At 40.5% G+C, this 144,179-nt stretch overlaps 2 protein-coding genes across 2 annotated transcripts; both read left to right on the forward strand.

The window, feature by feature from the left end:
- Positions 1-855: 855 nt before the first annotated feature.
- Positions 856-12,232, forward strand: NSMCE4A (NSE4 homolog A, SMC5-SMC6 complex component). The gene is made up of 11 exons (XM_082486499.1): positions 856-1,240; positions 2,853-2,933; positions 3,525-3,655; positions 4,298-4,449; positions 6,833-6,932; positions 8,335-8,425; positions 8,906-9,000; positions 9,771-9,819; positions 10,878-10,969; positions 11,519-11,607; positions 12,145-12,232. The coding sequence occupies exons 1-10, from the start codon at positions 955-957 to the stop codon at positions 11,597-11,599; spliced, it is 1,158 nt and encodes a 385-aa protein (XP_082342625.1). The 5' UTR covers positions 856-954; the 3' UTR covers positions 11,600-11,607; positions 12,145-12,232.
- A 1,168-nt stretch (positions 12,233-13,400) lies between these two features.
- On the forward strand, positions 13,401-96,917 carry ATE1 (arginyltransferase 1). The gene is made up of 12 exons (XM_082486608.1): positions 13,401-13,510; positions 14,610-14,673; positions 15,015-15,077; positions 15,776-15,879; positions 16,710-16,982; positions 22,587-22,819; positions 25,692-25,820; positions 38,346-38,378; positions 44,785-44,966; positions 49,593-49,692; positions 76,992-77,112; positions 95,309-96,917. The coding sequence occupies exons 1-12, from the start codon at positions 13,408-13,410 to the stop codon at positions 95,485-95,487; spliced, it is 1,584 nt and encodes a 527-aa protein (XP_082342734.1). The 5' UTR covers positions 13,401-13,407; the 3' UTR covers positions 95,488-96,917.
- The last annotated feature ends 47,262 nt before the right edge of the window (positions 96,918-144,179 follow it).

A 144,179-nucleotide genomic window follows, 5' to 3' on the forward strand; every position in this document is an offset into this window, starting at 1 on the left:
TTTACATGGAAACATATGTATTAGAGATGTTCAGTCAAGAGTATCATCCCTTTGTCTCCAATTTTCACCTCCTCTGCTCCTCAGATGTTAGAGCTTAAAAGTAGATGAAAGATTCGTACCCATCAGGTTTCATCATTACATTTCCACTCCTTAATAAAGGCGAAAGTTCTAGGACTTTCCCGCTCAACTTTTTGAAAGCGGAAGACTTGCTTAATCCACGAGTTAAAAAAAAAAAGTCACGCCTCAGAACGCCCCCGGGCGGCCCCTTCGGGGATTTATTCGAAATGACTTAGGCGCAATTTATTTTGGAACGAGCCAAGGACAACTACCTGAGAGGCCCGACGCCGCCCGGGGGGGCGCTGCGAGCGCCTGCCGGCCCGGCTGCCGCATTCCCGCCCGCTTACGAGGCCGCCATTCCCTCAGAGAAGCAGGGGGGGCGCCATTCCCCCAGCGAGGAGAGGCCGCCGTCCCCTCGGCGCCGTTCCCTCAAAGCGGGGGGGCGGGGGGTGCGCCGTCCCCTCAGAGACAGGAGAGGCCACCGTTCCCTCAGAGAGGGGGCCGGCCCCCGCGCCACCTCCCGCCGGCGGGCACCCTGAGGCAGCGACGCCGCCCGCCCGCCCTCCCTCCCTCCCGAGCAGGCCGCCCCGCAGCGGGGAGCTCTCCCGGTCTCCCACCCGCTCATGCACCGCGGGCGGTGCTCGCTCCCCGCCGCAGCAGCGACCTCCCGGGACGGCGGCGGTGCCCGCTCCGGAAGCTGCTGTGGCGGCCCTGGCCCCGCCCCCCCCGCTCCGCCCCCTCCGCGCGGGTTTGGCCCTTGCGGGCCGCCGTCGTGACCGGTAACGGCGTCTACCCGGCCTTGGCGTCTTCCGCGGGGCCGGGCTGCCCGGGCGGCGGCCTCCCGCGCCTGTTCCGCGGCGGCTGGCGAAGGCCCGGAGCGCCGACCACCGACCACCGATGATGTCGGAGGCGAGCGAAAGCGAGTGGAAGTCTTCCTCCTCGCCGAGCTTGGGCGCGGAGCGCGGCCGCCCCTCGCTGCCGTCCACCTCCCGTAACGGCGCCGTGCCCCAGCACAAGCAGCAGCGGCTGTCGAGCCGCCCGCCGGCCTCCGAGGAGGAAGGAGAGGAGTCGGAGGCGGCGGGGGAGAAGCCCAGGCAGCTGGAGAGCGCCGAGGGCGGCGGCGATGAGCGGAGCAGGAGAATCATCCGGAACCAGTATCGGGAGCTGATCTGCAGCGTGCAGCGTAAGGCCGGGGGGTGGCGTCCCTCGGGGGCGGCTCTGCCCCCCGTGCGGGGACCCCGCGCTGTGCCCGGCCCCGGCCCCGGGGCGGTCCGGCTCTCCTCCGGCGGGGATGGTGCCTCTTTGTCCCGGGGAAATGGGGGCTGCGAGTGGGCAGTCCTTCGGGTGCCATGCTGGTATCCAGTCCTTAGCGTTTGAGGAACTCTTCAGGCTTTTGTGGGAGCTCCCGAGTTCCTTGGGCTGTTGAAATTTTGGGCTGGTAGTTAGATGGAAATTTGCCTCCCTGGAAGCATTTGCGTGCCCAAGGATAGCAAGGTTATGAGGGCCTACAGGAAAGATGGGGAGGGACTCTTCATCAGGGAGTGGAGAGGTAGGATGAGGGGTAGTGGTTTTAAACTGGAAGAGGGGAGATTTACATGAGATGTTAGGAGAAATTCTTTGCTGTGAGGGCGGTGAGCCCCTGGCGCAGGTTGCCCCGAGAAGCTGTGGCTGCCCCATCCCTGGAGGTGTTCAAGGCCGGGTTGGACGGGGCTGGGAGCAACCTGGGCTGGGGGGAGGTGTCCCTGTCCAGGGCAGGGGGGTGGAACGAGATGGTCTTTAAGGTCCCTTCCAACCCAAACCATTCTGTGATTCTATGCACTTAATGTGTGTGACTGCATTGATGCAGAACTATTGGCTGTAGACCTGGAGGTATAGCGAAAGCCTTTAATTTTGCATTCATGGTATTTGAGCTTTAACTTGAAACTGCAGGTACCAGTACCTGCCTGGAGCAGAAGGTTATTCTTAGGCTATTCAGAAAGTGCTATGGGATTTTTTAACATCTTTCAAGACAGGTGTGTCAGTACTTCTCCCGTGTGTGTTTGGAATGTGCAATTTTTTTCATGAAAGCATGACAATGGTTGTTTGAGTAAGCACTATCAAGTTTAGCAACATGTAGTGTTGGTTGTTTTCTGCATCTTTGCTAAATTTGTAGAGTTGTTTTACAAGAGAATACAACACAGTTTACGGATGATGCAGTCTGTGATTATGCAGAAAAGCAACAGTGGTATGTCAGTGCATGGAGTATGGTGTACATCCTTAAAAGCAGTACTGTGAGTAGCTGTTCAGAATTGAACATCTGAAAGCCTTGTTAAATCATATATATACCATTATATATAAGTCACTGTGTTTGGTATTGTGATCTATAGAAATCACCAAGCATGCATTTTTAGGGATTTGTTTTTCTTTCATGAAAGTCCTTAAGTAAGTTATTACTTACAGGTAAGATGAATAAAATATAGAAAACTATGGTATCTGGTAGCTTCTTTGATGCAGATACAGATATTTTACTGGAACCAAGAGGAATCCGGGATCTGCTAACATAAATTCAACCATATAAATCTTGCTCCATTGAAGTAAATGGAAAATTACTGCTTCAAACTGAGTTAATGCATAAACATTAATAAAAATGGAGCCTACATAATCTTGCAATTAATGCACTATAACTATATTCTGTATTTTTGTGCGTATGATGAGCTGTGAACCAGCCAGCTTTGATTTAAGGTGTAAGTATGTATTTCTTGTTGCTTCTGTATTTAAGTAATTTAGGATTTCATTTGTGTCCCTTCCCCCTCTAGAAAATCGTGAGGATATGCTGAGTTCAAAAAGCAACAGGCTGACAGAAGCTTTGGAAGAGGCCAATAAACTGTTTAGTGGAGGTAAAACAAATTCTGTGATCCTTACAAGAGGTGTTTGACAGTTGGCCAAGTGTGAGGCAATGATGCCTTAAAACAAAAAAGGGCAAGAGAATGGAGTTGAGGTCCAAGTACTTTATCAGAATTATTAAAGTATAACTTGAAATAGATATCTTTAGTTGAAGAGGAATTGTTTGAGTAAGTTGATATGGTAAAATAAATATCATTAGTGTTTATTTGCACTTAGAAATACTACTTGCTTTATCTTGACTCTGTAGAACAATATATGTAAGTATTACATATAAAAGATAACAGTGTAGAGGGGTTCATTTCACTTGGAGAGATGGAAAGCATGTCAATGAAAAAATGCATTTTATTCTTTAAGATGATGTGTTATTTTTCCGTGCTTGCCTTTGTCAGTGTCATCGTCTCCTTTTCTCTCTCTCTTTTTTAAAGATGCAAACTTTATTATAAGGATTGTGTAACTAAGTGTGTTAGAGGTTATTGCAATAAAATGATTTACAAAGCTCTACACCCAGGAAAATCCGCATGCTAAATTTTAGTATTATATTTTTGATGATTTCCTACTATTAACATAAAGTCTTTCTGTAACAGTTTCCTGTGCGCGAGAGGCTGCGCTGGATGCCCAGTTTCTTGTCTTAGCATCAAATCTAGGAAAGGAGAAGGCCAATGAGTTGCACTCTGAGATGACAGCATTTGATTCACTAACATTTGCGGAAGACTTGGTAAGTTCCAAATTCTGATTTTGCCAACGCTTTTCCTCGAGGTTTGCCCTATTTGTTACAGAATCATAAAATAAAAGCCTCAGTTTGTCAAGAAGAGTCAATTCAGAATAGCTTTGAAGCAGACTTCCCACCACACCTTGAAAATTTTCTCTTGTGTTACAGTAGATTAGTAAGGAGTCTGAATCTTTGGTCTAGAGCTCTGAATCATAAAACCCCATCAAGTTCAATTGTTTTATTGACATTGTTCTTGGGGTTGGGCCAAATAAGTTGTTTTATGGTATTTGAGGGGCTAGGCTTCCTGGAAGTGTGTGGTGTTCAGAAACTGTGAGACATCTTAGCTTTATAGTGCGATTCAAATAATGCTTAGCTACTTCATACATCATTGAAATTCTTTTGGAATATAGACAGTTTTATTTACCTATAGCTCTTTTTTTCATTGTTTGCTGATGCTTCCTGAAGACAACCAGTCAGTATGTCAGTGTTTTTCTGTTTTCGCATATCTTCAGGAAATTCAAGGTTCTTACGCAGTGATATTAAATATTAAACTAGCAGGACAAACACTATAATACAGTGTTTCATCATTAATGTATCTACTGATCTTTCTCTAAGTGAAGTTTCATTGCGGCTTTCTTTCTTTTGTAGCTAACCTTCATGGGTATAAATCGTGTAGAAGTAGAAGAAAATGATAGTGATTCTGAGAGCATTTCAGGTGGCTATTTACCTAGTAATGCCTGGCATAAACTGGGAGAAGAAACAGAAAAGTACTTCAGAAGAGCACCTTCTTTTCACTACATGTAAGTTTATTTAAGGAAATACTATATACTGCAGCACAAGCTAATGGCCTTAATACAGTCTTATCTTTAATGCCCTGGGCTTGAATAGAGTTTAATTTTGGGTCACAGAACGTCAGCAAGAACTTGTGTGGTCTCTGTTTTTATGGTACAGTGAACTCCTTGTCTCCAAAATATTTCATAATATTTGTCCCTTTGATTTTGATTTGGCTTGGCTGCAAAATAACATCACTTGTAGCTAGTAGAGATTGCAAGGTATTCTTGATTTACCTGTTTCAGACCAAAACCGGTCAGTCTGTCCAGGGTCTGTATCTTTTACCTAATGATTGTGTTATCACAAAGAGACCAACAGTTTTTCTTGCACATCTGTATTAATGGGTTGTCTCTTAGAATCTTGCTTTCTGCCTCTACCTTCAGAAGAAATCACCTGATTACTGACTGGCAAGTGGCCTTATGTAGAATCAGCGTCATCTCTCCTTGTGTGTAGGCAACTCATTCAGTAGGAGCCTTTTTAGCTGCTGTCAAATGAGCTGTAGTCACCTGGCTTATAGACAGTGCTCCAGTTTAAATCTCTTGGAAGGTCAGCCTACAACAGTAGGACCTAGTTCAATTAAATTATCGTCATTAGAGTTGATAGAATATTATTCAGTTGTCTGTGCGTTTACACTTGTTCCATCCCCCAGTAAGTATCACTCATTATAACAGTTCGATCATACAATATCTGATATTTAATGCTGGATAGCTAATTGAAATATTTCAAACTTATATTTGCACTTTCAAGCTGTAAGCTCTAAATGATAAGTGTATTTCCCAGTCATTTTTATAACCTTAAGACAAAACTGACTGCAAGAAAGACTTTTTTTCCCATTAGTTGCATTTTGACATATTAAGTAATAATGGCCTTCATCTGATGGAGGATGTGTGAATATTAGCAAAATGTTAATTTTAAATAATAAAGTGTAGTCCTCAGTTTAGGAAAAGAACTACTTATTTCTGACTCCATCTGTTCTTATCTGAGGCCTGAGCTTTTTGTTGTTGGTTTTTTTTTTTCATGGTCTTTTTTGTGACTTCTGAAATTGAGCAGTTGCAACTCACCCAAGATAGGGAAAAGTATGTGCTGCAGAATTTTTGGGTACCTGCTGAACTAACTTGAATTGAGTCTCAATTCACACTCTCTCCTTTAGGCATCTAACTTGGTGGAGATTCAAGGCAACCAAAGTTAGGAGCCTAAGTTCCTTATATAGTCAATGGAGAGAGGTAAGCACTTCAAGAAAGTGCCTAAATCTAGCATGTATGTTACACTCACGTTGTTTAATGAGAAACTTTGGACCTCTTCTTAATGTATTGAATGTTCTGTTGATCGACTACATTTTAACAATTTGTGGCTTTTTTTTTTTTTAAAAAAAAAGCGTACTGCAAACCTGAACTTACAGAAACTAAGCAATAGATGAAAAAGAGAAATATTGTATGGAGAGAGTTTTCAGGCAAAAAAGTTTATAATAAATTCAAACGGAGTTATTGGAGGATATGAGCCATATACTCTATTTCATTTCTTAACTAGTTTTAAGCAAAGTAGATTTAAAGTTTTCAGTTAAAAAAAAAAGTCAGAATAATTGCATCAATTTTTATATATTTGTTGATAATTCTTGTATTAGGCTGTGTCGTGGTTTAACTCCAGCCAGCAACTAGGACCATGCAGCCACTCGTGCAGTTCTCCCCTTCCCCCAGAAGGGCAGGGAGAAGAGAGAGAAAAGGAGGGGAAAGGGAAAGGAAAAAAACCCACATGGGTTGAGATAAAGACAGTTTAATAGAACAATAACAGAAAAGGAAAAGTAACAATAATAATAATGGTAAAAGAATATACAAGACACAAATCACTCTCACCACCCAGTAAAATGGTGAACTGGCACTGTCCTAAGGAGTGATCGTGAGTACCCCCTGTCCCCGCCTAACCCCATTTATATACTGAGCATGACATCTACGGTACAGAATATTCCATGGCCATTCAGTCGTTCTGTCTATGCTCCCTCTCAGCTTCTATGGGAAGCTGAAAAAAGTCCTTGAAAAATATAAACATCACCTGGCAACAACTAAAACAATATGCGTTATTGATATTCCTTTCATACCAAATCTGAAACACAGCCACCACTAGAAAAAACCAATAAATTAACTATCCCAGCTGAAACCAGGACAGGCTGCCAACATATATTGGGAGCAGCTTTTGGGGATGGCTGTTTACAGAAGTCTCTAAATGTGAAGAGGCTTTATTTTTAGGTATTGGTCATTACTTTGCACTTGTATCGGAGAGGAACTGCTCAGTATATAGATTTCTAAGCATACAATCTAAAACATATTTCCATATATACGTTCTTTTTATTTTGGTTAGGTTGGGATCTTTCAAGTCTGATCCTCCCGTACCAAGACAACGGATTGAGAGGCAGAGAAAAGCTACAGGAGGAGAACAAAAACGGGCAATGCCTGCTCAGGTTTGTGAAGTGTTATCTTTATTAATGACTTGTTATGGCATAGTTACTACAAGCGAATTTTAAATCTTTCTGTTCATGTTTAGGGTTTTGTAGTTACAAACGGTGTAGTACTAAAGGATACAGACTTCATCATTCGGCTTCTTGGTTTGTTTTGTGTGGACTGCAGTATTTCACTGAGTGGAAGAAAAAAAGATTTACATATTGACTTAAAGTTCAGAAATAGGATTTACAGACTGATTTTTTTCAATTTCAAATTAGCTTATTTGCTCTGGTGCTCGTTACTTTGAAAGGAAACACAAAAGAAACTTCTTCACATGACTGTGTTTTCAACTTTTATTTAAAAAGTGTCTAATAGTGTGTGGCATTTGCACAGAAATGTGTTTAACAACACCAAACTAATTGGCTCACTTAACCACTATTTTCCCTGTGTTCTGTTTCCCAATTCTTTCTGTCTTACTCTGGCAGAAAGGCAAAAGTCTGAGAATACTTACGAGAGGCTTACACTTAAAGCTTTGAAAAAATAGATCATGTTGTTATGAGGAACCTCTGGCTGATAATGCTAGTATACAGAGGCAAAATGTCTTTTTAAATACACCCTACTTCATAGTAGTCCAAATAGTGATAGAAATTATTCTGATACAGTTTGTACTTGGAAGAAGAGGAGCTGGAGGACTTGAGAGAGTTGCTTCCAGAAGTGAGTGAGTGCTGTTTGTGGTTTGCTTAGGTAAACACTGATGATCAGCATGTGTGTTAATTTGTGTTTGATAAATAGTTATGTGTGAAAGTTTCTGTAGTTTGCATTATTGCAAGGTGCTCAAAGGGAAAGCGGTGGCTAACAGGAAGAGCAAACAGGTTACTAGTGACTGTACTGGGAAAGAGAATTTGGTACTCTGCTGATGACCGTACTTGAAGGACGATTTGGAGTACCCTGCTTTACAGATAATCAACAAATCCGTAAAATCATGGTAATCGTGTCCTTTGACCATGTCAAACTTCATGCTGTGACATTTCTTACATGGAAACTTAGGTGCCTTTTCTGAAAAAAAAGTTAAAGATCTTAATGAATTGCCCTTCTATGCTTATACATAAACTTCTTCAGTAGACTCACAGACTACGTACTACTAGAGATAACCCGGTTCTACAGAAGTATTGAAAACTAAGAGTAGACCTGTAAAGAAGCTCAAAACATACAAACTGTAGCCTTTCAGTTTGATAGTCTAAAATGGGAATTAATTCCTAAAGCACTTCATAAGTTGTCTCATGTTTGCATAAGTGTGTTGTAACTATGCGTGTGTGGTGTAGACAGAAAAATTTCTCTTCTATGTGTTCCTAAAAGGCCCTTTTCGTATTCTTGTTTTACAACAGTGGTTATTTGAGGTGAAACTATGTTTCTTTTTTCCAGTTAAAAAAAATGGAGGAGTCTCATCAGGAAGCTACAGAAAAAGAAGTAGAGAGGATCTTGGGATTATTGCAAACTCATTTTAAAAATGATCGTAAGTATGATTCAATTAAGCTTTTAAAGCATTACTTTGAGGAAATGAATACTCGTAATCTTCTACAGTTAAGAGTGGTTAAACTATGGAAACAAAATTAGGTGGAGTTCGCAAGCAGAAATCTTTATGTTGAAGGCTATGTACTGACTGTGTATTTTATAGGAAGACTAATCAGTTGCTGTTTGATTGCAAAGTAAATTTGCAAATTTATTAGAGCATGCCATTTTTTAGAAGGCAATCAAATAGTCGCTGCATATGCGTATGTGTGCAGAAAAGATGGGAAGAAGATAGTATTCTCTAGAAACTTTCTTTCTGCAGGCAGCTGGGAATTCAGCATTGTAACTAAATTGACAAACATTCAGTTAGCTTTTAAAAGGAGTACTGACTTTCTGAAGTTTATGTTTACACGTATTAGCTCTGTGTATAGCACCTGTGTTTGTTTGTTTTTTTTGTTAAACAAACACATTTTTGCATCTCTAGCTGATACACCTATTTCCTTCTTCGATCTTGTGATTGATCCAAACTCTTTTGCACGCACTGTGGAAAACATCTTTCATGTGTCCTTCATTATAAGGGTAAGGCATGCCATGTTTTCGAAATCTTATTTTAGGTATTGGACTTATCTAGAAATACTGATTTGTTTGTTTGTTTTTATGACTTTAATATTGAAAGATTAGGATTTAAATATTAGGAATACTAATTTGTTTTCTACTAACAGTCTGTGATATTTTGGTAATTGAATAAAAAAGAAAACAGAGTTGACAGACTTTTTTTTCTTACTAGAATTTTCTATTACAGTCAATTTAGCAACAACAGTAGTGAATTTTTTGCTGTCAATACACTTTTCAAAAAGGTATCCTGGCTCACATTGTTTTAGATCATAGAGGAGTAGTCACAGAGTATAGACGAGTTATTGAGGTTGTAGGAAGGTTTTATGTTCTCTTTGAATCTGTGGATTTGTACTTCAAACTATACTTTGTCTAATGAATAAAACGGATTTGGTAAAAATATACAAATATATTTTGACTAAATTCAGGTTTATAGTGAATACTGATGTGATTATGAAGGGTTAACTAAAGTACGTTAAATGAATAATAATGATTTTTAATAACTCAGTTTTTTTGTAATCCAACGGTTACCAACTGTCCTGTATCAGCCGCACACTTCATGAATAAGTACTATATTGAAATAATCTTTCCTATTTAGTATTCCAATTAAGAATCTTTATCAATATATGTACCTGATTATGATTATGTAATATATTAAATAAAAACATGAAATCTCGCTGCATTATGCTAATTAGGTAGTTCTAATTTCTGAAACTTTAAATCCTACTGTCTTTTAGGATGGTTTTGCAAGATTAAAGCTGGATGACGATAAATTGCCAATAATAGGTAAAATCTAGCTTTAAAAAACTATTACTGTTTTTTATTACAACATTGAAAAGTAGCTGTATCTTAGGTGTTTACAACGTTTTAGGTATACTTTTAGCTGCAAGAGTAAAGATTTGGGGATATGCAGTGCAGGTAATTGAAGGCATGAAGAGATGTGTAAGTAACTGAAGGGATTGACTCTCTTTAACTATCAAAATATGGAAAAAGGCCATTATGCTGATCTATATAAATTAATTATATTGATAGAAGTAAAAGGTTATTACTTTTAAGTGATATTTTCACTAATAACTATATGAACACTGTTACACTTTGCTGAGAAAAGATACTTTTGTGTGCAAGAAGTCTCCTTTGTCTATCTGAGTTGGGAAGTGCTGCAGCTTCAAAACAGTTGAAAAGGAAATGCCATCCTACATATGAGGTCTCTGGCGTTCATTCCCACAGGATATCAATGGGATTATGACTTTGGTGGGATTTCGTAAAGAATTAAATACTTAGGTCCTTCTGGGACTCTGAGAAATCTTAGTTTCTAAATTTTCAGGAGGTAAGACTAAAGAAGCTTTCTTTAGAAGCATATGGTGGGGATTCTGCCTCTCTACTCTGTTGAGACACCACCTTGAGTACTCCGTCCAGCTCTGGAGCCCTCAACATAAGAAGGACATGGACCTGTTGGAGTGGGTCCAGAGGAGGCCATGAAGATGCTCTGAGGGCTGGAGCACCTCTGCTGTGAGGACAGGCTGAGAGAGTTAGGGTTGTTCTGCCTGGAGAAGAGAAGGCTCCAGGGAGACCATATTACAGCCTTCCAGTACCTAAAGGCCAGGCTGGATGGGGCTTGGAGCAGCCTGGTCTAGTGGGAGGTGTCCCTGCCCCTGGCAGGGGGGTTGGAATTTGATGATCTTCAAGGTCCTTTCCAACCTAAACCATTCTATGATTCTGTGGTACAGGCTGTTGGTAGAGACTAGTGATGTATAAGTTGATTTGCTTTTTGTGAAGCTTCTGTGTTCCTGGAGGAAACTGACTTTACAAGTGTAAAGACTATGAAAATACTGTATTTTAAACAGAACCTTCAAAAGACAATGAGGGAAGAGAGGATCACCATAGTGCTGGAGCACGGAACCAGGCTGTCATCTCTCTGAACCATCAAGAATGGAAGGTATAATAGATAGCACTTGATACTTCTGATTAATTTTTTTTTTTTTTTTCTAAGTGTATGAATGCATCCGAGAGCTGAGCTGTTACGTATTCTGATGAGGATACGAGTTCCTGTATATATTATCACTACATTTAATTTTATGGATTCCAGAACAATCACAAATCTAATTAATGCTTTTAACTGCAAGAAAACTGAAAATTGGGATAGCAATTTCATCTTTGATCCTTGAAGCCTGGTCAGTTTAAGTGCTTTTAAGTTGTGCGGTGACTTTCCTTTATTGTTTTATATGAGGACTACGTAAGTATGGGGACTGTTTCTTCCCTTATATATGATACTTGCTTCTCAAGGGGAAGCTCTAGAACAATTTTCTCACTGTTTGCTGTTTGTAATAAATCTCCTTTGTTCTTCACTCAGAATGTGCAGAAGAAACTTGGTAATTTGAAATAGTGCTTTAGTATGAGAAACTTTATTACTTATGTGGTGGTAACTGAAATTAAATTGCAATAGCTCAGCTCTTGTAACTTACATATTGTTGTCATCTCTTACCAGGAGATCGTAGAAACATACGAAATAACAGAACCCATGATTAGTCCTCCTTATAGCAATGAAGATGAAATGGAGATAGCTTAATTCTTCAAGTAAGTTCTTTCAATAAATAAAACTAATTAAGGATACAGTGCATGAGTTCTTATGCATGTGGAAGAACTGCAGGGAAACTACCTGTGATTTACAAATGTAAACAAACTATAAGCAGGATAACTGCATAACATCTGGAATGTTTCTATGTTCTTGATCTCTTTGTGGAACAAAACGTCATCTAGTCTTCTATGCAGTAATTAACTGAAAAAAACCTTTTATTTTTACATTTGGTAGTCAGTTAAGTGATATACTTGAGTTAATTTTTAGAATTTTGGAATATACTCATACTTGGAATGCAATGCTGTGAAGAATTCTAGCTTAGTTTTTGTACTCTTATTATTTTTTTTAATCTACCGACAACTAATAGAGTAGTCTGAAAGAGGACTTAGGGAAGGCAGGGAAGGGAAGACGGTCTGGTTCCCTCTAAGATCCTTTACATGATAGGATTGGATTATTTTATTGTCACGGTTGTTTGGTAAATTCCAAATTGTAATGCATATTGTCTTACTGTCTTCTCTTTTTTTCTTTCCCCCTAGGTGCCTTAAAGAAAATGTTTTAAAATATTTCCTTCAGAAAAGATTTTTATATGTATATATTGTAAAATTAAATTTATTTTTATTGGAACATCTCGACACTTTATATAAGCTGTCTTGTTTATACCTGTCACGGGGTTATTACCATGAACTTTCTATTTATTGTGGCTATGTTTACTACTTTATATAAAGTTTACTGACATTTACAAGCTTTCAGAAAAGGGAAATGCCATCCCCCTTCTCTCACCAATAGCAGTCTGCAAGTGGAATTTACGTGATTAACCACCTCTGCTGTGCTAATCTTATCTTATCTAGATGATCTTGGGTGCTGCAGGACAAACGTGATGTTGTCTTTCTGTTCTTATTCTTCTGGAAATCAAGGTTTGACTTGGGAAGTTTGTTCCCAATTACAGATTAAAATTCCTCCCTCCTTTTTTCTTTTTTTTTTTTTTTTCTCTCCTAAGTCCATCACGTGTATTTGGTTTTGTAACTCAGGGAGGACAGCTATCTTAGGCAGTATTTTCTTCAGAATAAATAAAAGTCTAGCTCCATCTCCAGAAAATGCTCTTCTGAGGACCGTTGTCTCTGGAGCGTTGAGGATTTCTTCCTTCCTTCCTTCCTTCTCTCAGGAGCGGACCCCCTGCTCGGGCAGCTGAGGTGATCTGCCCTCGGAGCACGTCTCGGCGGGGTGACAGAACGGGGTCAGGCCGTGAGGCTGTGAGAAAACACACTTTCATCATCTTTGATCGTCTACACCACCTCAAACCCCGCCAGCGGCGGGAGGCCGCCCCGGCCCACCCTGCACCGCTGAGGGCGGCAACTTCCCCCCCCCCCCTCCCGGGGCTTCGTCCGGGCGGGGCCGCTGCTGCCGGCGGGCGCCATGCCTGCCTCCGTGGTGGAGTACAAGGGCTGGAGGGAGGGCTACCGCTGCGGCTACTGCGCCTCGGAGCGGGGAAAGGTCTCCGCCGGTAAGCGGGAGGAGGTGGGACGGGACGGGGCTGCCCGGGCTCCTGTGGCGGGAGCCGGGCAGGGGAGCGCGCCCGCCCTCACTAAAGATGGAGGAATTTGGCGGGGTCTGCGGGGATGCCGCCGCAGCTGCCCGCGGTAAAGATGGCAGACTCGGAGTTTCCTGTGGGCGCCGCCCGTGCTCTGCCCGTAGCAAAGATGGCGGTGACGGCGGCTGTTTCCGGGCGTCCCGGGGTGCTGTCTGGGGCGGCGGGCAGGGTGCCGTCCTGAGCCGGGCGACGGGGCAGGGCGGCGGGGGAGATGGCGGCGGCCGGCAGCTCTCCGAGCATCGTCGAGTACTTCGGCGGAGAGGATGGCTACCGCTGCGGCTACTGCAAGAATGAGAGCGGCAACCTCTCCCATGGTGCGGCCCCCAGGGCAGGGCGGGCCGTGAGGGGAGCGGAGCGGGCCGGGCCGGGCCGGTGCCGCCGGAGAAGGCGGCGGGGCTGAGGGGAGGCCTGGGCTCGGTGCGGGGCGGGAGGTCGTGGGCTCCCCGGGTAAGCTCGCCTGGCGGTCTAAGGGCAACCCGTCAGGAGTAACGGCAAAGCTTTGTAAAGGATGAAATGTTTTAATTATTACTGTCATAACACGTGCACCATAACTAAGGACGTAGTTAGGATCTCGCCCAAAGCGTCCTCCCGGTCCGGTTTTATTTCTCAGGTGCGGGCGCCCTGCCCGGCCCTCCGCCTCCCGCAGAGCCCGGCGGGGCTCGGGCCTCTCTCTGCCCCCGCGGCCGGAGGGGTCTCCTCAGGCCCGTCCGCGTTCTGTCCCTGTCGGGAGGTGACAGTCCCTGAGCTGCGCTGGGCTGGGCGGCCGCCTGGGCAGTGCCTCCCGCAGTCCCTGGGAAGGGTCCGGGTCAGCTTCGGTGCCTCTCGGAAGAGTTCTTCTGGCCCGGTGTGTCCAACGCGGTTTAGCAAAATTAAGGAGCAATTGTGTGTTATTTTGTTGGTGCGTCTCTGGGTAAGACAGCAGGTGGAGAGGTAAACTTTTAAACTTGTATAGTCACAGCAATATAGCTGATCGCGTCCCAAGATTTATGTTGGTTTTTTTTTTTTTTTACTCTTAACATGGCTGTTGTAAATCAGTAATTTATGAGGTTTACGAATATGCCAAATCCTCAAAAGACATCTATTTGAAATTCACCATTAGCTGCTCAGATTTACAGTAATATTTCATAGAATCATTGAATGGTTAGAGTTGGAAGGGACCTTAAAGGTCATCTAGTTCCAACCCCCCGCCCTGGGCAGGGACACCTCCCCCCAGCCCAGGTTGCTCCAAGCCCCGTCCAACCTGGCTTTGAACACCTCCAGGGATGGGGCAGCCACAGTTTCTCTGGGCAACCTGGGCCCGTGTCTCACCACCCTCACAGGGAAAAATTTCTTCCTATTTCTGTAGAAGTTATATTTTAATGTTTGAATGCATAACTGTGGTCAGTCAAGTGTGTTAACTGTTATTTATTTCAGGTATGTGGGCGCATACGATGACAGTTCAAGATTACCAGGATCTCATAGACAGAGGATGGCGAAGGTAAATTTAAAAAAAAGTTACAAAGCCAAGCTGTCAGTTTAGATGCAATTTAGAATCCAGATTTAAAATGTAGGTCTGTGAAAACAGTTAACTAGTTTCCGTAAGTAATTGGAATAGAAGTATTTGTCCAATGCACTGTGACTTTTTGTAACATGATACTGTTAACAGGTTATTTTAGAAGGATAGTGTTTTAGTGTAATAGCAAACTGCTGAAGAACTTGCTTCTCAAATTTAGTTACTCTTCATGTAACATTTTGATATTATTTTAATACAAAAGGTTGGTCTTCCACTTATTTTGTAGAATAAGCAGAAAATCAATACATATTTATTATTATTTTTAGAAGTGGAAAGTACGTCTACAAACCTATCATGAATCAAACGTGTTGTCCCCAATACACAATAAGGTAAGAAGCTCAAAATATACTACTGTAAGTCATTTGACTGCTTCTAATATGTTCAACCATTTGTGTTTACTGCTTTAAATACAGAATACTTGAAAAGTTTATCTGCTTTTAATGATACTTTGAGTGCTAAATCTATGCCGTTGGGTTTGTGCACAGGCACATCATCGGCTCAGTGACATTTTCCTGTAAGCAATCTGCGAATCGTGTAGCCTTTTGCCTCTGGGTTGCAATCCAACTGCTTGCTGGTTGTGGCTGACCCAGTACGTCTATATGCCACAAGCACTGCTTTAGTAGCCCAAATAAGAGAGGCTGTCAGCTGAATGAATAATTCTAGATAGGCATTACCAGCCTTAGTAGTTAGTATCAATGCTCTATCTATAAGATGGGTAAGTGAAGAGTTGTAGTGTATTAGCCTCCTAGGAAAGCTTTTTTTATGCAGTGCTTGAGGTCACCGTAGCATATTTTAGTGATTATAGTGATACAAAAATGTGCCATAAAGAATGATATTATGCAATACAAGTCAACATAACATTAACTCAAAAGTGTTGGTAAAATATTTGACGACTTATGTAGGGAAAGTTAAGAAATAATTGGAAAATATATGTATTTACAGTGTAACTTTTTAAAGCGTTTCCTTAACATTTTTTTTCTGAAATAATGTTTCACAAAAGAAATGATGATATTTTTTTCTTTTTAAGGTGCCAAGCTTTGCGTTTTCAGACCTCCAAATCTCACAAGAAGGTTCTGAAGAAAATGTTGAAATTTATTTCCAAAGGAGATGTTTTGAAAGTAGTGGGTGAAGGTAAGAAATTCTTAGTGTTTGAGAACCAATACTGAAGTTTGAAAGGAAGATCAAGTACCTGCTGGAGTGATCAAATGGCTAATACGCTTTGATTTTTGTATATAGACCCCTATGTAAAGGTCTGGGTGTGTTGTGTCTTTACAGTGTGCTTTGGATCAAGAGCACTATGTAGCCAAGACACCAAACTGTGCAGCTAACTTGCTGTATTGAAGAAAGTGTTTCCTTACTTTTTTAGTAGACCATCTTATTTCCTTTTTCATCTCTGGGCACCTGCTTACTTTCTAGCTGGGTGCCGTACAGAATTAGACTTTGGTTTTACCTCTGTCATAAAAGTGATAGTCTGGAGTGGACTAAGCGGGACAGTGGGTGGCAGAGGAAAGGAAGAGCAAGCAGGGAAAAGAGGGTTTTTCTTCCAGGTGGTTGAACAGTCACACACCATTTATCCAACACCAAACCCGGCTCTTCTCAGTTGTGGTGGAACTTGTGTTGGTTCTGAATCATTGTAATTTGCCTTGTGTGTGTCTGTGTGTCTGTTGGTATTTTTGTATCTCTTTTTTTTTTTTTTTTTTTTTTTTTTGTTTGAAGTTACGGCATGAGATTAGTTGACTGCCCGATTTTAGTGGAGAAAATGAAACTGTTCTCATAAATGAGTTGGTGCTAGTAATTCAGGGTCATCAAGGAAGCTTTCTGTTTTCAGGCTATTGCAAAAAGTCACTTTATCTGTTGGAAAACAGTTGCAAAATTGGAAATAATTTAATATTAATGTTGATTGTGCAAAGTGTGAGCTGCAGTTAGAGAAATTCACTCACGTGGTTTTTGATTATTTACAGAAGAACCTATGGATTCCCATATAGAAGATGTGGTCACGTGTGATTATGCGTACAAAAGTGAATCCCATGTCAGTCACTCTGAACTGACTCCCTTGAGTGTGGATCACACAGAGAGCGTGGAAAATGAAGATAAGGACACAGGAGAAACAAAAGAAGAGGTGAATGAGGAGAAGGTGGAATCGGGTTCTCTTCAGATATGTGCGGATAAAGACACGCAGGTCCCTGGAGAGCCATCGCATTCAGCTAAAATTGTTCATGCACCACCCAAGCCAGGTAGTCAAACTTCTGGTAGCAATTGGAATATACTGTCATGATTTTGCATGTTGTTAAAGACCACCTTTTATCTTGCCAAGTATTTAAACAATTATTTCTTTTTATTCTCTATACTCTTGCCAGTTAATGGAATTACAGTGTATAAATTGAGAGATGCTGTGTTACTTGTTTTCTTAGTTTTTCCCCAAAGTTGCACTGAATTCCATTATATTAATTTTTTAAATTTAGTTACTGAGAATACATTTCTACAGCTGATAGTTTTCTGTAAGGTATTTAGATTGCAGTCAGATAGGTGGTCAAATCTAATCAGACATTGGGACCAGTTTCCAATTTAGGGTACTTTTGTATGGTATGGTTGTGCAAAGCAAAGAGCTGGATGCAGCTGTGGTTGGTGCTGCAGGTGTGCTGGTTACTGGGGTAGGTTAAGGCTTAGCCTTGTCTCTTGTGCAGCAGTGGGAAACCAATTTAAGACCCAACAAAAACGCCCAAGGTATTGTTTTTACATCTCTAAATTTCTGCAGGTCATCTTGTTGTAATACAAATTGTGTTGTTTACACCCTGTGAATAACTTGTTTAAGGCTATATTTCTTACACTTTCATGGACTATTTGCCACAGACCTAGCTGGCACTGGAAATAAGTTCAGTATATTACTGTGTTTTTATTTTGTAGGCTTAAAGGAAATTATATAGTTTTCTGCTGATTTGAAAAAAAAATAAATACTGAGACTTCCAGTCCTCTATAAAGAATAAAATTTTCTATGTGAGCTTTGTTATCTGTTTGGGAGCTTTTCTTGTTTTTGGTTTGGCTACCTTTAGATTAGAAAAGCAGTCTCACTAGAGGATGTGAAATTATGTAATAATTCCTCCTTTTTTTCTTGCTGTGAACTGTGCAATAAGTAGGGACAAGGACTAAGGCAATCTCCCTCATTTTACTTCTGATTTACATTTATACAATGCTACAGCTCTCATGTGCCAAAAAATGAAGGTCAATGCTTGTTCATTTCTACAGTTTTGTGTGAAAGTACATGTAATATTGGTGGCATTATATAAGAATACAATAATTATATATTAATATATAATAATATAATAAAATAATACTAATATTTTAGTAGAATATTAATTTTAATAATATAGCCACGTTTTTCAATATGGAAGTTATTCCTCAGTCAAGCTTTTGTGTCCTAATTGTAAGGATTTCTGAAATGCTGCCTTTGGCCTGAATTCGAACATGAAATCTTTAGCCTAAAAAAGGATAATCTCATTGTCAGTCCTCAGACTGTAATCTTTTTCATGTGATAGCTGTTATAGTACCTCTTGCTGTGGCATGAGAATCTGGAATCTACATCTGCTTGCGGTGGTGTTATGCTTTTCCCAGAGCTTGTTGTGACAGGGAAGACCGTATGTCACAGCTGGTGGGTGATCCTCTGCGTGGTGTGACCATATCTGTCGCACGTGCAGAGTCGTCCTTGGGAGTCCCCAAAATAAAAAAAAGTAGTGCTAGAAACTACTACTACATGCCCGCGGGTTGCTTCTGTGGCTTGTCTCTTGTGCTTGCTATGTTCCTGTGGGATGTGGGGGATTTCTGGAAGGAAGATGGTAAGGGGTGGACGGATTATTACCAGAATAATTTGTTTGACCAACAGCCTGCACTGGAAAAGAAGGTAGAATTGCTGACAGGCTCTTTGTGGCCCAGGGGCTGCAGATGAGGCAGCCTTGTCTTACAGATCATGTTTCCAGTTTTGCTTAGCATGTCCAATAGCCCGTTTGGAAAAATAAAGGGTATTTTCTGAATTGCAGTTAGCCAATACATGGCGAGTAATGTTAGTTAAAATCCTGGTGGAGATGGATGCTTTAGAGTTTCTGCCTGTGTTGGGATGTCATACTAATTCCTAATTTCACTCAGCTATTACATCTTGTGCCAGTATTTATGAGAGCTTCAAAGTACTTTTTCCTTCACAAAGATTTTTGTCCCCTATGGGTTGGCTAATTTCAAGTAAAATAATGCTGTTTTGTCCTTAATGAACATGCATTCTGATTGGTTCAGGTTTTCACCAGTTTAGCAAGGAATTTTGCATCTAAACAAAAAAAGTTTTCAGAAATGCTTGATCAGAAAACCAGTAGTGCTGAATAGAAGCAGTACTGGTCAAGTTGCTGGAAAACTTGTCCAGAATTTTTAAGACTGTATTTTCTATTTTGATTTTATAAAATACAGTCAAAACTTTTATAGCTGTCATATAATTTATAGTTTATGTAACTTTTATTTGTTGTACAGATTTTCAAAACTCTCTTGTTTTTTAAATAATTAATGAAAAACTTTGGGTTATGTAAACATTTTGAAAGCAAACTAAGTGGATATTGACAGCAGATGGCAGTCTTGGGTAAAGATTATGAGTGTAAACCTGACTTTGTTTTGAAAAAGTGAGGTATGGTCTCCAGTTATGTTAAGAATAACATTGGGTAAAACTTTAAACACTGGAAATGCAGATAAAGAAAGCTTGAAACATTATTTGTACTCTGTTTCAGAAAAGGAGGTTTTACTTTTATAGAGGAAAAATATTCATTAGTGTGCTTCTTTCTTTCTGGAGGTTTAAAATGAAATATAAAAGTGAGTAATAAATGCATCAGAAAGCTTATTTTTTGAGGGTAGGTGGTGTCGCAGGTCAAATATAGTTTAAAATTTTCCAGATAGAATGATGTTTAGTTTTCATCTTGGAAAATGTAGACTTATTCCGTAATAAGATTGTTTAATTGCATTTTTATTCCTTTCTAAACAAAACAGGTCATTGTCCTATAGGAATAATGGGCTGTTTCTGCACAGTTTCAGATAGAAAAGAAGGTTTGCTTATGTCTGTATGCACATTCATTGTTTTAAGAAGTTTTTCTTACTAACTTACAGCTTATAGAAGATATGAGACATGAAACAGATCCCGATACAGATGAAGTATTCATTCTTCAAATGTATTATGAGTATGTTAAGTAAACTCTTCCTCTGACTTGTTTGCCCATGGACAGGTCACACAGTATCTGTAATTTCCTCGTAATATTTGTTCTTTTCTGGTGAATAATTTTAGCTGTATGGATGAAACAAATACTCAAAAACTATAACTGAGAGGTAAGAACACTTGATCATAAAATCTGCTAATGCAATTGTAGGATGTCTGAATAGTGCCCAAGTGGTATTAGCTCCTTTTCTAAGTCCCTGAGATGCTCTCAACATTTCAGCTGTCATGGAGTCTGCACGGCACAGCCAGACTGGGACTCTTTTGGGGGAGCCACAAAGAGCTTGCTGCAAACTTGCTCCAGGAGGGCACTTATAAACTGTAAATTCTGTATAGTATGCACATTAAAAAGAATAGTTCACAGCCTTACTGATACTTAAAAGTTTATCCCAATATAAAGTGATTTGCCGATTTCTATGATGTGTCTACTGGTAAAGAGGGATGCAGGCAGCAGCTCTGAGGGCTGCAATTCTTTGCAGTTGAAGTGACTCTAAATGCATCAGTGAGCTTCTGAAATATTGTTGCTCTCACCATTTCCAGTTTGCAGAAGGGTACCACTGTTCTCATTGTTCATGGGAAGGTTTGAAGCAGGTAGAGGACAAGAAAGAAGTCAGCTTTGCCTAATAAGTTAGTGGTAAGAAGGAGGAGGAGGAAAGAAGGCTCTAACTGCATTTTCACAGGAGTTCTGGAAAAAACAATTTCCATGTAATTTCCAGGGCTTCAAGAGAGTAAAGTGGGATAAGCCGTAGTTAAGTCCGGGTTTGAATTCTTCTTTACTTCTTATAAATATGAATACAGTTGGAAATGTGTCGTCTTCCTAATGCTTTGCTTGAAAGCACCTCACCGTTCAGGGTACTTTCCCATTTGGAAAGGTCTTTCAAAAGTTGCAGGTGTGTTTTCAAATACGTGCATTTCAGGGGAAAGCTAATGGCGTAAAAGACTTCTTCAGCAGTTTGTCATAATATCTGTCACAGTTTTGGGTCTGTGCAAGATGTATGACTGTATTTCCCTATATGGGAGGAGTTTTTTTCCCACTCTTCCTCTCTTTTCAAAATTTTTAATAATATTGCTCTTTTTTGACCTCCAACTCATCTACCACTGCCCTAGAAAGTAATAAAAAAATGCAGAATTAGAGTTACTTAGTGTTACATGAGCTGGCTGCTGATAGAATTTTGAGCGCAACTTTCCTTCGGTATGGAACTTGCAACAGCAGCTGCTAAGCTGAGGCAAATATTCCTTGAAAATTGATTTTCGCTTCTGCCACTGTTTCCAGCAGCGCAGCAGATTCATACAGCTCTTACAAAGCTTCTGGAGTGAGGCATGGTGTTTGGTTTACTGCTGCATACTACATGGAGTAGCCAACAACGATCTACACGTTTTAGGCAGAACTGAGGGTATTGGGAAAGTGTTTCTGGATTTTTGTAATTTTTACAAATTTGAATTTTTGGATTTGCAATCAATATCTATTAAAATCATACTGTCTAGGGAAATTGCTACTTGTGAGTAGATTATTTGTTTGGTAACCATCCCTTTGGTGCGTTTAGTGGGTAGCAAGGAGACGAGGTCTCTTTTTTTTTTTTTTTTAATTGAAGAAAATTCTGTATTAATTTTTCTAGTACTGGCGTTCTCATATCTTGACTTTTTATCTTACACTTGTGTCCTAAGTATAAAATTAATCTGGCCCCTTCACTGAGAAATTTGGACCACTTGAATTTTTATTTGTGCATCTTTGGATTTGTGTGGCTTTAAAACTAACTTCTTGTAGTACTATGTACTATTTTCCATGCTGATCCATTTGTTTTCTAGGTTTAACTTCTCTTTTAAGTAAATACCATTTCACAAATAGAACCTTATAAATGGTGAATCTGTTAAAGATAGAGGTAAATCAATAAAAGTGAATTAATTAGTAAAACCAGACAATCTGAATATAATTTTAAGCAAAATTGTAATCTTATGTGGCCTTTTACTCTTCTTTTACGTGTCATTCGTGGCGTTGGTGGTATTTCTATATACTGCGTAAGGATTCCAGGTGACAAAAAAGAAATGCTCTTTTTTTTTGTGCATGTGTCTCCTATGGGAGTCTGTTGTATGGCCACCTGGGTTTCTAGAGCAGTAGAACAATTCTCTATGAATTTGGCTGTGAGATTTTGTAGTTTTGGTGGGTTTTTTTCCTTTCAGTATTACAAGCTGATCCTGTAGCTGTCTGGGTATGATACATCATCATGCCATATATTAAACAGGAGCTTAGCTTTTGTTTCTGAGACAGGGATGTGGTGTCGTGATTTACAGACAGACTTTTCAGACTTTTTTACAGACAGGAAGTCTTTTCTCTTTAATTTTTAAACATAACCTTGGCTCTGGGATGGGACCATGGTCAAGGTGTTTCCATATTAGTGTTGCGTTAAACAGCTGTAGAGGAAAAAATATCATTGCACCTGAGCTTGGCATGGGGCGTTGCTGGTGTTGTAAACGTGAAAGACTATGTTATGTTCAGACCACAGTCTGCAATTAATGGTGATTTTAACCATTTCTTTTCAGTGATTATGTAAGAGCTGCTTGTTTGTTGCAAAATGTGGTGTTTAAGTCTTTGGCTGTGCTCTTGCAGGGAAAGGGGCTGATCTGAGCAAGCCACCATGTCGAAAAGCAAAGGACATACGGAAAGAAAGAAAACTGCAGAAGCTCCTTCAGAACCAGATGTGCACATTTGAAGGCTCTCAACTTCAAGCAGGAGATCAGGTTTTCCTCTTGCAAAACTCTAAATCTAAACCAAACCAACCTAAAAGCATTGAAGAGTTTGTTTTTGTCCCTTTACCTGATGATGCACGACACAAATTAGAGGTAAAGTCTTGTTCACTGTAGTTGGAGTCAGGTTAAGGAAAAGTCTAGTTAAGGAGTTTTTGAAATGCTTGGGTGTTTAGCATCTGTGACTTTATGGAATGGTTATAGTTTAAATCTTGAAATATATGTGGTACTGCATGATTTATGTATGGTGCAGCTGAGCTCTGTGTAACCACAAGAGGGTACTCTTGGACTTGCAGTCAGTCATAGCAGAGCCCAGTAGTTACCAAAATAACTTGTAAATTGATTTCATACAGTTTGACTTGAAAATGAAAGACTTTGAATTAACTGAGTGTTGAATGATGACAGAGATTCAATATTTAGTTCTGCAGTGTATAAATACTTAAACTATCTATGGTAATGAATCTTGACAAGAAAGCAGTAATTGTTCATAAAATTAAACAGATAAGAAGATAGCTGCTTTTTATAAACATCATTGATATGTGTTGATGTCTTTGGAAGCTGTAAAAGTGATGGTAGAAAATTTTGCTTAATATACTGGTTGCCATTAAATCTATTAGTAATGTAGAGACAGTCATCTGGAAGACTTTTGGACTTTCTAACATTTGTTAATCATAAAACCATTTTTCTTTTTAGTTTTCAACTTCCAGAAAAAATATCTGACTATAAGTATTTTGTAGTTACTAATTATCAGTGATGGTACTGGAAATTAAAAGATTCACTGAATAACTGACAAGAAGCCATGAAATTGATCCATCTCACTAACTCCTCCAGATTTTCTGACGAGTTGTATAACAGAAGTATGATGGCTTTGTCTGAACATCTTCATCTAGAAGATGCAGGAAGAATTAAAAGGAGCACCGTTCAGCAGTGTTTTCCCAGATTGCTTTTGCTCCTTTGCTATGGCTGTCAAGTGTGATGTGTTTTGTTGCTTTTTTTTTTTTTTTCAATAGATCTGCACCAATGCTATATATGAAAATAGAACCATACTGAAAATTATGTGGTTTTTTTGAAATTAATATTTCCTTAAATATGGTTGAAAAGAAATGCAATGTTGCTCGTGTGAGAGCATTCTTTCGGTTAGGAAGCAATTGTTCTTACTAAGAACAATTTTTAATTTATGGATTTTTTTTAAAATGATTTTATTTTTGTGTGTGTAAGAGTGATGGCAGGGAAGATGGTTAGCTTCCTATTACAATGAATTCATAATTGAATATAGAAACATTATTTCATCTTCCTCTTTCAATTTGAAAAATATTAAGAAATACCCTTACGACTATTGCAATAAAACCACTCTTTAGATAAAGGGCACAGATATGAGTCTTCCAAATGCATGGATCCTTCAAGTATTTTTCAGCATTGTGTGAAACTGTAAGTGGAGAATTTAGAAAATACAGAAAATCTCTTTAAAATGTCGATTTGTGTACCATTTTTTGGTATTATTTCCTGAAAACTATTTGTGTAGTTCTTCTATGGGCATTTTAGTTATCTTAATTTGAAGTTTGAAAACCTTGTATTTTATTCAGTGTAACTATAAAAGCCTTCAATAGCCTAAATTGAGCTGGAGAATTGGAAGACTATTGGCTAGTATTAATTAAATTGTTACGGCCCTTGTGCAGGAAGTCAAAATTTCTCTCTGTGATGTTTGCATATGTATAAATGTATAGTTATTGCATGATACTGTAATAATAAATGTCTTTAACTTCTTCTGAAGGTGAGGTTGGTGAGATCATCTCCACCAAGTTCACAGTTCAAAGCCACGTTTCAGGAGTCTTACCAGGTCTATAAACGTTACCAGATGGTTATTCACAAGGACCCACCTGATAAGCCAACTATAAATCAGGTCAGAAGGCCAAGTGAGTTTTATGCAAAGCTCAGTTTCCCCTCCATTTCATGTGCCTTGTTTCTTGGAGAAACAAACGTGGATTTTTATATTTATTGTATATTCAGGAGCATGTGGAAATACTGGTTAAAATAAAGTCAGCGTCCTGAAAGTGCAAACTCTCTTGATATGTCTTTGTGATTCTTTTTGAATCACAAATATTTGATCTTAATTGCAGACAGAAAAGTTAAGGAAGTTAAATGGGGATGTTAGTGGGTAAGAGATGGAGAGGATGAGGCGTTTGGAGGTAGATATTGTGGGCTTTATAAATACAAATCTCATAAGAAATAAAACCAGCTGGACACTTAGCTTGATAACTGCTCTCATTGGCTTTGGTTCAAATGCTTCCGTAAGGAGGAACAGGCATGATCAGGGCCAACACGAGTGAAGAATTTATCACACATACAAATTGTTGGTTTAAGGTTTGCAGAAGTTTTATAAACCTCTTCACTTTCAAATTAAGCCCTCTGAGAAGTAATCTGTGCACTCCATCTAAATTACGCATTTTTGCCGCTTCTCGTAATGACCAGGCGGTGTGTAGTAGTTAACTGTCAGACGTGTTACCTCTCTAATACTATAAAGAAAAATTTCAGGAGCTGGGAGAAAAAGTATATATAGCAAGAATAAGTAATTGCTAAACTGGGGCAGTGAGTGATGTGCCATTAAAAATTATGTTTTAAAATTACATTTCAAAAGTCCTTGAGACTGTACAATGAAACCAAAATTTGTGGTTGATTCGTTAGATAACTTGGTCTAAAAATAGGTTGAATAAACTGGTGCTTTCAAGTGTTCTACTGTTATACAATTTTTATTCTTTAATGAAAGTATCGACAGTCAGGCTAAGTTTAGTGTTAGTTGTCAGACTTCCCCCTGTAGGAGGTTTGCTTGTTACTATATTTGAAGTAGAATACTGACTTCAGAGGCTTTGAAGTGGATAGGAGGAGATCTTTCACTAGCCTTGCCTTCAGAAGCATATTATCTGATTATATACACTCAAAATAGCATGCTTGTATTTTCCTTGCTCTGAAGGTGAGGTTAGTACCTGTCTCCTTTGAGGATCCCCAGTTCAAATCATCCTTCAACCAGTCAGCCACATTATTTGCCAAGTATCAGATGGCTATACACAAGGATACACCTTCTGACTGTGGCGAAAATGAGGTACAGTTCACTGCATGCGCCTTTATGAAAACACTTTTTTTTAATGCGCAGCTAAATGATGGGAAATGGTGTCTCTTAGAATGATTGTAAATATTAAAATACTGGAGTTTCCATTTGGGAGGGAAAGCATTGTGGTTTTTAGTAAGCTTCTGTTGCAGGCTTCAGCTCAGAGGGAGCAGCTGAAGAGAGAGGGAGGATGCACCATCAAAACCAAAAAAAAACGAATGTTAGTAATGAGTTAAGTAGAGCTGCTGTTTGTATGTGATTTGTAAAGAGATCTGGGACTGAGATTTCTGCTGAAAATGGGATAATGGTATGGAACTGCCTTTTTTTTTTTTAACGACAAAAGCATCTTCTGCTTTAAAGTTTGTTTGGTACCTTTTCCAGATTTCTCCTTAATTTTTTGTTGTCTTGCTTAATTTAAGCGGTGAAGGTTTTAAAAAAATCTTAGTTTTATTAATATTTCATCACCAAACATACTTCTTAACTAGAACTCACCTTTGCAGTAGAAGTAGTGAAAAAATATTCTCAGCAGCTGGTTGGCTGAGATTCAGTGAAAGTACATTGCATATGAATAAAGCCTGCTTTTAAAATACAAACAGGTATTTACAGGTTGCTAAACCTAAACTAAAAAGTAAATAGCAAAAAATACTGGTGGTGTTCTAAACAAGCAACAGTTCTCTGTTTCTCTGGCAGGTGCCAAAACATTTTCATTGGCAGAATTAATAAAACTGCTACCTCAGATCCGTCATGTCTATGTGCTGCAAATGTAAGACTTCAATATCGATCAGCTATCTAGTTGGACTTTTCTGTTCTTGAGCGCAGGACTTGCAGAAGCGATACCTAGGAAGCTGTGGCTGCTTTCCAGGTAGAATAATAAAACCACACAATAATTTTTGGCTTTAGTTCAAAAGAGTGTAAGGAGAGCTTTTTCTGTGAGATCTGTGTAATGCTACTGTGGAAAGCCATAAAATTTACTGCATGCTGTTTTGAAAAATAAGAGGACTCAACAATAAGTAGTAGTCTCTGCCCTTTTTATAATTACTGACATAAATTGGATTAATTGTAATAAGGTAAAAATTGGAAACATGCCAAGAAAGAGTGAGCTATGTGCAAGATTTGTGCCAGGCATTACCTGGTCTGATTAGGGACTTGGATTTCTCTGCTACGATGCATGTATTTCAACCCCAATGCTTAGACATAGCATATATCCATCCTTGCTTTTGAACTGAAAATTTTGTTGCTGCAAAGAGAGGGTGATAAGGATGTCATATACCTACTTATTCTTTGCTTAGAATTGTGGATTTTTTTAATACAATCATTACATCATGAAGAATCAAGGGCAAAATCACAATGGCTGCTTGCAGTTCAGTTCTGAATAGCAGTTAGCTCTCAGTTCATCTAATCTCTCTGGGTCAGAGTGCATGGTTTGGTGTAGGATCATAAGATCGTTTTGGTTGGAAGAGACCTTGAAGATCATCAGGTCCAACCATTAACCCAGCACTGCCAAATTACCACTAAACCATGTTCCTCAGCGCTACAGCTGGACTGGGGTTTGATGGTCTTAATCACCCATGGGGAGGAAAGCTTATAAAGATGCTTGAAGGACAGTTCAGGTTTCCACCACCTTAAGCTGTAAAGTCTATCATGGGAATTGCTGTTGCATAGGAAGGAGATGGATTTCTGTTTAGTGCTAATAGTTTAATGGATTTTTATCCTCCTCTTTTCCCTTGTTACTTGCCATGGGTATTTCCCTACTTTGCCTTTATATTCTTTCTCTGGTGTCATGTTTGTGCAGGCTTAGTATAATATTCCAGGGGAGACATACAACCTCTCTGAAACTTCTAGGAGATACAAAAACTCAGTCTGATGCTGGTGGGTTTTAATTTAGGTTGTTCTTTAGCACTAGTACATTACGTTGTGCGTTCATGTGACTATCTGGCCTTTCTATTCACAGTTATTAGGCAGTAAATAAAATAATCAGTCACTTCAATCATAAGCATTTTGTATTTGATCCCTGCAGGAAGTAAACTGAAGAATACTTTACACAAAATGTATTTTGATGTAGTTTAGAAACCTTTTTTTTTTTTTTAAACATGGGATCTGTGTGGGAGGAGAATTATCTGCGTCATTTTTTTTTTAAAAACAAAAGTTATCAAGTAGGGTAAAACTGATCCAAGGTATTGAGAGGAAGGGTGGAAAATGCTATTTGAAAGACCTCAAACTTTTTCTTCTTCCTCTTTTTCAGGCTTTTTAGTATATCATACAGACATTACGTAGCCAAGCTGTTTTTTAAGTAAAGATAGAATGAAATGCTGTCCTATACAAAGGGCTTTTATCAGGGTAGTAACAAGTCCGCTTTGGGCTTTAAACTGTCAAACATCGAGGACGTTTTTTGCATCTAAAAATCAAATTTAGCTCTTAATCTGTGCAAACTAATCTGTGCATGGTGGATGAACCTCCTTTTCAGGGAGAGTCCTGCACACTTTTGTATTTGGAAGGTTTCTAGTTGAGGAAAAGTATTTAATTTTATATTTGGCTGAACACTTCATATTCAGAAACCTGCCTATATTTAAATTCAGAATCCAACAAAAATTGTTATGGGACATGTTAGCAACTACTTTTTGGAATATATTCTTAGATTGTTGGCATTACAATATAATGTCTGCCTATATTAGCTGCTAGACTAGTTTAATATTAACCTTATTACATTAAAAGGCAATTTTAGGAATCAATTTAGAATTTTGGTGATTATTTGAAAATAACACTAACATGGAAAGTTATAAAACAGTTCACAATATTAACAAAAGGCATGTGTACCGTGAAGCCAATTATTGCTCACTGAGTGTGAAAGCAAGCCCTCTTTTTGCACCTATGCAATGTCTATACATCTTTTTGTTAAGATTTTCTGTGAGAAGGGGGACTAGGTAATTTCTAGGAGATGAAATCCATTGAATACTCGACACCAAAGATTACTTCTGGGTACTCTCTGATCAGTGCCACTTTGAAACCAGTGGTAACTGGTGTTTCAGTGCCCTTCAAGACAGTGGGTCTTTTTGAATTTTGCCTTTTGCTCCTTACTTTCTCCTCTCCTCCTGCATCTCTGATGGAGGCTGTGGTAGCATTAAAAGGAATGTAGTTTGAGATTTTGCTGGGGGGAGTCCTGCAATGCGTTTTGGTGATGTGGTACTGATTTCCTGATTGAGGTATTGGCTTCTGTTTGTTCTAATAAAAAGCGAGGTAGAATTTCATAGTGAAATAAACTTTTTCCCAGTCCCAGAGTTGGTGTTACCCATCACCCAAAGGCAGTGGTGAAACTTGCCCTTTCTATGGAAGCATCATCACAAACTTCAGTGCCGCTCTCATCAGTGAGCAGAGTTAAGGTAGAATTATATTTGCTATCTGCTAACTAAGTTAATATTCTAGGAACGGTTTTGAGTATCATGTTGTTCCTGGAATTAAAACCAATTTAGCTTCAAGTGAAAAATTTTCAAATGTGTTTTTATCTTGATGTAAAAGCTACAACTATTTTTTGCGTAGGCTTTTTAACTGTCAATTATCCCTTTTTCTCTTAGTTTGTCTGGTATAAATTGAACTTCCTTTGGAAATCTTCTCAACCCCCTTTAAAACTCTGGTCAGTTGCTACAGGATTCAGCTTCAAAACTGACCTGGTGGTCTCTCTGCTTCTGAGTGCAGTCAAGTACTGATGTTACACAAAGTTGTTGGCACCTAAGAGTACTTATGTCAGCATGGTTTTATTGAATTGAATTGGTGTCGTGAGGAAAAAATATAGCAAATGATTTTCTAATTAAAGGTTGCTTCATAATGCTTGATCTTAAATAGTGCTCTGGAAGAACTGATTTTTCAGTTTTTTCTCTGTGGGAACATAAAACCGCTATGTAAATACGTAGTCATCTGCTTCTTTAGTAATATGTGTACTCTTATCTTAAAAAGAGTTGTTGGAAAAAATCAGAAAAATTGGGGGGAACCTCAACAGATTTTCAAGTGGGAAAATATAAATAGCTTCTGAATGAGGTAAGATACGATCATGGAAAATAGGTGTATCGCTGCCTATTGGAGAAGTTTATCCAAGGCTACTCTCGAATTAGCCAAGTCCCTGAACTGCTCATTTTTGGAGGCTGTGAAAAATGTGCAAGGGATGAATCTGTTCTAGTGTTTGTTGCTTTCTATGCATTTCTTCCAGTACCTAAAGGGGGCCTACAGGAGAGCTGGGGAAGGACTTTTTACCAGGGCATGTAGCGATAGGACGAGGGGGAATGGCTTTAAACTGGAAGAGAGCAGGTTCAGATTGAACATTAGGAAGAAGGGTGGTGAGGCACTGGCACAGGTTGCCCAGAGAGGTTGTTGAGGCCCCATCCCTGGAGGTGTTGAAGGCCAGGCTGGACGTGGCCTTGGGCAACCTGGTCTAGTGGGAGGTGTCCCTGCCTATGGCAGGGGGGTTGGAATTTGGTGACCTTCAAGGTCCTTTCCAACCTAAACCATTCTATGATTTTTTTCTGGCCCTTTATGGAAGTACTGTATATGGACCTTTATTTCAGGTCCCAGACAGTATTCCCCTGTACTGTTCCCAATATTTTGTTTGTTTATTTATTGCTAAAGTGGTGGAAAACTATAATCCTGTTTAGTATGTGGATCTGTGTCTATAACATACAAAAAGCCACTAATGTAATTGATTGCAAGGATTTATTTACATGTCTACAAGTCATTTGTTTGAGGTTTTTTCTGCTTGGATGGTGGTTATATTTATTTTGTGAAATGAGTCAAGCTATAATGAAAAAAATGAATCATGAAAGCCTGGAAAAACTGAAAAAGGGAGACTTCTGTAGTGAACAGAGAGGAGATGGTAGGCTGAGGCTGAGCATCCTTCCGTTGAGCAAGCCTTGTTTCCCTGTATTACCAGTGAAAGGTCAGTTGGAACACAAATTACAAACCTGATCAGCAGATCAAGAGTATCATAATTATGCAAACAAATTGTGTGAATGGCAGTTTGCCTGCGTTATTTTTCCTCATTTGTCATAAGAAATACAATGAATCATAACATAGCTTTTTCATAATAATTAATGCACAGAGAAATTGACAAATATGGGTTAGAAGCCTGAGCCTGTATTTTTTTTTCTTTTGAAACTGAGTAACTTTTAATAGCATTGGGTTATATTTCTGGGAGAAAACGTGTACATTAATGTATAGAATAATGATCAGAGAATAAGACAGAAGGGTTAACTTTTTATGTCTTGTATAATGCCAAGAGGCAGAAAAACTTTGACAGATCATTGAATCAAGTGCTGGATCCAGACAGCGCTAGTGGAGGTGGCTTTCTCTACAGACATTCTGTGGTCTGTTATTTTCGTTTTGCTTCAAGAAACACAGGAATATGAGAGTGCCCAGGTAGTACTTTATGCTTCAGCTTTGTAGAATTACAGTACAAAAATCAGAAAACAAGGTAGGAACACGATAGAAGGAAGCAAGATAGAAACAGTAACTAGGTCTGAGGCCATACGCTGGCTCCTCAGATGAGAACATTGGATTTAAGGAAGCTTAGTAATAGATCTGGCTTGTCTCCTGCTTTGCTAAGAGCAATCCATATTTGAAAGGTTTTAACTCTTACTCAACAGCAAAAATACCTGTGTTTCTGTGTAAGAAATGCAAAGAGGACTTTGCAGAATACAAATCACCTGGAAGATGCTATGATCCAACTCTACCCCAGCTTCAGGATGCAAAGTATGTGGAAATATATGTGTGAATGTTTCAGAACATTTTGCCACCTGCATGCCTTTTGTGTTTTATATCGAATGACAAAATTTATTTCGTGGTATTTGAATGATAGATACAGATGTGGAACTGTGTAGCTCTGGAGGCAAAGATTTTAAATGAAATTAATACAGTGAAAATGTTTCTTCTTGGCCCTTTCATCCCAAGAAGGAAATGTTTTGATCCCACTGATGTAATCAATGGCTAATTTGGAAAGAATAGGGGATATCTCTAGCAGTTCTTCTTAATGAAGTGTCGTCTCACCAGAGGCATTGCATTTCTGACCCAATGTTGCCTTTTTTTAAAGGGGTTCTTGAGGTCAATTATAGAAGCTGTCAGCATATTTTATAGACTCACAGACACATATCTCTAAAAGCTCTCAGCTAGTTTAGTTCTTTAGCTGTATTCAGGTCTTGTGCTAGAAAAAAAAAATTAGTGCCTATCATTCCAAACTGGGGTTTACATATTGTCATGTAAAAATTTGAAATTAAGCATTTTTTTCTTCCTGCCTCTTCGCTAGTGAACTTAATGATTGATCTGGGTGGATTTAAGCACTGATACAATACACCTGGTGCATTAATATGATTTTTAGGCTTTAAGTCTTTTTACAGTAGTCTTTGTCTTTAAGAACCACGGCTGAAGTGTAACTGAAACAAGCTATGTGGCAGCTACACAAGTTAGAAAACATTTCCATAAAAGATCATAAAAATTCTACAGTAGTTTCCAGAAAGACCAAGAGTGAACAGTTTATTGCTGTTTACACCCTCTGAAGTAAATGTTTTATTTAACTTTTCATGAGTGTTTTATAATGACAAACTTGTAGAAAAATAGCGTGTGTCTCCATTCCCTCCGCAAAGCTAGCTGGACACTCTCTTTGCTTTGTGCTTAAATAAATATTTGTCTTGGAAGAAAAGAATTTCCCAACACACAAAAGATACACTGTTTGAAAAGGTGCAAAAAATTACTGAAATAGGTATAGTGTTTTTTCTTCTTTCCCAGTTTTTTTTTAATTGCCTCCCAGAAATACACTTGAACTAACATAGAAAACTTGAGTGAGTACTCTGAGAAATGCCAAGGAGCACGTTCTGATCAATCTGAGAGCTGGTATCAGCAGTCTCTAACCTAGTTTCTTTCCTCTGTCTTTATTTTCTAGTGAGAGAATGCTTAAAAAAATCAATAGCCTATGTGGTTATTTTTAACCTTCTGTAGCTTGCCTTGGCAGCCGTACGTTTTTATAATGCTCTTGGATTAGTTCTTTTATCATTTCGGTTGATGGCAGCGCTAATCTGACGATTGGCTCTTTGTGGTGGGGATGCTGCTGCTGTGGCACAATGTCTCCCTGCAATGAGTTTGCGTTTCAGGTCTCTTAACACTGTTAATGTAAAGACTTAGAATGAGTATTTCTGTATCAGTCTGATTCTTTCTGCTTCCTTGTGTGGTCCTCGTGACTAGTGCCATGGATTGATGGATTTTTATTCTTGGAATACCTATAAGAGCCTAACAGTTTAGGCATCCAGACAATTAACTTGTCCATAGTCATATTGTTTTAGATCGGATTCTTTTTGCGTCATGATTTACATTGTTCTTCCTCATTTTGACATTGGGTTTTCCATGTAAATCCATATAAAAGTAAAAAAAAACTTTACTGTAAGACTGACAAATCTCCATTATTTTGAGAGTAAGTTTCTTCTGAGCAGACAAAGCCACAGTGACTTTTGTGAGTCCATAAGAGAACTGAAATTGTAATTCTGAAATGTACATTCTGTTCTCTCAGCAATTATTTCTATTTCATTACTCCAATTCTTGTACTGAAAACTACATTTGGGACATGCATTTAAACTTTAAATATCCTCTTTTCCTTATGTACTATGTTTTGAAGGCTCGCTCTTCACCTTCAGGACTGTGGATCTCTCTGAAACTGTATTTTGTTATTCATATATTTTTGTAAGTCACTGTTGAAAAGGCTAAATAGAGCCAATGCCAGAATAAGTCTTTGATTCCTCAGCTTAGCTCTAGAATGTTGCCCGCTTCAAGGATAGCAGGATAGCTTGGCACATTCTTTCCTTGTAAACATGCTACATTTTGTCCCATTTTCCCAATTTTTTAACCAGAAAGTTACAGAATTTTATTCATTTTCCAGCTTAATTTCAGTCTGTTTTCCTGTTTCTTCTTATTGTTTTGTTTTGTTTTTAATGAATATTTTAACAGCTTCTTTTAGCCTTACTGAAAGTATGACTTCCTTTTTTTTTGTTTATTTTTAACTTTTTTCACTCCACAACTTTATGGTTAATATTGATTCTAGTCTGTTTTGGCTAGCGAAGATTATTCCAATTAAAATATGGCAGCCCAATGCACAAAATAAATCCTAACACACTTCTTAGGACAAAGTGTGCTGATGACTACATACCAAGTTCTTGAAAAAGTGAACTGTCTTAGAAGCAGGGAAGAGTTAATGTTTGAGAGCAAAAGCCTCTTGACTCTGAACCTGTAGGAAGTGCCAATGTGTTGAAAGTAGTAAAGCTCAAAAGGGGACATCGCTCCTTTCTTTGATGGTGGCAGAATGCCCTGCACACGCATGCAGGGTTTGCGTGAAGCCAAAAGGAGCTGGATAAAACAGGAAAAGAGTTCAACCTGGAAAGGAGCTTCTAGACAAGGAAAACCCAATTCTGGTTCTTCGTGTCCCTGTGTATCTAAAATACCTAAAGATTGCCCTGCTTGAGGAGGAGAAACTCTTTATAAAATATATTGGGAAGATGCCAGGAGCCCTCTAGAAAGAATGCCAGCTTTTTGTGGCTAGTTTCTGTAAGTGGGTATGCTAAGATTCGTTTGACCGCTTTTATTTTCCAAGATGAGGATGTGTTTGTTATGTTTGTTTGGGAAACGGGAGGCAAGAGAGAATAAACTCGCTTGATAAGCGTGAAGGTGATACCCTGGAACTGTGAGTTGTATGACTTGTCTTCTGTATGGAAACAGGGGGATCCCTGCTCATGGCAGGGGTTTGGAACTAGATGATCTTCAAGGTCCCTTCCAACCTAAACCATTCTGTGATTCTGTAGGACTCATAAGATTATTTTTTATTTTATTATGAGCCTGGCACCTTTATGGAAAAACAAAACAAAAAACCCAGGTAACACCCTTGGTTTATTTTAATCCCATTCAGAGATTGGATTTGGAAAAAAAATAAAAGGCCCAAATGCCATATCCGTTCCTCACCCCTCCTTTATGCAAAGGAAGAGGGCAAATACTCAATTTTCCTTGACAGTGAATTGCAAATATGAGCAAACTCTAATACCATCAAAGGGAAAATTATAAATGAACACCTTGTTGCGATGTCTTCACACTGAAGATCTCAGATAATTTTACAGTTATGGATGATGAGAGCTCAAAGCTGTTTGTTCCTAGAGGGCTGTGATGTCTTTGTGTGACATCAGTGGCCCAGTAACTTTCAGAAAGTTCCTGAGCTACTGGGTGAAACCCGTCCTGGTTTAGCATCCAAAGCATCTGAATATCTTCCCCCACCTGTAAAAGGAAGCAGGTGTTAACACTCTAGTTTTATTACAGCTTTTTAAAGCCGTACATGTGCTTTTACTTGAGCAAGTAACTCCCGAGTTGAACCAAAACTTCCTTTTATTTTTTTCTGCCTTTTTTTCCCTTTGATTTAATTCTTAGTGATGCATTCCTCCCTTAGTTTTATTAATTATGTTTGAACTTATTTCCTGTTGTTCTGTTGGTTCTTTCTGGCAATTGTAATTAGTTTGCATGAAAGTAAGAATGTTGTGGATTTCATTCATATATTACATAGTTTTTGAAACACTAAAGTTTATATAATTCAATTTGAAATTAAAATTAGAAAAGCATGACTTTGTGAAAGGAATTTTAATTGTGCTTCTGTGACAGATTGATTTAGTTTTCATACAACACTATTTCTTTCATGGTTTGTTGAATAGTTTTTGAATTGTGTTCATAATAATCTTGCAGTATTAAAATGAGTTTTGTTAGTTTAGAAACTGAATTCTATGTTTACTTCAGTTTAAATAAACGTAGACTAGATAGGTTATGGTGGAAGAGGTGTGGATTTGGGGGTGGGAGGGGAGAGTAGGGGTTGAGAATATAACAGCAAAGGTCAGTGGATCTAAAATATTTATTAAATTCTCCAGCTCTATGTGTCAATTAAATTCTTCCTTAAAAAAAAAACAAGCCCACAACAAAAAATTGTTGGGTTTTTGGGTAAATGTTTTTTAATTGACTTCTAGATAAGATTCACAGTTCTTCTGAAGGACTTTTAGGAGTTATTTAGAAAATTGTCTAACCTGAGAACTTTAGCAAGTATCAACAGGGGAAATAATATGTAACAAGACTCGCAATTTTTTTTTTTTCCCCCATAAGATTGTGATACAAATTCAAGATTTTTTTTCTAGGCATCAGTATAGTTAGATAGTTGCAAAAGTATATAGTCTCTAGCAAGCAGAAGTTATGCTTAAGCACACTTAAAAAGTCCTCCCCCACCCCCAAAGCCAAGGCATTGTACAGCAGGGCCTGGAGAATGGATAAAACTATTTGAAAAGTGTCATTGGCTCACTTTTCTCACCCATAGGGTTTAACTTGCACTATAAAGCTAAAGTTACAGATTAAGAACTATTGGGGGTCTTCTGACAGGAAAATTAATAACACATGGTTTATTTTTTCTGAAGCCTGCACGTTCTGAAATGACTGGCTGTAAGGACTGATGTGCTCGCACTGTAGGAATTTGTAACTCTGTTCTTATTTTTTTTTTTTATGGGAACATAACTCAACAATTCAAAATTTGAATTACTTTTTTTTCCTCTTTATCTGTTTTTTTTTTCTCTCTTGTTCTCTCTCCCTATCCACCAAATCAGTAACAATTCTAGAATTTAATTCAGATATCGCAGTCATTCATTTTTCCAAACTCAGAGTAATTTAGAAAGATGGTGACTAGATCGGAAGCGGTTAATTATAGGAAATGTGCAATCCCCTGTCTTCACCAGCACCTTATAGAAATTCAGTGTTCTTCTGTAAAGTCTGTGTCCAAAGGTTTACCATTCATCCATAGATCAGATACTGCTATGTGTTTGAGGGGGAAAAGTCTGAAATATGACTTCTGTGAAGTCTTGATTCTTTTAGCGTCAACACATGCACTTTCTTAGAGACACAGTCTTAGGGAAAGTTAAGGTTGTGTTTGCTTTGAGCTACAATGAGAATGTTCCAGTTAATGTTTGGAGATCGATATATATATCTACCAGAGGCTGTGGTTTTATTTCTAAAATCTGCTTTGTAGCACCTTCCGAAGTAGAGAGACAGTTTTAATTACTCGGGATGTATATGGAACTCTGTCCCAAGTCAGCAACATATAATATTGGCACTTTTTATTGTTGCCTGCCTTCCTCTCCTCCCCTTCCCTGGGAAAAATGGGATGACTGAGTAGTCACCCCATTTTTTGTATTTGCCTTTAAATACACTAATCTTCTTTAATTAGTCTCAGAAGTTCATAGAATTCTTGACTACAAAATCTTCACAACAGTCAGGTTTTTGTAGGTGTCTCTATATATTATTTTAATAAAACTTTTAGTTAAAAGTCTCTATTTCCATTTAGCAAACTGCTGACTTATTAAATCATCCAGCATTCCAAGAGGGGGGAATTAAACTGTGTAACACATACTAGGTTTTTAACGAAAGAATGTTTTGGGCTTAAATACATACTAGAACTTTGTAACATGTTTAACGTGGAGTCCACCAATAAAGAAGTATTTGTATCAATTAAGTAAATGATGGTAAATTAATAACTATTGTAATTTATTACTCTTAGAATCTTGAACAAGCTCCAGATCATTAAAACCTTGCCTTTTTGATTGATTATCTGCAGCATATAATTTTGTATTGAGTAAATCATAGAATCATAGAATGGTTTGGGTTGGAAGGGACCTTAAAGATCACCCAGTTCCACCCCCCTGCCCTGGGCAGGGCTACCTCCCCCCAGCCCAGATTGCTCCAAGCCCCGTCCAACCTGGCCTTGAACACCTCCAGGGATGGGGCAGCCACAGCTTCTCTGGGCAACCTGGGCCCGTGTCTCACCACCCTCAGAGTGAAAAATTTCTTTCTACTATCTAATCTAGATCTCCCCTCTTTCAGTTTGAAGCCGTTCCCCTTTGTCTTATCAAAAGAATTGTGTTTTGAAAATGCTTGCACTTTCAGGAAGTTGATTTTTCTTTTTTTCTTCTTCCTTTTCTTAGACCTACACCAGGCTTGCTTATGATTTTGCATGCAAATAATCAATGTATATTAAGAGAGATGAGGGCCCTAACCCTCTTGCTTTAGTGATGGGGCAGGTATCAATGGAATGGTGGGAAAAGATGCCCTGTTGCAGGCAGTCACAGGGAAGGGTAATGTGTAACTTAGAATTAAAGACACCAGAAACAGACCTATATTACAAGGTGGTAATTCTCTCACATCACATTTTAAAAAAATCTTCTGTTTTATAGAAAGGAAGTACTTTGGATGGTTAATGATTATATCTATTTGTACTTCTAAACAAAATAAGAAGTGGGAGATGGTTTATGGAAATTTGGTTTTAACTCTTAAAATCTGATGGTGTTTTTCAAATATATGGTTTTGAAAGAGTGTATTTGTCAGACACTTAACATATCCTGAAGTATTGCTAATATTTTCCTTGTTTTTCTACTTTGCATATTTGGACTGTCTTCTTGGGCACATATTTCTGATGAATCTACATCGGTGCAGTTCACACGATTCCTCTGTGACTCTCCTCTGGAGGTATGTATTTGTTCTAGCTTTGAAATGAATGTATTCTTTCCTCTTCACTCACTGTAGACAGCAAACCATTATGGTATAAGTGGTATAGATGGGTGTCACAATATTTGTATCATCACCAACTGGTAAGGAAGACAGCACTATGTTTTCAAAGGAGCCTGAGGACTCCTTTGCATAATAAGCTACCACTGGATTTCATATCACTGCATTAAGAAACAGCAGCAAAAAGTGCTGTGTCTTTTCTGCTCTTGGTTTATTTTGATGAAAGAAAAAAATGTGTTACTAAATAACTTACTGAACTGGTATTTGACTACAATCTGAGTTGAAAGTTTAGGAGAGATGCTGTTGGTTCATTTCAAGTAAGCGAACTACTGAGGATTTCTTACACTGTCTTTCTTGTTAGTCTTAAAGAGTTAAGTACCGTGTGACTGTAATGAAATTGTCAGGTTATAGTAATTACGCTGGTAATTTGATATGTCGCAGTTTGAATGAATCCATATGTGGAGAGTTTGTTGCTTTTCTCTGCTGAGTCCACTGGCCTTTACATTCCTGAAAGCTGAAGAGTAATAGAGCTCATTAGACTTTATAGGAAAAGGGCTTTTATCACCTCGTCAACTCAGGCAGCAGACTGCCGTTATATTCTTAATTTTGTATGGCTACGTAGATGTTGATGCACACTTCCCTGCCAGGTTTATACCAGTATTGTTTCTTATAGACACTTTTTATTGACATTTCGAAGCTTGAATTAAATTTTGTGTGGCACCACTACAGATGTCTTCAATTAGATGAAGTTAAATAAAAGGGGTTGTATATAAGAGGCCAAAGGATTCTTGAAATTCTTTATTCTGCAACAGTTGCCACAAGCAAATCTGGTACTATGTAGTCTGTTTACTCTTTTGAAGAAAAATAATTTAAAATCAAATTTAAACCTTACATGATTTCAATTTGTAATTTTTTGAATTTTTAATGTTGTTATTAGCTGCAAATAGTATGAACACTCAAACTCTTCCTGTCTTTTTCATTTCCTCATTTTATTATTCTGTTTAGTTTCAGTTTTGGCTATGGGCTTTGGCACAAAAAATGAATAGTTTAAAAAGTGATACAGTCTGTAGTAGCAGAAAACTAGGCAATTTTCTAGCAATAAACAGGATAATGTAGAGAGAACCGTCTGGGGTTTTTTATTCATCTTTTTGTCTTACAAGCTACATTTAAGCATTTGCCGTTTTATCACTTCACATGTGCAAATACTACCTCGTTTGGAGAGGTACAGTTATCATGGTTCACTGTAGGAGAACTGCATGGAGGAGTCTTAACCTGGTACCGTGTTGCTGCCAAAGTGAGAGTGCTTACAGAAGAAGGGCACAAGTGAAATCTGAACTGCTCAGGGTGGATTCCCAGGTTTTGGTGCTCAGAGAGTTAGGGGAGTTGTATCGGCAACATTAATAGTCATCTCTGTGTTTGTCCTTCCTGTGTTATTCCGTGTCATCTTGATACAACAGTTGGAATGAGCCTCAGCACTCAGATGCACCATGGCATTACGCATTCAAATGATGATTTTTTTGATTTGTTTTGTTTTCAAATCCTTCTCTAATTGCTGTTTAGTCTTTTTCCATTTTGACTGAGGCTAAGCATTAAATCAATGATTTCATAAAACTGCTCTCAAAAGCATCTTTTTTAGTTAATTGCCAGTTTATACCCATTATTTTAGGTATGTATATAGCAATATTTTTTTCCCATGCGTTTATGAACATTTGATATTTCCTCTGCCTTTTTTATCACTTGGTATTATGGGACCTTTCTGTAGTTGTTTATACTCACTCTTGTTTAACTGTCCTGAATACTTTTAAATTATTAGCTCAGTTTGCTGCAACATTGTTCAGTCTTCAGTGATTCTCATACCAGCATGGAGAACAGAATAGATCCATCATGATGGAAAGTGGGCTGCTTTCCGTTATGTAAACGATCATTTGTTCTCACTTTGTTTGCTTTTGTCTGTATTGAGGTGCTTTTGAATCCTAAAGAACTGAAAGGCGTTTGTGAATCTAGATCTTTGGTCTTTGAAAAGCACATTAGCTTCTGCTCCACTTTATTTTATTGATATATGTTAATTTTTAGGAGATGTAATAACAAATGATACAGTTACGGTTCTGTAAGTGCCAGGATCACCTTCTGTCATCTTCAGTCATATCTGATGCACTGCTCAGGACTAAATCAAAACTTACTTCATTTAGAGATCTTGGCAAACTGCGTTTGTTTTTTTTTTTCTTACGGTGCTGTAGACATCGCCATGATGTCTATCTACATGGTGATACCCTTGCTTGTCTTGCTGTTGAAGTCCCTTGTACCTTCACAGCTTCACTAATCGTGTTAGGATTTTAACCTTACTATCACTGTCCTGATTAAATAGTTGGTAGTATTGCTTAAATCCTATAATTCTCCAATAAGGTACAGAAGTTAGCTCTGTAGACAGGGTCTTACATTTTGATGCAGTGAGTTGATTTACTTTGATTTGATATGGAATCACAGAATTGTTCAGGTTGGAAGGGACCTCTTGAGCTCAGCTAGTCCAACCCCCCTGCTCAAGCAGGGTTGGCTAGAGCAGGTCTGTGTAGGACCATGGGTTTTGACTGTCACCAAGGATGGAGACTCTACAGGTTCTCTGGCCAGCCTCGGCCATTTTTTGACCACTTCCTCAGTTAAAACCCATCTCCTTCTGTTCAGATTGAATTTCGTGTGTTGTAATTTGCACTTGTTACCTCTTGTCCTGACAGTGGTAACTACTGAGAAGAATCCGGCTCCCTTATCTTCATTCCCTCCCGTCAGGTATTTCTATGTACTGATAAAACCTCCCTGCGCATTGTCTGTTCTCGAGGCTGAAGAGTCCCAGCTTTCTCAAGTTCTCCTTACACCTCAGATGCTCAGCTCCTTCATTGTTCTTATGGTCCTTATGGACTTCCCCCAGTAAGTCCTTATATGTCTTGTACTGAAGAGCCCAGCACTGGACCCAGCACTGCTGGTGCAGCCTCACTGGTGCTGAGCAGAGAGGAAAGCTCACCTCCCTTGACCCACTGGCAGCACTCTGCCTGGTGCAGCCCAGGATGCTGTTGACCTTTTTTGCTGCAAGGGTGCATTGCTGGCTTTTTTAAATGAAAACATGCAGTGCTACCTCTCTGCTGACACAGCCTATATTTGTAGGCTGCTTTCACAGCACCTCCACTAATCCCTAATGAAAGGAGGACGTAGTAGTGAGAAGGAAATATGTTGCTAACCAAGAGATAGAAATCTACCATATGGTAGATTGTGTGTGTGTGTGCCTTTGGGAAAGGAACTGCTGGAATTAATCACTTCTTTGGCAAATAATTTCCACTGGAGTGTAGAAGTCAAGGGTTTCCTGGCCTTTTTTTTTTTTTTTTTTTTCTTCCTTTGTGTAAGGGGTAGCATGGATTTCATATTGTCCTCCTCCCTCCATCCACAGCAGAGGGTAAAATGGAAAAGTTCAGAATAGGAAATTTCATGAAACCTTCCAGAGAAAAATAATCATGGAGTTAGTATGGTCAGGACCCATTTTTGGTCGGTGAGTATGCAGTGCCTTTTGCAGTTGCACACTGGTTTGGCATGCGGGTTAACAAGTGCAATTTCCACAATAATAATAATAATAATAATAATAAAGAAGTAGTAAAACATCTCTTAAAAGTAAAGAGAAAGACCAATGTGCTTTGAAGAAAATTGAGTACTCTCACCGTCATTGAGCAGTTACTACATTTGAGGTGTACTAATTGGGGCAATATGTAATACCAGCTGCTATTAAATATTTAAGTTTTAATAATGTGTTATAAAATATAAGCAATCAAATTTGTTTTCGGACTCATTAGCTAGGAGAATATGAAGACAGGTAGAATTAACATGCAGTGGAATATATTGTATTTTTCTTCGCAATATAGTCTAAACACCTGCGAGAAAATTATTTGTTTTAATCTTTGTCCTTGATTTAGTTCTTTTTTTTTGATTGTTTCAATAGCATCAGATTACAATAATTCATTGTATTGAAGTTTGAGTAGAAGTTATTAATTTTAAATAGGTTGGTACCTCTATACTGATTCCAGGGCTAGTGGGTATTATTTTGGGTAGATAAGGTAAGCCCTCCCTGGGGGCGGCTTGCTCACCTGATGTCCCTGGTATATTTTACATCACCTTTGACAAACACGGTCCCAGGTGGACATGGCAGTAGTGTGAAATGGTATAACCTGCTTCAGGAAAACGTTTCGTATTATAGACCTGTTTCACATCAAATTACCTTGATGGTGCATGAGAAATAAAGTTAAAGGAGCCAAGTGTTCATTGAGACATTGGAGAAAACATACTTACAAGCATTACAAAGGATTACATTGTATGAAAACTTTTCAAGGAGGAGGGAAATGTTACTCTTTTTAAAATTGTTATTTGCTTAATGTAATGGAGATCCTTGAACATTTTGCCTGAAATCAGTGCTGTGCTTATTATGTTTGTTACAGAACATAGCTTCTTTTATACTCATAATATTTCGTTGTAATTGCATTAGAGAAATAACTGTAGTTTATACTTTACTAGAAGTTCTTAATTGATGCTAATACTTCAGTTTTCAGAGGTCTGGTGACTGAACCCATGCAATGCCATTTGGAGGTTTGGGGTCACACAGACAGAGTATTTGGTTAACATTCATTAAATCCTATATGATGAGTTTTTGACAAAGAAAGAAAATCTTTTTTAACTGAAACTTAAGCAAATCTCTCGCATTTCCCCGTGGCTTGCTTTCATTTTTTCTGCACCTTGGTAGCTGAGAGGAGACCTCAACCTGTGCTGAGAAATCCTTAGAGAAAATCTCTTACTTGACTGTATCCCATCTTAAATGTTTTATTACTGACCATGTGATTTCATTTGGCTCTGCTGAAAAGTTGAGGATATTGTATCAAACCATAACTGTTGAATAAGGCAGCTTTACCTGAATGAGAAGAAACCCAGTTAAATATGCTGGTATCCGGGTCTAATACCCTCGTATACTGCAGATTGAGCTCTCAAATGTTTGATCATTTCACTTTTACGGTATCTGTAGCTCCATAACTAGTTTTGTGCTATATAACCGTATGAAAATGCAAACGTTTTAATATATAGCCTTTATTTTGGGACTTACTGGTTGGGTAAGTCAGTTGAAATGGTTTTTGTTCACGTGATTGCTTTCTTTTGACACATGTGGTACCAATTAGAATAACTTCTACTGCCCATCATCTCTTCAGTCTGCGCTACTGTATCAAAATACTTGATTAAACCCACCTTCTGTTGTTGTAATGCAAAACAGTTGGTAATAGTAGGCAATATTGTCAGATTTATTGAGTGAGAAGCAGCTTTCTGAAGATCTGGCAATGCAGTGAAAAACATGACTAGATGGATAATTAAGTTGAGCACAGTGGAATTCAGGATTAAAGTCAACTTGACGTGGGAGAAAATGGCATGCCAAAGTTGGTTGTGTAATACAGTTTAAATTAGGAGATCATTTTCTTCTTAATTTGAAGCATCAGTTCCTGGCTCTAGGTGCTTTACTGTGTCTGGAGACATACTTCACTGCACATCCAAAACCGCAGTGCACAAGAATAGCGAGTTCCTTAGTGTTTTTGCAGAAGATACTCTGATGTGGGCGGACAAAGAAGTGCCACAGATTTTGTTGCAACGCAGAGTTTCAGGTTCTTAGATAAAAGGTGTTTTGTTGGTCATAAAGAGTAAACCTGATAAAGAGTGAACCTCACATGAAGAGTAAGCTGTTCAGTTCTCTTTATAAAATATTCTTCTCAAGCAACTTTAATGGCCGCTCGGAGAAACTGAATTTCTGTGGCCAAAGTGCTTCCAGTACTTGGGGGCACGGGGGAGAGAAACAGCAGTGTCCTTGCTGTGGCAGAAGGTGTTGGAGGAACTGGGCGGTCCCAGCCAGCTTTGGGAAGCACCACCACGGTCAAGTGTCTGCATTTCACCTTTCTGCCTTTAGGCTTCGTCTCTTGTTGAAAAGTATGTAGGTCAAAGGAAAGAGTATCTGCAGAATTTGTTTGCGTGTAATAATGCATTAATAACTTGATGAATCACTTTGTTGTTTTATCATGTCAGTACTATAAATGCTAGATGGCAGAGGCTGTTTGCAGATTTGGGGTTGGGATGCATGATATATAGAGTTTACCGATCATGAGCACGGCAAAGGTCACAAATGACACAGTGAACTACCGTTGCTTTCCCTGTTTCTCAAATTCCTTTTTTCCTTTTTTCTCCATGGATAGCAGGAGTAATTTCTCACAGTGTTTACTTTGTTGTTAAAATGGTTTCTAAAATTTGTTTTTATACTGGAAGTCTACCTGTCAGACAGTTACATCCCTCTTTTGTTTTTGCTTAGGCAGAGAACGCACCTAATGGACCCGAATGTGGCTATGGTTCTTTCCACCAGCAGTATTGGCTGGATGGGAAGATAATTGCTGTCGGTGTAATTGATATCCTGCCCTACTGCGTGTCCTCCGTCTATCTGTACTACGATCCAGACTATTCTTTTTTATCTTTGGGAGTCTACTCTGCATTACGGTAAGAGGACTTTTTTGTTACCTGGTTAGACGTAATAGTAAGAGTTGATACTTGTTCATAAACTTAAGCTTTTATTTCCAGTCTAAACATATACTGGTAACACTATATCTAGCAAAGTATTTGGGTTTTTTTGTTTAAATTCTCTCTGGTTGGTTGCATTCAAAAATTTTTTTTAATTGTCGTCCTTGAATAGGGATGTATCTTTCTAGTTAGCCGAATACTTTTAAAGATTAAAAAAACACTCAGAAATTAAATACCTAGTTTTTATTGCCCCTGAAAATAATTTAGTATTGCTTGGTTTCAGCAGGAAAGGCCCCTTTTTTGTTTGAATAGAAATAATGCTTCCTTTGACCCTTTTCTTCACCCAGTCACCAAATGAAATTAATCATTTTTATAGTTTTATGCACATTGAGATAATAAATAATCTAGTACCTAAAAACTGTTGTCTTCCGAATTAGTAGTCTCCTGCTGTACTAGCACTAAGTACATTTTCCAGATATGTTAATCTCATTATCTTTGTCTTTAGAAAGCCTGATGGGGGGAGCAATCCTATGAATTTTAAAGCCTTAAATTAACTATCAAGCTAGTCTTGGAAAACAGTAGAAATAGCGAGTAATGCTTTTCACTGTGCATAAGACTTGTATGCTAAATTGCAAGTTACTGTTTTTCTTCTGTAAGCAATTTTATGATTCCATTTTTATTATAAGGGGAAAAAAAAAAAACCCTAAATGAGTGGAAATAATTTGTGCATCTCAGTTTTTTTCTTAGCTTCTTTCCTTCCCTGTTTACATGAAGTAAGCTGGTCGCAGACATGTGGTGTTCCTAGTGAGGTTCTCATGAAGCAACTGGGTTTGAACCTCGTGCCAGACATGTCCATTTTCTCTAGGTCTGAGAAGTTCTAGCAGAAGTCTTTACCTGTTGGGATTTGCACTACACTCTTTCAGGTATGAAAGAAGCGCTAGAATTGTGAGGTCCAGCTTGCTTCTTTCTCCAAGGCATCCTGTTCAGAGGCGTCTTCTCTATAGGTGGAGTTTCTTACCTATTTTTTAGTGTTACCCACCAGGGTGGGTAAATATGACATGACTTTTGAAAGATGTAAAGCACAAACACTATTTTTAGGAAACCTCTTCTTATCACAGTTACTTCATATACTTTTGTGATAACTAATAAACCATGTGCAATTTAATCTCTCAGAAGTCTAATCGCATAATTTGTTTAGATTTTGATTAGAATCTTTTGATTTCCTAAAAATTTTTCCCCCCTATCTTTTTGGGGGGGTTCTCTTTGTAGTGGTGAATTTTGTGATTTCTGAATAATCTTTACATGAGTTGTTCAAATGCATATGTCAAAGGGTTTTTGCCCCAGAGTTCACTACTAAGTTGCTGACATCAGTCTAATGGTTTATTGCTGCTGAAATGAGGTGCTGCAATCCCTCCTCTCCATCTCTGCTCTATGCTGGGCTTCTAGCAACCATATATCTAGCCTGTTCAATTTACCGAGCGGAAGACTGTTTGCTTTGGCAGCCTGGTTAGTGAGGTGAGTCGGCTCAGTTGTGAACCTGTTAACACCAGCGTTGGTGCAAGCATTGTGATGGAGCCACAACGTGCAGCTGAGAATGGCTAGGGAGTGAGAGAGCAGGACCTCCTCCCACGTCTGGTAAGCTCGTAGATCAGTTAAGTCCTAAAGTGCAATTTCTCCAAGTATGTCACCTTTAGTAAGAGCTGATAACATTACCTTTCAGTTTACTCTCCCCACCTTGTTCTAGAATGGTTCTTTATGAAGGAGAAACTGTAGAATCATAGCAGAGCGTAGGTCACAAGGAACCTCTGGATGTCATCTGGTCCAATTCCAGTGCAAATCAGGGCTAAATTCAAAGTTGTCATAAGGATTAACAGAGCTGTTGCTGTAGCATCTCCAGTGATCTATGTCTAAAAGAGTCGGAATTGTCATTTTTCTGAGGTGTTCAGTGGCACTGGCGATTTTATAAAATTAATCAGAATTAACAAATGTTTATTAGTGATCTAGATTTTTAGAAGTATTTTATTACATATGCTAGATACTTGAAATTAGACTGATTATTACTTTTTTCCCATGTGAGGTGAGCATATACATTAAAATACTAAGTCCTACGAGTTGTTTTTTAGTATTTGTACATACCGCATTACTTTATGTAGTAATAGACTGACATAATCCATGCTTATGAATTCTTGAAATGATTTTAAATTTTCTACATAATAAATTTAAAACTTTTTCAGTGCAACATGCCTGTGTGGCTCAACTAGTGAAAAAGCAGCTTATAAATTCTGCAGCATTTAAGGGCAATAAAAATGAGTTCCCAACAGTCTTAGAGGGAGCCAACCTTGTTCTTCTTTCAAAAAGGGAGAAAAAACTTGAGACTTAAGGAGGATTTAGGAAGTTGCAAAGGAATCCGATACCTTCAAAGCTGTTGCCAATTTTACTCCGAGGAGGTTAAACTGCATTGCAGTGCTGTCACTTCCACTTCATGCTACTTTGAGAATTTTTGCTGCTGAGTCGTAGAATGGATGGGATTTGAAGATCATTTGAAATATGTAGGCATGTAAGTAAAGAATGAAGGGAGAAGCGGCTACTTGTGAAATACCAGTCTTACCAAAGCAAAAAAAAAAGTCTTCAAGAAATATTGAGTGATTCTTATTCTTATTTGCAGGAAAAAGTTAAACCTTCCCCCTACTACCTAAAATCATGAATACTAGACAAGCATAGTATTCGTAATCTGTCTTTTGTAAGAGGACAAGTACTTGACATTCTTTTGGAATTGGGTTATGTAACACTGAAATATCCTCCTCACTAGTTGACTACTCTTGCCAAACGCTAACAGCCATTATAACTCTTTAGATATGTACCATAGCGGAAAGATTTACAAAAAGGTAATCGCAAGTTTGTAGTCCCTTTTCCGTAGGGATTTAGGCAGAATGAATGCAGGTAGATGTGAGTTATGCATTACAGTGACACTTGATTGCTGCTCCTTGTTTAAAATGATGGAGTCGGAGCGTTCCCTTGCATTGGATCACAGCGCACACTCCTGGAGAGAGGAAAGAGAAAGAAACCCAGTAAAACTTGGCCTGGAGTTGGGTTGGCTGAGTAGATAAATGAAAAATAGAGCAAGAACTTGATTTAAGGGTCCTTCCCTAGGGTGTATCGCTGGAGACTGTAGTACATGCAAAGACACTGGCAGTAGTTCTAAGCCAGCTAGCTTTGGTATCATGTGCACTAATTTGCTTGAACAAAGCTTTGCTGCCCATGGTGAGGCTGCTGCAGCCCAATTTTTGCCTCATTACACTATGGTCTATTTACTTCACTTTCTGTTCACTTTGAGTCTTTTTGTTTTCTTAAATCAGACAGTTTAGTCCAATTGGAAAGAGTGTTTAAAAGATTTTGAAATGCAAAGATAATGTTTTTTCCCTGTAGTGTTCCAGCTTTTTGAATTGCAGAAAGGTATTTGTTTAATTAGATCCAGGATAATCTGCATGAAAACAGGTTGTTTAACTTCATGCCATGTCTTAAAGATTATAAACATGAAGTGCATGTTTGTAGATTTTTGGGAGTACATAAATCTCGCTTCTGGAATCTGTTGACCTGGATTTTCAGATATGGAGTAACTTATTTCTAGACGTTCTCTTCTTGGAACAGTATGTATATTGATACAGAGTTCTCATGGACCCATGATGGTCTCGGCAAACTCCATGCAACTGGAATGTTAGCTTTTCAGTATGTTTAAATGTCTTCATTACTAACTTAATATATATAAAAAAAAATCAATATTTGTACATGCTTCCTATATATGCATGTGCTCTTATCCCTTCGACACTGAAAGTAGGAACCAACACCCGGATTTTATCAAACTTGGTAATAATGTGAACTACAAAGTTACAAATGCTGTAAAAAACAAAAACAAACAAAAACCAAACAGCATTATGGTGCAAACACTGTCAGAATATTCGTAATAATACTTGTGCCAGTAAAATAAAAAGCAAAGTTATTTTGGAATCCATTTACACATCTCTTTCAGAATAAATGAGAAAATCATACAAACAAACATGGGGTAGATGAAAAATACCTTCTGTTGCATAAAGATGGATGTTTTTACATGCAAATTGCTAGAATGCAAATAAGAGAACAAACAAGAGGCTTATCCTTGAATCTTGCTTTTTAAAAATGCTCTGCTGTCTTCCTGAGCCACATTAGCCAGTCTGTGTACAATAGCTGGGCCAGATTTCTGTAGAATTCCAGTGTGCATGAATATTAACAAGAAACCTGTTAAATAGAGGCTCTTAGTCACTTTATTTGAATTTCAAGTCAGTCAATTGGCAGGATCAAACACAAAAATGAAAGTATTTTTAAGGCTGACATGGTGTTTTGCATTATGGTGATTTGTTTGTTTTTTAAGCATTAATTTTCAGTTTATTATCTCTGGCGGTTTTTTAAGTATCAGTTTTGATTTTTTTGTCTTCTTTTTTTTATTTGATAGAAGTCTAGTCCTTTAAATAGGTCAAGAGCCAGGTAGCTATATAATATTTCAATATGAAGAGGTAAAATGAATGTAAGAATTGTATTCAAAAGTAATTAGTCTCTTCTTTCCTTTCACAGGGAAATTGCTTTTACTAGGCAACTTCATGAAAAAGCTCCCGATCTCTGTTTTTATTATATGGGTTTCTATATTCATTCATGCCCCAAAATGAGATACAAGGTAAAGTGTGTTTTTACTTATTTCCTTAGTGTACTATTATTCAAAGCATTTGACAGTGTTCATAGTAATATAATATTTTGTAATTGTCATTTTTGTTTTTAATGTAGACTTTATATGGTTAAATTTGAACGTTGGTTACTATTTAACTTGGCTTAGGAACTTTTTTTTTTTAAATTTAGCTGCATGTGGTATTTATTACAATTTGGCTTAAAAGCAGTTCACATGGAGAGGTTTTCAAAGCTGTCAGATAATAGTTTGTCATTTGGTTACCTGACTATCTCATGTTTACAGTATGTCTTCCAATAGACTAAAATTCTCCCTTTTTTAGGTTTGCATATTTGTGGAACTGTTGCTTAGTGACTGTAGGCAGTGATAACATGCCTTCGTGGTCTTGGCTGTACTTGGGTTTTTCCTCTTTGTTTTTTGTTAGAGAAAGGAGACTTGGTCTGCCAATCAAACCAGGGAGAAGCTGGGTTAGCAGCAATTTTGAGGCAGGTAGCAGATTTTTCAAGAAAGGGTGAGGAGAATCCACAGAACATTTAGAATAACCAATCTGTCACCAAACCACCTTTGTAAACCCTGTTAGCTTCAACTTAGTTTAGACCTGGGTGCCTAAGGGTCTCTTCTGTGTTTCTTAGATGTCATGAACAGGATATCTTTTATTTGTAAAAGCATCATTGCTATTTGAATATTATGGTACAATTTCAGAGTACTGAACATTGATAGAAATTTGCTGAACATTTATACATAACCTGTTATGTGTAATGTGTATGTTTCTGTTGTATGTGTATGTATCTGTATGTATGTGTATGAATCTGCTAATAATGTGGAAAGATAAAAAGCTCATGAAACGTAGAGTAAGAGGTGCAGTGTTTTCTTTTTTTCTTCCTCAAAGTCTGCTAAAAATCTGCAGTGTTTTCAGCTAGTTTTCAAATAGCCCAAAAACTGTGAGGCTCATTGAAGTGATGGTTGTGAAGGAAAAACCATTTCAGCTTTATGGTGGCCTACACTACAGGTAACCACAATGATTCAGTCTTCTGAAAATAACAAATAAAAATCCCTCACTCCTTTTGCTAGAAGATGTTTGTCTATCCTTCCCCCCCCACCCCTTGTCTACTTGAGTTGACATCTATGTCTACACCTGCTGGCCAAACAAAGAGAATATTAAATTTGAGGTAAGCAAATGGATGAGTTTGAAAACACTTCCTCCGACATCTAAATCATCTTAAAGGCTATCACATCAGTGCTTGGACCATAGGTTCTGATTACTTGCTCTACTCTTTGGAAATATTTAAAAGTTTGGGATGATTTGTTCAGGTTGAGACGCTGCGATTTAACATCCCTTGTCTGTTCTACAACCTACATAGTTCAAGACTTGTAAAAAGAATGCATTTCCTTTATTAGGGCACTGAAGAAAAGAAATAAATCTGACTATAATGGCAAAAAGCATCCCAGTTCTGAAAGATATCATTGCTAAGAAACTTTGGGTTCAGCTGCTTGTAGTAAGTGTTAATAAATACGTGACCTTTGCATACATGAATTAAACAAAGCTCGTACATGAGTCAATGTATTAAAGTAGCCAGCAAACTGTTAAAATATGAAGATTAAATGCTGTAAGACTGGGAGCTAACATCAGTAGCCACTATACATTTGTATTATTTATTATGATGTGGTATCTCTTCTGTTGGGCCTGTGTTTTTACTTGAAAATGATTGCATCAGGAATATAAGATTCTCACAATGACTCTAGTTTTCATTCTCAAATAATAGAAATCAAATGAGTTGTAGTGGGAGTATTACATTTTTTTTTGCTTCACAAAAGCTCCTTTTCTTCCTTTGCTTAGGCTTAATGACTATCTGATATGACTGTGATTTTGTAGAATATGTATTTTAGTCTTCCAGAAACCTATACATGTCAACGTGTTTAGGTAATTAAGTGTGGCCCAGTATGAGAATTACTGGGGCAGGGAGTGGGGAGAAGAAGAAAGCCTGTACGTATGTATTTAGAACACACACAATAGCAGGTAAGTAATGCTCTGTGTGGGGAGAGTAATAATTTAATGAATGAATTGCAAGGGGTTTTATTTTATGATTTTTATTTTTCTGTGTATATTTGTTTTAGAAGTGGCCAAATGTAATGTAATTGAAAATCAGGTTGATATTCATTCTGTAGTTCCACTTTACCCGTACTGAAATCGTACACCAGAAACAGGTGTTAAAACTGGGATTTGAAATGCGTCTGGATAATGCTGCTACTCTTGTGAAGTGATTGGTAGTGGTAAAGTAGGGTGGATATGTACCAACTTTGCGGATTAAGTCATTTCAGTAATGCCCGGTTGACTTAGAGGCTTTGCATGTTGAAAACTTTGCTTTATTCCAGTTTAATAGAGATGTTAGAGTCTTCATTCCCTGAATATTAGTGTGGAAGAATGCTAGGCTGTAGGTAACTTGTTAAACTGATGTCAGGTAAGCAAATTCAATGAAGGAAAGAGGAAGGAGACGAATAGCTAACCCCTAGTTACTATCCTCTGCTTGTAGTTTTCTGTGTAGGTTATTTGTCCAAGGATGTTTAGAAACGGAGGCTACTCACAGCATCGCTTCTTTATATAAGCAGTGTCTTCTGAAGAACACGTGTGTGCCATACTTATTTACAGTAAAGTCACAGGATTTTAGAAATCTTTGAAAATTTTCTTCCTTCTAGTCACAGACTGTGAGCAGCAAAAATGCCTAAGCTGACGTTTGTATTTGATTTTTGACAGGAACACAGTACTACTGGTTTGTCCTGTCCAGCTGTCTGTCTTCCTGCTGATTGAGGTGGGGTAGCCGATGAATTGGGTTATATAAGGAACAGTAACTTTATGATGTCAATTTAAGGAGTTTGACAGTGTTCCGCTTTACATGGAGTAAAACTCAGTCTTCTGTACAAGACGTGGTTGCAGTAATTGGGGATCTGTGCAATGAACTGTTGCACTCGTATTGCAATCCAAGACTGATGCATTAATGTTGTGCACAAGAGGACACAGCTGGATATTTTGGTTTTAAATACACGACTCCTAGATTGGACGTATAGATATTCAACAGCAAGCATTAAAGCCTTGTTCTGCATGGATACTTTCTTGGAATGCAAATTGTAGACATTTCTTCTGGATTCTAACTTCTTTGTGGATGTAAAGTAGCAGTCAAACGTCGTTTTTTTAAAGGATTGGTAATAGGTGATCATATATACCAGTGACTGGGCCATGCACAGTAACAGCCCTTCCCTTCTGCATCAGATCATCTTGGGTATGTTGTGTGCTCTAAGGAGGTCCGAGGCATTGATAGACTATTTTGTTGAAATACTTATTTTTTAATAAGGCTGCTAGTATGCTTGTTCTGCTCTTCATGCACTTCTTAAAATTATATCTATATCTTTATCCAAGAAGGTTTCTTCGAGCAATCACCTTCTGATATGGCCAGAACATCACACCAGTTGCCCACAGCACAACTGTGCCGTGCGGCTGCTGAGTGGTTTTAGCTGCTGCTGAGCAGGTCAGGGGCTGAACTGGCAGAGAATGTGTTACTGGATCTTTTCATCTGAGTATTCTGTTTCCAAGAATAGTACAATTTGGGGCATAAATAGTGTGGAAGATTGGAGGCCTGAATGTCCTGGAAGAGGATCCCCAAGTCAGGATTCCTGTGGCTCAGTAACAGAGTTGGAGAATTCGGGATTATTGGGCAGGAAGAGAAATGGTTAATGAGTATCATCCACCCTGTGGGTCAGATGTAATTACAGAAGTTCTAAAAAATATTGCTCCCTTTTGACTCACTGTTCCCTTCCCTTTCCTTTTGTTCCCAAACAGCTTGCGTTTGATTGCAATGTGATTTTAAAACGGTGGAGTATTGGTGAAATGACTTAAGATTAATATTGCAATATTAAGCTGTTTTTTAGTTCCCAGCTTCTCTTAGATTTGTTCCCACGTATGGGTTAATATTTACAAACGGGTAAAATAAAATCTACATTAAATGGAGACAAAAGGATTTGTGTAGTCCTGTTAACTATGTTAATATGGAAAAATGCTATGAAAAACCTTAAGCAATGGCTTTGTTCCATTTTTTCCGGGTAGGTTAGGGTAATACAAGATTAAAATGGTTCTCTGAAGAAATTCATGACCTTGCGGTAAAACTTTTTGGGCTCTGTTAGATGTGGTAGTTCTTACGTTGGAAAATAGTCTCCTGGAAAATTTTCCAGGACTCATAAGATGCAAAATCTTTTTCCTAATGCCTTTTGGAGTCTGTGATAAAATTTTAAGTATAAGAAAGTATTTTACTTTGGGATGATGTTGGTCTCAGGCTTGCTTATGCGTTTACATACTATATCTGGACTTGTTAATGCTTTTCTGTTAAAGACAATTGTTTACAAACATATTTACAGAGTTACAGAAATAAAAGAACCACCCTTAGCAAACAGCCACATCAGAGAGGTGCTTGAGAAGATCTTGGATTTTTTTCCTGTACTGATATTCTGTCTGTTTTATTCCACATCTTTCCAAGTCAAAAATTTTACTCTGTGGCTCTATGTTACTAAACTCACATTCTCCAATCACCACTGAACTCTTTGAGATCCTTTCTGTTCTTTCCATTACAGTTTTTTGATACGTATTTTGAGTCTTGTGGTGGGTAGCACTAAATCGATTTTGGGTTTGTGCTTCTGGTGTAAGTAGTAAGCGTACCTGCTGCTGTGCATTTGCTATTCAGACCTCTGTTGACCTTAAATCAAATTCTTCTCTAGGTTCTTGTATTGGAAAGGATTTCTTGGTGATGTTTCTAAGTGAGTTTCCTTAGTTGTGGGTCTTCTGAGATTTGTCAGTATTTGCATGCAAATACTGCAATTGGAGAAGGTATTGTTACTTGTTTTGGTCAATGATCTTTCCCTGAAGCCGTTCCGCCAAGCTTGTAAATAACTATCAGCGTACTTTGAAGTGTGTAGCAGATTTAATGTCTTCTTGCTGTGTTATCTCTGTGTACCATTTAAAGACCATTCTATGATACGAAGAGGTGTTTTGACTGAAATCTCTATCCAGACTTGTATGCAGGCCAAAGTAAATGGAATTATTTCAAACAGTCTCCTTCGGTATCAAGGCATGGCCAGACTTCAGATAGATGGAATACTAGAAAGGGTTCTGAAATGTCAGAAAAGAAACAAAAGGCTGATTCATCTGTGATTAATCATTCTTAAGCTAAATACCTCGGACTGACTGTGGTCGTTAGCAGTGCCCCTGGAATTTTATGGCACTGAGAGCCAATTTCTTTGGCTGCTTTCAGGAATTTCAGCATCGCTCCTCGTGCGGCAGTGAAATGCATCCAGTGGTAGCCTGGACTTCCACGTCCACGGGACCCACAAAGGTCTGGCTCATCCTCGCTTGCCCTGACTCTTTCGCCATTTGTGACTGTGGAATTTAGTTAACTTTTTCAATAAGCTTGTATTTGGTGCGTAAGCTGAAACGCATGAGGGAAAGAGCCTTAATGTGACATGACTTAAGGTGATCCTCTATGGTTTTTGGGGTATAAGCACATGCTGTTACGGTTCTGCCACTGAGCAGTAGATGGCTTTGCAAAATGTGTCACTAGTTCCACACAAAGAGAGTTGGCATTTTCATACCTCTGTCCTTGGTCTTTTTATTCGGCATGGATTGAAGTTGCTACCGGCTGTCAGCCTGCTTTTCTGGCCAGTATTACTATTTACCTTGATAATGGGAAAAGACGATAAGCTGAGAGTAGTTTGGAGGACTGGACTTGCTCTGCTCAAGTCTATTAGCACTTGTACTAGTGGCTTTTTCAGGATTAATTTTGTCAGTTTATAGGAATAAATATGCATTCAAATTAGTACAAAACAACTTTTTTTTTGTATAATCAAGTCATAAATAGTTGACTAAATATTCTGAAAAGTCAGTACTTGTTAGAGTGCCAAGTTGTTGCTTGCAGTACCATTTGGTAATAAAGAACTGAATGGTTTTTCAACCCAGATATTTATCTACTCTGTGAAAGCAATAAAAGTTTTGGTAACACAGTGGTTTTGATTTTTTGGCAAGACTGTTAAAAACAAACAACAAAATAATAAGCAGACAAACCCATAGAATAGTAGTAATAATAATAATAATAATAATAATAATAATAATAATACCCTGAAAATTACAAGCTACAGAAGTGTGGGGGGAAATTTCTGGTTTTCTGTGTGTCTTTTTAGCATTATTTTTAACTGCCTCCCATCTTCCTTCTCCATTTCTTCACCAGACTTCCCCACTGGCCAGGATACTCCTCTTCTACGTTAGCATCAGCAGCTAAAATTCAGCATTCCTTTCTTCAGAGCTCTGAGCTTACCCCATGTGTTCCTTCTAATGGTTTGGGTTAGTGATGGGGGGAAAGAGACTACTCTGAAGTATATTGGAGCTTTGGCATTCAAACCCAAAGGGATTTTGAGAAGTCTTTTAAAGTGGCTGGCCAAGACTTCCAAAAGTATTTTGGATGATTGACTCGATGTACATGTGTTAAACGCTTCTGAAAATCAAGTTGCTTTAATATTCCTTCAAGTTGTAACCAGCACAAAAAGTCCTCATCTCTTCATTTATATTTTATCAAATGTGTTTTGACTCGAAGGTTGGCTGTCTGTTTTTTGTTAAGTTGTATGTTATATTCAGGATTGCAGTGTCCCTTACAGCTAGCCGCTTCCCCGCTTTTTAAATCTTTTTTCTTTTTTTTTTTTAATTTTTATTGTTTTCTTTTGTTCCTTTCTTCTATAAAAGCTTTCTCCTTTCACCTTTCCTCATCTGGAAGACCCTTACTAACTACTTAGAGCCCGCACTGAGTAAATGGCACTAAATATGTTGGAATAAACAACTGTGAGAATATGGGGCAGAATAAAAAAAACCATGGGTGAAAAATTATTAGTTCTTTAATTCTTGTTGCAATGCTACTGATAAATATTTTAAAGTATTTACTTATTTACTCTGAACAGCATCTTATGAAGTGTGTGAGGCCACTTTCTAGGTTGCTTTCCTTTTTTCTTTAAGACATTTCTAGTTGGGGTGTGAAAATGACATTATAAGCATCAAAAAGCAGGAATGAGGAGATGCTCAGTTCTGGCTAGCAACAGCTGTTACTGAATGCTGACAGTGAATTTCCACTGAATATATAATTATTAAAAGCAGAATATCAGCTTCCATATTTTTTTCATAGCAGGTAGAAGATAGTGAATGCAATTACTTCTTTATTTTTGTCCCAAGCTGCTATTTTATACTGTGTGTAATTGGTAAATTATTATAGTTTTTCCTTGGTGCAAGTCTTGAAGCTGTGCTGAATTTCACACAGCATTTGCAGTGCTAAAACCAGTTGGAATTCCATTTTTCTGCTAGAAACAAACACAGGTCCCAGCTATGTCTTTTTTCTTAACTTTATTTTTCCTTTTAAAATATTTGCAATCAGAACTTACGTTTATGTCATTTAGAACTCCCTTGGGAAAAATGTGAACGTGTCCCCGGGGCTTTATTTTTCTAATTTTGGGAATGTGGATTTCTTTCTAGTTGTTTAGGTGAAGTTTAAGATGACTGAAGTGTAGCAGAACTGAAGTGAAAATAATATGTATGTTTATGCCCGTTTGTATTATTTGTAGACTTTTATCAGGGCAGAAAGAAATGTCTGTTGCATAGGTCTCGGCTGACCTGTGAAGTGAACGAGTCTCTCTCTTATTACTGTACTGCCCCCTGAGAAAATAAACATGTGTCCAGAAGCAGAAATTTTGGGCTGTGTGTTGTGCAAGCTTGGAAGAAATTGTATCTGAAAGTAATTTTCAGAGTGAAGTTGTATTTGTGAGACATGGCCTTTCTACAGTTTCAGCTGTGTACCTGTAACTTTTTATTTGATGGGTCTTTGATTAGAAAACAAATTTCCTCAAATTGTGTAAACTTTTGGGTTTTTTTTTGTTTTTTTTTTTTGTGCTTTACTTCTCTATACTGGAGAAATAAATGTTATTAAATAGGAGTAGACCCTCTTAAAGCTCCATTTGTTGTCTTCTGTATGAGGCTTGGATCAGGTTACAGTATTTTCATGCAATCTTTCAAAAAACAAACACGTCCCTCTACCCAAAACTGACCAAATGAAAATCCCCCAAAGAACCAGTTCCTATCTAGGTTATTTCAGACAAATGTTCAGAGTCATGTACTGTGTCTTTTAAGTAATTCCCAATATGAGGTGATTTAAATATTGGACTTGAACATTGATAATTTACTGAGTTTGATGATGATAATTTTGATGCTACTAATGGTTTTAATATCTACCAGTAAAGATTTTTTGTTCTGCATACAACAGGATGTGTTTGTGCATAAAGAGGTATATATTCAGGATTCACTGTTCAGGTGTTCTGAAGAATAAACATAGAAATGTGATAGAGATGGTATTAACTACCTACATGTATACATCAGCAGGGATAAGTTCTACACCTTTTACTTGGTACAGGAATTCTATTAATTTAGGAAACAACTTCCCTATAGTGTTTCTTTAATAAATGTGATTTTGTTAATTAGTGTGAGGCATCAATAAACTAAAATTTAATCTCACTTTCATAAAAGCACAATAATAAGAAGTATGTTTTGTTAAATTGTAGGCCAGTTCTGTACCGGTGGATGTTTTCAGAGTTATTAGAGGTAACTTGCCTGTCTCTGTCAAAGGAGCTGTTAAAAAGATTTATTCAGGATGATGTTAGTAAACCTGTGGCAAACCATCTTATGAATGATAATAGCTGGTAGAAATTTATCATGTCTAATTCATGACTCTGCATGGTCATAAAATCACTGCTTATTGCTGACTTGTACTAAATCTTATTTGAAGGCTTATTTGGGGACTCCATAGCAACCATTAGCAATTAAAGTGAGAACTGTAAACTGGGAAATATGTAGACAAAAGAGGTGTGGGTTTTGTTTGGTTGGGGCTTTTTTTGGAGGGGGAATAATATACTTCACAATTCATGTGTCTTTAATTTTTCATCTTCATCTGAGGAATGAGGTCAGAATCACGTTTCAGAATTTTCCAATTATATTTCTATAAATCCATTAGTCCTTGCTAGTAAGCGTAAGAATGCATGGAATTGAGTGTATTTTTAAAGTTTCTAATTAGCAAATGGATTGATGTAGTGCTGCTTTGTCAGCTTCACTTCATTTTTTGTTGATTTAATCATTTTTGGATAGGCCTCAAACACTAGTTAAAATTTTTCGCTGCTGAATTGTCTGTCTACCTGTCTCATTGTGGGTATTCCCAAAAGCGAATGAATTTGAATATGCAGGTACAATGCCATGATGCAAAAGGTTAAAACATGTTTATGCAGATAGTGCTCTTCACTTTTCCTGAAATAGCCTCTGTGTGAAGTTGTTCACAGCTATACGCCAGTTTTCAAGTGTTGGGCAAAATATCAAAGTTCTCCTGTCCTGGAGAAAAATCAGCCTTTTACATCTGTCACTGAAGTATAAGTCACTGAAACACTTGGTAGTTTTGTCTGTGCACCATATTTATTGAATCTGGCAACACTTGGAGTATTGGATCTCTCATTTAACATCAAATCCGATTGCTCTTACCATGTTCTTTCTTATTTTTGTTATTTTGCTGATTTTATTAGCTCTAATTAGGCAACGTTATCAAGTGGAATTTATTTGGCCTGAAAGCCTGGAACTCCTGCTTTTCCTGGCTCCGCCGTATTTCACCTTGTGGTCTTTACAGTAGGAGCTGGCTGACAAGTCAGTTAATCTACACAAGAGATGTTTTTTTTCCAGTTTTCCAGGAAAGATTTAATGGTAGATACTTTAATGAGGTCTGGTTTTACTAAGACCTCGTTAATTTTACAGAGGTATCACGGTACGCTTCTCTGAAGTGTTACTTTTAATCTAGATGACAATTCATTATTTTGAATTATTATTTTCTTGGTCTGAGTTTGTTTAGCTGGTGACTGTACTGAGTCTCCAAGTGAAAATGTATTGTTGAGGGTCTATTATTTGTCCTCGATCCTGATATTAAGTGCAGTGCTGCTAATAGTCTCGTTGCAAAAAGTTCAGCGTCAGTGTTTGGGAATGAGAGTCCCAGACTCCTGTAGAGGGGAGTGATTTGTAGCCAGCGGGGAATAGTGCAGTCATGGAAAAGTAGAATTGTCAAGGGACATGAGGGATTATGTAGTCCATCCCCTTACTCCAAGGCAGGGTCAACTATATTTGTGTTAACTTTTAAGACCCATTGGACATCTGTGTGCCAAAAGTCTCCTTCGATAAAGTTGCACGCGTCTCCATGCGTTGATGGTTGTATTCCTGCGTACTCTTGTGCTTTATTAGTCTTCCCATTGATATTACATAGAGTATTACATTTTGTCCTGCCTATCATGCACATAAAAACACACGCTATTTCTTTTTTGCTATAACCTTCTTTCTAAACCTGATGGCTACCGTCCTGTTTGCATTTCTGTCCTAGAGAAGGATGTCTAAAATTAGGCCTTCTGTCTAAGGCCCTCAAATGCTGACATCAGGTTCTACCATTTGTTTATATAAATGAGTTATTGCCTTCATTGTACTAAAGAAGATGGTAGACTCTGGAGGCAAGGAGAAAGGGTGGAAAGGAGAAAGAATGGGAATTGTGTGAGTATGAAGTTTTCAGAATGGGCTAAATTGGGACTCAGGCTGAGTTATTTTTAGCGTTAAGGTTTGTCACTACGTGACTAGGAAAGCACGTGTGTATAAGCTCTTGAAGCTCTCTGCTCTTCATTCTGGTTTAGCTAAGTGTCTGTTAAAAGTTGCAGTTTTCTCTCTTTCAGGAAGAGAATATTGCAGTAAGTAAGGTGACAAAACATAGAGGGGGTTATGGTTGTTCCGTGCAGTGCTGATGGACATCTTCTGGATCTTCCTTATTATAGTAAATGATCATTTATAGTATTATGGTAAATGCTGGAAGTGGCAGCTCAAAGAAAGGAACATATTAAGAAGAAGCAAAACCCAGAGCAAAGATGCACTAGTGCGGGATTGCAGATGATGGTAATTAATGACTTTTTCACATCAGCAGCATATCACTAGCAGTGGAGGAGTTTACTTTGTGTTATCCTGTGGTAGCCACTGTTATTCAGATGCAAATAATTTAAACCCAAATCTGTACTCTCTTCAATTGCGAAGTGAGTGGAGCCTGGCAGGCTCTTGGCTGGTGCTGTGTTTTCACGGAGACTGTCATGAGGGCACTGGAGCTCTGGGAGACTGCACAGAACGGAGCCCTGAGCAGAAGACTCAATGGAGAAGTGAAATATTTTTGTTACAGCTTGTTTAAAGCTTTTTCTTAGTGCAATAAAATCAGTTCCTGAAGGCTTTCAAAGGTTGCCTTGTCGGGGACACCTAGCGAGACCTGGGAACTTGGTGAACTGCTGTCTTTTGAGTGCAAAATGGAAAAAAATAATAAAACCACCCAACCCCCCCTAGCTGTTTCCTGATGCTGCTCTGAGGTTTCTGCTTATCACCTGAGAGTGTTAACTGCTGCCGAAAACTTTTTGTTCAGTTGTTTTCAACTGAATAATTGAACTGTTCTAAAAGGACTGACTGAAACTCTTAAGAATAGTTATTAGCTGTGTTAGATGGATAATTTTGGCATTCTTACTAGAAATGTTTCAAGGGAATAGATAATCTTTTTTAATAGAATATTATACAGTTTGCTTCCTTCCTCTTTCTTCAGAATAAAAATGTTTTCACAAATAACAGTGAGCTAGAATCACAAAAAAACCCCAAAGGGTATGAAAATGACCCCATTGTCAACAAATTGAAGAAGAATTAGTTCATGGAGCAGAAGTACACAGGAACCAAATTCTCTGTTCATCCCAACACAAATGTGCTGTTGTTTTATGTATGGACAGAAGACAAGATGACCTTTTAGTTCCACTGATCTATGTTTTCTTTTGTTTATTTAAGACAGTAAGGCTAGTGTTCTGAAGGGCTACTTAGTGCTAATATGGTCAGTAAGGTTGATCCATGATTTATTTTATGAATTTCCCTTTTTTTTTTTTTTTTTTTACATTGTTTCCATTTTAGTCTTTACCAGTTGGCATTGTGTGTCTTGCTATTAATTGTTTTTAATTACCTTCCATTCAGGGGGAAGGGGAGGAAGGTGGAGAGATATTACAGTATATTTGGGGGGGGGCTTCCTACTCTTTCCATCTGCCATTTATGTCATCCAGTGGCAGTGAAGGACACTGCGTAAAAAGCTATAGTGCCGTCTGAGAGCCAGAGAGCCCATCCCAAGTTCTGCCCCTGCTTCTCAGTTTGGGCAATCTGAGGACGCTGTGCCGGGAGATCAGGTGGGCAGGTCTCCGTGGGGAGAGGCTTTGGGGCTGCTCCACCACAATTTTTGCTAAATGAGGTGTGGCATTGAGAAAGGATCCAACGGGTGACACCTGTGCAGCCGAAATTATTACTCATAAATTGCTGTGTGCTTCTAATAAAGCTCAGTTTGTAAGCCCTGACTGAAACTTGATTTTAGAAGATAAATTGGTTTCTTTTTCAGAACTGTGTCTGTTTTGCTGTTTGTTGCTGATGATGGTTTAATGGATTTATAAGCACAAAATTAGTCCCTATCAGTGGGGGACGGTAAAGAAACTCTGTACGTTAAATGTCTTCTTGATTGCGTTGATGACTGAATTGTTAGTCCTTAAATGCCTGTACTAACAGTCCCACCTTCTGATGAGGTTTTAAATGATAGTACATTTGCCTCCTTTACTTGTGGTGTGGGAAGAAGTTAGTGTGATGATCCAAGAAAAACGATGCTAATAGTCCTCAAGCCAACGCCCATTAAGTTGGACAAGTTGCAAACTGCCTCAAAAGTATCTAAAATCACCGGTGCGCTATGAGCTAAATTCTGCATAAGATGGGCTTTCTTCAGTCCTCTCGCCTCTGTGGTGGTTGCACGTCTTTAGAGCAACAACAAACAAGAATGAGTGTGAACCTTCTCCTGAGAGTCTCTTAAAACTGCAGATATTGTTTCTTCCCGGAGATTTATGAACTCTTTCTGGGTTTTCGGCCAAATCTCTGGCTCCGGGCTGCGTCAGGTTGCTGGGACTGCGCAACATCAACAGAAAACTTCTCTAAAGGGGCAGCTGGAGACCTTGTGCAGGGGGTGGTGGTGGAGTTGGAATGTGCCACGCTTCTGCCAAGCCTCGTCAGCACAACAGCCTCCGGCGCCCACTGCGAGCTGCTGGACATCGAAACAGCTTCTGATGCCACCAAGGCTGAGCAGGGAGCAGAAAAATTTAGAAACGTTTTTGGCCACTGTCCTTTAGAAGTGTAGATCTGGATTAAACTATTGGGTCAGTACTTGCTGGCATAGGACGCTAAGCATAGGAGTATTTATTGTACTTTGCTCTCCATTTTAGAAATGTGTTAAAAATGCGTGGAAGTCCATGAAACTGCTTTCATGGTTCAAGATATACGTGCACATGAATACAGTGTGGAGCTTTATTGTTTTTAAAACAAAGCAAGGTGATTGCCTGGGCAATTTTTAATTACTTTAAATCTGAAAAGCGAGGATTATATAAACTGTTAGAATGTCATCAAAGTGCTTGATTTTTATAAGTGCAGTTCTAATTTTAATACTCCCTTAATCCTATATTTGGACGTATGCTTAACATACCCTTGAATTACCAGGTTTTGGTATGATTAACACTTAACGTAGCATATGGTATAGTTACCGATTCTTGTTTTCCTCTGTGAAGGTGGTTATAAAGAAAAGTTTCCAAACATCTGGCATTAAGAGAAAACCGAAGTGTTGACGTTTCAGCTCAAAGGCTTTGGGGATACATAATGTTAAATGTTAATGTTATGTTTTCCTAAACACGCGAGGAGACATTTGTGTACCTTTTAACGGTAGTAATTCAGATGAAGACATAATAGTGGATCTGTTCTAACCAGCTATGAGAATGGTGTTGGGAAGTTTTACAGAGCCACAAACACGCACGTGTGCATTTACATTGCTAATAGATGCAAAAGCTGCATGCAGAATTACCGCTACAGAATTCGCTACTATAATTTCATTTGGTTCAGTTTTGTATAATAAAAATGGACTTACTTGACAAGAATTCCAGTATTGTAAGTTTAATATTTTGTTTATATTCAAGGAGGCAGAATTCATTGCCATAAGGGGGAGTTTGAAAACAAGTCAATGTCAAAAAGGATGTTGTGTTGAAAGGATGTAATTATTTTTACTGTGTTATGTCCTCAGGCAGTTATTATTCCCTACAAAATAGCTTCACAAAAATACAATACATCTTTCTATCTAGCTGTATTTTCTGAGTCTTATTCCTCCATTTGTTTAGTGTTCCTATATTTGGATTCTTTCCCCGCTTTCTTATATTTAGCATGATCCCAGAGGGACTCCAATGCATCGAAGCCCAGAAACTCTGGGGCCCTCCCAGTTTAGTATTTCTTCTGGCAACTAATATAGCTGCAGCCTGGTTTTCGGTTTCGAGTCCTAAGGCTGAGAAGATGAAGGGAAGCTGGTATGAGCTGTGGTGGCTGATCGGATTCTGCTTTCTGCAGCGTTGCGGGTTTTTGGGTCGTTATAGTTGATGTTTGCGTGCGCCGTGGGGGAGGTGTGATGCCAGTTTTGGAGACCACGTGCCATCTCTGCTATGGTGACAAAACTTAATGCTTTTTTGCAATACAGACTTTGGTGTCATTTTGAGGCCGTTGCAGTGAGATCAATAATGGCTTCAGTCCAGACGCGTGGTTGCTGAGATGGTCCCCAGGTGAAGGAGGATGCTCTCCTGCCGAGACCAAGCACAGAGAGGCCTTGTTTACAAATTGTTCTCTCCCAGCAAACAAAGCGAGATTGTTTAACAAACACTTGACAAACAAAAGAGACCTAAAATTAGATTGCTTATTTCATGAATAAAAATCTACTGTGAAAATAAACATTTTCAGGCACAATAGAAGAAACTTCTTTTAAAGTGCACTTCTTTTGGTGGTCTAGAATTTTTGTACAGATACTTGTTGATACTTTGTGCAGATAACTGTTGCTTTACTTGCTGTTAAAGTTGAAGTTCTAACACATGCTTGGAATACTGTGGTGAAGCAAGCCTTTTTATTTATTTATTTTTTAATCTGCAGATGTAGGGGAGAGAAGTAGGTTTAGATTTTTTGGCAGCGGTGTGTTGCTCAATCCTGATAATATGAATTGTAGACACTTAAACTCTGAGATTCATCATTGCCTTTTTTTTCTCCTTCACATTCGTAGTGTGAATAACACGTTTTTATGCATATTAAGGATATGTTAACTTGAATTTTGCAATATTATTTAGTCAAAATCCTGCAGAAATTAAGTTTTTACTAATAAGCTTTCCTGTGCTGTTTTCTTCACTTTGTCCTACAACTTTACTCTTTTCTACTATCTTAAGATTACTGTTAACACCTGTTTGCATATATGTACCACTGTTATTGAAGTAGTTTCTTCAATACTCAGTTGTGTTGAATGACTAAAGGTAAATTATTTGGCTTTTACTAGGATTTTTTATTGTTGGACTTGAAAAAAACTGTCAAGTGTCCAATATATTCAGAGAAAGCCTTAAAGTTAAAAATCTTGTACTGTTGTGAATTATCGTTTCAGAATACTTAGATGCATGAAAACGAATAGACATGAAAAAAGCTAGAGTGACAATTTTCAAAGTGACATTGTTTTTCAATTGGATAGATACTATAAATGCTTTTGAAATCTCACGTAGCGTATCTTAATCTAAAGCCAACATCTCACATCTGAATTCTTAATTAGAAGTCTATTTCCAGTCATGAATATCAGTGTTCACAATTTGAAACACTCTCAATTAGTCTAGTATTTATTATGTCTTCAAATATTCACAGGCTGGGTCAATAGCTATGTGCGAAGGTGAAGTATGAAATTATTTATTCAGGATAAAGCTACCGTCAGCCCAGACTTTCCTGGGTAGGTCTTATTTTCTTGCCCTGAGAGTCTTATCTGGATAGATATTGAACAAGTTCTGTGTGTTTCTGGCTGAGTTTTTGGAAACTCCGTTAGAGGCAGAAGCGAGACGTTGTGAAAGTCTAGTGGAGAGGCGGTGTTCCCGGTGGTGGTGCGGTGGCTGTAGGTGCTAACGCGGAGATAGGTCTGACCTGTAAGGCTGAGCAACAAAGGGGACACTGAGCAGCTCGTGCTAGCCGGTGCTCTGAGCGGCCCGGGGGGCTCATGGGTGGCTGAGTGGGAGGAAGGGTTGAGTTCTGGAGCTGGCAGAAGAGAAGGTTTGGGGTTCCAGAGAAAACTCGTTGAGGAGAGTCGTTGGAGAGACGCTAGGAAAGATGGGGAAGGCTTGGACACTGGAACTTGCCAGGGAAAATGGCGCAAGGTCTCGGAGGTAACCACGGAACACTGCAGCTGTAATGCGGGGTTTGATTTTAAAATAGACATATAGGGAAAGAATTGTCAAAAGGGTTAAAAATACAGAGGAGTTCATGGCCAGCAAGAAGCGCAGGTTTCTGTGCGCCCTCTCGGTGCACAGCAGTGAACAGTTTGATCCAGAAGCTGAGAATCTGCAGTTGGGTTAAGTTTCAAGAGCAACGCATGTGTTATGTAGGTATAAAAAGAGTAAATTTGAGACTTTATATCTACCTGAAAAGTAAATACTGTATCTTGCTGTAGAATGTACCTGCTTTTTGCTTGTGTCATCCTTTAGCATTATTCAGGGTCTTTATTGCTTTAAAAGATGAGAAAAAACAGATCTGATTGGAAATAGGGGAAATTTAGATTACATATTAGGAAGAAATTCTTGACTGTGCGGGTGGTGAGCCCCCGGCGCAGGGTGCCCCGAGAAGCTGTGGCTGCCCCATCCCTGGAGGTGTTCAAGGCCAGGTTGGACGGGGCTGGGAGCAACCTGGGCTGGGGGGAGGTGGCCCTGCCCAGGGCAGGGGGGTGGAACGAGATGGTCTTTAAGGTCCCTTCCAACTCTAATCATCCTACGATTCTGTGATGATTCTATGTCAGTCAGGGTAGTGGGTTTAGTCCCTGTTTTCTTATTAACCCTCACAAAAGATTAAAAAGTTAATTTGCATTGGTTTACTTTTTGCTACGTTATAATCATGGTCAATGTTTTTAAAAAATAAAAATGTGCACGCTGCCCTCACGCTCACTCCTGTTGTGCTGGTGGTTTAGTTCTGGTGAATGTTAATGTTCTGGCTCCCTGTGCAGTTTACAGAAAAATATTTTAAAAGATGCTTACTTTCTTTTAAATTCTATCAATTTAATTTTGTGTTTGGATATTTTTTTTTCTATTAAATAAACATGGTCTGTAGTGTTTTTACTTCGATAACTAGACAGTTGAAGCCTCTCTGACAGGGCATTAATTTAGCTTTCCTGTGGAGTATGTATGTCTGTGAGCTGCTTAGATGAATGCTGTCCTTTTAGATGGATTCCAGCTAGTGAGGTAATAATGAATGTTTAAAGCTATTTGATATCAATGGGACAATTTTGTGTATGTAAGTGTAAAGCGTGAGTATGATATATTCGGTTGTGCATCTTTTTCTTGTGATTATTTTACTTTTATGTTAAATATAAGAAAGTAAACCTTAATACTTAATTTCATACATTTAATTTAATGAACTAAAAAAATATTGTCAGTTTATAGCTGCTCATCAAGAGAAAGATATGGGATCCACGTGATTGAAACACTCACTTGTTTTCTTTTTTTCCCTTTTTTTTCTTTTGCTTCTCACAGCTGCCAAAATAAACTCCTTTTGAGATAGACCTAAGTCAACATAGTTGGTGTGTCTCTAATGAAGCATTCCTTTTGAGGCCCCTGTTTGGGTTTTATCTTTTTGTCATAGTTTTTTTTTTAATCTCTCTTTCCAAGTTTAATGCTAGAGTCTCCTTAAGAATTTCTGCAGCAGATTTAAAGTAAACAAGTTCCATTTCAGTTATCATATGCTTTTTATTCCCCGAGACCTTTATTTTTTGAAGTAAAAAGGCAACGCTTATTACATTTTTTCCTGTACTATACTTGATATTTTTTAAACTTGTTGAAAACGTTGGCTAAACTTCAGAGAAGCTAATATTCATCAAAAGTACAAGCTTAACTCTTCTTTCTTATTGTTTTCCACTCAAGCTTTCTCAAACTGTGCTACTTTTGTTTTAGGATTCTTGAGTAGCTTCTCTATGGGCAAGACCGTTACTAGCTTCAGGTTCAGGAGTATGTCTGTGTAGTACCGTCTTTAATTAGCTTGTTCCCAATTGGATGTTTAATGGCAATTTCCAGTAAATGTTAACTGGTTTTATATATTTTATTTAAAATCACAAAGTCATGTTTTTTCCTGAAAATTTTTGAACCTATGGCTGTTTTAATTTCATAGGCAATCTTGGTCTGTAAATGTGCACAAACGAATTAGAAACATTCTTTAGAATTTCAGTCTTGTGTTGATGTGACTATTCCACCAGTTTAGTATCACTGATACTAAATATTAGCAAATGAGAGAGATAAAATGGCAATATTTGAAGCTATGCAATGTTTTATTATTCTTGCTGGCAGTCTCTGGAATTCCGGCCAGGAATGTACAGTGTGGTTTTCCTGTAAGTACCATCCCATATCGGCATCTGTTATTTTGTGTGCCAAACACAAAGTTTACGTAGCAACATTGAAAGCTAAAATTAGTTTCAATAGCAGATATAAGCAAAAAAGAAATAATAATAAAAAAGAACCAGAGGCAAAATAGATGCATCAATAATTTGATGACATAAAAGTGCTTAGAAAACATGCTTAAAATGTGACCCTAATTTTACAGAAGCTTTTTCGAGTAGCTACATATTTGTAATACTTCTCTTTGTTTCTTAGTTTCAGAAGTTGTCTTCAGCCTTGTCTGTCATTTGGATATTTATTATTTCAGCTTTGGATAAACAGTCAGCCGGCTTAGGGCAGTTCAGAATCCATAAACTTGCTGTTCTGTCAGCAGAAGTCTGGGACCGCGGTCCAGTAGCTGTCGGAGGGTGAATAATGCTCCTTATTGGTCTTGAAGGGACCATTTTTTAATGTTTTGTACTGTGGTCTCTACAGTGCGAAACACCATATAAATGGCAAATTCAGCCCAGTGGCATTCACCGTTTAGATGAAGCTTACTGAAATCTGGGAACAGTAAATGTAGGACTTGTTTGTGTGTGTGTCTGTGAATGTATGTATCTACCCATCTGTCTAGCTCAGCCAGAGAATAAATGAGTGAGAACAGGTATGGGGTGGGAATAGGCACAGATGTTTAATGGCTTATGTCCAGGTTCAGGAATGTCAGTGTACACTGGACACCCATCGGCCTGAGTAAATCTCAAAATGCAAAGAATATGAACATAAAAGCCTGGCAACTGCCAGCCTGCAAAAGTTCTCTTTAAATTACCTTTCCATAAGTATACATTTAAATATGTGTTTGTCTGTCTGGTCATCAAGGAGTTTAAAGTGTAGTTTTTATGATGTAATTCCTGAACACAGATTTTTTTTTTTCCTCTTTTGTGCAAGCCTAATCACTGGCTTTATTTCAGATACAGTGGCTTTAGTAGGGTGACTTCACATAGAGTGGCTTTAGTCGCTTAAAACAAGCGATGGAAAACTCTCACTCTTTATAAACTCTCTCTTTATAAATGAAATGGAACAATCTCTTGGCAAGGAGTCTCGGAGGAGAGAGCGGCGCTTGGAAGTGGCTGACAGAGTGTGCCCAGAGCTGTGCCTTGGCTTTAGCTCTGGCCAGTTGCATCCCAAGCTGATAAAACAGAGGTGATAACGCTGCCGTGCACACATCGCTGCCGCAGCAGCCCTCCCCGACAGCGAAGAGAAGCTCTCTTGAGCGTACTAATTACTGTTAACTTGTAAGCTTGAAAGCAGAATTATCTCATTGATTAATATGGTGGTGTTAGGATAATGGGATCTGCTTGAGTATGGTCATGGATATACGTTATCTAAAGCACTGTGTTGGCTTCTTGCATCGTGCTGATGGCACGTTTGGGTATTAACGGGCAGCAGTTCATAGCTTGGAGCTTGCCGCGTGAACGTCCACAGGCTCCCGCAGCTCACTATACTCAGCGAGTGAAGGGAAAGAGAATATTGGCATATAAAAGGAGGAACAAGAGCTGGACGGAGTTAGAAACTAAAGGGGAAAGGGGAAAAAAAAACACGTCCCTGTCCCAAATTTTCCCCTTTTTCCTCGATGGAAAGCAATTTTTTCTCTAGCAGTCCATGAGCCTTTTCAGACACCTGTTGGCCCTTTTCCAGTATCAAAAGCAGGCGAGGAACTGTTAAATATTTCAGATGATTTTTATGAAATTGGAAAAGGTGAAAGCAGCTATTAAGAGTGTACACCGAGTTATGAAGATAGCAGAATCCAAACAACTCAGGAGATTCCTAGGAGCAGCGTGTGTTGGGAAAACAAATGATAACGCTTTCTGAAAGTATTTCAAGGGAGGAGGGGGAAGTATTTCTTTTTAAGGGCTTCTGCGCACACTGCCACAGGCAAATAAAGTGCTCAGATTTACCTTAAATCAAAGTGTAATTTAAGATTAATTCAATTTAAGTCCATTTTTCTGGTGGCTTAAGAGCAGGTAGACAGTTAATGGCCAACTAATGGCGTGATAGTTGTAGGGCATTCAGCACGAATCCTGGCTGTCTTCCTATTCCTTTTTGTCTTTTACTCATTATCCTAATCTGTTTTACACTCAGCCAAGATATTTTATTTACCTGAGGGACACTTATGAAAACCTTGTGAAACACTGATTTTTTTTTTTTTTTTTTTTTTTTTTATATTGAGTGAAAAACAGCTAAGTATGAATATGCAGTCAAGATTTGTAGGAAATTAGTTGTAAGACATGAAGGAAACAAGTGCCGTGACTATTTTCTCCTTGGAAAGAGTTTATCATTAGTTATTTCTGTTAATAGTTAACATTGAATTTGGAAATAAACAGAAAAGAGGTGAAAGTTGGCCAATTACACCCTCGCTTTAAAGATATTTAATGATATTTGGGGCACATTTAAAAACGAAATAGCAAAAAAGTAACATCATAACTAATTAACTGATCTAAATAAGTGTTGGCACACTTCTATTCAAAATGCAATTTGAAGTGTTTGCATTTCACTTACAGAAAATTAAACAATATAGGAGAAGGTGAGCGTTTGCGCTGCAATTCTGTATTTGGGATGCATTGGGAAGCGCATTACAGCTCCCTGGCTGGGCTGTAAAATTCCCATTACACAGGTTTTGGGCCTCTGATAATGTAGCTAAAAGAATGAGAATCAGCACAGCTTTTTGAAGAGGAAGGAATATTTCCTTTGCACTTTATGTACTTCTCAAAAGCAGTTTGAGTTTGATGAGCTAGAAGATGAATTTTGGTTATTATTCGTAGCATCTTTTACAGATTACAATGCATTATTCTTTAATAAGGGAAAGGTGGGTAAGCTCTCAAGAATGCAACTCGTGGGTCCTAAAAGGTGTTGAGTGCATAATTAATTTGGAGTTTGCAGTTTGGATAATCAGCTTGTTTGATACTGGCGCTGGAGTATCGGGCAGCCTGTTTGCACGTGCAACTGCGGAGTCCACGGTTGAATCCAAGTTGTTACTTATTCACTGAATTACCCACAAACCGTACATTGGCTGATTTAACTCCTTTTTGGTGTATAATTGTATGCTGATTACTTTTGATGATAAATCTGCAGTCTCCAACCATCTCTCATTGATGAGTAAAGCTGCTGGATTTATTCCAGATCTATTAATCTTGGGGTTTTTTTTTTGTTTGTTTGTTTGTTTAAAAAGATCAAAAAAATCGGTGACTGTGAGGTGGGAGTGAATTTGTGAAGGTTGTCTTGGGTTTGGGTTGTTTTGGGGGGGGTGTTCTTTTGTTTTGTTTTGGTTTGGTTTTTTTTGTTTTGGTTTTTTTTTTGTTTTTCCCCAAAGTCTTCCAGGCCTTCCCCAGATGGATCCCGTGTGAGTGACTGGGGACGGTTGGGAGCACAAACGAATTCAGATGTTGAGCTGTGCATCCCGGCCGGCGCTGGCTCCCGGCGCGGGCGCAGCGTGGCACGGTCCAACCTCCGCCTGTGAAAACACGGCAGTTAGAGTTACTCGCAAAGGACTCTCCCGGGGATCGAGAAAATCGATTTCTGTTTATGTAGTGAAATCAGGGAGCAAGGGTCTGCTGTAGTACTTTGCTGATGGGATTCCAGCGGGGTTGTCTTTCAGTGACAAGGCTGAATTTAATAAACCTGTAGTCTGGCGCGCTCTTTCTCGGGCGGTGCTGCCTCGCTCTAATGGGTCGCTGTTGATAATTTGGGGTTACTTTGTTTACGTAGTCTGAGAGCTTCTTTTTAAGCAGCTGGCTGGAAATGGAGATGAAGGCAGTCTTAATTCACTTTTAATAAAAGATCAATGGGTTTATTGTGGAAAAAATAGAATACAGATGTAAACTGTACCTGATAAAAGAATTAAATGTGTGTTTAACCTTCCTATTTTGTTTTTTCAGCGCTACTGGTGCTTGACCTTCTTCAGTTTTGAGACTATTCTCTTTCTTGGTAGTTTCACATTTTAAATTTTACTTAGACTACAAAAACAAACTCTGCTGGTGTTTTTCATCTTGTGTGCTTACCAAATCCCTCAGATTTTGCAAAATATTTAAAAGGTAATCTCCAGACTAAAGTCTCGTTAAAACCTTTGCCCTTCCTGTCGAACAAAAGTTCAGAGAAGTTCTGGTCGATTCTGATTTGGAAACTGTAAAACAAAAAATATCATGGTGTGAAGTAATAATTTAGGCTTGGTAGCCTCACTGTAAAATTTATTTCCAGAAGTTTCCAATTAAAATGCAGCATGTCTAATAGTATAAGTGAAAGCACCTTAAAGGCTCTTTCTTTGATATTATATAGGAGGAAAAATGCCCCAAACATTTGTGAAAATAAGAAGTCTTGGAGGTATTTTTTATTAAATACTCCCATTTATATTACAATGTGTTGACTTGGTAGGAGAAACCACATATGCAGGATTTTCTTAGCTATACTAATTTTCAGTATTGCTTTGTAATCAAGCTATCTGATAAATTAGTCACTTATAAAGATGCCATTTTTCTCTAGGTTTTCTTTATCTTTATTACACCCTGTGCTCTCCTGCTGCTTGAACGATGCAGTTTGGATGTTTCCCCCCTGTTTCAAAGGAGAGAAAACAAAACTGGAAAGAGGACGGGTTGACTAGGATGGTTAAAGGTATAGAATAGCCTATGTAAGAGGAAGAATATGGAATTTAGGTCCCTTCAGACTGATGGAGATACCACATTTATCTGTAAAATCGTGTTGATAAAGCAACGGTTGTTCACTGCATTTCTGTGATAGGGTTGGGAGTGGTCATCAAGCGGAACTCCGTTTTTGCAGGCTGAAGTAAATTAAAGCAGTTATTCAGGATTATTGAACCACAAAATGCACTATTGCCGAAGTTACCTGGTTGTGGAAGGATCCGTATTGCAAACTGTTGGAGGTCAGGAGAGTATTGGCAGGGTAACGCTGTGTGCTTTTGCACCGTTCTTTTACTCTGCACTGAGTATTTTCTATTAACGGCCGTCAGAGACTGTGTTTGAGTATACCATAGACATCTGGTGTGACCTGCAGTGGCTGTTCTCACGTTAGAACAGCTCAAAATGCGTTCATGTTCTGTCTCAAGAAGGGTGTTTCTGGATGTCCATGAAAATTTTAAGCGGCGTAAAAATAATGAAATTTTAGGCAAAAGTATCTTTTATTTCTGAAAACATTTCAAAATAGCACATTTTATATCTTGTTGGATATTTCTTGACAAAATGTGGATGCGCAGGCAGAAATATGTGCAGTTGTTGTACATTGACAGTGCGTTTCATCAGCAGGCGGTATTGGATTTAAGAAGCTGAAACGTAAGACGAGTGCTTGGGGATGGTCTGTAAGATGATACTTTTTGTTGAAAGTCTTGTAGTTAAGTATTCCCAAGATGGTCTGAACAACATAAACAGTGCTACTGTGCAAGAGCTTTTATATTAGAAGATAAAAGAAAGCAAAACGTTTTCAGTTGTGGGTTTTTACTGTAGACTGAATTACGTCTGAATTGGATGCTAATTTAATCTGAAGCCAAAGAGGAACGATTTTCAACAATAGTTTTGCAAACCTGAAGAAGTTTTTCTACTGTGATAAGTAGCTCTGCAGCAGTTCCCTTCAGGAGATCCCCTTTCTATTTTGGATTTATGTTGGGTGTATACTTCAAATCAGCAATATTAAGAATAAGCAGGAATATAAATAGTATGCTTTGGGGCAATTTTTTTAGATGCTGTTATAGTTTCAGAGTAAATAATGTAATATGAACATTTTTCCTGAAGTACAGGTGCTTCTGTGCCTGAGGCAGAATCTGGCTGGATTCTGGGGTTCAGATTTTTAACAGCCCAGGAATCGAGGGGGAGGGGGGGAGTGAGGTGGATTCATTGTTTATTTTCATGTTGAGATTTTAACATTTTTAAGAAAATAAGTAAATGGAGAGTAAGTGCTTAAGGGAGTAAAAAAGGGGACAACAGCCCATGGAAATGACTGCATTTGATTTAACAGATTCTGTGGATTCCCTTTTTAATTCTGTCAATATTGAGACAGTGCCAATGCTCTTCATTGGAAAACTCACCTCGGTATGTCTCCGAGTTCCCGCTTCCTCCACGGAATGAGTCATGGGATGTGGGTTTAACCATTAGAGTAAATAAAATGCCTTTATGGGAGAAATAGCTTACTTCCAGTGTGTTTGGGAATACATTTAAAAAGGGAGGATATTGAAGAGCATCAATGTCTTGCTTAATTTCTACCTCTAATTACATTGTGTGTCAGTGGTCAGTGCTGTGTCATCACCTCAGCCTCACACATCGTCAGGGAAGTTTATTAACAAGGTTCTAAATTTTGGGGGAAGAAAACATCTAAAGGAAGTCACCTCAGAACTGTTTCTTCCCTTTTCCCTCCTAAGTAGGGTATTTTGATGCCCAAAATAAATACTAAGTCTGCAGTGATGGATTGGATAACCTAATTTTTCCCATTACTGTCTGCTCAGTAGTGAAGAAGCTCTTTTTTGTTATAGCCAAACGAGTAATGCTGCGATGCAGTTAATTTTATACATCCCATTTTATGACAGAATATGACATTGTAGCAGTAGTTGGGAAATTTAGTTGGGCTGTGTGGTGGTATAATTTTCACAACTGTGATATATTTCAGGATGTAGGGGCAGCATCTTCCGGGCAAACTCTAAGTGAGCAATCTTTATTTACACCCATGAGTATACCCCACGCTACTAGGAAAGACTGAATTGGCACCTTGTACCTTCTCTGATTAAGCGACAGCTCTGGTTACTCAGCTATTTCAGAAAATATCTTTAAATCAACAACTAGTTATGTTCTAATTTTTTTTTTTAGATCTAACTGAAAAGGCTTTTTTTCCCCCTCCAAGTCCTTAAATTGTTTCATCTGTGTAATGGTGACTAAAAGTGTTCTTTAAGAATTACCTTCACATACCTTTCAACTAGTTCTGTTTACGTAGAGTAACATTTCAAAGCGGTTTATTTAATAATGTCACTTCCATTCGCTGGCTTTAGAGGATTTTCTAAGGCCTGGAGCTTTAAGCTTCTCCACGGAATTGGATGAATATTGTTTTAACTTAATATGGAAATTTGCATTTAATTAAAAAAAAAAAAACCAAACCAAAACCAGCAACGGTAGTTACAAGTCAATCCTGAATGTTTTCAGATGAGAAGAGGCGCACAGACTCATTTCAGAGAGATACATCAGGTATTTGACAAGGTTCAGCATGAAGCTTGGTGGTTGTGATTTTTCTTCATGTGGACAGTTATGACTTTGGTTTTTGTAGTATTTTGTATTTCTTACTCAACAATTTACAGTGGGAAAGACATAATGAAAAAAGTTAATTCTACTGTAAATATTGTTAAGAGTGGAACAGTAAGAGAATAAAAGGAATTGGGAATCTCTGCAAATATTCCAAAAATGGTTCGATTCTCCAAAATTGGGTGTTGCTGCGGTAAGGGTGTGTCTGAAAGAAGAGCAGAGCTGTGAATGCGACTTTTTAAAATATGTCTTTATCCCCAGACTGTAGTCACAGTAATTATCTGTGTCCCTTCCCAAACATTGGTCAGCTTCATTCAAGACCGCTTTGCTTTTTTTTTCATAGTAGATGTTGAGGAACAAATCACTTTCTTATCAAGATGATTAATTTTCATTACCTATTTAAAGTAATTGATATGAAGAACTCTTAGTTGCATCGACTGCAGTGTGACTTCTTCTAATGCTCAGTCTTTTAACTGTTGCCTCAAAACCTGTGCAATTGAAATCCTTAAACTTCTTCACTCTATTTACTGTATGTCTGTTTTTCATGCTGATATGTGAAATGAATTTTCAGTTTAAAAATAAATTTGATATTGCCGCCATATGGCTCTGAACATGGAGAGGATACGGATTAAATGAATTAATGGCTCAAAGATAGATTTTTGACTTAATTTATAGGCCGATGAATAATCTTATTCTAAATCAAATGAAGATCTGATTAGAGAAGGTTATTATTGCTGAGGTGGTGATTTTCTGTGCAGCTAAAAGGAACATAATTATGGCTGTTTAGTCTCTGGAAATGTCTGCAAAGAATATCTTTTTAATAAATCAACAAAGAATGGCAGAAATTCACTAATCGCTACCTGTAAGCTATTCCAGGAAAAACCTCCATAAATTAAAAAGAAAATGTTACTATTTAAGTAGCAATGAGCAAAATGCTCTGTCATTAATGCAATAAAAAGAGCATCCTGCTTACTGTTGAGTGGGGTTTATTCTATAACATTTTTTGGGTCTCCATTATTTGCTAGAATGAACAACGCTTGAGATGAGCTGCTTTTGGAGGTGCTGAGTTTTTTAGTTTTGGCACCAGCTCAGCAGCACTCCAGAGGATAACTTAAATACAAAGTTTCAGTAAGCAAAGCCAAAACTTTTGTAGTTCATATTGGATACCGTAAAAATACGTTACGTTAATTTTACATTTTCTTCAAGTGCCAAGGTTAAGTTTGTATTCCTGAGACGGTGCTGAAATTAGTAAAGGAGTGAGCCTGGGGTTTCGGTGAAGCTGTTTCTGACTCACTTGGTGTAGATTAGATTAAAATTTTTCCATGTTCATAGGAAAATTTGGAATGTTGTAGCCGGGGTGTTCTTGTCCAACTGATGTGACTACTCTCTTTTTTTTTTTTTGTTTTTCCCCTCCTCTTTTCTCCTTTCTAGGGTCAGTACAGGCCCTCTGACTTGTTGTGTCCAGAGACGTACGTCTGGACGCCGATTGAGCAATGTCTGCCCCTGCTCGAGCACTCAAAATACTGTCGATTCAACCAGGACGAAAAAGCAGGTAAGTTTACGAGTAATGGTAGGTCTGTAAATTGTCCGTACAACAACTGCTGCTCTTTTTATTTAGCGTGGCTGTAGTTTAATAAAATTTCCATTCACTAGCCGGTTAACTGTTAACTGCTGGAAGGAGAGGATGTAGATAACTGAAAGGAATTTGAAGAGAGATGGCCACTTCAGCAGGATTGTAAACTTCTGGAGAAGCTGCTTCAGTTTCTTGCTTTTCCTCATCCTGTGCACATTACCATTTGTGCTGTGACTTGGTTGCCCGACTGGAACATTAAAATAATAATACTTCATAATTGTAAATGTTTGAAAAGGGTAATACTCTAGTTAAAATGCTATAGTAATGAGGTGAAATACATTTCTAGATATAGATGCTGATTTAAAAGTTTTGGTAGCAGAATTATGTTCTGTGTAAACGGAGAAAGTTCTTTAGGGATCGTGCAGGTAGCCGTGCGGTGCGGTGGGAAATAGACTGGGGAGTGCGCTTGGGTGCTCGTTGAAAAGACTGTCTGTCACCATGGGAAAAGCTCAATGCTCAAGAGGTTTAAACGGGTGGCGCCTCATGTCGTGGTCAGCTAGAATCATCGTTAGATCTGTGAGAGGAAATCGGAAAAAAAATTGCAAAGCTAGGAGAAAGAAGAGAAATGGTTTTGGAGGCCAGTAGCGTTCAAGACACTCTTGGTATTCAGAAATAAAAGAAGTTCATTCATTTAAGTATAGAAATGACAACTAAACTACTGCCTTTGAAGGTGTCAACCCCGTACAAGCACAGGGACATCATCTTCTCGATTCTGTGAAACTCCAGTGGCATATCATGCGTTTGGAAGCTGCAGGGTGTAAAACTTTGCATCATTATCAGCACAGAATAGCTCACTGCAGACACTACTGGAACTGTGACTTATGTCCTGTGGTTTAAGGAAATTAAAACATAGCTACACGTTGAAATGCACTGGACCCGCTGTGAGCTTATAGTCGTTTGAGGTTTAAATAGTCGCTAGCTCTAAGGAAGCTATTTCTCAATAGTGAAATCGATTTCCTTCTTACTTCTTTACTGTCTACAATAGTCAGTAATATGAGTTTAATGAAGTTACAGTGAATTTAAAAAAGAGCAATAGGAATGGTGGTGTGCTTTATTCCTCATGAATCAGCTTTCTATAATACTGCCTGTAATTATGTCAGTTAAGTAGGTTGTGATTTATCAGGAGTGGGACTTCTGACATAGAAGCTGAGGGCAATAAGCAGATCCAGTAAACAACTGGGAGAAATAGCGTGACTTGCATTGCTGCCTGCGGCAAGAAAACAGTCACTGAAAATGCTTGTCTTTTAATATTGTCTGCAATGTCAGAAAATTTCTGCAGCCTTACCTCGCACTAGTTTGTTCATCGTTTTTGGCAATTTTTGGACTCCTTTTCCCTCCCTTTAAAAAAATAAACAAATACCTAATAAATTTACTAGTTACAGGTTATAAAAATGCATTATAGAACAGCGGTGAGTGCTACTTCAGGAGAGGGTGCTATATGCTCTGACCTTCCAAGTCTCAGCAACATAAAAATGATTTCTGAGTATTCATACACATTACATTGCAGAGCTCCTTCTGATAGTCAGATTTATTTTTTTCTTTTCTGACAAAAAAGAAGAAAAAGAAACAAAGATATGCTCACAGAAAGTATCGAAATTTTTCTAAAGTGTCAGAAAATATTAATTGATATTTGCAGAGGCTTTTTGCCTGGTTTGCCTTCTGTGGTTGTCCCAAGCTTGAGCATTTTCAAATAGTTTTACACTGTATTGTTTTCCATCCCCTTCTCCTCTGACGTCTTTTGTTAACAGTTGGAGAATGAAGAGAGACAAACTAAACAAAGTTCTTAACTCTTTATACCAGAGATAAGTCTAAAAAAGTGTCTAACAGTTAATAACTTAAAAAAGCAGTCATAGGAACAATAATAAATTTATTCTTTTGGATGGCAAATCATGGGCGCCTGGCGGTTGAAATAGGTCCAACTCTTTACTACTTCTGGCCAGTGTAATGAGATTCAACCTCACTTAACCTCCAAACTCTCCAGTTACATAGAGACAACGATGAGGTCTCGTGCCAGCAAATGCTCAAATTTGATATTTAAATAAACTCCTAGTGCTCTCTTTATGTGCAGTTCCTAATGTGTACTGAAAAACATCAGTTACTTTAGGAAAAAAAAAATCACATAGCGATGCTCAGACGGCTTTCACGGGTAAAAGGTCTTGTTTATCAAGTTCTGCCTAAATTACTCATGCCTTAGAACAGATTTTTCATTTTTGTTGTCTGTTCAGTTTGAAAAACTTGGAAGACCTGGCATCATCTTATAAGTGAGAGAGGTTTACTAGCATTCTGATGTGTTTATTATTAAACAGTGGCCAGTCATTTACTTACAAATAAATAAGCAGTTAGTGAGGTAGGGCAGTAATAGAGGCTTTGGACACTGATGCATTCTGAAAATTGAGATTGTGCTGAACTGCGTGTAGCAGCCTTTACTTTGCAAGGGTGAACCCTATGCGAAACGAAGCTGTAAGTATAGATGGAATTACGGTGAAGGAAAAAGCAATTAATTAAAAGATTGCTCTGCAGACAAGTACTTGTCAGTGGCTTCGACAACATATCAAAAACGATGAGCAAAATTCAGTCACATGATAGTGTCTGCTAAAATAGTCCTGGGCATGGTCTGTCTGTCACACTAGTCACCTTCCTCCCCTCAAAACTGGTCTTCAGGGTTTTACTTTGTTGGTACTTTCACCAACAGCTTTGTCCCTGGAACAAATGCAGTACGAAAACAATTATTTATAATTTACTTGGTGTCCTGGCAATACTTTTATCCTTCCTCTTTCCATTTTTATGAGACTAACCCACTGACTTCCCCCCCCCAACATCTGTTGAGAATTTCGGTCTGTTGCTCCTGAGAGAAGCCTGGTGAAAAATGTTTTTGTTAAGTAAAATCTTTATGAAAATCTGCGTTTGGGGTGGTAATTAAATTAGTGGGAAGCTTCAAATCTTTCTTCCCATCACTGCTGGACTGTCAACACCTTTAAGAAGCAACTTCAGATAAGGGCAGATACAATCCCAATCCAAAGTGGTGGCTTCAAAGCCTTCATAGTTTTATATTGACTGTGTCCCGTACCGTGGGGTGTACGTGTGCCAACCAGGGCGAAGAGGGTGCTGCTACCCAAGTGACAAAGCTGTGCTTGATCCGAATCGCCAGGCATGGCCCACGGCAATCTCGGCGCTGGAAGCTGCTTCCCACCTTCCTGTGTCCCCTGCTTTGAGTAGAGCAGATCAGAAAGGACTTCAATGCCTTTTTTTTTTCTCTTTTGACTGATTTGTTTGCTGAAGTTGATAAATTGGCTAAGCTAATACACATCTGTTCAACTTCCTGTATATCTAATAATAGAGAGAAATCAAAATGGAATCGAATGGAATACATTAATTAAAATGAAAGTACTTTCTCCAGTGTTGAAAAGAACACATGACAAAGGCATTCATAGACTCCTCTGTGTTGGCTTCGTGTGTTCTTGGAGACGAAACGCTCTTTGCTCCAGAGAATATAGTCCAACACAAACCGCGATGGATGCGGAAGGATGGTGTACAGAAACAGAGAAGCACCTCTGGTTTGTCTGGTGAATGATAGTAGTAGACTAAATTATAGTCTATTAATAGACTAAATAGTAATAGACTAAACTGACTAAACTGTATGAATTTTTTTGTAAACATCACAGTGAAGGAGACTTTCGAGGAGGGATCTAAGGAAGTACACCAGGTATCTTTTAGAATTTATGGAGAAATCTTTTGCAGCGTGAGAGGTGTAGGACAAATGAAGAATATGGGGACACACTAAGATGTTTCTTTCAAAACCGGATATAGCGGTCTGGGATATCAGATCCCATAGCCAGCCCGAGGTAGAACTTGCGTGACTGCCTGTAGGTGCTGGGAATGAAGATGAGGTTGAAACAGACCGTGGAAAGCTGTAGAAGGGAGGTCTGTCTGATGGGATGAGGGTATGGGTAGCTGGTAGAGACACACATGTCAGTTTTGCAGTAGTTCATATAGGTGGAACGATGAGAAGAAGGACTTGACAAGAAGAGAAAGCTGTTGAAACAAGTAATGGTAGGATTAAAAATTGAAAATCTAGGTAGATATTTGCAGAGATGAATAAGAGCGGCTGGTTTTTAGATGCACTATGTAGAAAGAAACTAGATGTGAAAACCTGAAGAGATGATGAAGCCAAAGTCATGTGCCAGCAGAAATTTGCCAGTGCCTAACAGTTCAGCAACCAGCTTCCTCTGGTTGCTCTTGATGCAGACCAGGTTCTGCCTCTGCCATCTCCACACAGCAACAAAGATCTCGCTTCTTCCAGCAGAGGAGTGGAGGTCCTTCAGAGAATTTAAGCTTTAGACTATTTCCAGCTGGTCTGAGCCAAAATGACCATAGGCATTGGAATCAAGAGAAGATAATTTGTCTTTTCTGTGCTCTTCAGTGATCTGCTGGCAGCCACCCAGGAACCGGCGAGGCTATGCCTACACAAAAGACAGATGTTGAAATCCAAAAAGTCTTATAAATTGCCTCATGGTCACATACAAGTCTTAACCATTGGGGAAAAAAACCCAAACCTGAAACATCACTAAAATCAGTGCCTGAATTCTCCTTCCCAGGAGTATTAGTCCAACGACCAATGCCAGAGTCCTGGGACACTACACGTGTCTATGTATCGGTCAGAATTTGAAGTGAGAGGTCTCACTTCAGGCTCACAAGAATCACTCTGTAAAAATCCCCATTTGCAGTATTGCCTTACGAACAGAGTTGATTCCAGATCACCAGTTTTTGAGTTACTGAACTAAAGAAAATTACTTAAGATTTCCAGTCTCCTTCTGTAGGAGTCTTGTAACTTTTATTGCAAGTTTTAACCAGATTTTTAAAACTTCTAGGAATACGAGTTGAAAAAACTTTTTTTTTTTTTTTCTCCAGAAACACATCTTTCTTACATACTACAGAACTAGCTCCATTTTCATTGCTACATACAAAATGAAAATTTTCACAGCTTTGCTGCACTGTTCTGCTGCTGCGCACAGTAAGCTGGAGTAGTAGAGGGCAAACAACGTTCCCGGTATTTAATAACTTCTGAATCCTCTTATTAGCGACTTAATTGCATCTTAATGCTTCTTGCAAGAAACTGAGGGTTATTAGTTCTAGTAAATAAAACTTGGAATTCTTGCCCAGAAATCTGCAGGCTTGGGCAGTTATACAAAACTGTATTTATTTGTGTGCATAGTGCTTTCACTAGAAAATGAATCTGTCACAACTATTTCAATAGCCTCGATTTCTAGTACAATTTAGATACTAATCTTTTGCTAATAAAAAGGGCATATTTCAAACATGTTTTGAACTTATTGTGTATGTGAATGCAAGAATTTGGTCGATTCCCCACCCCCTTCCTTTTTGCCATCAAGTACAGAGGCTGTTTAGTTTTAAGATATATTTTCAAAGTATTAGCACTGGTCTTATTCCTCCTCTCTCTCTTAATGGAAAGGCCATGATCATATATTTGTATCCAAAAACCGAGCTGCAGTTGCCATTTGGTCAGGTCTGATGGTTTAGATCCCTGGCAGAGTGATGTGTACGTGATGTGCTGCATTTTTGAATCCAGTCAGATGGATTAATGCAAAAGACAGTATACGTTAATGTTTATAAGGATAAATGAAGTGCAGTTGTTGAGATGATGAAAATGTAGTCACAAAACTGTCACAGATGGAAAGCATTAAACAAATTGTTTAGAACTGTGCGATCATCTGATTAGGGAGAAATTGCTGCTCTAAAACAACTGCTGTTTATAATTTTTTAGAAATACAGTGTTGTATACTTTGGAGAGTTAGGAACAGTTTAAATAAATTCTGATAGAGCGTGAACTAAATTCTTCTAAAGAACTAACTTTCCACTGTCTTATCAGAGCTACAGGTAATAAATTTGAATTCTACAACCAAGAAAAAGACTTATCAATTATTTCTAGCAGCTCCTCTAGAAAAGACACATTTTACAAGCTTGTATCTGTTTCTAATTAAGTTTATAAACACTTAGAATCATCAGAATGCATATTTCTAAATCCAGTGTGATCCTTGAGCATACAAGATATTTAAACAATGAAGATGGTGCCAATAAGGTGTAGTCAGGCAAATTGTTCCCTCGCTTTGTAGTATGTTTGGATTAAATTGAAATGACTGGCCTGGGGTTTTAGCTTCATGTGCACCAATACGCTCAAATAGTCCAGTGCTTCTGTAATAAAAAGGTAATGTTATTAACTTAATTTGTGGGTCCTAAGCAACTGGCACTGCGTAAATTGGCTGGTGGGTCGAAATTACACTGAAGCGTCAGCTCTGCGACGGAGTCTCCCGAAACAATCAATTGCAAATACAGAATGGTTTTTAAAGTGTGATTTGAGGTAAAGTCATAACGTGAACTCCATTTGGCGTTGTTCTAGCACATCTCAAACTTAAATATTTGTGATTTAAAAGTTTGCATTTATTAATATTCTAAATATATCTGCTTCTGGCAATACGTGTAGCACAGTAAGACAATGCTCCTCAAGAACCACCATCGTCTGACTTCTAGTAAAGTTCATGAAACGTTTCACCTGTACTGCAAAATTCCCCCAAAAAAGTTTTAATCCAAAATGACTGTCATAGAAATTGTGTAATGAACAGGTGTATTTTGAAGTAACATAATTTTTTGAGGTCCTTCCCTGAAAAATGAAGATATCCTGGCATACTTCACTTCTCCTCCCGTTGAAGAAACGATGGTTGTGCGTTCAAGGTACTCCTTCACCATTTGAATGTTGTGACATTCGATTCTCTAGCAGAATAATTCTGCTTTTTTTTTGTGACTGGACCAGAAGTAAACTCATTAGTTGGTGAAGAATCAGGGAAATGTGGGGAAGGACAAGGACTGCCAGATCTCGTAGGAATCATTTACCATACTCAGAAGGCGTTAGAAACACAAGAACAGAAATTAAAAATTAAATAACGTGGGGTAGGTAGAGCGATCGTGCAGATTCATTTCATGCTGAGGATAACTAGCGTATGGGATTAGTTTCAAAATGTGATAAAAGTTAAAAGCTGTAATTAGGCGCAGATAGAGAGCAGCTGTGGATGGGACACCACAGGCATGTGCTGAGTCCCGGCGCAGCCGTACGCTACCAGCCGCTTTTTCCAGGGTCAGACCGTTTGTAACCATCCTCGGTGCCTCAGATCGTGTTTACTCTCTGTGCCGGTGACGTCGTCCCGACTTTTCACATGCAACATAATTGATTCCATGTTTTAATTAATTTAGCCAGTACATTGATTGCTGTAATCTGATTTATTTAGCTGATAAGCTACTGCCAATCGCTTCAGTTTTGCCTGTTTCATGGAAATGCTTGCGTTTGTAATTCTCAGCTTGATTCTTGTATTTGGTTTTTTTTCCCTTCTTCTCATATATCAATCTCAACGAGGACTTTGCCCTTCTTTTTGAATGATCCTCTTACTGCTTTCTGCCATTTTTACTCCTACACAGTTCAAATGTTTTAGTAAATACCATTTAACTCTTAATCTTTCAGATTTTTTCCTGTTTCTATCCCATTTTTTGGAGCTCTAACTCCTTAAAGCATAACCCTCTAACTTTTGTCTTTTGTACTGTCTTTTTTTCCATTGGTTTTACTGTCATTGCCAGGTTGGGGCTCAGGACTGTGTTTTGCTGTTGGCTCGAAGTGCCATTAAAACCTGTGATTAAAAGTCTGGTTGAAAACGGAATTGACTTCTAGGAAGCCACCTTGTGAAAGTCTGAAATCCCTGAAGATTCTGCTTCAGAAAAAGAAATAAAGCCACTATTTCTTTTTTATTCTTGCATAAATGTGATGAAAATAAGCATATGGAAATATATTTATAAAAGAGAATGAAAAAACCCACCCCAGAATTGCTAAAATTCCCTTTATTTTAATTAAGATTTCTAGCTCGGCCACAAAAATGTTTTTCAATTCCCTGGAAGCAAGGTTATAATCCAGAGGGTGAGGGGGGCCTATTAAAGTTACAAAGCGTGTTTTCGTAACTTGTTTGTGCGCTGCAAAATGACTCTAAAATATATAAAATGAGGCAATAACGCTATTCCTCCATTATTAGCCCTCGTAAAATTGCTTTGAAAAAATAAAGTCGGAAACACATTTATGTGTCATAAATGTCAGCTTTGCCATCAGTGGAAGTTGCAGAAATTCAGGTACTGGGAAGGACAGTCGTGATTTGCTCTCAGCCAGGCGTGAGGGTCAGTACATTGTCTTAAACACTGTTCCTGCTACAAAACATGGACTGATTCATTAGCGTCACTTTGTAGTTCGAAAATTATTGATTATAGTGGAGTTGAGTATTTGGCTTCTTGGGTAAATCTTACTGAATTACAAGGTATTTTAGCTACCAGTTGAAATGAAAAGGCAGTTTATGTAGTGTTTCTGCTTTTTTCTTATGCTTTTGTTCAGGAAATAGATGGAATAAGCTGTTGTGACTGAGATGTCAGTGTACTTATCAGTTTTGAAGTTCTATTGCAGTTAGTAAAGAGAATGAAATATTTCGTTCATCCCTAATAGGAAGTGTTTGTGTGGCAGTTGCTTTCCGTTCCTCATCTTTCCTATTTAAGATGCGTCCCTAATTTAGTATTCTCAACCTTTAATTCACAGCTTTAATGACATGTTTAATGTGTCTTTATCAAGAGTAACTGAGTCACTTTTGATGGTGTTCTGGAGATGACGGGTACCTTGCTAAACTCTCTGGAAAGATACGTGTGCAGTTTTATTTCCCTGTTAGTGAGTCAATGAAAGAGTTGCTTTCATGTGCTCTTTCCAAGTGCTCATTGGATTTTGACCGTGATTTTCCTTTCGGCCTCTAAAGAGAAATGAGCACCTCAAAATACTGAACCATTCCTGTGTTGTTCTGAATAACTTGGGTGCTTTGAGGAACAGAAGAACTCGGCTAACAAAGGTTCCGAGAAGCACTCGGGGAGAGGCATCTGCTGCAGGATAAAGCTCGGTCAGCCTCATCAACGCTGACCCAGAGCAAACAAACCTTCCCAGAACCTAATGTGACCAGAGTCACGCATGAGAAGTGCCTACGGAGCCAAGCAAAAATGAGGCGGGGCGTGAATGAGCTTAAAAGGTTGACCTAGCAAGCTTGGGTCTGTAAAACTCCCTTGTGCGGCCTGCTGGTGGCCTGGGTGCCCCAGCGTCGGTTGGGGCCGCGCACAAGACTGCGCTCTCCCGGCAGTCCTGCAGTCAAACCCGAGCTGAACCTGCTGCAGTTCTGGTGCGTCTTAAACTGAATGCATAATTGAAAGGTGACTAGGTGATCAAAAAGGGTTTTTAAAACAAGCAAAAAGAGGGAAAAAAAAAAACAACAAACCCAACACAAAAGCCTCCTGGGGATGCAGTTAATGTCCTTCATTGTCAATTCACATTCTCTTTTCTCGCATCCAAAGTCATCAAGAATAGTGTCACAGATACAACTTCAAAAGAATTGACTAGTTCATTTTGTCTCCTGGAAGAGCATCCAAAAGTGAAATCGTTATCTTTGTCAACTTGCCATCTAGTAGATTATATTCCTTTTTCTTTCTTTCTTTCTTTTTCCCCTCCTTTGCCACAGTGCCTTGACTTTGGAGGCACTGGGTACTGTTTTCGGATAACAAGTTGTTCAGTCTCATCCAACTAAGATTTTCCTGGGTACTACTAGTTGTTTTTTTTTTTCCAGAGTGCATCCCTGCAAAGCAAGTCCTTGGGGAAACCTCAATATCATTTCAATCTAGCCCTTTGGTAGCCATTTCTCAGTCACCATATTTCAGGATAATAAATTGAAGTGGATTAGAATAATCGCATTATATGAGAGCTCCTCAAATAAGCTGGGCATTTAATACTTATTGTTTTACGTGCATTTCTTTCACATCTGTCCAAAGCAGCGGGCCATACTTGGATTTTAGTGTTCAGCAACGGAGTCAAAGGATTGGATTTGCAGGTAAGGCAGAAGCCTTTGCAGGTTGCTGTGAATTCCAGCTGCAAACGAGAACTGCTATGAATTGCTGTATTCCCAGGAAATGTTTTCCATTGGCCCCTATTCATGTTTACTATGAGAATAATAAGAGTCAAAACACAATGAGTTATTGTTTCCGCGTGGCACAGCAGGGTTAGCGGATTTTGAATGTGTTTTGTCAAGTGATTAGGTCTGCTCGCTTCTCAAGATTGAATTGCAAATCATAAACCAGTTGTATGATTTTGGGCACAAAGCCCAAAAGTTTTGTTCGGAAGATGTCTTTAGGGTTTACCCTTGTTGCAACTTCTTGTTTTTACCCGTTTTAAGGTTCCCTGTAAGTTATACTTGTCAAACTGTAATTCTTCTGTCTTCATGTTTTAAGGATCGTTGATAATATTTTGGTAAGATGCATTTTTCTCCTTAGAAACATTCTCTTTTTGAACAATGATTTCAAAAGTTCTTGTTTTTTTCTTGTTAACGTAACTGCAAAGAGTCGGCCGATTGAGAATATCCTGAGCGTTTTACTGTAATTCCTTTGTGACTCGTGCTTTCTGGTTTTAATTAAGAATTCTTTTCATTGAATTTTGTTGTTGTTTATGCTTCATTTTAGCTGTACTCTTATTTTGGTTCAAGTGGTGTTTTTATACTCCAAGGCATACTGGTCTTTAATATTCTTAATGTATGTGTCTAGTATGAATGGAGCATTACGAGAAAAACCACATTTCAACTCACTGTTATATATAAATATTACTATTAATGGGTATTGCTTATCTTGTCACTGTGTATTGTGTGTTTTGTTTTTGAGGACGGCTTCCTGTGCTTTGCTGCTGAAAGAAAAGAAAGAATGCTTTAAACTGAGTAAGAAATGAGCTTAAATTCAAAGGTCAGATAGATTAGACTTCTGATTTGAGGTGGAAACATTTTCTATTTCCAGTAATTAATATCCGCTATATTTCAGTCCTAAAATGTGAAAAGTTAATTTGTTTCTTCCTTTTAAAGCTTCTCTGTTTTAAAATCATTGATCATTTACGGTGACAAGGTCATGTAAACCAGATGTAGCTTTTCTTCAAAAAACCGTTTGACAGGGCTGTAGTGTTTCTCCAATAAATGAACATTGCTGTAGTGTAACCAGCAAAGGATGGGGGCTGCTTTTGAGCCTCTGTACACCTAGTCTGAAAGCTCAGGTATCATGAAGCTTTTTAACTCCTTGTCAATTGAATTTTAAACCTGTTATTTTTCTTTGATTTGGAAAACGTGAACACTGTGTCCCTCTTTACAAACGACGCAAGTCCTAACTGCTTCAAAATTGAAAATTAAAAACTGAGGACAACTTGAAACAAAACCGCACCCCACCCCAAGCATCCCCTTAGTGCTGTCAGGCTCAAAGTACAGCAGTTGTCAAGTGGTGTTCTTCGTACTTTTTTTTCCTGTGGATTTAATGTTCAGAGGTAAAAATAGTTTTTCTGAGATTCCATTTTTAAGCAAAATGGAAACTAATTTATAATGTGAGTGATTTATGTGGGAGTTTCCTTCAAAGACTGCTTTCGACCTGAATCACAGGTTTCAGTTAATGGCACGGTTTTAAATATTTTAAATTTTGAATTAGGACCGGTTCTTTGCCTGTTTCCTTTCTTTCTTCCACTATTTCATCCTGCTATGGAGAAAATAAGATCCGGGTTCTCTGTGTAGCATGGCTGCAGAAGCACAGAGTGAAGATGGTCAAATGCTTTCTTTGTTCTGAAGGGGGGAATTTAAGTAGCATTTATGATCAGAAAGAGCGTCATTTCAAAGCTTAGCAGGAGTGCCATGTTTCTTTTTTTGAATTAGAAATACCAGACCTCAGTAAGGCTTCTTATTAACTCTGAACCCATTCTGTACAGAAAATGTAGGAAATACTTCCCTGTGACTAATGCGGATTTTTTTTTAAATTGGCATTTTCCTTTTTCCTATTTTAAAAATAAGAAAGTTAATAAATTCGTCACTTATTTTAAATGATTTCTTCACTTATTTTCCTATAAATGGCAAGATGTACTTTAAAAAAACCACATTAGCTTGCTTGCATCTCTGCATTATGCCTGTCACAAATTTGAAAATGTGATGTTGGTGAGGAGTATATTCAAGGGGCCGAGGGGAGCGGTACCGCTGCCGCGGCACCCGGCGCGCGGGGCTCTGAAGAAGAGCGGTACAGAACGCTGCCGCTGCGGTCTCTCTTTCCAAATGAGTATTGATCAAAACCAGCTTGACCCAGATCAGCCACCACCGAAAAGCTGCTTTAGTAGTAGTTTGCCGCAAAAACCTTTGAACCAGCAGACTTTTTTCGTGGCGATGTTGGCTCCGATGTTGGCTCCGTGGCCGAGCTCGCTCCCCGAGTCTCAGCGGGGCGGCTTTGCACGTGCTCACCGCCTTTCTGAGCAGATGGAGCTGGTTTTCACTTCGGCTTAGATTAGGTAGCAATAAGAAAGATTAATGCACTCGGAGAATAAAAATCTTTGGATGTTGGTTTCCCAAAATAATTTTATAAAAATGCTGATCAATTCCTATGTGGTAAGAAAAAAATTCAGCACGTGGAATTTTGAATTTCTGTGTAAATACCCACTGATGCCCTTTTTTATTGCTACTGCTGTGCATAAAAATTTTGTGCTATTTTCTAACTTTTGCTATTGTTGTGAATAAAAATAGTAAAATAATTCCTCCTCCTTTTTTTATGTTGGTATTTCAGCAGGAATGCGTATCGGCATTTGAAACTCAACTCTCGGTTGTGGGAGAGAGCTTGCAGTTTCGGGAGGGGGATCTTGGTTCGGGTTGTGCAAAGAAAGAAAACCGGAATTGTACAGGAGTATGTCAGGCTTCCTGCTCTTCGCATTCCTCCCGGTCCCTTGAGCCTAAAAGTATTTCTGGGGCCGATTGCTGGCTGAGGCTGCCTTTGAAGACCACTGCTGGTACTTTTAGCGTATTACTCGGTGTCGCTCAGCAATGTTGCCTGCGCTTTTGACAACGGCCCGTATGTGTGCGTAGCTGGGCCAAGAAACCAAACCAATATCTGCCAAGACAAACCATTGTGTAGAGAGGCTTTAGATCGCTTCTGCTTTTTACTTATTTTTTTTTACTGATGCTTAGCAACGTATCTGATATGCACTGTTTTTTTCAGAGAAGAAATCCTCCTTGTATGAATTGCTTTTGAGAATGATATGGGGGTGGGAACAAAGAATTTTAACACCTCTCTGCAATTTTTTTAATGGGATCACGGTGGCAAGGTTGAATTATAAATGAAATCTCTCCTGTATTTAAATTTCAGGGGGCAAATGCTATATAATTAACTGGCTGGTTTAGGAGTACAGGGGAGAAGAGAAAGAAGTGACAGTTAATTCACTCAGCAAGAACTGGGCTGTATTTTTAGCTTGGAGACTTACAGGATATTTCTGTAAAGAAAGACGGTTGGCATCTGCAGTTGCTCAGTTCCCTAAAATCACAGGTACTTTCAATCTACAGAGTTGATTTTTCTGAACTTTAGGTTTTTTATTCTCTTCTGTAGATTACAATTTTCAACAGCTCCGTGAGAAGATAATCTTCACAAGGGCAAAGTCCCAAGAATTCAAATGGACATTTAGCAGTACTGTACCTCCTTCTAGTCCCGTTGCTCATTTATAACACTTTGTGAATAGAATCGTTTCCACCAAATCCAATCATTTCAAGTGATAAAAGGTGAAAAGTTCCCAGAGGTGTCTGTAGAGAATGCACAGAAATAGGTAAAGTGTAAAAAAATTGTAACGAACCACTAAAATACGTTTCAAAACCCAGTGATACTTGCTTAGATGAACAAAATGCAGACTTACAGGAGGATGGTTTCTACGTTACTCTTAAGAAACAACTTGCCCAGTGGGTGTGTGGCGCAGTCTTCAAAGCCGTGGCGTGGAAGGTCTGGTCATACTCATACAGGGCCGGGCTGGGGTGATGGCTAAAGAAGCAAGCCTTAGAAAATTAACTGGCTATAAATTATAACTTGATGAGGCATCCGACAGTTACGTGCTTGCAAGAGACATTTTGTCTTCAAACTCATGGTTTTATCTGGTTTGAGATTTCTATAAACTAACGTACCGGCTACTTGTGAGGGGAAGCGGAGGTTAGTGGGAAACTCGGGAGGTGTAAAATGAGAAGGTTGTGAGGAGGAAAAAATAAGCTTTTTAAGCTTTATAATGGTAACAATAGTGCATTCAGGACTTACAATAAGGGTTAAAGTTGGCCTAACATATTTCTCTCCTATCTGATCAGTCAGGGTCCTTCTGGAAATAGAGGTCACTAACTGAAATTGCTTTAATAAAGCATGGAAATAATACTTAATTGATAGAGATGTTTTTCTTGTTTTCAACAGGTAATTTAATTTAATAGAGTATATGATCTCATGTTGAATTGGGATTGCTCCCACTTGCTGTACCCCAGCATTATTCACCCAGAGAAGGGGCGTTAGAAGTCAGTTGGCGTCGTCTTAAATGTAAAGCAAACTTTATCATGCGCCACTCAGCAGGAGCAGATATGTAATTTTTCTTTTCGGGGGTGTAATTTCTTTTTCAACCAATACCCGAGCTCAATCTGGTTTTATTTTCCATTAAATTCTTTGAAAGCAATCTGCTTAGGTTTAAATAATGAATAAAGGGAGTACTTTCCTGAATTCATATGCTGTTGCCTCCAGAGCAGTAGCAATTGAAAGGTGGCCGAGTTTTAACTTGAGCATTTGTTATTATGGTGACACAAGTTCCCATTCGCCTTCTCTAAAAGCTTAACTATGTACCTGAGATGATTATTTTACTGATGCTTCACATTTCAGTAAATGGTTTCTTTTTCAGATGGAGTTTAAATTATATATATTTAAGTACCTTTACAGAAGGTTATTTTTATCATTAAAGTTTTTATTTTGGAGGGATTCAATGGAAAAATGTTCACTAAACCAGGTAGTCTTGGTAAAGACATTTTGGAATTTTTAAGGACTATTATTTTTCTGCCTTTCAAAACATATTTGAAGAATCTGGAATCAACCTTTGTGTGTAGAAGAAATGTAAATACAGTCAATCAAATGTAAGTTTGTAAAACCAAACATACCTGGCTTTAAACTTTTCCTGATGATAAACTCATTACCAAGTCTTTATATATGTAGTTTATACTGTCTGTGTTAAGTGTAAAACATACCCGAAGTATTCATAGTAGAGTGATTTTTTATTTTTTTTTTTCCAAGAAATTGGTATTTTCTCGATTGCTCTGGGAGAGCCTTCTCCTGCCGGAGGGTCGCGTTGTAAACCTGTGCCCCAGGCCAAGGAAGGACTGGTCTACAGCACGGTCTGGCAAGCCTTGCCTTACTTCTCCCCAGAAAACGTGCTTAATAAATTTGCTAGAACCTTCCTCAACGGTTTCCTATAGCTGCACAGCTGGAGCCGGCAGAGACCTGATTGCGAGGGGGATAACACACCGCCGGCGCTCGATGCAGTGAGTGGAAGTGGAGTAAAGGTGTAAATGCTGAGCTACAAGAGCAGGGTTGGGCTGAGCCAGTAAGGCTACGGTGAAACTGAAGGCACGGTGGCTTTAGTTACTGTAAGAAATGGAATCTGGAGCCAGGAACACTACAAGCCAAAAGATGAACTCATCCAGAGTGTCGGGCTTCAGCATTATTTGAAAGCAACGAGTATCGAACAGCGAGTAGGGAACGGCTTTGAAAGTGCTTTTGGCGCGAGACTGGGGAGGCTCGGCGTAAATCCAGTCCAGGGCACAAACTTACAGTCGGCCTAGAGGTGCAGTAAATACAAACTTTCCAATCTAAGGAGTTAAAATAACTTTACGCTTGTGTCACCTCCAGAAGCTCAACTTGCAATTTTTTCCTTGGAGAACTTTGAGAAAGGAGGAGGATGTAATAGAAGAGGCAGTAGGGCTGGTAGTAAAACCGACCTATTGGGATACCAGAAAGGTGTTGGCCACACATCAAAAACCTAATGGATTTCAAAGAGGGAGAGAAAGCCATAAAGTGTTTTTGACTTGGGTGTTTATCTAAAGCAATTGCCAACAATAATTAGTGGAGAATGCAATCTTAGCAAGTACTATTCAGATTCGCTTCCTTCAAACCACGTTTTCCTAGTTCAGTCTTAAATACATTGTGCTTTCATGTTAGGAATCAAAACATAGATAAAAGTAATGAAGTCATTCTGAACTTTGTAAAGCAGGCTCCCTTTAGTTTCACATACTAAATTCAGGCAATCAGCAGTAAAACGTTTATAAGGCATTTCTGTGGATGAATAGGGGCAGGTTCTTAAGAACGTCTTGCAAAGAAAAGTATTTAATGAGCTCCTTTGTCTTCAATAAAGCACAAAGGATATTAAGCTTTTCTGTAGTAAGGGCAACATTTGAATAGAGATTTGTCTTAAAGATTTTTTCTCATTCTTCCAGACAAGTTGCTTAGCTTACCTGTGGCAAGCCCAGTGAGCTTTGGGTGTGGAAAAAGAAAAAGACAGACAGGACTTGGTGACCAGTTTGCTTCCCTGAGCTGGTGTCATGTCCGCTGCACTTTGGATCTGTTGCCATTTCTCAAGCTTGCTGAGAAAGTTCTACCTCTGTTTATTCTCTTACCGAAAAAAAAAAAACCCACACTATTTTTGTCTATGAAGTAGTTATTTGAATTACCTGGTTTTCCACGGCAGTTGGTTTGATTTTGAGTCAACCGATGATCAGCAGAAGGCTTCATTGCGGGTGTTGTAAGCGAGGAATGGAACGGTACACCGTGGGTACCTTTCAGATCCTGTTCAAGGAGCCTTCAGTGTTCTAACCTGGATGAAGCAAGTACACGAACATATACAATATTTTAATTGGGGGCAGCTTGATGCAGTACCTAAAGCTAAGCAATTATATTTACCTGTGCTGCCCCTTCAGCCAGAATAAAGACCCGATGCCAAGAAACGATTGAGTCTTTGCATAGTTTATGTCCCCAGGTGCTGAGCTCCTCGTAAGCATCTCTGTTGCTATTTGAGTTTATATGGTTCTATTCTCAAACTCATATTTCAGCTTCCGTGTCTGAGTTGACTCTTACACTGGTGCCTTTTTAAACCTGAAGTTCAGAAAGTCCAAGATTTCTTTTACTGGTATTTTGTAATAATTTTATTAATTTAGCCTGCAAGGGCCCCAGGTGCGTGGCGTGTTCTCTCACTTTCTTTAAAGAGTTTTCTAGCACTGTAGAGCCAATTTTTCTGACACGCAGCAGCTGTATAACGTTATTATTCAGCAACAGCAGCATCAATTGGATTCGTAAAAATAAGGAAGTTTTAACTTGTTCAACGATGCTCTGATGTGTATGATTCTGGCTAAATTAAGTCACAGGGGCTCTGTAGATGAGGTTAACAGGATTCAACTTTGGTGTGTGTATCTTTGAGAGCTCGGGGCGTTATGTCGTGCCCACCCAGCTAGTGCTTGCACTGCTAACGGTCCGTCGGTCTGCGGAGCTCGGGGGTCGGACTTGAAGTTAAGGGCATATGTTTAAGTTCATCCTACCAGAGAAGCTCAGAAACCAGGATAAATGAGGTAAAAAAGCTGGGGGCCGGAGGGCCAGGGAGCTTCACCTGGGAAGGTAGTTTATTGCCTGATGCTTACTGAAGGCAACCAGCGCGGAGGCTTCTCGCTGGTTTTAATACACTTTGCACAACCGGGGAAGGGAGTGCTCTGTGCTGGTGGTTTTCGCAAGCGGTGTCATAATGAAGTGCAATATGGCAACAGCAGCGAGTCTCTTCTGGTCGGTTGTGTTTGAAAGTATTACCCAGATAGAGTTGCACTTCTGGCGGTGGGTGGGCTCCAGCGAGCATAAAATGAACATGAATTTTAAAATTCAGCAGTATTTTCAGAAATGCTGTATGTCGCCGTTAGAAATGTGTGATTCCCAATTCATATTTTCACGCGCCACCAATACAGTTACTTTGCAAGCTATGTTTTGGTTTCAACCTTGGTTCAAGAAGACTGCTCTGTAGATCAGCTCTGCTTTCATCTCCTGTCCATCTGCAGATTAATTGTATTACTTCACATGGTTTTCATTACGCATACTGAAGTTAGTTGCATAAATTAAGATCATGTGGGCAATATACATAACCAGTTCTTGTGTTCTCCGATTCTCTTTGCAGTTGATGAAGGTCGTATTAAGGACCTGGGCAGAGTGAGAGTACTTCACAAGAGAACCATGATGCCTTACAGCGTGTATAAGAAGAGAAGGAAGGGGCCAAGCGACGAAGCCAGTGTTCAGCAATACGCAAGTTTGGTTGGACAGACCTGTTCAGAAAGAATGTTGTTGTATAGAAGTTGAAAAACCATTACACGGCATTTTGATGGCGCTACGTTTTATTGCACTGCCACTGGATGATGTGTACTGTAGTTGTGTGTTGGTATGCCTACTCAAATAGCAGTATGAAATGCAGGTATATATCTAGGCTTGTGTGAATACATGGTACTGTGTCTAAAGGCCAACTCCAGTAAAACTTACAATACAGCAAGGCTTTAGCAATATAAGTTTAGAAAAACATGCTTGCAATATATCTTAATTAAGTAGTTCTAGCCTTTCTATGCATTTTCAATAATTCTGAGTATCTAAGCAAAATGAAAAACAGGTGTCTTTTTTTTTTTTTGTAGAGACAAAGGTTGACTAAATCTAGATCAACAATAATTAAATTACAAATGTTTTCAAACGGCACTTTGGATATCTGTCGTTAAAAATTGCCATGAAATCTATGCTCGCATTTGTACGCTCCTGAACTCTTGCAAGAGAATTGAAACGTGCTGTTACTTTCTAATGTGTAATCTGGCATGGTTTAATTTTATTTCAGTAGTGTATTTAAAACCGGGAAGAAATTATTTTCACTGCACATTCTTCATTCGTTTAAAGCAGTAGGTTAGTGTCTGAGGTCCTCGTGAATGTAGGAGTTCGTAGTAGATTCTCAGTGGCAGGGGATGCAGTGCTTTGGAAAGCTTTCCCCTTTCGAGAAGAAACAGAATAGTTGCACTATAAATATACCAAAGATATGCAGCCACGTGGCATAGTGGTTTTTTTGGTATAAGCCTTATCCTTTGTCTAAGAAGTGTGGATATTTTAATGCACGTCACTAATGTGAAATAGAGCGTGGAAGGTTTGTCCTATAGCTCTTCAGTACACATTTCAGAACTATACTAAAAAGCAGACGTAAGGTACCGCTGCTGGGCTCTGTGGTAGTTATGTTCTGCAGAATTGTACGGGAAGACTTAAATATCATATTCCTGCATTTTTACTGACTCTTGTTTCTGGTGCAGCAGCTCACAGGTTAACATCCTTAATAACGTTTTACTAAATACTTCTGTTGGAAACATGGGGAGTTGTGATGCTTTATGAAAGCACTTTACTATCTGATCTATGAACGTTGTCATTAGTGTTCTGTGTCCCTATCAAGTCATACAAGTTTTAGGAATTTTGGGAAATAACACTGTTGTATAATTGAATAATGTATTACAACATCATAACAATACCAATGCATTTGTGTTTCTTATCTTCTCGGATATCAGGAGCTAGTATTTACCTTGAATCAAGTTGAAGTTTCCTGTTAACCTCTGAAGAAAGATTCTTACTCAAGAGTATACGTGCAGGTGTTTTTCCCCAGAAAGGAAGCAAATTCAATTTTACCCTCTGAGGGTTACATCTCCTATCATTCATGGGCTTGATGTAATTTTAAACACTTGGCCAGTATTATTAATCATTGATTTTTATGTGGAACATACATAAGAATTTGGGGATTCAAGATTTAACATTTTTTGCCGTATCTGTTTGATCATCGTAATATTATTGGTACAGCCTCAACGGTAATTTTAAAAAGTAATTTTATATTTTATTAATCGGGATATATTGAATTGATCTACTCCCAGTCTGCAACAAAATCGATTATTTCTGTCAGCATTATGTCCGGTGTGTGTTTTTCTGTTGCCTGGAACTGAGAAGTTTCTGTCTGCTGTACAGTCGAGTTTGTCCATGTCTTATCTAAACGTATTGCCACGGGAGAACCATGAAATACTACTTAGAACATTATTGTAAAGCGTTCCTCTCCGTGGAGACAATACTCTTGCCACTCAGTGAAATGTCAAATAGTGTAATGTTTTCTGCCTGCACGATGTGTTGAAAAGCGGGGGTGCCCATGTGGCTTAAAACCCGAATGAATGAGAAAACTGATTTTGTATCGTATAAAAAGGTTATCGGGCACACAGGAATGCCAGTATGACTTGCAAAATCTTAAAAGATGATCAAAACCATTTACTGGTGGCCTCGCTGCACTCCCGGAGGAGTTAAAGTTTCTGTTAAATGGCAAGGGAGCAGACTTAACCTCACCACTGAGAGCTGTTGAAGAGCTTCCATCTTTTTGTGCCCACTGTTTGTTACTGGTACACTGGTACGCCTTCTAGAGATGTGTGAGACTGCTTTCCGATGCTCTGTTTCTCTTGGGGAGCTTTTAAGGACTGCAGTTAAAGAAAAGTGAGATCAGTATGAAATTGAAAATTGAGTACAGCTTGAAGTTGTCGTTGGTGTGACCACTAAAGGTAAATGACCATTTCCTGTGAATTCTGAAACGGTGCTTTCACTTTCTGACCTCCACTGGAACCGCAGCACCACGCGCACGGCCTTCTGCCTCTTACTGAACTCAAATGCACACGCATATTAAAAAAAACCCAACAGTCAACGTTGAGATTAACTCAAAAATTCATCTGATGTGGTGTGATCTGACTCACTTCTGTAGTGTTATTTTAGAAGAAAATTGGTGCAGTATTTTTCAGGACTGATTACTCTCTCCCTGGTTTAGAAGGGGAATAGAGTCTGAGGATGAAGTTCTGTAAGTTTTGCCATTGACTTCAGTGGAGCTGCAAATTCACCACTGTTACAATTTTATTTAATAAGATGTTGTCATTGAGAACTATCGAATTTAGAGGTATTTAATTTAGTACAAAATATTTTATAAGGGTTTTTTAGTGTAGTTAGTTTGTGAGAGTTAATACCTAAAGTCAGGTTGCCGTGTTCTATTGTCTGTTGATAAATGAGCGTAAAGTGGTGGGAAGAAAATGCAGAGCTGTGACCAGTGCTAAAAAATACCACGCTTTGTTTTAATTGGAACTAAATGGGGAGCTTACTCATTTCCAGCATCAACACATTTCAGTAAATGCAAAAGAACCCGCATGTTGAGTTTGTAATTGCTTTTCAGCAGGCCTGTTTGACTTGTACGTGTAGAAAATAAAGTTATTTCTAGTCTCTGTAAATAATTAATAGTTCTGAGTGTGACTTCTGTCTTACTTTGTTGAAATTCATTATCTTGGAGGTTGACTAAGCGTCCCGTGAACAGCAAAATTGGGGAAGTCAAAGAGTAACAGTGATCAGAAGGGATACCTATCCGTTCAAAACATATGCCGGTATATTAGAACTAAGTTTTCGTTCTAGCTAGACAGATTTCTAATGAAGAGTTTATGCTTTGAAACAGAATTTATAATTCTTTTGTGAGTAGAATAAAGAAAAGAGGTAGGCTTTTCACAAATGGCAAGTAGACAGGGCTCGCTACTTGTTTTAGTTTGGCTGCACCATTTACAGTTAGTTGAAAAAACCCCTTTCTCTGAAGTAAGCAGCCAACCGTGCAGCATAGAAATCTGGATTACGCTCACAAACATAACCAAACACCGATTCCTTTTCTTGCTGACTGGGGCACAATTCCAGCTAACTCCGGGTGCCTGAATGAGACTTTTGTTGAAGCCCAGTGCCACCATGGCTTGAAATTTTGGTGTGCCAGGGCTTGCGGTGGTCCAGAGCGCAGGGCTCTGTCCTTCAAATCCTGCTGCCGGGGAGCGTTGATTTTTTTCTGTTTCATTGCTCCTTTGGAGTCTATGTCCATCACTCTCTTTGGAGTTCTGTTAATATCTTTGCGGGGCAATCATTCTGAGGCTACCAGCCTGATCAGCCGTGCGTTGCTGAATTCCCTCTCATTCTGGTTGTCCCAGATAATCATAGAATCATAGAATGGTTTAGGTTGGAAAGGACCTTGAAGATCACCGAGTTTCAACCCCCCTGCCATAGGCAGGAACACCTCCCACCAGCCCAGGTTGCCCAAGGCCACGTCCAGCCTGGCCTTCAACACCTCCAGGGATGGGGCCTCAACAACCTCTCTGGGCAACCTGTGCCAGTGCCTCACTACCCTCAGAGTGAAAAGCTTCTTCCTAATGTTCAATCTGAACCTGCCCTCTTCCAGTTTAAAGCCATTCCCCCTCGTCCTATCGCTACATGCCCTATCCTAATCCTCTGGACATGGGTTACGTGCTTTCCACTGTCCACCCCAGGCTTTAACAGTTCTTCTTGCTCGTTCTGTCCCAGTCCTGCTACAGGAAGAGTCTGCATTTGGAAGGGTGTAGACAATATTTAGGGCAGAAATCATCACCACATTTCAGGGAGATCATCAGCGTTGCCAGAAGCATCGTAGCCACGTATCGTACCCAATATATTTATAAAACTGCACCTTCAGAGCCTCTTGCACATATGATCTCACATACTGAGCATAAAAAAAAAAGCCAGATTACGTTTTCACTTGCCAAATGATTTGTTTTCTTAAGTTAGTGGAAGTGATGGAGCGTTTCCAAGCCCTGACGCCGGTGCTGTCCGTAGGAGCCCAGGGTGGTGAGCTGCGTTCCTCCGTCAGGCTCGAGCGTCAGCTGAGGACGGTGCTATGGAGAAAAGCCCCGCGGAAGGGTTGGCGATGGCCCCGGGTGACAGAGAGAGGACCTGAAGGTGGCTGCTGGTCAGCGGAGCAGTAACAGGTAAGTAGCGTGTGATTTGCCTTCAGTTACGAGACAGATATTAGTGTCCCGGAGGAAATAAAAATGCGCTGTGGAAAACAAATGGTATAAATAACACTTTAGTTTCAGTGGTAGCTGCTAACCAAATGAGTATACCAGCTAGGTTGATTATAATAAGCTCATTTTATATGATATTTTTTTTGAAAAGCACGGTGACTAAGTAGCTAAGTATACAAACGCTTGCCGAACGGAACATTTTGTGAATAGAACTGCTTAAATAGAATGATAATGCACAAGTACTAGGAGGGTGTTAAAATATGTTGTATGCGCCAAAACACGTTTACAGCCTATAGATGTGCAATAGTATATCTCATACTGTTAATAACCATGGTATCCAGGTGCTGGTTGTGGTCAGTGGATTCCTAAATACAGTAGTATTCTATAAATTAATCTACTACGTGCATTTTGTAGCACATTTAAAGCTCATCTTGTGAGAGCTTTGTTTTCTAACAGCATTAAAATAAATAGGAATGTAAATATATGAAACGAACATATAAAACCAAGTATTAATTCTACCTGTATTAATACGAAACGATCTTAATTCTGAAAACAGTGGCTCTTACTGGTCTTAAACAAATCAAGTAACAGCTCGGAAGCTTTCTGTCTGTATCTCTTCATGGTTACGTTTTACTGTTTTTATGTTTATTCATTTCCTTGTTATAACTATTCCCATCAGATTTTTGTGCTTCCCATCGGTTATTTCCACTTTGGTTTTGACACATAATACACACGTCTGCCAAAAGTCCTGCTGCGAGATTGCTATTAGGACAAAAAGAAACTGTTAGAAAGTCTATTAAGTAGTGAGAAGAGAGCGGGGTCCACAGGGACAGTCAGTCTGCAACCTTTGTGCTGCGGAAAAAGCGGGATTTATTTACAATTTAGACTGCTGCAGGCTTTAAAATAAACGTGTCAGATTTCATTCATTTCCCTTTGTCTGTGACATCTGATTATCATTGCCCAGGAAGAATCAACGGAGCGTTGTAGAATATTAAGAGGAGAGAAAAAAAGGTTAAGGTCAGCGTACTGTGTTTTTAGCCAAAAAATCGAGTTAAAGAATGAAATTGCATGAATTCTGTTGAAATTTTCTGATGTCTGCGTAAGAGCAGAGACGTGTAGGCTGGATGGGACTTTCAGGAATTGTTTGCTGCTTCTCCCCTGCCTTCTCTTCTCCAGGCTGAAGCAGGGCAAGAACACGTCCACCGTCTGAACCTCGCTGCTGGTGGTGATCTCTAATGAAGGCACCTCCAGGAGTTCCTTAGAGTGATTTTCTGCAGGGAGTAGTATCCCTGTTATGGGAAGTTTTTACTATCCGGTATTTATTTTTCATACTTTCGGTTGCAAGTGAACCTGGTTTTCTTTGACCGACGTGAAGGTGAAGAGCGGTCACTGAGGTTCCTCTTTGCAACAGCTCTACACATTTTCGGAGGCTGTTACCAAGTCAGCCTGATGGGTTTTTTCCTAAACTAACCAGTCCCAATTACTGGTCCAAATAGTCACGTTTTTAACATATTTTATTGAGCTTTCCTAAGGATTCCCGCATTGGTCCACTTTTTTAGTGTGGAGCCCTGGCGCCAGCTGCTCCAGTAATCAAAGTAACGATTATTTCAGTGTTTTACATCAGCAAATAAATGTTGCTTTTTCAAAATAATAATCGTCACTATCCTAACTGATTTTTTTCTGTTTAACACAGATCTGTGTTTTCTGTTTAGCTCCCACACTTCAGTAAAATATGCTGAAGAACCAACCCTTACTCTACCAGAAAATGTAACTTTTCTCTCCTTAAATGCTCTCAACCTGCAGCCACCAGAGGGCACGGTCCAGCTTGCGAACTTCGTCCTAGCACTAACGTTACTTCTTGTCCGAGTATCCACATTTTCTGGGTCTTTTTTTATTAACATCTCATTCCGAGTTTAATTTTTCACTCTGCTGTTAATTGTGGCATATCGGGGGAAAAAAAAAAATTATTGTCAGGTGGGGTTGACAAAGTTCTGCGCTTTAGTTGAATGCATTTAGTTCTGCATTTAGTTGAATGAAGCGCACGTTTGTTAAAAATCAGGGTTAAAAGGTATTTCAAGGCAAATGTTCTAGATTTTAAATGACTGGATTTATTAGACACGTTATGCTACTAATATATGACTGAAATTAAGATCCGCAGAACGCTTAAGGAGAGGCCAGCTGGCAGTTACCCATCTCGAAATGCCTTTGCTATTCTAGATTAAGTAATTCTCGCTGTTCCTTTCCACGTTGTCGTTTCATTGATCAGCTCCTATAAAGTGTGTGCAGTGGGAGCGTTAATAATGTCTAATATACTGTTTATTGCATGCGTTTTGACAGCTGCTTTATATTTCTCAATGGGATTGCAACAACTAAATCAGTGCATCTCAGGACAAACGCTATCTCTAAAACCGCACAAAGCGTGCTCGCATCTTCTGGTGCGGGAGAGGTGTGGATTGCGCTCGCCAACATTTAACTTAGCAGTTGCACTTCCAGTTACTGAGAGTGTGTCCATTCCCTTCCTAAGGCCCTCTCTTTTCAGAAGCCAACCGATTTTTAAGTCAAGCACAAAGTTGTATTTAAAAAAATTGCTGCTCAGTTCACACCTACCCTGAAATAAAAAAAATAATAAATATATCTCTTCATTGTCGATAGATGTCTTGGCGAGGTTTCCAGCGCATTGATTGTGAAAGCTAAAACAAAATAAGAAGTGCATTATTTTTCTGTTTTTTCCTTATCATAGAATCATGAATCATAGAATGGTTTAGGTTGGAAGGGACCTTGAAGATCACCGAGTTCCAACCCCCCTGCCCTGGGCAGGGCCACCTCCCACTAGACCAGGTTGCCCAAGGCCACCTCCAGCCTGGCCTTCTTTTGTTTTTCACCTGAGTTGTTTTGATGGTCTCTCACCTGTGCTGGGAATAAAATGATTTCAAAATAAGGTTTCTAATAGTGAACTTGGAGGTCAGGAGACCGCAACGCTTTTCTTTATTGCCAAGGGCATGGCAACTCCTTTGTTTTGTGAGTATATGCGTCTCTATTGCTCAAGATGAAAGCGGTCAAAGACAGATCAGTTGAAAATGAGGTTCCCAATTTAAAATTATTTATTATTTTTCAAATGACTACATTATTGCAGTGCCCAGAAACTTGGAAGAAGCTTTGCTGTGACAGCTGCTGCCATGTGTCCTCAAATTGAGATTATCCTCATCCCTGCAATTTTTGCAGTCCTTAAAATCTCAGATGTCTTGTAAATACTCCTTTCTAAGCTGGCTTCAGCAAAGGGAGTGAATAACTGCTTTCCAGGAACGTGGCAGAAAGCTGAGAGGAACCGGGGTTCAGAGGAATGTCCTTCTCCAGTTATTGTGTCTCTTCTCGAGAGTTGGTGGTGCCTGAAGGCTCACGCTGGTCTTCAGGAGAGAGAGGATTTCTCCCTTGCTGGCCTTGCACGTCAGCACATTTGATTTCCTGGGCATTGCATAATGTTATTAGTGTATAATACTCGGTAATATTATTGTATACTGTTATTTTTATACTCTTCTTGCTATGTTAGCGTCCTTGAGAGCTCGTATGTTTTATGATAACTCTTACAGCTTGTTCCCTCTGTCTCCCGAAAATACTTTTATGGAGCAGCATTGTCATTCTTACATGGAACGGGGCGGTTCCATGGCGCTATGAGGCAGCAGGACTTCTGTTGCTTCTTTCCTTTGGAAGCTGTCAGAACCTTTCAGCCGGGAATAAATTAGCGCAGTCTCACCAGGTTGTAGCTGGGAGATACGTGAGACGCTGCCTTCTCCGCAGCAATAAACATGGCAGGAGCCTGACAAAACTCTCCAGCAGCTGAAGTGTTCGGTCAGGATGAGAAGGGCATTTGTTTAGCGGGATAGAGATATTCTAGGAACCCCAGTGCCGTGTAATGAAGCCAGAGCTTGTGTATCTGCTTTCGGTCTGCTTTTAATATGTTAAATCTATATTTTTCCTTTATGGCCTTGTATTGTAAAATAAAAATAATAATTCTTATTTCCGTAAGCAGAACACTGAAATCAAAAAATAACACTTGCTAAAATTAAAAGTGGACATTCCTGAAAAGGAACTCTCCTCTCAATCCAAAGGAGTGGAGTTGTCAAAATATACCTCCCATTTGCAAAGAGGAATTCCCTTTCTGTGCCTGAAGATTCTGATGCTTTAATGATTTTCCGTTCACATTCCCTTTGTTGTTTTTTTTTTTGTTGTTGTGTCCTCAGTTTTTCTTTTGCACATATGAGCACCTTTCAGTTCGTTAGACCCTGTAGAAATTGAGATGTTTATCTGTAGCTTGTAATTCAAAAGCATAGTTAGTCGAGCGATGTCTGTTCTACATTATTACCTTGCAGAGTGACCTCCTAGGAGAGAACGAACACATTGACATTTGCAGTTGATAATCTATTGATCCATGGCAGAAAACAAAGGCAATCAACGGGAGGGCTGTAATTGTTTGATTAAGTAAGTCTGATGAACAGCACATTGTACATTGATCCAAAGTGCCTTGGAGCTACAGCTTCACAATGTCATGACTCTCCCCACAGGCACCTGAGTTTTCAGTTTGCTGGTGCTGGAAAGTGCTCTGATGGTCTCACAAATTCCCATTGTTCTGAATCACCTGTACCGAGGGTGGCTGCGTGGCAGGTAAGCTGCTCTAAAATCTGGAGAGCTGAGCGCAGGATGGTTTCCCACCCTGACCGAGTTGTTGAGGCCTTTAGAAGGGGCTCTACTTTTCCCCAAAGTAAGGTCAGGGCAATCGAATCCACTGGTATCTGGCCTCCGGCGAGTCTGAGCTCTCTTCTGAACGGGCTCCACGGGGCGTCATCATTTTTTCTTAGTCTGCACCGAGCAGTAATGATATGGTGGTTTTAAAATCCAGCAGTCTGTCCTCATTAGCAGTCCTGCAGTCGCCAGTGATGCCTAGTGATAGTTGGATATTTCATAAAAAGTTTGATTCTGACATAACAAGAAAGAGGATTCCCAGCTCCTGTTCCAGCCGGCGTCTGCGATCCTTTTCAAACCTCTCTATGCCATTGTTCATTACTGGATTTTATAGCAAGTAAAATCAGGATTACAATCTCCTGAACCTTCTGGTGATACCACACGTGCAACAAATAACTGTCTCCGCATCTTGTTCTTCCTGGAGATGGAATTCATCTGGATCAAGAAATAACGGTGTACTATAGCAAAGCTGTAAACACTTGTCCTTAAAAGGTTGAAGGGCGTAACATGAGTTTATAAGCTCAATGGTTGGTCTTAATTGTGTCACCTCTGACTTGAGGAGCTCAGTAGAATAACCACATACATGTCTTGGGACCTCATCCCTTTTCTGAAAGTTTTGACATGTGGCCTTGTCCGTTTTCCCTGACCCACACCTGCAGTAGTAGCTTTGGGGTGTCTCGCCCATAAAGACCTCAGGCTTGTCATACTTCTCACCAATTTTACCGATAGAAATGTGCGTGGAAAGGTGGTATCTGGCTGCTAGATTCAGTATCTGGGACTCCTCAGTGTTCTCCCTGAGTTATTCCTCCTATTTTTCAAGGATTGTACTGATAAGAAAGGCCATAAATTACCCGCAGTATTTCCTTTGTTGTTAAGTTGAACCAAGAAAAAACGGAAGGCTTTTTATGCGCCAACTATTTGCTTCGTTTCCTGCAGTTTTAAGTAAGGGTCTCCTGTTCAGGGCAATGAGGCTTTTCACAACAGGTACGGTCATCTTTGAAATAGAAAAACCTTCTTGAAACCCTCCGGCAAAACGGCCAGAGCAGTCAGAGCTCTTCTCATGATGGTGGTGCAAACCTTCACCAAACTTCTAATGATTCTGATGTTTATAGCTCGGAATATTTCACACACATGTTCCAACTTTGCTTTCACAACATTTGTTAAACCAACAAGTCTGTAGCAGACATGACAGCTACCATCAGGAAACTTGTTTGACAGTTTAAACAGGCAGCATCTGTGTTTCCTACATTTCATAGTACACAAAAAGAACGAGGATTGCCCGTAGCTCAATTAATTCAAGATGTTGTCGCATGGTGGAACTCTGTTTTGGAGATGTTAAAAACATCTAATTGAAGAAAGGGATTTTTCTCTTGTATTTGGCTGAGTTTCATCAATATCACCTCCTCGGTGGAGTGTTACTGAGAGCAGTTGGCTTGAGTTTGGGGAATTAAGATAAATTGGTGTACATCAGGGCTGTCCTCCTCTGCTTCCAGCTACGTCTTTGTTGAAAGCGAATTTAGGATTTTCAAATTTCAAAACAAAGTAAAAGACTCAAATTGGGTACCATTTAAGCGTCTCTTAAAATACCACTGAAATCGTCACCATTGTGAACAAAAAGGCAATCAAAAGAGAAAAGACACCCCAAATGCAGCAAGGAGAAACTGCTGGCATGTTAGCGCTGTGAAACGAGGGTAGTGGTGGGAAATGAGGAGTGAGGTCCCTAGTTGCACGATGGGCGGAATCCTATATTTGCATCCCTTATATTGTGTAATGGCAGTCAGTGCCTTAACAGTAAGTCAAAATTGTCATTCTCTGTGTCGGTGAAGTAAAAACCAGAACGAACCCAAATACGAAGCAGGGCAGGTGGAACTGCTCTGCAGCGGTAATGCCGGCCGCTGGAGGTGAGCACAGCTCCAGTGGTAAAGGAACCGTTCTTGCCGGGAACAGTTGCGTTGCATGGCTTGGGCTCAGCAGCGCACATAAACAGATGCTTAAGGCTAAGCCCATGAGGAACGTTTTGATGAGGTGGTCTCCGCGGGCGCCAGGACACCACAGCGTGGTCCAGCGTTGCCGTTTGCTATAGGGGACTTAAAGCGTTACGACATTTTGATTATAATTAATAGGGCCACGTTTTGGCACCTGCTTCAGGATTTTCCAGATTTATGTTGCTGTAAAGAGCTAAGATAAAATAAAAATTAGCTCTTCTATGACAAAATCCCTTCAACTTGCCTAAAAATTGGGTGGAGGGGAGAAGTGGGAACGTTTTCCCAGAAGCCGTCACGATGGATCAAATTGCGATAGCCGCGTTGAATGGTATCTGAGCCCATGATTTCATCGGTCGGCTTCAGCGAGGTTCTTTGCAGGGTAAGATATTATTCCATATGTTATGTCTGAGCCTCTGACTCTTGCCTCCGGTAACATGAGGTACTTCTGTCTACGGAAGCCGGTTTTTATGCGGGCTGTTGATCTGTGCCACGGCGTCTGCTGGTACAATGGCCGATCTCTCTGCTGAAATCGTCCACAAACATACCGGTTTTGTGTCAGTGTCTTTATTGGATGTCTTCTCAGAAATCCTTCCCCATACCACTTTCTGGCTTTTTTAATAGAGGACATGCAGCGAAAATCATGCACGCTTATTTGAAAATTTATGGGCTGACCTGAGTATTATCTCTGGGGAGGACTCCGTGGGTCAGTCAAAGTGAATTAAAACCAAATGTGTCTGGTTTTCATGTTTACTCTTTCCATAAACATAGCACATATGCGGTGTGCAGCTGCTATCCTGAATGGGTTTTTTTCCCCTGGTATTTGGGGGATCTGCACTTTAAGAGCGTACTCTATTGATAGTGCTGTAGAAAGAACAAGTGATGCTGGACCTCTTCGCAAGTCATTTATCAAACTGTCTGGAAGAATTTCAAGTAAGGTAAGACAGCAGTGAAGTTGGAGCTAAGACAGTCAGTATACAGTGCATTTGAGTAAATAAAAAGTAACAAAAAGTCAATGCCTTTCCCCTCTGCTTCTATCAACTCCAGAAGAAAAGAGATAAAAAGGAACAGAACGTTTCCTTGGGGGAAGATTACCATTTATTTTTATTGATTAGGGCCCTCAGGCTGTGACCTCAAACACTCCTGATGGTTTCTTCCCCCTCCTTTAGTCAGTCCTCGCTGCTGATTTGTGCTTTGACGAAGTGGTTAGTGGTCCCCTTCGGCAGTGAAGGCTCCTCGGAGCAAGATGCCGCGATGCTCCATTCTGCTGCAATGTGGCCAGCTGGGCACGGCGCTAATGCCTGGACAAGAAGAATTTGCCAAGCCACTTACTCAGTCTTTTGAAGGCACCGTTCTTCCTTCTGTAAAACGAGGGAAAAAAAAAAAAAAAAAAAGCGCTCGATCTCTTGTGGGTTATTCCCTGTTTGTTCCCTTCAGAGTATAAATGAGGATGCCCTTTTTTCTAGGTGTTTTTGTATCTTAACCAAGTCTCTGGGTGGTGGGAGTTATAGAAGATGACCGCAATCAATGGAAACGAGCGTTGAAATTTTAATGGAACGACATCATGTAGTCCACCTACCGAGAAACCAGCTGTAGGACCCGGGTGATGTGTGTGGCTTTTCGGTTGGCAAAAAGCGTAACTCCTGTTGTTAAGCTGCAGTGAGTCCCCACACCAGGTACCCTGTAGCTGAATCAGCTGATGAAGCGGAACTTAATCTTTGCCTGAGCTCACGGGAAGCCTGGAGCTGGCTTTGACCTAGTGGTGTTCTTTCCTTGTTTTTTTTTTTCCCCAGCAGTTTCAGCAAGTGGCAATTAACCACGTCCTTCTCCTTCCTTTTGGCAGGATGGTTTCCTTCCAAACCCCCACCATTTTAGGGGTCTGGATGAGCTCTCTTTTTCCTGCTCTCTTCTGGTCCCATCCCTGGCACTGGGGGAACACGTGATGGGACCCGTCAACCTGGGGGAAGTGCACATAATGAAACCCTTTCCTGGTTGAATAGGCTTGCAGAATGTCAACCAATTTCCCCAGCCAGGCAGGACCTTTCGGAGTCATTCTATATCCTTTTATTGCCGTTGCCATAGCGAAAGACACTAATTCACCTTTGTGCGAAACTTAATAAAAATCAGCCCATCATTCACTGGTCCACAGACCATTAGAAGTACTGCTGCTGAATTTTAGAGACGGGCTTTTCACAATCTACTCCGCCACTCGCTAAAGAGCCGGTTATCTCATTCTCTTGTGCGGGATCTTTACAGAGCATGGAGGAGTCGCTGTACTTTCTTTGACTACAGTCGTCTGGAAATAGGCAAAAAGGCACACGGTTACCGTGGTTTAATTTAAATGCCAAAATTACCTTTGGGATGAGCTTTCTTTGGTCTTCGGAGGAGAACGGAGCTGTCTGGGAAACCCCTGCAAAGTGCTGAGAACACTAAATTGACCTGACGCTAATCAGAAATAGTCTTTTCTGGGCTACATTAAAGGGGCTATTTTACAGACACCGAGGCTTGCATTTGGGCTGGTAGGCAAGTTAACATCGTACAGAGCCACATTGGGTCGGTCTACCTGGGTTGCATGTTATTGGAAAAGAAAGAAATAGGTAAATACACTAATTTACCTTTTAAATGGAAAGAGCTGCTTTTGGGTTGAAGGCGTACGGACGCCACAGCTCCTGCCAGAAGCCGCTGATTGTAAAGCCTTGTTTCTTGGCGTTCTGTGAAACTAGCCCAAAAAGACAGGAGGGAGCATTTTTTGGTGTTTTATTTTACAGCACAAATTTTTGCAGCAGTGTAGTTTTGCTCACCCGAGTGCCTGAAGAGCGGTGCGATAAATCAATGTTTCTCACGTTCGAGCTCACACAGCGGCTCCATCACCTGCAGCCACACTTGGACCACTGCAAAGAGGTCCATCCTCTGCCCCCCACCCCCCAAAAAAAACCAACCCCACCCCAGATCCAAAGTGTGGCGGGGGATCCCCCTGGCACGGGGCGGGCTGAGCTGCGGCCAGTCCCCGGACCGCGGCAGGGATCCCCGCATTGTGCTCCGGGCATAAACGCTCTCAATGGGATTAGCGTGGAGAAGGGGCGAAAGGCTGTGGGAAAACCTGCGTGTGTCATATTTCTCTCGTCTGCTGTCGCAGCTGAACGTCGCCGCGCGGCCAACAATAGGGTTAAAAAAGTTAAGAGCAACTGTTGTGGTAGCTCGGTTTTGAATTATGTATTCATGAATTTGCATAATAGCTTTTCAGCCCTGGTATTGTTGTTTAAAGCACAGTCTGGGAGTTGTAAGAGGGGACGGGGACAGGGACGGGGGCGGGGGAAGGGATGGAGAAGTACAGAGGGTGAAAAACGCGGAAAACTAAGACTTAATCAAAGGAGAGTGACAAATTGTATGCAATGAGATTTTCTTCCCTGCTGACACCGTGCCTACGAAACAAGTTTTCACTTGGAAATGCTGACTCCTCGCCCAACCTAATAATACTTGTATTTTCTCTCTTGGCGAAGCGCTTAGAGCCCTGAGAGGGAATGGAGCAAAGCTGTAAATGCAGATGTCTGCTCTGCTGATCCTCGCTCGCCCGGGTACTACTGGGTTTTCCTGTCTCCTGTGTGGGTAAGATGAGCAATGAGCTGCCCTGGTTTGCTTAATGCCAGGCTGCTGCAATTAGGTGTCCAGGAGAAGAAGAGACACCTTTGGAAAGGGGTGAAGATGGGAAGCAGCCAACAGGGCCAGAGTCCTTGGATATTTCCAGGGATGGGGCATCTCTCACCTCTCATCAGCCAGTTTTAAGGAGAGAGAGATGAGAGCGCCAATATGCAGCTCCCGTTGCAGCCTTACTGACATAATCGCCCTTCATCTTGGGTTTGAGGACTCATCTTCTACAGCAGTAGCTGTAGAGCCCAAGGAAGACGTGATAAGCAGGACCGGTCGGTGACAGCGTCAGCGTCAGCCCTGCCTGCCCGTGGTCCCACAGTGCCCAGGAGCAGAGCCACGACTCAGCCTGGGACACAGCACACCAGAAGCCCTCCCTCTCCCGCTTGCTTATTTGACACAACACAATGTTGGGCTCCAAACACATTTTCTTGTGAGCAATAATGATTTTCTATTATCTACCCTATTTTTTTTTTCCTAGATTGTATAGGAAATATTTTCTCCCCCCAAAAAATCCATTCCAAAGCGCAAGAGCCTCTAATCATGCTGTGGTAGACCCTCCTCAAAGCCTTCCAGACCCTTGTTCAGTGTGCCAAACATGCTCCTCAACTCGGAGAACACATCCCCTTTATTCCACAGCGCTGGAAAGTTGAAGAATTTTCTTTCTGCTCCAAGCCGATGTACAATTTGCGTGAATGTGCCCAAATAAACTAGCTGATTTGGCACAGCGAGCATAAAATTCATTAGTAAAACATACATTATAAAGTCCCCAATCAGCTAGATGTGGCCTGCGTTGCTGCTTAACAAACGTGCACATTGTCAGTTGTGACAGCCTCTGGAATTTGGCCCAAAGCTGCAAGGGCTTAAAGCACAGGGATTTTCCATAGCATCTATTTTTAGTAATTATATAGACTCTGCTTAGAGTAATACCTGGACTCCTCTTGATGTTCAATGTATTTATTCTCCCTGTGAGGTCAGAAGGAATGAACACAAGCCAGTTTAGCCATGTTGTAGCTCTTTTCTGCTGAATAGCTGGAAACTGGTTGAGGTTTGCGCCTTTTCTCCATGGGTGAGGCACAACCACGGTACGCAACAAGTCTGCAGCCTTGTTAATGCATTAGGTGCAATTAAACGTATTTCCAAAATGCGTCTGCCTGCTATAGGTGGAGTTTAGACAATGTGCTGTGTTTTTCTCACCCCTCATATTTTTCCTGACATTTTCTATGTCAAATATCACACTTATGTAGATTTAAATGTAGTCCATTTTGCATAAGGACACTATTTTCAATTCCAGGAACTTATGAGCCCGGGAGGAGATGCGCTTGCTTTAACTGAGTTGTAGAGTGACTTTTCGGAAGCAGATGGGAAATGAGTGGATTTTTTTGTTCTTTATCCTCTGTCTGCACCATCGGCTGCTGAGCCTGTCCCACTTGGGCTGTCCCGTTTTGCTCGGCGGCTCTTGCTCCCACCGTGTTGCTACACTCGCTGTTTGGCTGAGCTCAGCTGTGGCTGTCCTCCACGGAGCCGCAGCTGACCCCGGGTCTTCTAACTCCTTCCTTTTGTGCCATCTGGGATGAGGTTTTCTCTGCTGCCACTCGTGTTATCTTTTGTTTTGCTTTGACTGGGTTTTTTTGGTTTTGTTTTTTTTTTTTTTGAGTTAGTACCTGTCTCCTGTGACTCATGTTCTGCTGCCGTTTGGCTTGTTGCGCTGTGCCATCGCCTTGACTTGCTAATGGATGAATGGGCTCCATCCAAACGAACAGGTTTTGACTTGGGCTGGATTTCATAAAGCTGCACAGGCTCGTCCTCCTGTCAGTCACGGTACCCTTTGCACATCTACTTTCCTCCCCCTGTATGCTTGACCAGCGGATAAACCCTCCAGCTTCCCTCAGATGCGAGTGGCGTCTCTGCGTCGTGATGTCAGCTCTTGCAGCTACTGAGATTACTGTAAAATTCCTTCAAATAAAACCTGGGCTTGTGTGTACAGCTGCTCTCTCGCCTTGCCTCTTATGGCACTTGATGAATTTTGCCCAGTTCCAGAAAATGAATGGGTTTACTGTTTCGTTCGCTCGGAGTGAAGCCCTGTTGGGTTGCCTGGAACCTCCCTCTGAGATGTGCCGATGCCGGGAGCCGGCGGCCTGGCTCTGGCCCTGCGAGGCTGTTTGTTTGCGTGGCAGGCCGCTCCCCGCTGCCCTGCTGGAAACAGCTCTCCTAAGCACAACCACGTCTTCCTCCTCCTCCACCGCCGCAGCCTCGGAGAGCTGTCTCCTGTTTACTTTGGCTGCATCCCGCCTGTTTTCTTCATGATGCCCTGAACCGCTCGGGACCGGCCTGCCTTTCCTCGCCGGTGCTTCCCCCTCCTTTCCTCCCCCCCAGCACAAGTCTGCGGTGGCGTTTGCTCTGCCCTGTGACTGCTACTTACTGTTGTTCACCTGGGACTGGGTTGCTTCTTGTTCCAAGTACGCCGGTGAATTAGCTGTGAGTCATCTTCAGGGCAGGCATGTAAAGGGTCTTCGTGTCTGTTCAGGTTCTGCCGTTGACGTTCTCCTCCTCAGCAGGGTTATCTGACTCCTCAGTGCTGCTTTCTCCGTGAAAGAGCTCTCTTTCTGACAGTCCTTCCCCACACCTTTGTAAGCTGGATATCCTCTTCTTTGACTTTAAAAATGCCTTTTCTCTTGGAATACGACATTCACACTCCATCCATCTCCACCCCACAAAGCCTCTATCTCAAATCACCATACGTGGTTCTCCACTAGTGGCTACCGTCCTTCCCTCCTTCTGGGTTGTCCGCCTGCCACTGCAGTGTGGAGGCATTTCTCTAAGCCTATAACAGTCTCTTTTAAAAATGTCTTCTGTTGAAGAAAGCTTATTTCTGTGTCCTACAGATGATCCCACCCCTACTTGGCAAGCCATTTTGTCTTCCAAATTAAACACAGAGCTCCAGAGTGTTTTGCTCTGCGGTGCAAGTACCCTTCCCTTCTTTTTCTTCAAGATTTTCCTGTGGGATATGTGTGAAAAGAGTGATACTTCTCTACAGCCTCTTTCTGTTGGAGATCACAGGACTCCCTGAACACTTTTATTAGGTGTTCTAGAGCTCATTATTCCTGGCGATGGCACATCAGCCACTTCTTGCCTCTTCTCCCTCGTGAGACAGAAACTTTACTTTCCTTTTCTCCTCTTTATTTCCCTCCTGGTGAACTCTGAAATCAGACTCGGTTCTTGCTTCCATTGCTTGCACAAGTGTTTTTACTCTGGAAACTCAAGTTGCTTGGCAGCCTGAGTCCATGTGGCAGAGTTCAAGCTTGTTTCCATGTTAACCTTATGTGAGATTCAATAGTTAGAGCCTTTGCTATCCTTGTATGTCTATTTGTCACCTCCCAGATGTGTGACAGACGCGTACGAGAGAAGTCCATGTTCATAAACTATACGCCTTGGCTCCAGCATGCCATCAAATTTCTCTGTGTCAGCAGAGATTTGGGAACAAGCCTCGTGTGTCCTCCTGACCTTTTGCAAAAGCGGTGGAATTCATCTTAACGTACTCTGCAGTGAGAGGGCGTTTTTTTAATTCTCATTACCTTTGCTGTGGGCTAAAAGCATGCAGGGAGCGAGCTGTAGGGCCTCAGCTGATGGGTAGTAGCCAATCATGCACTGAAGTCCTCTGAGGTGTCCTACTTCAGGCAGCGCTGACCACGAGCAGCAGTTGGAAGGTTGGCTGCTGCAGGACCACTGTAGCCACCTTACTTGTCCCAGTCGGTAGCTGGGACCACCAGGAGGTGATTCACCTCCCTAAAAGGCGGGGACTATCCTTTACTCGAGGTTTGTGCAGCACCTTGCGGGATGCAGGCTCGGTTGTAGCCCTTGGGTGGTACTTTGAGTCAACAACTATAATACCTGTATTCAGGTAAACTGGCAAATTATGGCCTTGAGGAATCCTTGCTATTGATTCCCACTCAAGACCAGTGGTTATGATGGATTATGAGGCACCGTGATTTTCAAAGACCGGTTTGAATTATTCTCTCTCGTTTGCCTGTCTATGGGCAGACCACCTAATCCCCCGGGGATCCCAATCAGCGTGAACAAAGAGTTCTAGGTTTTATGGAAAACGCTTGGCGCACGGGGGATATACTGCTGTGAGATGATTAACATTCTTGAGGTAATTTTAAATTAAGTGAAGGAAACCATAGCATCAAACTGTAGCATTTCCAAATAACTTCTGTAATGGAATAGCATGTCTAGATGTCTGTGACATGTTTGATTTCTTTTAGGCTGGATTTCTAATTTTATTTAACCAGTGCATGAAACCTTACAACCAGAGGCCCGAGATGTGCTTTTTTGGAAAAGTATGAATACCTCCTTGGCAATACTTGAGAGGAAAAATTTAGGCAGGTTGTCGGGCATAGGCCAACAAACTTGTCACTTTGGATGTAGAAAATGAGGTCATAATGATTTTTTTTTTTCTGTTGTTTTTAAACAGATTGATGGATAAAATATTGCGCAGAATAGCAAGTCGGTTGTGTAACCTGTATTTTCTGTTTATTGAATATTGACGCACTTCTGAATGATTTAATGGAAGGAAGGAAATATGAAATGAGGAGAATATGTTGCCAAATACTGAGTTTGCAGTGCTTTTTCTAGGCACTGTTCTCAGGGACAATAAGTTTTACTTAATTTCACTTAAAAGTAATTTCACACACGAAATTTTCAAATGTTACATTTCTGGTATGCAATAGCACATGAATAAAGTAGTCGGATTGCATTGATTTTAATTCAGGTTGTATTTCTCCCGAGTGGCAGCCATAACAAAGAGTTTGCATTGCAACTGCTTTGACAAACAGTGCTTGATTGCTTTCAACCGAAAAAAGCCGGGCTGCACCGGGAAAGCAGCACTTCAAAGAAAACGGTCCTCTTCCCAAAAAGTTCTTAAAGAATTGAAATTTATTGCAGCAAAATGCAACGAGGGATTTTATTCTAATTGATATGTTAGAAAATAGTAATAAAGGTGTGTTTCTGAAGCAATCTTTTTTCCTGCGGTTATCGACGTGCAGTTGTTCGTGGCCCCGGGTGTGGGGGATAAGCAGGGGAGGGCGGCTCTTAAAACTCTGTTTTAAAATGGCGTGTTGAGAGTTAAAGAATAAACCCACTTGGATCTAGATAAGGCTCTGGGGATCTTCAATAATGAAGAAAATGCGTTAGACAGGAAAAGTAAACACTTGCTCATGCAAGAGTGCTAATGTATGTTTAAAAGCCCAGACTCCGAAATCCTTACAGCATTGAACAAATACTTTTTTCTTTTTTTTTTTTTTTATTTTTTCCCCGAAGTAAATTGTCTCTTTCTGTATCAGCAGTTTTGCTTCGTGTTGACTTAAAGCCACCTCTTGTGTTTGGCACCCTCGACTCTCCCCTCGCTGCCACTCCAGCCAGGGATGGATCTCCCAGGGGTTTCGGTAGACCCGGCACCAGCCCCTGGATGAGGAGCACTCTGCAGCCGGAGCTGCGGTGTGTCCTGCACGTACCTCTCATCTCCCGCCTCACGGCTCTGCTTTCATTACCCTTTACAGCTACCCTGTCCCAAAGTCGCCACTTCAAACCCACCCTCATGAGTTTCTTGACAGTTATGGGGCCGTGAAGCTGATTCCCAGAGGTACTGTGTATGCAATTGACTGTCTTCTGCTCCTGCCTAACCGTTGGCCACGCGTACGCTTTCAGTGTAGTGAGACGATAGTCACAGCCTGTTTTCCTGATGTGACTTGTAAACAGATTCAGGCGCTTTTTTATCTCCAACAACTGAAGATGGAAGCAGCTTTAAAAAAAAAAAAACAAGTTAGCTATAGACTGTGCAAGTTGTTCAGTCAGAACTGTCTTTGTTAGAGAGGGAGAGGTGTTTTGGAAAGGGCAGCTACAACATCACACCTTTCACGGCATCCTACTACACGTGCAAATTCAATTAACTCTGTATATCCGGGTACCTGGAACTACGTATAGCTGAATTTGAATCTGATCTTATACTGAGATACATTCATACTCACGCAGTCTTGATGCTTGAGAGCAGGATTTGTGAAAGCATGCAGCAGCTGGAAATTAATGAGCTTTGCACTCCTAAATCAGTCAGACACTTGAAATACTTTTTTTCCACTTTTTTTTTCTTTTTTTCTTTCCCCACTTTTTTTTTTTTTTTTTCTTTTTTCTTTTCCCCACTGAACTCAAATCAGAAAAGCCAAAATCAGGTCTCCTCACTGGTTGTATTTTTCCTTCCAAAGCCTGTGCTTACCCAAAGCCTGAATTTGGCCTCTTGTCTTTGCAGGTAGCATAATGTTGACTTTCATACTTTTGACTTCCTACCTAGGGCCTCATCTGTGCTGCCATGCCACACTCTACGTGGCTTGAGAAGGAACTTAAAAGACCACATTGTAGAAACTACCTCACAAGCCTATGGGTTTTTTTCCCCCCAATTTCCTTGCTGTTTGACAAGGAAGTTGCCTCTACATATTCCTTAAACTCTATTTTGTAAACCTCTGCGGCATTTAAGAAAGCATCAGGATTTGCTAACATTCTCCTAATCCTTTGTGTTAGCTCTTTTGAAGGTGGAATGAATCCCACGGGCAGTTTGCTTTCTTCTTGGAAATATTTGTAAGATCGGATGCAAAAATGTGAATGTTCGAGTGAATGCGTTCTTGTAATTAAATTAAAAGATTGTTTCAGGGTGTATTATTAACTGTTAGAACTACTTTAGAAGCAAGCAAAAAATTGTCAAAAATGGTAATTGGATAACTTGTACAAAGGAGTAAGAGAGAGCTGCTGGGTGAATACGGGTTTAATCAGACCTGGTCGCGATGTAGAATTGCCGCTCATCCTAATTCCAGTTGGGACCTTTCATCTGGTACAGCCACGTCTCCAAATCCCTCCAGATACAGTATTTGCAAACTTAATCAGGAGCACCGGGTTTTTCTCATGACCTATTGTATAGTCTCCCTTCTGAATGGGCTGTTGTGCCGTTGCATCTGCAGGCGGCTCTGGCTGCAACATAAAGAGCTCTGCTCTGCCCTTGTGCCCCGCTGTATTTCACACTGGTGCGTAGAAATGGCACTACACATCTCTGCTTTCAAGTGACACCGAATGGTTCATTTTCTTCTCTATTCATTGAGGATTTAATTGCCCTGCACATCAAAAGCGGGATATCCCCCAATTACCATCCTCCTTCCTGGAAAATAGCTAACTGCCTATCTCAGGAAACTTGCCAAGAGACCCAGGCACCCGCAGGAGAATGGAAGTGTCCGAACACAGGCCAGGGGAGCAGGGAAAAAAAAAGAAAAAAAAGAAACTGGCACAGACAAGCAGGTGTTAAAGCACCCCCTTTTTTTTTTTTTTTTTTTTTTTTTTTACTGCGCACCTCCATCTGCCAGCGTCTGCAGAACATTGCATCTCCAGCAGCCGCAAAGGGAGATGCACAACTGCCTTCTGACAACTTGCAGGGCTTACGCCCTTCCGCCCCGGACCAAGATGCGCGGGATCACTCGCAGCTCTAACGGCGCCGTAGCAGTGTGTTTTGCAAGGGGCTAGCTGCCCTGGCCTTAAAAATGACTTCTTCTCTCCACCTCCTGCAGCTCAAGCTATTTGCCAGTTATAAAGAATTATTTGATGAAAAAATCATGTCAGATCGAAAGCGTGCCAAGAACCAGGATTTTTGTGAAAAACTAGTTTTCAGGTTGCTATAGGGTTGCTGAGTACAGTCTTACAGGCAATTAAAAATGATTTTTTTTTTTTTCCATCAAAAGGTGGTAATCCCACCAACCCTGGAAATTCAAAGTCAAACACTCAAGAGAATGCTCCTGTGTCGTTTCTTCCTTTTCACCCCCTTTTCTGCCAGGATTTCTTTTGTACCTGTTTTACACACCTGCTAGAAGAGGAAGTTTTCCGCTTTGTTTGTCACTGGTAGGGTTTTTCTAACACGAAAAAAAAGAAAAAGGTGACTGCCTTTCGACTGAATGGGACACTTGCTGGGTGTTTGTAAAGATTTTCCCTTCCAGCTCTGCTGCAATGCAGATCTCAGCCAGAAACGTTGGCTTAAAAAGTTTGCCAACTCATAGAGGAGTCAGGAAACTTTCTAGGCTGATTATAGAGATACGTCTTCAAAGGAAAGTAGGAATTTAGAGAAGACTTCACTGGAGCTGCATATCAAGGCAAAGAATTCCTTTGAATTGGTAAGCGATGAGAAAATTATTCAAACTCCCTAGAGTCTGCCTAGATAGGACAGTCAGGGAAAAAAAATAATAATATGGTAGTGACTTGAAATCTTTCCAAAGAGGCTTCCAGACATGAAAATTGACTTCTGCTCACGTCCTGCATCCCAACCCTGCCCAGGATGCGTAGGGAATGCCTCGCCTGGCCGATGCCACTGACTCCCGGGGAACGGGCACAGGGCAGGGGGAGCTGAGTAGAGGCAAAAGTCATAATTTCCACCATCGCGTGGCTGGGGCTCCCAACCGTTTTCGGTCAGCCCAAGTAAGACTCAGCCTTGACCTGTGTCCCTTCATCCTTACGCCCTGTCCTGCTGCCTGGACTACAACGTTTTTGAGTAACAGTTCCGAAATGTCTTTTACGCCTGTGTATCACAGCCCGTGCCCAAGGTGCGCCTTCTGGCCCCGACCCTGCAAGTACTTAATCACGTTCTTAACCACACGAGTAGTGTCCTTCCGGGAAACGGCGCTGTTTACTTGCTTCGGGTTAAGCACAGGCACAAAGATATTCGGTATTAGGGCTTCTGATGATTTCCTGGTACGTGTTTGTCAGCGTGGCAATTCCAAGTGTCTGGCTGTAAATTAAAAGATTACAGAGTAAAGAAAATGGAGAGGGACGGCAGGTTTCTCCTGGGTGGAGGCAAGCACGAGGAGACAGCGCTTTTGTGAAGACTCTTTAAGCAGCTGGAACAAATGCCATTTGTCAGAGAATTACGATAGTCTCGTCTAGACAAGACTAGTGCCCGACTCAGTTTCCAAATCCTGACCAATTAATGTGTGCTGTGACTTGGAAATATAATTCAGGTTTTCACAGAGATTTCTGTTGCATTATTCGTGTGGGTACGCACACACATACACCTCAGCGTACGCGCGTGCAGAGGGAAAGTTCCATTTGGTTTACCTTGTGGATTTTGTCCCTGTGGTTTGTAAGGTGACTGTCAGTCACTGGGACCACAAACAGAGCAGGATGTTTGCAAATGCCCAACTCAGGCTGGTGGAAAGCCTTTTTTTTTTTTTTTTTTTTTTTTTTTTTTTTTTTCCCTTGGCACTAGCTAAAAAACCCCACTAGCGGCAGTTCAGACGGGGATTGCAGACAAGCAGGTGGAAAGCAGAGACATCGCCTTGCCCGACTGTGCGAACAGGCAAATGTAGCTGGAGATCATCTCCGTAAATAGGGTAATCAAAGTCAAATTTAACTCATCTTACTAGTTTTTTGGGATGTTTTTCCTGTGTTACTTTTACATGTTGGCCCCCCCCCCCCCAGCCCTTCTTCTCCCTCCTCCTCCTGAGAAGGAGAGCACGATGGACCGTGCAACCTGCTGCAGAAGGTCGTGCTTCGCTGGGATAGCGCCCTGGCTGGCCAAACGCTCGTACAAGCGCTTTAGAATTTAGCGTATCAGCAGTATCTAATATCTCCACTAAGTAGTCTGTTCCCATTTGCTTCTGAGCACAAGACAACCATCTGTTTATTGTCTCAGCAAAAAAACTGCGTGCTTTTATAGGTGTAATAAAACACAATTTCATTGTCTGCGAGGGGTTACGGCTCTTATTTTCAACCAAGGCTGAGCCGTCAGCTCCGGCGTTCCCTGTTGTTGTCAGCTTCTTTCAAACTGTCGCGACCTGTTTCATTAAAAGCTGTTCCCCCCTCCGCGCTCCCCGAGTGTTGTGTTTAACGACAGATTTTTTTCCCTGCTAGCGTTGGTTTTCATTACTCGTCTTTGCACTTCGAGCATCTGGGAGTAGCGTACAGAGCATATGTTCATATAATTTATTTATATTTAGGGAAAGTGTGGTGTAGGTTGAGCAACGTTGAATTCCCCTTCGGATGGCTGTTTTCTTGATGTGTTAGCACAGTGTTTTCAGAGCATTAGTGTTTCCTGCAGTGAAGACTTGATTCACTGTTGTGTCATACCACGACTCCTCCGATACCCCTGCAATGATATTTTTAGCTTCAAATGAGGGTTCTGACGCTATGCAAGGCGCCGTGGTCAAAAAAACTTCTGTTTCGCTCTCCTTAAACACCTCTTTACATCTTTGTCTTTCGGATCTTGCCTGCTAGTAGGGACTGAGGTCAATACTCTTCAAAATAAAATTGGATGGCACAATTATTGTTCCGGCTCAGTTAAAAGCTTGAATGTTTCCATATTAATGTCTGTAATTCTCTTATTTTGAATGACAGCGCTTCTGACTGGGAGCTGCCAACAACAGTTTGAACATTAAAGATGCGTGAGTAAAAACACAGTATTTTTTTAAGCCAGTCCATTTGAATGTCTTGGAAATATGCGTTCATATCGCAGCAAAACTGCCAGCAATGGCGGGGCTTTTCCTTTGCAGAAGGGGGGCCTTGTAAATAGTTGTATTCACTGGAGTTAAAATTAGGTTTCTGTGGTGTTGTCTTGCAGCCAGCTTTTCCCACAGGGCAATTTATTAAAGAAAAGAAAAGAAGAGAAGAGAAAAGAAGAGAAGAGAAGAGAAGAGAAGAGAAGAGAAGAGAAGAGAAGAGAAGAGAAAAGAAAAGAAAAGAAAAGAAAAGAAAAGAAAAGAAAAGAAAAGAAAAGAAAAGAAAAGAAAAGAAAAGAAAAGAAAAGAAAAGAAAAGAAAAGAAAAGAAGCCCTAAAATAGTAATGTGCATATGACATATTCTGGGAACGTGAGAGTCCATTTGGACTAAAGCTTTCTTTATATTTCTTTTGTCCGTGCTGCCTTAAAGGCATAGTGTGAGAGTAAGCTAACTTCCCTTTCTGATGCAGGGAGTGTGCAACGTTTTTCTCCAATTTGAGCTTTTATAGGTGTATGCTATGGGAGTATAGTTAGAGAACAGGAATAAGAATTCTTCCTTGAACCATTGATCTGGGAGAGTTTGCCCAGGTCTTGGTCCATGAAGACACCCTTGGTTCTCCCACTGTGTTTCTTGATTTTTTTTAAAAATAGGATTCAGGTGGATGTCAGTGTATTTTTTTTAAAGACAAAGCAGTACATTTTATCAACTGACCAGTACTTATGTGCGTCACTGAACAAGTAACCTGGAATTTGTATTGAACCTTGTTGTTTCCTTATTTTGGGACACTCCAAAGGCAGAAGTCCTCTGTTTCCCCACTTGGGTAACAGCAAGTTTTCTCCCCGCCTTTTGGCCAGGGTCAGAAATAAATCTTGGAGTTTCTCCCAGGCAGACATTGTTCATTTTACCTCTTTCTCCTGCGTTCTCCTGGCATGACTGCAAAGCACCTTGGAGTGTGGACTGCCAGCACACCACCGGAGTCTTCAGGAACAAGGACTCTCCCATATCAAGTTAGTCACTATGAAACTTCCTATGGAAAAACATTTCCCTGATTCAACTAAATATGGGAAGGGAGATGTGGTGTCGTTGACTTTCACAAGGAATTAGGATCCACTTGACGAGTCCTCTACCCACCTCTGCTTTTGGTCTGACGAATGATCTTTTGGGTCACAGGATGATTATTTTGATTTCTTTTGTGAATGGTCTTGTGGATATTGATGGAAAAAGCCGCTTAGGGTTCAGGTATTATTACCGTAGGGTTCATTTGTCCATCCTACTGAGTATTTCAAGGTGGTGAAATCCCAATGCTTGTATCTTCTGGCAGTATCTGCTCTGTGCAAGTTTTCTTATCCTTAAAAGCTACCTACTCACTATCAGTCCCAGATGGTGTTGCCACACCTGCAAATCAACTACAGGTAAAACGCGCCTCCACATATGCACATTACATTATTTGATTTTGCGGGGAGAAAAATGTACCAAATGAGGTTAGATTTCAACCCTCGTTTTTTTGGTTTCTGCTAACATCCTTGTCTGATTCACTGCTACAGCCGAACGTCGCAGGTTTCCCCGAGCAAAGTGCAGCCAAGGTGGAGTCCTAAAGACGGTCATAAATCAACTGATATACAATAGCTCTTTCTGACACCTCCCGTAAGCCCCTTGTGAATTCCACTGGGTTAATTTGCAACGTACTATAGTTTAAAAAACAAAAATCCGCGTTTTGAGGGCAAAGTTACTGTAGAGTTATTCATAAAGATCAGTCACCCAGAAAAAAAACACACATCAAAGGGAAATCTTTAAACAGGACCTATGTTACTAACAATTATAAAATGAATGCATGATGCTTTATTACCAAGGGAACTTGATAAACTTTATGATGGTATAGTAAGGCAGTATAACTAACTGCAGTGGCTAAATCTCCTTCCAGCAGTGGTCTAGATCATGAGGTTATAGATACAGTAATAGATGTCTTCTGTCCTCTGCTCACTCCCTGGCTCAGAAGAAACACCTTCCATTCTCTACCTGCCACCTTTTCATTTTTCATTAACATCCTACTAAAGGGAGCCGAAGAAGTATGAGAAACAGCACGTTTTCTTTCTTAGCATGCAAACCCCAGCTTATCTACGAGGTTTATATTTATCTTGTAGACTACACCTAACTTTGGTTCATTGTTATTTGAGGTTTCAGTAGACCAAGAGCCTCTAAAGCCAAGTAGCTGTATGTGTTTGCACAAAGGAATACAGAATGGGCATATGAAGGTGTACAAAAGGAGTAGATCAATAAACTGCAATGAAGACGCACTGAGAGTCCCTTACAAAACTACTGAGATCTGTGATTTTTTGTCCTCTCAGACTTTGCCGGGGTTTTGAAGGGTTTGTTCTAAAAAAATGAAATTCTCTACTTCATATTGAATTCAATTAGTGGCAGTGAATAAATGTGAACAAATGAATAAAGCATTCTCCACCCCTTTATTTTCAATGCTTTGTCTATGGCAGTCTCTCTGCATCCTGAGTGGAGAAAATGAACCATTCTGCCTTTTTTTTTTTTTTTTTTTTCCAGGGTATGACAGCTAAACTAACATTTCTGCCTGCCAGCTTGTCTTGGAGTGTGAAATTGAATCGAGGACAAGAAAGAATAGTATAGAGTCTGAAAAGCAAGCACTTTTTTTTTTTGTCATTTTAGGTGTGTAGAAAGACCTGTTTCTGTTTGCGTTACGTGAAAGTTGTAGGGAGGGCTTTTAAAAGTTCCCCCTCCCTTGTTTGCATTGGCACGTACAGCGGTAGAGCTACTGAGCATCTGCCACCGGGCTGGAATTTCTTCTGCACGGGGGCTTGGGGAGGAAGATTCCAAGGAGCTGGGGGGTAAACTTGGATCCAGCCAGCCGGCTGACTTTTTTATTTATTTGTTTATTCATTTCTTTAGTGAAGAAAACGGAGTTTGATCAGGTTCTTGGGCCAAGCCTGCATTTCCATCTGGCTCAGTGGAAGCGGGGACTGGAGCCTGCCTGGCGGGTCGTCTCCTCTCCCCGGCCGAGCCGGAGCGCTGGCGTTTCTAGTGGAGGCAGAAAAGCCTTTCCCTTCCCCACACAACCTTTTGCTTCCTCGGTGCCAGCAAAAACAAGAAAACGGCATGGCTTAAATAGCAGACCTCCCTCAAAATAACTCTGTGGTCGCGAGCTGAGGGCAGAAATTGTTCCTTCTCTGTAGCATACGTGAGATAAATGATTTGCGTGATTATTTCTTTCCTGTGCCCCTTTTTAAAAAAAGAGGGTTCGGATTCTTGAGTGGTTTCCTTCAAAAAAGTGTATGGGAGCTATTAAACACATATTTCTCTTGGAAATATCACTGGAGCTTTCTTTTCCTTGCACTGGAGAAAAGAAGTATATTAAAATACTTCCACTGAATGGAACTTCACTGTACTGTTTTATTGGGTTGTTCTGCTCAGTCTTATCTATTCTTTGTCATTTTTAGCTGAAGTGGTTCCTCTGGCAACAAATCATTTTTCCTAATCAGACAACCCAGCCTGGGAACTTCTCTAATTTACTCCACGACATACTTCAGTAGGTGGAGGAACAGGGAAAACCGAGGAATGCTGAAGCGCTTTTGCGCCCCCCCCCCCCTTACTGGCATCCTGAGATTAAAGTTCGTCTTTTTCTCACCACAAACCCCTGACCCCTCCGCTTTCTTGTAACTCAGCATCCTCTAGATGGCCCTTAGGCACAGCTTACCGCATGATATGTGCAGATAGCTTAATAATAGAGCTTCCTGCTGTGAGGGTCTTATGGATTCTGTGAAATCCCAGAGGGATTCAAGGAAATCTGCATTATAATGCACTGTTTGGTACAGGTCTGTGCACTGAGCGGGTACACAAAAGGTAACGGAAACTAAATGTGTCAGGCATCATCTTTCTAATCCAATGTGGGGTCTGTTTAATCTCTTTCAAAAGATGTCTTAAGAACTCCCAGTGTCTTCATTGAGCGCTGGGCTTTCACCGCTGCCCGTATGGGGGCTGGGACTGATGCGTGGTCGGGCTCTGCCGGCCGCTGCTCCGCAGCGTGGTGAGCTGCCGTAGACGGAGTTTTGCTTAATTAACACATAGAGCCACGTCTCTTGCTAGCCCATCCTTGCCACTTGCTTCAGCCTGGGCAGGAGGCTCTGATACTCGGCCTGGAGGAAGCGTCTGTAATCCTATAAACAGCTCGTTGAGGGGCAGGAGGAGGGAACTGGGAATTCCTTCTTCTGTCTCAACTAGGAGAAGCAGAAAAGCCCTTAGACCTGATGCAGTCAGGGCAGAAAGCGTCAAACCATCCCAGCTACAGCGATGCCGGCACGGGTCTCCAACACCTCGATACAACTACGCTTTCACAGGGACCCGCTCAGATAACAAACATTTAAGGTCTCCTGCAAAGTCCTCTGGCTCAGACCTCAAGCTCCAGACTCAAGATTCAGTTTATGCTTCTTCCCGTGCAAATGTCTGTCTCCGAAGGCAGCTACGGAAAGCCGAATGCCATGAGAAAGTGGAGCGGTGTTTGGAATCGGGGGTGTGGGGTGGTGGGGGGAATGTGTGTTGAATAATAATAAAGCTTTATGGCCCCAAAAGCTCCAGCAAGCCGGCAGCTCCTGGTGGCTTCTGAAGGAGTATCGTGCTTGTAGCGTTAGCCTCACTGCTACAAGTTATGTTGTGTTTGTTATATGTTATGTTATGTTATGTTATGTTATGTTATGTTATGTTATGTTATGTTATGTTATGTTATGTTATGTTATGTTATGTTTTATGTTATGTTATGTTATGTTATGTTGGAACCTGGGGAGGAAAAAATTCTGTATTCTTGGAGGACTTACTGTAATGTTAACCAGTAGTAAAGTAAGAGTAATATACCAGGAAGATGCTGTATATGGATGCATTGAGCAAGCAAAAATGGATGAAAATAGAAGAATTGGTAGAGGCAGGCCAAACTTTTATCAATATTGACCTATGCCTGCTTGTGTAGTTTCGCCACAGCAACTTTTGGCTAGTTTGGACAGCATAATATGTGAGAACAAAGAGTAAAAATAAGGATCACAGGGGCAGATAATGAGAATGATGAATAAATCCAGCAACCTTTTCTCAGTACTTGGAGATCACCTTTATTGTAAAGTTCTGAGTAAGCCTAGGGAGAAAATCTGATTACTTAAGATCAGCAAAGGACCCAAAGTGCAGAGAATAGTACACATCCTGTGGTAATTAAAGAGCTGTCTGTACTAGTTTTGAATCAGTTGAGCTTCATTACGTCTACATATAAAAAGCTGTAGACCTTGCAAAGACACAAAAGAAGGGGAGAAGTAGGAGGAAAACTCAGAATCCCTTTCTTTTAACGCACTTTCCAATGTTTGGCTTAGCTACAGTGTAAGCAATAACAAAAGAACACCGTATTTATTAACTGAACGCTAAAAATTGTGCATAAATGTCTATCAAAATAAGAAAACTGTAACACTTGCGAAACCAGTCAAGCTCTGGGTCTCCTTGTTGGCACTGGGATCTTCAGTTTTGTCCAATTGCTGTCTGACAGCTGTGCTCCTGGGACAAAGGACCTGTGTCTTTCCAGGGTATTGACCACCACCACCAGCACCACCACCAACCTGCACTCCCCCAGACAACGCGATCTGCTTCTTGGTCTGAGTCCCTGTGGCCGTGCCCAGGGAAAACCCACACCGAGTCCCATAGGGGTGAGCCCATCTCTGCGTTCAGCCAAGAACAGAGATTTCAGTGGAGCCTTTGTGCATTGTCCGTCTCAAATTGCCCTGGCCATCGCACCTCCCACCTTCTTCATTCAGCTTTCAGTAGCACAGAAAGTGGCACCTCGGGTGGCCAGAGCCTGAAACGTTGGAAGTGTTTCAGGGACGTCAGTCACCACGCGGGCCTCGATCTTCCAAAGACCCACTTGAAGTCCTAAGTTACTTTTTTAAGTGGTGCTTAGGGTGACGTTGAGGTGGTAAATACAGCAGGAATGCCCAGCAGGAAGAGGCTAAAGCTGTTACTGTTGGAACCGGTATGTCAACAAAGCTATATATCAATAACTATTTACAGATTGACACCTTGGGACAAATTCCGGACTTTAAATGTTTCAGTCAATGCATTGGCACTGGTCATCACCACTCGAGGGCAGAGGCCCCAGGGTTTATTAGCAGGGCTTCTAATTACCTGAATACATTTTCAGTTGATGACGGGCAACTGGAGCATACAACATATTCCCCTTCTGTATATCTTCTGGCATTTTCTGATGGTATCGTGTAGTCAGAGCCGGTGCAAAAGATTCAATTGCAAAAGAAAATATGAAAATACATTGAATATTTTTAAAAATTCCAGACTTTAATAAAAATGTAGCTATCTCTTCATTTATTTGTTTTAAATAGCTCTTTCATGTGTTGGGACAAAGGGACGTTGTATTAATTGTGAAGTGTGAAATGTTTTTCTTGTTTGCTTGGGACAACAATTGGGAATACATGGATTTGCCTATTCACGCTTTATTGTTATGACAACATTTTTTCACAGAGTATTTGAAATCCAGCGCTATGAAAGGAATAAAGTTGGCTATAAATCTGGAGGAGTTTCGTGCTTTTGTTTTAAGCTTTCGTGTATAAGCTTTGTCAAAATTGCGAGTCTTTCATCCGTGGTGTCTGCCTGATTCAAGGGTTCTTTTCTTGTTCAAATATCCTTTAGTAAGACCCATTTGGCTGAAAGGCTGTGCAAACACGAGCTGGCTATAAGAGTTCTACATGAAATCTTTAACGTGCTTTGTCAGCACGAGTTTTTTTCAGCTGTGTGCCCTATTAAATATCTTTTTTCCCTCCTCTGCAGTAAGTGCATTTTCTTGAAGAGCATTTCTTATTTATAATTGCTGTAATTTTGCGACGGATTTATGACAATAAGCCATTCCACTTTAGGTGAAATGTTAATCCACTGTGGATTAGTGTTACTTGAAAAATACTGCCCTAGCGCAAGCTGTGTTACTGAAACAAGCTGCACCACAACTTAGGTCCCAGCCATGACTGGGTTTGCAAGGGAGCTACTTTCCCTGTCTCCCTTTCCCGAGTGAGCTGCCTGTCAAGCTTTCTTTAGCACCGAAGTGCTAAAAGGCATCTGAAGGAACCTAATCCTGTGATTTTGCTAAGCACAGAAGAGGCGCTAGAGGAGAACACGTTAATCAGCCTGATCAAAACTGAAAGACGTGCTTTTTCTTTTAAATGTGCTCATCGTATGCAAGTACATCACTGCCCAGGCGGGAACTGAGAACAGAAGGGTTCGTTTAAACCCTGTCTCAGCTCCGTAACATCCAGGATAGTTGTTGAAAAAAATAGCTGTTTGTCCTGCAACAAACCGTTTGTATCGTGCAATATGCAAACCATTTTCTCCGGCTGGTTTGGTTCTGGTGCTTATAACTGGTTTATAGGAAGAACGAGAAGTAAAACTTTTCTTTGAAAAACTCTTTGTTTCACTGCTGTTCATTCCTGTGTTGCTGTTTTAAAGTCTGAGCTTTTCCAGCTCCAATTCATCTCCGCTCACCTTTGCTTTTCTTGGTAAAAGTCTACATTGGCGTACAGCTCTAAGACAGGAAAAAAGGAGAAATTTTACCACATGCCTCTGCTAAACACTAACTAATAACACGCTGGATACTTTCCACTCCACTCAGGCTGCATAATTGTTCACCATATGAAATGAAGTTAATTCTGTGTAATGTTTTGATGAGTAATTTTAATCAGGGTTGTGGAGAAACTGCTCTCAAGTCTGGAAATGTAAGTGCTCCTGTAGTAAACAAATCTTGTGGTTTTAGCATTTCACTTAATTTGATTTTTCAGATGACAGAACATGTTCCTTCTCCTGCCCTACGGTCTTCCAGGCTTAGGAGCACTTTTGTAGCCCAACTTAATTTGTTCTTCCCTCAAACCAGTTAAAGGGGAGAGAGAAAAAATGTAGTTTTCATTCTCTGGCAAGTCAGGAGACAGTCTTGACTGTAGCTTCTTTCATTTTACCTGTCCTTCACGCAGCAAGCGCGGGAGCGTGCAGTGATCTCCTCCGAAAAGAAGTGGTTTCTTTGCAAAGTCCACAGTGGGTCAGTGTCTTGTGGGGAGAATACATGGGGAAACTGGTGCCTGCGAGTTGATTTGACACTTTCCAGTGGCTGCCAGGATGAATTTGGTCCGTAGGTCTTAAGCAATCCTTATTGCATGTCCTAAGCTCCCTGGTGCTTTCAAGGCTCCTAAATACACAAGCGCTGTTCCCGTCCAGCATTTGAAAGCAGTAAGAAGTTGCAAAATGAGCGGCTGGTAAAAGTACTTCTGTTGCATAGCAGTTAACAAGGAGCTGTTTGTATTTGGGATGGAAGAGCCTGACCCGTTTTCTTCTTGGGCTGTCCCAGAAAACCTGTGGCTGAAAAGGCCGAGGTACTTAGTTGTCTAGGGAAATTATAAAACAGAAATTCCAGAATTAAATTTTCATTTGCTAGGCATGTTATCCACAGGCGGATGAAATAGGTCGTAAGTTCTGTAAGAACGGCAAGGGTACATTAAGGAAACAAAATGCCCAGATTGGCTGGCTATACATTTATTATAGCTGCATTACACTTTCAAGCTCCCTTTCCCTATAAGCTCCTGTGTGCTGCCAGGCAATGCGGCAAAGCGAAGCGGGGGCAGGGAAGAAGGGACCACAGATCACTGTGGATGTAGCGTATGTATTTGTTTGAACACCCAACACCGGTCACAAATGCAACTCTTGGAAGCAGCTTTCCTGAGAAAATGGGAACGCTGTAAATCAGGAATTCACGTTTTCAAAAATGCCCTCCAAAATTTCCTTGTAATTCTTTACTTTTATGAATTTTCCATTAATAATCTCGTTTCCCAGAACGTTTCTAGAGAGAAAACACAAACAGGAAAGTCATGGTCATTTTAATATGTATGTAAATAGGAAGGCGGTGTTGTGATGCGGGGGTTACTAACATTTAGCAATACTCCTCCATTTACTATTGGTAAGCACCATTTCACACCCCTGTTGGAAGCTTAAAGTACCAGTCCCATGAGCTATCCCGTCTCCCTCTTTTATTAAATTCTTTGTCATAGATTTGTCCTTTGCCAAACACATTACCTGCTGTTTTAAAACTGAGAATCTCCAGATGTTAATTTTTTTTTTTTTTTTTTTTTTGCTAAGGCAGATTTAATGTTCCCCCTGAAAAATACCACGGCAAACAAAAGATGCTGTTACAGAAATGACAGGTTTCTTTTTTTTGGCAGGTATTCAGTAGGTTGGGAGTGCAGGGAGTGCCTGCTGAAGTTCATAATTCCCGAACTGCAAGAGATGTCTTTTCATCCCACACTGCAGCGAGTAGGGATGCGCGGCTTTTGCTGCCGTGCGGCATCCGTGGCGCGGGGCTTTGCCCTGATGCGGGCAACGGGGGAGAAACTGTCCCGCCTCCCCCTACAAACAGCTCTAGGAAATATTACATGAAATCTCCTCAAGTCTGAAGTTTGTTTCAGCCTTTGTGTGTTAAGAAAAGCCATCTGGGAACTTTTGACTTGATGCGCCGTGCTGTGACATCCCGCAGCAGCACAGTCCCAAACCGCAGAACTGCTCCTCCTGCCTGGCGGGGCAGGTCAGCTACGAGCTAGCGAGGAGGAACGCTGCAGAGCTTTAAAGGGCTTGAACCTCTTGTCATTGGACTTTATACCTTAAAGCACTTCTCCGTAGTAATCACTGTCCCCATTTGTGCCGCCTCTGCCGCCTGGTGATGTTTTGCTGTTGCATCTCCCTCCATAGAATCATAGAATGGTTTAGGTTGGAAAGGACCTTGAAGATCACCGAGTTCCAACCCCCCTGCCATAGGCAGGGACACCTCCCACTAGACCAGGTTGCCCAAGGCCACGTCCAGCCTGGCCTTGAACACCTCCAGGGATGGGGCTTCAACAACCTCTCTGGGCAACCTGGGCCAGTGCCTCACCACCCTCAAAGTGAAATTCTTCCAAATTATTTTGGGACGACATTTTGCTACCTAAGCTGTTTAAGGAGTTACTGCATATCTATTAAAAAAAAAAACCTTGCAGCCTTCCCTTGTCTTTCATTGCACAGGCACACCCGAGCTGTGCCCATTCCCTCCCAAAAGCTTCATCCAACAGTGCCTTTCCCAGTGCGTTAACGTGACTTCTTTCTTATTACATGAACTTTCCCTGTGCGTTAACATGACTTCTTTCTTATTACATGAAACGCTGATTTCTTCATTCAGCCAATTTGTTTTGTCACTGGTGTTTTCTTTGACTCTGTTGATAACACAGTTACAGCAAAACAGAGGATTTTATAATATTTACTATATTGTTTTCTTAAACATCGAAGAATTCAACCAACATTTTCTGCAGACGAAGCGGGTTCTGATCCTGTCTGCAATGTAGGGCCTTGACTTTGGTGAAGATTAAGAGATGTACGTTACCTGTACCCTTTGATCTCCTTCCCCTCCCTTCGTACGTAACCTTCAGCGCAAGTCCGCTGGCGGAGAAGCTCGGCGAGAGGACGTAAGTCTGGCTGCTTCATTTATGTGCAGAGACACCGGATCAACACCTGCAAGACACAGCTAGGAACGAAGGCCGCATGTTGGAACATTCACTTCCCGGATCTCCCCTGCCTACGTGGGGACAGAACAGATTGTCAGCTTCTGTTCCAGCCATCTAATAACTCACCATCTGTTTTTCATTTTTAATTTAGACACGCGCAATAGACCTGAATCAAAACTGTGGTTCCAGATCCCACGGGGGTTGCTAGAAATTCTTCCGAGTTTAATAATTAAATAAACAAAAATTATTTAATCTCTCAGCAGAAATCTGCCGAGCTGTGCACGTGCCTGCCATGAGCAACTCCGTGCTCATTACCTCATTCGTTCCAGCCCCCGCGCTGTTAGGACTTGTTCCTTGTCACATCTCAAGTCTGTACCTTAATTTCTTCAGGGCAAGGACTGTGTATGTTTGCCTGGTAATGTATCTATGGGAATAACGTAAAATATTAATGGTATTAACAGCAAGTGTGAAAAGTAATTGGGAAACTGGAATTAATTTTGAAGTTTGGCTCTTCGGTTCATCTCAAGTAATCAGGCAGAAAACAGGGAGAAGAAAGAAATATCCTGCTCCAATGTAATTAAAATTAGGGTTTGAAATTAGAAATGCCACCAAAGCCATAATTGCTATCAAGGACCAGTGAAATCAGCAGCCACGCCTGCACCGCTCACCAGCCCTGCTCAACGGTCCCCCAACGTGGACACCAGGACACGTGCTTCCCTTCGGTGTCTCAGGGCTACAAGCAAGGGTGATGTGACCGGGTGGGCATGGTGCAGATCCAACTGGGGACGTGGCAAAGAGCTTGGGTACAGAAAGGGGAGAGGTTGTGTTGGACTGTGGCATTGTGTTTGGAGCCTGGTTTGGGGATAAAGCAGTCCTGCCAGGTGGAAGCAATGACTCAGAGGGACCGCTCCTCCTCTTGATTCCTCTCCTGTCCAGACGTGGTTCTCTCCCTACAGCCTCTGTCATCACCTCCTCCTCTTCAGCCCTGTTGATGAATTTCCAGCCTGCCTGCTGGCACCCCCGGATAGGTGTCTACCTGGAAAACTGAAGGAGCATTAGTATAAGAGAGTAATATTATCAAAGTACAGGATTTGAGGGTGAGGTTTTCCAGGGACTGTCTCAAGTTACTGAGGACTGAAGAGTCATCAGCGTCAAGCTTTAAAAAATAGCTAGTTCCTAAAAGACATTTTCTGTTGCATGAAGTGATAATGCTAAGAGGAGAAAGAGAAAGGGGAAAAATCTATGCTCCTGATGTACACCACTTGGAGGTAAAAAAAAAAAAAAGCTAAATGAGGTCATGTTGCTCCATGGAATTTAATGGCATCCTGCTGCTTTATGTAAACTAAAAATGGTCGCCAGATACTGGTCCCGTGGTAAATGCTACACTTTAGCTTCTGTACCGCTACCAGTGCCTCCAAAGTCATACAAAATAAAACCATTTCAGATGACAGATTTTGATGCCAGAATTCATTGCGTTAGCCTGGGTATGGCAGCACATAAAGTTGGCAGATCTAAGGGCTGGGGCATCTCAGCTCAACTTCTGGGTTTCCAGAAGTCTGACATTTCCAGCATCTCCTAGCTGTGTCAAAACGAATGAAGGAGTGGTGCCAGAGGGTTGAAAAGCATTTATGGGGTGAACAGGTGACTCCCTCCACAAGGAAGACAGTGAACGGCTCAGCCCTTTTCTCCCCAAGCATAAGGCTGTTGTGGGTCTACAGCGCCCAGTTGTTGTTGTTCTGTCTCCAGTCTGGGGAGCCAAACGCTACCTTTGGATCTCAGACAGCTGCCGGTCCTCAGTCAAGAAGTGGGCGTCATCAAACTGGGTAGACCTTCCAGAGGACAGCATTCCTGACATGGCTGCAGGGACTTCCGCTGTGTGTTCCTATTTTCCTTTGGGCAGTAAACAGGGCAGGAGCCAGACTCCCGCGGAGCGGAGCCAGGTTACAGGGCTGAAGCAGAGCTGGATTTGCCGCAGTGCTGTGTCATAGCGAGGCCTTCATCTGAAGGGCTGCCGGTGGGAGATGTCAGCCGGAACTGCATGGCTGGATGTTGGCAGAGCGTTGAGAGACGTCTCTCTCTCTCCCCTTTTGGCATCATGAATAGCTTTGTCTGTTTTCCTTCCCCCTTGACACGCCGGCACGGTGAACAAGCCCACAGCGTTCGTCCAGTGCAAGTGCCAGCAGAGGAGATGGGGAGTGGAGCAGCAGAAGTGCCGAGAGAGTCACGAGGAAATTATATGGGGCTGGGACAGACTATCCCTCTGGGTCTTACCTGTGTTTCAAAACCTGGAATGTAGTCTCAGGGTTGATTAGAGAGAACTTCTACCTTCCTCCAGCTCCAGCCGTACCCAAGAGACGGCGTCTGAGCTGCTGAGTTGGAGGGACCATTGTCCTCCCAGTGCCTCTGCTGTTCTTCCCCCCCCCTTGGAAAACAAGCACGTGGCTCTGCGCATGGCGAGAGAGGATTTGAGCGTTGCGTTCAGGCCTGGATCTCTGAATGGAAAGACTGAGCTCTGCACGCCACTGAGCGCAGCTCCTTGCAGCTTTCTGCCCAGAAGCTGTGTCTCCTGTGCCAACTCTCAGCCATGCCCAGCTTTCCCAGAACGTCCCGCAAAGCCATCCTGCTTTCTGCTCCTACGTTGCAAGGAGCTCAAAATTAGGATTAGGATATGTGGGTGCTGTCACGGTCCAGCTTTGGAAAAGCTGGTTGGTAGGAGCACACCACTGAAAGTATCCTCTGTGGAGGTGATCCTGCGGAGGTCATCTAATGTGAAGGAAACAGCTTTTGTCTGAGACTGCCAGACAAGAAACAAAAAGAGATATTTTTTTTTTTTTTTGTAAACGTTTCAGCTTCTGCCTGACTGTTGCAACCGTCCTATTATTTGCTACATCCTTCAGCGGGGGGAGGTGGAAGGCAGCCCTGCTGTTTAATCACTTGCCTTTACTGCTCACTTGTGGCAAATACTTGCTCCTCGGCATCGCAAGTGGAATGCAGTAGCGCTGCTTCGCCTTACCGCCCCGCAGCCGAGAACCAGGCCAATAACATCAAAATTCAAGGCATTCCTTTCCCAAACACGGTTTTACATGGAAAAGTACCCTTAACTCTCTCTAGCCCCAAATACCAGGATTGAGGGCCTCTTTACCTGCCAATGATGCTGGGCAAGCTTACAGCCCAGATAAATCCCAGGCGGCTGGGGAATGGGCGGTGGCTCTCGTTTCACCACTTGAAAGGCAACTTTTAAAAATTGGTTGGAATTCGGCCTTTAATTTTGCACCCACAGATTTGAACCCATAATCAGACGTGAGCTTGGATCTGCAGATCTCATCTGCTGCCGTACTAACGCCATCACTATGCATATCGCCGGGCTAATCCAAAAGAACAGTTAGATAATGAAAAGTCTAAATGTCTTTAGTTTTTCCCACCACTGGTTATGAACAGAGAATTAAAAGGCACTGGGTCCCTCATTCGGTATCTGTAAGCGCTCCCTTCAGCTTTCCCAGTTATCCCAGGCTGCTTTCCTAAGAGGAGCCCTCTGCCACGCTACTCCAAGTGGAATTGTTTGTTTAAAATTAAAAACAAAACCCCAAACGCACACGCTTCCTTAGACCTAATTTAGAGGGGATTCTTTAAAACACATTTCTTTTCTTTCCTTTTCCAAACCCAAACTTCAGGACCATTTCCAATGCAGCACAGTCAGCTTTCACGGCTCGGGACCGTGCCCGTGGGCAGCCGGAGCCTCCGCATCGCTTCCAGGGGAAGCCCGGCAGGAAAACTGTCATTTTTAGTGGCATTTCTGCTGCACTAGGATTTGGAGGAGGGCACAGAGGGGCTTTATGACACAGCCTTGCTGTTCTTGTCATGACTGGTGCAAAAAAACAGCTAAATTAACAAACTGCCGCCTCTGTTCTCCACTAATGATGGCAAAACGGTCCTTTGGTCTGCTTCCTTACTTGAAATGTCGCTCCACACCTGAAAGAAAAAGTAATGGAAGTAAAATGAAAAAAAAAAAAAAAAAGAAACGTGTTTTTTCATTTCTTTCCTAAGTGTATGTAGTAAGTTTGAAAGGGGAAAGTATATTTTTGCTGGGACGTTAATCGAAGTAATCACCAAAATTTGCGTTTACAGCCGGATGACGTCAGACTGAAACAACTTCATTCATTGAATGATGGACTTCACTCACAGAACACAGTCGAATGGAGCAAAATGATTGGACTTACCCTGAAGTAGGTGATTCTCACAAGTACTGTATTATTTTACGAAGAAAAATTAAAGTCTCTGCACAGAAGCAACTGATGCTTCATCAGGTTTTGGATGTCTGCTCACCTCTTCTGCGGGAGTGTGATCTCAGTGATCTGACTGATCTCCATCTGGAAGTCAATGTCGTCTGGGTGTGATGCCAATGCCCGAACGCACTGGCTGTGGGTGGCGGCTACAGACTTCTGCAGCGAAGCCAGCCGATGCCAGGAAGACATCACTTGCAATGAAGTCATTAGATGGGAGTTGCGTTTCGTTCTGAGGCTGTGGTCTCTGCTGCATTTCTCAGTTTGGATCATGATTAATGCTGTGTCCAAGATGATAAAAATTTAGATTTTTTATAACTGGGCATTGAATTTGCTTTTTCTGTTTCCTGACGCATTTGAACCTGTGTCAGGCAAAGTCTTCTTCCTCCCGTGGAAAAACTCTGTAAACCTCTTATCATGCATCCTTTTTGGTAAGCTTCTGATTTTCCTCTCCATCTTGCCTTTCATTTGGGAACTTGCAGCCCATGTATATTTGTCATAAGCGCATTCTTCTTTCTATGTCGTGAGATTCATTTTCTTCTTTCCATCCTTCAATTGCGCTCATTACCTTGCTTTGCTGCAATTTAGAGATTGTAAAATCTATGGGGTAGAAATTTTACTTGTGCGTGCAAAATGCTCCCACAGCGGTACGCAAACAATAATGCAGAAGGCATACCGGGTATTTTCATGGGCTACCAGTGTGTTTTCAGGAAAAGCTCTTTTTGCAGAGGGACAAAGAGCATGGAAAACGCGCGGAATTTGTAGCTTTTTAATAAGCTCCCAGAGATTAATTATTTTGTGCTCTTGTCACGTTCAAACTATATGGAGCACCAAGATTATATCAGCTATCATATAGGCAGTAGCGAAGCGGAAGATCACTCACAAAACCTCCAGGATTTGGGTATTCATGATGTTAAATCTAATGTTCACCAATTTGTTAGGAGCAACGAAGTGCTGGAGGTACCCATCTCCCCGAGGAGCTGTTGCAACAGGACCCTGATCGCTTGTAGCCCACTGACGTTTCCATAGAGGGATGCTCCCTCCAGCCTCTTGGCCCTCTTCCCAGTAAGGATAATTGGATTTTTTTTTTTTTTCCCCTGCTTGCATTTCCACTGCTTGTTAAATGTCATACAGTATTTACTCCACATTTGCTGGCCTTAACCGTGGAGGTATTGCTGAACGCCGTTACCTGTCCCAGTGGTGGAAGTGGTGGGGGGTTTGTGAGGCTGTGCAGGCTCCTTCAAGATGAAAGACCCTGTCTTAGGAATATCGGGTTTTATTATTTATTTAAAGGATGTTTTCATGACACTGCAATTTCTAACCCAGCATGGTGTGGCCATAAAATAATAGTGGGTCTGTTTAGAAGAATGTGTTTTATTTGGCACATTTTGGGAATAGCGGTACAAAGGAAGAAAATAAAGTTGCAATGCTCATGGTAGCTGGGTTCTCTGTCCGTTGGTAACCACTTACCACAAATAACTGCTTGCTGGTGCCCACACATGATATTTTAAGACCCGAGCTCTTAAAAAGAAGCTCTTAAACATCAGCAATATTTAGTGCTGTACAGCCTTCTGGCCACCACATAATGACTGCAGTGTTTTTTTTATGAAAATGAAACTCATCACATTCTGGGCTTTGCTTTTGGACCTCACATCAATCGCTCGACCCCAAGCCGTGCCTCACACCTTTTCAATTCCCACAGCCTTGTTCTTTCCGTTACGTTAGTCTTAAAGTCTCTTTTCTGCCTTCTTCCTTGCTGCCTGCTCCTTGAGGAAATATGCTCTCCCCAAAGCCGTTTGCTGAACAATCCTCTTACTGATCTCGAGGAGAGTGGGAAACCCGGTCAAGTCCATAAGGCAGACGTGAATAGAGCACAGTTATTGGCTGTTTCTTACAATAAAAAAGGCACGGGTAGTGAAAAGATCAAGCAGCAGGTAAGACAAGTAAAGGAAAAAAATACCTTTGTCCCCCACAAAATTAACTGTGGGACTCATTGCCACAGGATATTGTGAAGAAGAGAAACAGAAAGGATTTAAAAACTGAACTAAGAGGATGAATAAAGGCTGGATTCATCGCTTGTTATGAAACACCATGACTCAGATGACACAAGCTGCTGAGAAAGCCCCCAGAAAGCCGGTAGGAGCTGTGAGGACCAGGCATCCACTGCTGGTCCTATGGGAAGTGGGATGGATCCGACACAGACTCACTCTTATGTACTTTTCACTCCTGACACCCATAAGGAGTAAAGCAATTACAAAACATAAACACGAACTGTGTAAATGCAGTTCATTTAAGGTAAGGGTTTGCCTTACAGATTAAATGACCCAGTTCTTTAACTTTTTAATCTGTTTCCTCCTTTCTGCCTAATGTTATCTTTCTCCTGCTGTGCCATGATGAGATTTGTTTGTGTGCTCCTCAGGGCTCTGAGCGCGTCTTTCTTTCTGTAAGGTTGTCTCAAGAAACCAAAAAAAATTACAGTGTCTTTATTTGTCTGCTCTTACCTTCTCTCATCCCTTGACAACCCCATACGCTATGGCTCTCCCTTGCCCCTTCGTCTCCTCCTCTCTAAGGAGCGGACAGTAAATACTGCACAAATCTTTCTATCAAGCAGTGGTTGGGCCTTCCCAACGCGCTTGGTCCTGGCCTAGTCCCTTGTCACAGACCCTTCTGGTGAAACTGGGGTTCAACAAGCAACGAGGCCAATGGAGAGTGTCTGAACACTCTTCCCACCAGTCTGTTTCGCTTTGAAAACCGCCCACCCTCCAGTTGCTTTGAATTAGGGTTTTGGCTTGGGATCACTGAATTACACGACGTGGCATGAGAATATATATTGCAAACAGAACGCAAAGCTGTTCCGTGGCTGTTAGTTGCCTACGAGGTGCCTTAGTGTCACTTTATACGTTGTGACTTGGGTAGTGCAGGCTGTGGCCAACTGAATGAACTTCTTGCACCGAGACTGCGGTCCTTCCTATCTGGGATTACGATACCGCGAAGGAAAGGAAAGGAAAGATAAGCCACTCCTTCAGAAACCTCATTTATCGTGTCCCTTCTCATCTGAGATGCTGGTACACAACGAGACACTGATGAGCTTTGTTTCAGCGCCTTGGTGAGGACGCCGGGCGGTTGGGCGACGCTTAGTGCTGCTAGTCACCAGATGTCCCCATGCTGCCCAGCGCGAATGCGCCCATAGTAAACAACCAGGGACAATGGGGACTCTAAGGAGGAGGAATGGGTTTGTACCAGGGCTAGTAACTGTACCTGAAATAACAAAGGGGCAATTCAGCTCATTGGGACGGCGTACCGCGGCACAGCGCAGAAAGAATGAATGAGGAAAGATTAGCAAGGCTTGGCTTGTGCAGGCTGGCACACGATAACATTATTGGGTCTGTCATTCGATGCCGGGTGAAGAATGCAGAAAGAAAGTGCTTTTAGTCAGCTAAGTTAGCATACGATGTGGGTAAGGTTGTTTTCTGGTATTTTCTGCTCCGTTGCCTTTTTCTGTCCCCCGAGTGGTTCCTCTTCTCCTTTCATCTGGCGGTAGTGCCGGTTATCAAGCAGCAACGCGACGGCGGGATTCCAAGCATAGCCGAGTCGGTGCAGGGATCGATACACTCACAAATTCCTGGGGGTGGCTTACCAGCAGTTTTGGGCAGACTTTGGACGGATCAAAAACTGGGTGTCTGGCCTGGGGCATTCATAGTGGAGGGAAAAAAAAAAAAAAAAAGATCTGATGAAGTTCTGTACTCTGAGAAATTGGATAGCTCTGCTTTGGGAGGGTGAGTACACGTTGAGAAACCCCACTTTAGGCATCTGGGCTTGAAGATGTGGGTTTGTACTCTCCGTGACACACGTTGTAAAACAGAAATCTTAATGTAAATAGTAGCAGATAAAGGATTTTTGAAACGGCCCATTGCCATGAAGAAAAGGAGTTGGGCAAGCAAACAAGCAAACGCAGCCGAGAGAATGAAGGTCCCATAACTCACAGTGCATTTGTTTACTTACTTTGGCGTGAGACGCAGGTGTGAGTTCGGTCTTTGTTTCTTTCTGCAGGCTGGAAGAAAGCCCGCCTGCTCCTTGCCGTGCAGGTAAAATAACTCGAGTGCTGAAGAATATTCTTTAAAGCTGTGCTTTGCCACCTTTTTTTAATGAGAAGACACATGCCTTTTGGAAAAAGGCGGCCAAGGACCAGCTAAAGTTAAATAAATAAAATCTGCAAACTGTTTCACGCAAGGCTCTAACAATGGTTTGCATTTATTCTCCTCACCTCTCCCTGAAATAAGCTAAACGTTGAATGTGCGTGGATTACTCTCCCCAGTTTTGCGTCCTGGCACGGATCTTTGCGCATTTTCACCTCTCAGGTGTTGCAGATCCCCACGGCCCCCCTGACCGGAGCCCGCAGACTCTTTACACACTCTCTTCTTGGTTATATTAGTCTTTTGTATTTTAAACCTTTTAAGGATTTTTTTATACATACTTTTTTCATCTTGGCCAGCTTAGAGCATTTTACTGAGAGTTTAACAGCATCTTCTCTGAGGGTTTGGGAGAGGGCAAAGTGTAAGAGCAGTAGTGGGGACGGGTGAGCGGAGCCCAGGTAGGAGCTGGTTTGGGGGAGGACTGGGCACATCCAGCCTCGGAAGAGGGAGTAGTTTAGATCTCAGAACTCAACCCAGCTGTGGGGAAGCCCCTCCTGGAGCTCCAGGTGGGAGGAGCTGTGCTTCCAGGGCCATGCTGGACCACAAGAAGACTCAGGCCAGCTGTGCAACCTGAAGACCTCTCCGGTGGGGTGGATAAAGGGGAGGAGTGTTGGGAGATAGCAACCTGGGTGGACTGAGGAGCGGTGTCTGGAGGGGCAGAGGCTGGAGAGCGGGGAGAGAGAGAGGAAGAGCAGAGTGCTGCTCTGTGGATGGTCCGTGTATTTGGCTAATGATGGTAATAAAACAGGATTAGCTGCTAGTCCTGGAGCGACGGCCATGGCAATTGCCAGACACTCTGCTTCCCTTCTGTGAGTAAGCGATGCTGGTGGCACGTGGAAATTACTTTTTTAAGGCTAATTAGCTGGGTGTTAAGTCTCATCAGACAGTTAACGTTTCAGGCAAGTAGGGCCTGGGTATAATTGCAGCCCCAGTAAATTTGTTTTCCCCATTAATACCTGTCACTATCAATTATTCAATCCCTCCTCGGCTGTTTGAACGCTTGTTTCAAACTGGGCTTTATATGGCTTTACTAATTTGTTTCTGGTACTGCCAGAATATATCAGGAGCTTTTCAAACCAGAAGGAGATACGTCTCCTGGTCCGTGTAATCTGAAGGTAAGAGATGAAGTGGGAGAGCTGAGAAAGGCAGAGAGGACAGTGTGCTGATACATTTTTGGTTTGGTGCTACAAAAGCTGTGGGAGATTTCTGGGGTGAGGGCAAGTCTGGGTTTGAAAGCGTTGGTGTTTGGAGGACCTGGTTCAGGTCTCACAGATGTGACTAAGAGCTCCCACCAAAGCAAACGGAGCCCAAGTCACGCAGGAGACTTCTGCTCCTGTTTATACCAGCAACAGGAGAACCATAGCAGCAGGAAAACAAACTCCGGGAGGGAGGACAGACAAAGGAGACAGCCCCCAGGAGCGGAGTGAGAAGGAGCTGGGCAGGGAGGATGGAGGGGAGAGAGGGTCGCCTGCCCTGGGGCACCAGGGAAGGGCGAGAGGGGCAAATCGTCCCTGCCAGCCTGATAAGGAAAATCATAATCAGCAAAAAACTTTATTAGAGCTGACTCAAACATTTTTCCCATATCTTAAATCGGAATGTTTGCTTTTACTGCTGTTGATTTTCTTTTTTTTTTTTTTTTTTCTTCTGGCTGCTGCGTCTCTGCTGAAATTTTTGTGGCACAGATGGCTCCTTGGTAATTTGTGTGTACGTCCTTTCAGGAATAATGTGCTCCTCCAGGACAGTTTTGTGTTTTGTTTTTTTTATTTTAAAGTGACACCTGTTTGATGTGAGTTTTAATTGGAGAGGGCAATAAAGAAGTGGGCTGACAGGTGAAAACCCTTCCCTTCATCTCCCTGTGCTTATCTTTAATGCTTTTAAGCTTACAGTATCAAAATAATTAATTAAGGCAGCATTTCTGTGGTCAAATGGAGAGTGCTCATTTGGCTCGCGGCTCTTCGCAGCTGCTCCGCTGACATGTAAGCGAGCGTTTCTGCGCAGCGCATATGTGGCGCGCCGCAGTCCTGGCGACCGAGTGTAGGAGTTTATTTTGGAAACTGCTAATGGCTTTGTTTGCACATTTATTCCCTTTGCTGAGAGAGGCTGCAAACTGTTACCGTGACCTTTTGCGTTACCATGATAAGAAGCTGTTTTGGAGGAAAGCAGGTCTGGCGCTTTGGACGCTCAGGAGCCTTTGCAAAGGTCTTCAGCCCGTCTGCGCGGAGGGAGGTACGATGCTGTTTGCAGCTGGAATCCGTAGGCTGGATAATATGCGCTGGGGTAAATATTTAGAATTTAGGCGTAGGAATCTAGAAATAAAAAGAGGCTAATTTATATACTTATTCAAGGCACTGGATTACTCGTTTTGAGGGTCCAGTTGTGGAGGCATCGCCAACCATGCCAGGACTGCTTTGAGTTGACTTCCAATAGAAGGTAGGGGAAAGCACCTTCTTCCCGTCTTCGCCGTGGAACCCTGCAAAGCTGTCAGGTGCCAATTGAAAAGGGGCTTTTGGTTTCTAAAAGGGGAAATGGCAAACCACCCTGAAGACAGAGCAGCGGCAGCAGACCTCACAAAGTGTTCTTCTGTTTTCAGACCACTTCTTAAACATAGCTGCAAAAAATTAACACTTAAACTTCAATTTTTATATAAGAAACAAACTATAAATTGTGCTTGTTCTATATTTTGGCACTGGAGCTGCAAACAAGGCATGTCATATTGCCTTCATAAATTAACTCCAAACAATTAGCTCTAATTTAATTTCAAGTTTTGGTAACATTGGTTGCCATATATGTCCCCAACTTCTACTAGTAAGAAAAGTCTAGTTACATGAATCACAATTTATGACAGTGAAAACTGAATTATGAAGACATTCTTACTGAAAGTCCTATGTGTTTTTTTTTTCCCTTGGTTAAATAAGTAGCTTGAAATTGGACATTTCAAAAAGCAAGAACGGCGCTTGTTGCTTTTGCCGTGTCCTTTTTGGATTGCGCATATAATAATATATAAAACGGGGCATATTTCCATCGCTGCCATTCTAGAGCGAACAAAGCTTGTTATTAGCTGTCTAGCCTCGTTTGTTTGATTTGAACGGCAGTCAGAGGGATGAGTGCATACTTGACATTTCTTCCACAGTAAAATGTCTAAAGCGATGCCAGCCTGGGCTCCATTATGGGAAACTAGTAAAATCCATTCAGTATGTTCATGAACAACAATTCTAACTTTTAATAAACTTACAAAGTATATAACCACTTTTGGCTGCATATGCTCCATTTTTTTTTTCTACTTTTTGATGTTTTAAAAAAAATAGTGTAGGTTTTCTTAGATACAGAAAAAATACTAGCAAAATCCATATTTGTCTTATGCAGCTGAGCCTGTTTATATTGCCCGTGCTAAGGATTACGTGCCCTCAAACAGGATTGGAATCTTGTCTACAGCTGTTGTGGAGCATCATTATTGTAAAAGACAATGGAGGAAAAAGTGAAGAACTTCCTTAATGAATATATAAATAATGAGAATAGGAGACCAGGAACAATGTCTTCAGCTCAGTTCCTTGAACCCTGGAAGTACTTTAAGTACAATCCTGAGCTGATCCCTGTCGAACAAATATTGTGAGCATATCTTTAAGTTTTATTAGCTTCAGTGGGGCTTACACATGTGTCCAATAACAATGTATAACAAACGTTCTGCTGAACTGGGGCTCCAGGTTTGCTTTTTAAGTTATGGATAACTGTATTTGTCTAGCTTGTCCTGATAGTTACAGATAAAACCATTCTTTGTGCTCCAAGTGGTATTATCCATGCCAAAAAATGTTAAAGAAATAGACAAAGTGTATTTCTCCCTCTCGGATTCCCTGGTGACACCTGTCTCATTTGACAGATGGCTTGCCACCCTTGCTGGTGCTTCTCAGTGCATCAACTTGAAGTATGGTGATACTTAAAAGATCTCTGACTTGCCTTCTCTTTTTAAGCCATAAGATCTTCACACCAAGGATGCTCCATTTCCAGCTCTCAGTCCAAGCTCCAGTAGGAAGAGACACTTCACTGAGGTTGCAGAGGAGTCACCAGCTGGCTAATGGGGTTTGCCTAAAATAGGGGCAAACTGATGTCATTTATCCTAGAAATATAGGCGCGCTCACTCTCTCTCCCCCCCCCTCTCTCTCATGTCCCAGGAAGTTAATCCTACAGCTGGGAAAACCAGCAGATCCCCCCAAACAGGGCAGCTATTTCAAGCTTCTTGATGCTA

The sequence above is a fragment of the Vanellus vanellus genome (genome assembly GCF_965231255.1).
Source record: "Vanellus vanellus genome assembly, chromosome: 7".
In the NCBI taxonomy this organism is placed as follows: Eukaryota; Metazoa; Chordata; class Aves; order Charadriiformes; family Charadriidae; genus Vanellus; species Vanellus vanellus.

What these genes read in the sequence shown, in the direction of transcription:
- NSMCE4A (XM_082486499.1), top strand. Translation starts at nt 955, where the DNA reads ATGATGTCGGAGGCGAGCGAAAGCGAGTGGAAGTCTTCCTCCTCGCCG. An exon ending in GCTGATCTGCAGCGTGCAGC is followed by an intron (nt 1,241 to 2,852) that starts GTAAGGCCGGGG and finishes TTCCCCCTCTAG; the next exon opens with AAAATCGTGAGGATATGCTG. An exon ending in AACTCATTTTAAAAATGATC is followed by an intron (nt 8,426 to 8,905) that starts GTAAGTATGATT and finishes TTGCATCTCTAG; the next exon opens with CTGATACACCTATTTCCTTC.
- ATE1 (XM_082486608.1), top strand. Translation starts at nt 13,408, where the DNA reads ATGGCGGCGGCCGGCAGCTCTCCGAGCATCGTCGAGTACTTCGGCGGA. An exon ending in TCATGCACCACCCAAGCCAG is followed by an intron (nt 16,983 to 22,586) that starts GTAGTCAAACTT and finishes GTGCTCTTGCAG; the next exon opens with GGAAAGGGGCTGATCTGAGC. An exon ending in CAACCAGGACGAAAAAGCAG is followed by an intron (nt 77,113 to 95,308) that starts GTAAGTTTACGA and finishes TTCTCTTTGCAG; the next exon opens with TTGATGAAGGTCGTATTAAG.